Source organism: Homarus americanus, unplaced genomic scaffold (genome assembly GCF_018991925.1).
Source record: "Homarus americanus isolate GMGI-L3 unplaced genomic scaffold, GMGI_Hamer_2.0 scaffold12870, whole genome shotgun sequence".
NCBI classification, from domain to species: domain Eukaryota; kingdom Metazoa; phylum Arthropoda; class Malacostraca; order Decapoda; family Nephropidae; genus Homarus; species Homarus americanus.
In genome coordinates, this window is record NW_024711502.1 from 141,941 (window position 1) to 286,119 (window position 144,179).

Consider the following 144,179-nt stretch of genomic DNA (forward strand, 5'->3'; position numbering starts at 1 on the left):
TTAACGGGAACAAACTGCTTCATGAAAATGTTTTTGACTGAACCCAATAGAGAATTTTCTGCTCTAAAATTTCAGTTATGTGTATTTTTAATGCAAAAAAATAGTCGTTTGTGAGTTATTTAACCAAAACTGAGCGCAAGATGTAAGTTTCTCGCTGCAAGTTCAAACTCACACCCCCCCCCCCTCACTCCAGGCCTGGATTACGCAAGATCTATAACTTCTACGACGAAAATGCATATATACAATCTTGTTAACAATTTTATTTTGAAATATTTTGTATATACTGTATATGTACTTTTATCATCCAATGCACCGTTATCACATAATTGCGAAAAACAGTGCCAGGTCACCCCCGGGGATAAAATAGGGGGATACTGCTCTTGGACGGGGGAGGGAGACGCCTTTGATCTTTATTTGTAGAGCCTCAGGAGTATGTATGGAAAATTTAGTCTTCTTATAAATTTTTCCGCCATTTGCCTGCTATCTTGCTAATTTGACTAGAATAAGAGTAAGGGATATCACACATTGGTCAATGCTTACTTACGTGGGCTTATTTGTCCAGTAACTCTTAGCTTATCACTTAAGTATTCAATAATAATAATAATGATGATAATCATAGTAATAATAATGTATAAATAAAAATAATTACTCAAACACGAATGCACATTCCATCTAAATAAGTTAAATACAGTACCACAATAACAGCTAACAGTATCCCGAATTTTTTTTTTATTTTCCCCTTAGCTGCGGAAAAAGAAAACGCGTTTAATTACAGTCATTTGTCCCATATTGAGGCCTTGGTGTTTTATTGAGCTAGAGACACGAGGCCTTACATTACCAAATTGCGTAAAAGATGAACGCGCTATTCTTAGATAATTTGGAAACAGCGCCAAGCGATTTTGGCGGGAAAGCTTGGTTAGAAAATTATGGTTGGAATTATTGATGTGAAATCCTAACGCGTAAATGATGATCCGATTAGCGTATATATTTTGGCTTGCTTAGCAAGCTTATCATGATGTGAAATATCAGCGGGCGCATTATGGCGTGTAATATTAGTGGGCGCATTATGGCGGAAAATATTAACGGGCGCATTATGGCATGAAATATTAACGGGCGCATTTTGACTTTAAATATCAGTTAGGGCATAATGGCGTGAAATTTTATAAAGTGCATTAATGTGTGAAATAGTGGGTGTATTATGGCTTGAAATAGAAAAGGGCGCAATATGGCGTGAAATAATAAAATAATAGCGGGCGTGATATGTTAACAGGCGCATTGTGGCAGGGATCTGTAATGTTGTCATCGAAGTGAAATCCTGTAGCCACTATGAGAAGGTGAATCTTTCTCATAAATTAGTAGGATTTATCCGAAGATCTTACGCATATACCTACTGTAGATTGTTTAATGGTAGACCCTGCTACCATATGGCATCACGAAAATTTTAACCAATTACTAGGTTGCTGATCTGACTTTCTCATTTACACACAATTGCAGGGTCTCAATTGTTCCTCTTAATTTGGCAAAACAACATACAGATATCATTTCTCACTATTGATTTTTTTTGTATGTGTATTCATTTATGGTCCTTTATTATTATATATATATATATAATTTTTTTATTTATTTTTTTTTACCTGTGCCCTGGTGGGCTAATCCCGTAAAAACAATAGTCCGAAGAAGAGCCACCAAACTGATGATGGCATGTAGACATCCTCACGTACCAATTAAGATAGAATTGACTACCTTCAATTGGCTTGTTTATATTATAGACGGCAAGAAAGGATTTAGTATAAGTTTATAAGCACCTCAAAGGACATAACTCAGTCAAGTGTTTATATCTGGAGTTAGCTGATGGCTGCTCCGCTAAAGGTTAGAAGAGCCCCAAGTACAGAAAATTGTCAGAGTTAACTTCTTTGGAGTGAGAGTTTTGAACCCTTGGAATAACCTGCCAGACAGTGTTGTAAGCTCATTGAAGACCAAACTTAATTAACGCTGGCACATGTTCAGATAACAAGACACTGTACATGCTCAGAACTTGCCAACAGTGTGATGAGAACTGGCCTACCAGCAAGTCAGGTAACAAGTGGTGAGGACAATGAGGAGGATACAGAAAAAAAATAAGAGTCTACAGTGACGCATTGTGGCGTGATAACGTGAAGAGCTCAAATCATGGTGGGAATAGCTCGTTATCATAATGCAAATTCTTAGTGCGAAATTTGGCATACAGTCTAGTCAAGCGCACAAGTTATGGCGAGAACTCTTGCCGTTTAAATTACGGTGTGAAATCTTAACAGGCAAATTAATAGTGAAAAATTTTAGCGAGCAAAATACTGCAAGTTATCTTAGCCCGCAAATTGTGGTAAGAATCCGTGAAGGGAAATTTTAAGAGAAATTGTAGCATGAAATATTTACGCTAAAATTGTGACTGGAAATATGGCAAGAAAATATAGCGCGCAAATTATAGCCTGAAAAGTTTTACGCGAAAAATATGGTAAAAAATAACTTACTACGCAGGTTTCAATATGTTTATTATGGTATGTGTGAATCATGACGGGAGTCCTTAGCAGTAAATCTTGGAACGCAAATTACAATGAGTAATCCTAGGGAGAAACCTTGGTGAACATATTATGCAGAGACGTTGTTGGGAAATCTTAGTACGTAAATTATGGCGAGAAATCTTGGCGCGTAAATTATAGCTTGGAATCCGTGGCGGGCAAATGTGGCGTCTATTGGCAGCAAATGAAGGAGAAAACAGGATTTGTGAGGCCATCTGAATATAAGACGGCTGAGAGGAGCTCCCCATTAGCACCTCGTCTACTGCTTCGTGTTCCTGAGTCTGAATCTCTTCAGTTCGCTGAACAGCACAAGGGGCGACAGGACTTCTGTTCACGACTGTACTGTACATACTTATTTGCTTAAATGGCGGGTGATTGTATATCTCCCTGTACTGTATTCTTCTTTCTCTCCCTTCGTCTATTTTTCACACTGTACGTCAATCATAATCATCACGCTATAGTTATCTACACTGGTCTGACCATTCATGCATCCTCCCTAATTAACGGATTGTGTTGTTTATTTTGTCCGTGTGCTAATGATGACAAAACTATTTGGTCACCGTTACTGTACATACATTTTATTTTTCGTCTTTCAGTTTTAATGTGAGTCGTCGAATTACTGTATTAGAGGGTGATGAAGTTTTATTTTAATATTACTGACCTAGATCGTGATTGACACTGTGATTCACTCGTGCTCAGATATGATTGTAATATATGTAGTTTTACTGTGAGAATTTATCATCTGACTTCCCTGTTTCTGTACTTTCTCAATAAACCGTACTGTATCTATAACTGTGCTGAAGTACATTGAACATATTGTTCGTTCGTGTTACATCTCATCAGTTCTGTTTGTAATCAGTTCATAAAAACATATCGTCCACTCATTATTACCCACACTCACTACCCACTCATTATTACCCACACTCACTACCCACTCATTATTACCCACACTCATTACCCACACTCACTACCACTCATTACCCACACTCACTACCCACTCATTATACCCACTCCACTACCCCTCATTATTACCCACACTCACTACCCACTCATTACTACCCTCCTACACTCATTATTACCCACACTCACTACCCCACTCATTATACCACACTCACTACCCTCATTATACCCACACTCACTACCCTCATTATTACCCCCTCACTACCCACTCATTATTACCCACACTCACTACCCACTCATTATACCCACACTCACTCCTACCCACTCATTATCCACACACTCACTACCCCACTCATTATTACCCACACTCCTGCCCTCATTATTCCCACCTCACTACCCACTCATTATTACCACACTCACTACCCCTCATTATTACCCCACACTCACTACCCTCATTATTACCCACACTCCCTTCTCCCTCATTGTACCCACACTCACTACCCACTCATTATTACCCACCTCACTACCCACTCATTATTACCCCACACTCACTACCCCTCATTATCCCTCACTTCCCACCTCCTTATTACCCGCTCACTACTCATTATTACCCCGCTCACTACCCACTCATTGTACCCACACTCACTGCCCCTCATTATTACCCCACACTCACTGCCTCATTATTACCCCACTCACTACCCTCATTGTACCCACTCCTACCCCTCATTAATACCCCACACTCCTACCCCTCATTATTACCCCCTCACTACCCACTCATTAATACCCACCTCACTACCCCTCCTGCCCCTCATTTATTACCCACACTCACTACCCACTCATTATACCCACTCACTGCCCATATTTATTACCCACGCTCACTACCCACTCCTATTTTACCCGCTCACTACCCACTCATTATTACCCACTCTACCCACTCATTATTACCCCTCACTACCACTCATTATTACCCACACTCTACCACTCATTTTACCCACCTCACTACCCTCATTATTACCCACACTCACTACCCACTCAATTGTACCACACTCACTACCCACTCATCATTACCCACACTCACTACCCACACTCCTACCCCACTCATTATTACCCCACCTCTACCCCACTCATTATACCCACACTCATCTTTATTACCCCTCTACCCCTCATTATTACCCACTCCTACCCACTCATTATTACCTCCTACCCCACATTCATTATTACCCGCTCTACCCTTGAACATCCTCACTACCCACGCATTGTACCCCACACTCACTACCCACTCCCATTATTACCCCGCTCACTACCCACTCATTATTACCCACGCTCACTACCCGCATTATTACCCCACTCACTACCCATTCATTATTACCCACACTCATCTTTATTACCCACACTCCACTACCCCACTCATTATTACCCTCACCCACTCTTGTACCCACGCTCACTACCCACTCATTATTACCCACACTCTACCCACTCATTATTACCCCTCACTACCCATTCATTATTACCCCACCTCACTACCAACACTCATCTTTATTACCCACACTCACTACCCACTCATTATAACCCACACTCACTACCCACTCATTATTACCCACGCTCACTACCCACTCATTATTACCCACGCTCACTACCCACTCATTATTACCCACACTCACTACCCACTCATTATTACCCACACTCACTACCCACTCATTATTACCCACACTCACTACCCACTCATTATTACACACACTATCACAATCATCTTCTCTACTCACTCACTATCACTCCCCACACTCATCTTCTTCACCCACACTCAGCTTCATTATCCACACTCACCATCATTACCCATTCATCATAATTATTCAATCACCTCCATTACTACCCACACTGGACTTGGGGCCTAAGCCAGCCACATAAAAGTCATGAAACCGAAGCCAATGTATTTATATAATTATACTATATTACCTTATAATGTTGATGGGTTATATATATTATATTCTTAGCTGCAGCAAGACCAGAGGTGTAGATCCTGGGGGGTGGATACATACCCCCCCCTTTCACTTCACATAATTCTGATGAAGAAATTAGAAGCTAACCAAATTTTATTATATTTTATATTTTTCTGTTTAAAAATTAATCTGGGTGAAACGTAGACTGCAGTTAACGTTCGGTGTTAGTTTTAGTTTTAATCCTGACAGTGAGGTCAGTTAGGGTCAACTTCTTGCATGTTAGCAACACTTGTCATCCCCTCCCCTAACTGAGACCTGTCATTGAAGTTAAGATCAACACTTGTCAACTTTGGTCATTATCAATCCTCCCCTTCTGAGATGTGACATGGAGGTCAACCTTATTATATCAAAGTTTCAGTAATGTTTTAACTTGTTTCTTACCTGTCATACATAAGAACCACTGGAGGATAGAGGAGTTAATTTTATCCCTTTTTATTTATTTATTATTTCTATGGGCGAGTCATGGTGCTTCCTTTTGATTCAGTGACCGAGTAATGCAGTACAGTACTCCCTCTTTATCGACGGGGGTTACGTTCTGTAAACGGCCGTCGATAAAGAAACCGTCGATACCGTGATGGTTACGTAATTTTTCTAACTATTATTAGCATATGTTGAATAAATGTACCTTTAAGCATTAATGCGTTTCCTTTACGCATAACCTTAAATAATAGTGTATAAATAATAATATAATAAGTGGACAAAAATACTAGCAAACTTACGATTTCATTTATTGAAGTGAACATCGGTCCTTACAGTAAACAAAACAGTGTACAGTACAGTAAAAGTCCAAAAATCCGGCTGCCCAAGGCAAATTGTTTACCATTTATTATTACAACACTTTACACTGAAACGCGGGTAGTTTCAACAAAAATATTGTATATTTCCATTCAAGTATTTATTCAAGTCAATTAGGAGGGAATATTATTGTAATACAACAGTTTTTTAACTAAACCATTCGAAAAGTGATTACGGTAACATCTTTTGAACGAAAGAAAGCGCAAGTCATTGTTTTCGTCACGGTTTTATCCCACTTTCCACTGTAATACGTACGTAATTTCAACAAAAATATTACATTTCCGTGAATGTATTATATCAAGCACAGTATGAATAGAATATCATTGTAATATAACAGAATTTTAACCGAAAACTATTAAAAAAACGAGTAACATCTCAAGAACATCGGAAGCTTAGGTAAAGTCTTTTGTTTCCGTCATGTATTTTATCCTATTTTACATTGAAATACATCACGTTTCAGCAAAACTACTATTTATTTCCGAGAATATATTCATTCAGGTGCAGTTTAGGTAAAATATACGTGTGATGTAATAATTTTTTAACTGAAAACGATTCGAAAAACACGTACCCTCTAGCCCTGTTCAAGGAGAGGACTGGGAGAAGCTGTTTGGTGCCAAAATAAAAATCCGGCTAAATAATCCGTCGATAATCGAAACCGTCGATAAAAAATCCGTCGATAAAGAGGGAGTACTGTATTTACTTATAGGATTTGGAGATCAATCGAGCATATTTAGGAAGTGACTACTTTACCCTGTACTATGAAATTTACATGAAAGTGTTTTAAAAGGACACAACATCCTTTGCTACTGTAATTTACTGAATACTGTATTAGAAAACACAAGTTGTAAGTAATCAATGAATAATAAAGAATTTTACTCCTACACAGACATAGCATGGTACTTCAGTATACAATTTAAAAGAATTTAAAGCTATATATTTTTACAAATATATTCAGCTGTGATCAATTTACACTCATCTTATATCTACAGCACTCACAAATTATCCAAACATTAATGACCATTATTCACATTTCCATTTAATTCCAGTACTGTACCTCCAGCTCCCCATCTTTTCAATATTAATGCTTTGTTTTGGAGTGTGATATTTGTTTATAGATCCTCTCCAACCTTTCTTCACAGTATCTTTTTTATCAATAATTACAGCACTTACATAACAAAAATCAAGTGACAATCAGAGGGATGGAGACATAAGGAAGTAAAACATCTTTTTAATGGCTATAACATAAAGTGTGATTAACAATTTGTAAAATGGAATACAATATGCAGTAAAATTATATAAAGTCACTTGTAAAAATAATAAATACAGTAATTAATATCAGTTTATATGTTGGAATACAAGACAACATGACCTAAAACCAGAACAGGTACAGTACACTGAGGTAATCATAAAAATAATAATGTGTACAGTGGTCCCTTGGTTAACGAGTGCCTCGGTTAACGAGATTTCGGTTAACAAGTTACCTTCCATAAGATTCTTAACTTCGGTTAACGAGCAATCCCTCGATTAACGAGTTTCTTACGAGCCAACCTGAACATGATTTCGCTTGCATTTGGCGGTCCACCAGCTGTAGTATTAGTCCGCCAATACAGTAATTGGTTCTAGGGCTTAAATTCCTTACCATTTTAGCAAATATCAAGAAGTTTATACTATTCAATAATTTTAAAAGTTTAATATTAAATTTTGTACTCATTTTAACAATTATTGAACATAATTGAAGGTAATGAAACTAGTTTTATGCGTGCCATCCAGCCTCTCAACACACCATACAGGCGTCAGTCTTTGTATCTTTTCAGTGGAGGTAACATCTTGCTTGAGACTCTCTTCAACTAAATGGTTTTTTTCTGTTTTTGCAAGCAAATTATTGGTTATTTTGAAATTTATTTTACATATTGACAATATATAATGCAGTGCAGTGTTGATTTAAGGAAAATAATCTTGAATTGCACCAAGAGAATAAAATTTTATGGGTGCAATGGCGCCATGGGGTGACTTCTCTTCCACCCCAATGCCTTCTCTTCTCCCTTCTCCACCCCCATTCTAATTCCCATCATCATCATCCAGGAGCCTTCTACATACACACCTCAAAGTAAGTGTACTTTTCTACCTGTTTTGTTGAATTTAGGCAATTTTCGGTGAGCTGGAACCAATTACCCAAAAACCCATTGAAACAACGGTTTCGGTTAACTAGCAACCTTCTAGAACGGATTGTGCTCGTTAACCGAGGGATCACTGTATCATCAGTTTGTAAGATGGAATACAAAATACAATATCTTTAATTGATTTTAGGTCATTACAGGTAGTGGTGATCATAAAGTATTAATATCAGTCCTGTACTAGAGTAATAAGTTCCCTGTACAAATTGTTAATACTGTACTGTACTGTATTGTACAAGCAAAATCAGCAGTACAGTAATAATAAAATGGTAATACAAAATGTTAAAATGTATAACAATAGAATACAAAACACATTGAACTAAAAGTTTGGAAAATGTAACTTCCAAGTAATTGGTGCACTTGTCATCTGGCAGTATTCATTCACTTTGCTAAATGTGTCAACACCTGCATCACTTAGAAGTAAACTACTCCGTTATAATCTCTAATAAATAAAAATTCATACACAAAATTATCCATTTAAACATCACATGTCATATTGTTAAACTACATAAATAATATTTATCCTTCTAAAATATATTCACAATTTTCTTCAAAGGGTAATTGATAAAGAATAATACGTACTGATAATAAAAATGAAATGGAACTCCAAGGATGTAAAATGCTAGAATGTTATTTTAAAAATTAATAATTGTACACCGTAATAATTATTTACAAGCTGTGAACATTCATTTGTAGAGTAACAAAAAATAACAACCTGGACACTGAGACATAATAACAGGAAGCAGAACATTAACGGTGTCTACAACAGTTGCAAATACTCACTCACATTCTAAAGAGTACAAAATACTTTCTGAAGCCGAGAGGAAATTACAATTAAAAAACCTGTACATTATATATTATAAAGTTTTAAACAACTCCATAAAACTCTTTAAATATATATAAAATTTTTTACAAACTTCTATGAGGTAATGGAACACCATTTTCCTTGTACAGTGGTCCCTCGGTTAACGAGCACAATTCGTTCCAGCAGGTTGCTCGTTAACCGAAAAACTCGTTAACCGAAACCATTGTTTCAATGGGTTTTTGGGTAATTGGTTCCAGCTCACCGAAAATTGCCTAAATTCAACAAAAAAGGTAGAAAAGTACACTTACTTTGAGGTGTGTATGTAGAAGGCTCCTGGATGATGATGATGATGGGAATTAGAATGGGGGTGGAGGAGAAGGGAGAAGAGAAGGCATCGGGGTGGAAGAGAAGTCACCCCATGGCACCATTTCACCCATAAAATTTTAGTTCTCTTGGTGTAATTCAAGATTATTTTCTTTAAATCAACACTGTACTGCATTATATATTGTCATTATGTAAAATAAATTTCAAAATGACCAATAATTTGCTTGAAACACAGAAAAAAGCATTTAGTTGAAGAGAGTCTCAAGCAAGATGTTACTGTCTGGTGTGTTAACAGGCTGGATGGCACGCCAGAAACTAGTTTCTTTACCTTCAATTATGTTCAATAATTGTTAAAATGACTAAAAAAGTTAATATTAAACTTTTAAAATTATTGAATAGTATAAACTTCTTGATATTTACTAAAATAGTAAGGAATTTAAGCCCTAAAACCGATTACTGTATTGGCGGACTAATACTACAGCTGGTGGACCACCAAATGCAAGCGAAAACATGTTGAAGTCGGCTCGTAAAAAACTCGTTAATCGAGGGATTGCTCGTTAACCGAAGTGAAGAATCTTATGGAAGGTAAATCGTGAAACGAAATCTCGTTAACCGAGGGATCACTGTACCTTGCTATACATTATTAACAAGTCTGAAAAATAATGATATTTTGTGCAAAGAACAAATAGTTTCACTCTTATAAAGGATGCACTATGTTCCTTATGGAGATCACCAATGTTTGTTATGATTGTAGTACTGTACAGTTACTAAAAAACTATCCTTACTGGGGGCATTGACGAATTTCAGAATGAACACTGTGACTCCTGTTGTCTCGGTAAGGTTACCCAAATCTTTCGTCTGTAAATTGTAGATAGCTTTTTGAGTGACTGCAAAGTAACTTACATGTATAATACTATCCTAATGTAGTTTTCAAAAGCCATACAATCTCAAATATGTTAAACTACAAACAGATTTAGCTGCATAGTAATGTACAATATCCCTAAAAATCTTTATTGATGTCAGTTAAATCATATTAAAATTTTCCAATGTACCGGTATACAAGGTAACCTTTGCTGACCCTAATTTACCACCATTATTCCAATGCACTTGTGTAGATTCCTTAACGTGTAAATGCCTTGCACGTATCTTCACTTTTTCTGTCCTTTCATCTTATTCTGGTCTTCCCATTCTTATTTCTTACTTAATTTTTTTTGTCATACTATAAAAACATCCACACCACCTTAAAATTCAATCTGTTTTTATCTAATTTTAGTTTCCCATATTTCTCTTTCAAAGTCTTTACTCAATTACATGTACTCTTTTTATTGTGCCGTACTACAGTTACAACACTTCGATACAGTATATTTATTTACCAGTTCTCTCTTCAAAACGTAGTGTCACATCCAAACTATTTCTTTGCCTTTACTAATCTCTGTACTCAGGATCAAACTTAATGCTTACACTATACAGTATGTACTTATACTCCATTGCTTCAACCTTAAAAGTCAATCATTCATTTTTATTTTCTTCATTATTATATAATTACTCTTCAGTACTGCATAGCCAACAGTAATGTATTTTCACATATTTTTACTTTTGTGAGCAAACAAGTGGTCATATGAGATGACCAATTCAACTAAAAGACAAATAAGATAAAGTACCGGTAGGTTAGACATATTTATTACCCAAAAACTCTACTCAGAATTGTACATTCTAGTAGCACCACCTAAAATCTACAGTTGACTAATGGATCAGCCTCGAGTCATAATGGGGTACTGTATTTCATCCTTCAATGATATAAATTAACTTTTTGCCTAAAATCACAATAATTGCACCTTAAATCCTAAAAAATATATGTGCGGTACTTCACTTAAATTCTGTACAGGTATATATATATATGGTGTATAATGATCTACTTTGGTTACCGTACTGTATCTTGAATTAGATCTATTATACCTTTAATTAAGAAGACATATGCATACATTTCTGTTGTTATCCACGAGCATCAGCTGTACCTTCAGGTACCTTCACCTTGATGCCATTGAGCTTCTTCGTTAAACACACTTGACAACCCAAACGTGATCTGGTGGAAGATATTATGTTTAAATAATAATCGTACTCTACACAATAACATTTTAATACTCATAAAACACTGAAAATGTAATCCATTGCCAAATAAACTGTTTGTTCCCTTACAAACACTGTACATTTTAACATGATACTTACAGTAAGTCAGTGTATGAAGTCAGGATGGAGTAGAAGAAACTTTACCATCACAACTAGTTATAAATATGTGGTCAAATAAATACAATACTGTAACTATTCATTTTAAGGAGTGCAGCAGATCTGCTGGATAATATGTACTATCGGGCCAAGTAACCAGATAGTTAAAATTTTCAACTTTATATTTCAAGATTTAATTAGTAAAGAGAAAATAAATAAAAAATGGTAATACGTAAAAGGACTCACTCAGGAGTGAGTTGGTCTCTTTATTATTAGTCCTTGATTTAACTCTCTTTCCATAGTTTCTTGCTTTAGTTCATCTGTCTGGGGGATAGAAGGTGAGATATAGTTGTCCAAATGGTGACATTGTGATTGTGGTGCTTGTTGTCGGTGAGGTTTTGGTTAACTTTTCATATGCTGTATATCAAGTTTCTGCTAAATACAATAGTTGGTACAGAGGGTATATCTGTTATGTAAATTTAATTGTTTGTTTAGAATGTGGCATTTTTTTTAACCTAGATGGCAATTGGTGGACCTAGCCTCACACTTTTTAAAAGTTAAGCATTTCAATGTAGAAGACGCACCACTACCACCAAAATGGCAAGTCTTAACGTTAAGATCCTACATCAAATTAATCAACTGCCAAATTTCAAAAGCGCATTATGAAATTACCGAGTTTGTCTGTCTGAATTCAACAACCGATGCTCCTTTGCTCCCGTTCTCCTCAACACATAATAATTTACTCCTAATGTCTTTTCATAATGGATTTTTCATACTTGTTAGTGAAAACAGAATGAGAAGATGATGGAACAAAATTTTTTTGGGTACCTCATTTAAAATGCATCTTTCCATTACTGTTTCAGTAGGAAGTACTGTACTGTACGTACAATAATTTAGATTGGCATGAGAAGTTTCGTCAAAAGACGGAATTAATCCCCTTTTTTTTCTTCTTTTTTTTTACGGGGATTAGCCCACCCGAGCACAGGTCACTGACCCACATCAGGGCCTGGGGGGCTAAAATGTAATAATAATAATAATTCATAGTAAATAAAATTTATAATAAAAAATACAAAATTGAAAATAAAATACAGTAATAAATTTATAGTGATAATGATAATAACAAGAACACTGTAATAATAATAATAATAATAATAATAATAATAATAATAATGATAATAATAATAATAAAGAAATTAAAAAATGAGAAAAAAGATAAAGTGAGAAGCAATATACGTATGTTGTGTTGTCAATAGTAAGAGAAACAATTGAGACCCTGGAATTGTGTGTAAATGAGGCAGAAAGTCAGATCAGCAACCTGGGACTTGGTCACAATTTTCGTGATGCCATATGGCAGCAGGGTCTACCATCAGACAATACATTATGCTTCCAATATCTTCCCTGTTTGGTAGCTGCCCACTACCTACTTCTCAGTAGTGCTTCTCAGTAGTACCAGATTAATTTGAGAAGAGGAGAGAAGTTTGAAACTTATTGCACATTTAATATTTTTTAAGCATTTAACAAAAATACGGTACAGCAATAAATGATCTTGGTTCAATACCAAAAACAAATTGCCATAAAAAATGTCTATTTCATAACTCAATTACAATACACAGTATTTTCCTCAAACAGTTGTACATATTAAAGATAAATATAATATCTTAAAGAAAAAATATAATTTACAACTTACATATTTCAAAGGTACGTACAATAATATAACTGTACAGTATATGTCATCATGGACAAAAACAACAAACTTATCATGTCTCCAAAAAACAAGAAGGAATTCACACAAAACCATATATGAATATAAACTTCAAAGTTCCCTAACAATACTTGGTAACTCTTAGCAACACACACAGTACACAATTTGTGATAGATAGGTACAGTATTATTTGGTACACCTTGGCTCAGCATCTGAAGATGAGTCATTCAGACTATTTTAAGATATCCTAAACACACATTATTTATTGCTTCTTATAGGAAGTATCAAGAAAAATAATTAAAGATGAGGTCTAATTCTTGTCTGCTCCAAGTTAACACAAGTGTTGTATCACAGACACACCTGTATTACAACACTTTTTTCTTCTAAACAAGTCTGACATAAGAACTACTTTCAACTCCTGCATTAAACACATTAATACACAATTCTGACATAAAAGCTTCTTTCAACACATTAAAACACAGACCTTTTTCTAATGGGTAATTCTTGACAAGAACTGCTTCCAACATGATAAAATTGCAGGAGAGGCAATACAGTACAGTAATGTACCTAAGCACAGCAATACCTTCGTAAATTTTTGGGAAAAGACATTGAATGATGCTTATCATCTTGAAATATTGTACTGGTACTGTACCTGTGCTGTAATAATGCAAGAGAGGTAAGAGATGCTACACTAGTGCCATTTTACAGCTATTTGACGAAAATTTCAAACAAGCAGACTTCATAGATAGCTTACAGCAATGACAAAGATAAGTGATTTTTTTTTACTCCAACACAGAAAACACACAGTTGCCAATACAAAAGTACAAAATATTAGTTATTCTATGAGATGCAGAAAGTTCATCCTAAGATCAGACACAAGATATGCATACCTAACAATGTACATTAAAAATTAAAAACAATATTGAAAACAAAGCCTGATGTTTGAAAATTCCTTAACATGTTGAAAGAGATATTGGCACACTCAGATGTGATCACATCTTTAGATCGCAAATGGTTCTGGGTCGATTAGGGTAGACAATTGACTTGAGATGGCACCACAAGTAAAAGTCAAGAGGCGTAAGGTCTGGAGACCTAGGTGGCCAAGTAATGGGTCCCCACTGTCTGATCCCCATGAATGGCCATCTAGGTCTCTAGACTTTTACTTGTGGTGCCATCTCGAGTCAATTGTCTACCCTAATCGACCCAGAACCATATGTGATCTAAAGATGTGATCACATCTGAGTGTGCCAATATCACTATCAACATGTTGAGGGACATTCAAAGAACAGGTTTATAACACATCAGAAAGTGTCTCCAAGAAAATGACAACCAATTCGAACATTTATACTGTAATTTAATAAATATACCAATGGTTCCTGATTTTTGCCGCAACCTGTATATATACTGCACACCTGTACTGTACATGTACAGTATATACTGTACACATGCTGTAGAAAGGTAATACTGAATGATAGATAAATATATTTCTCCATAAAAGATTTTATCATACCAAAGACATACTGTACATGTATAACACTGTACAGTACGATACTTTCATCTGGAAACGAAGGTCAAAACAAATTACTACTAGAGACAATCAAGCATTCATAAAGACAAGACCACAGGACATTTCTATGATCGTCAAGCAATGGAAATACAAGTCACATAAATCACTATGGAATATGATAGATGTATTAAAATTGTCAAAAAATTTCATACTGCATCTCATGTAATATAAAGTACAATTTGAGCCCAGTGTTTCCTACTAATGTGTATTATGTGGTCATGAGTGTCTTGGACAACATGTTCCCGAGAAAAAAAAAAATCTAGTACAAAACATTCATGAGTGAATTGTTCCAAGATCTTCTGCACTGTAAAACTTCATCAAGTTTTGGAAAGTAGAGTTAGACTGCTTGACAATAACCGTACATAGAAGTACCGGTAATAACTAAAGAGTTGGAAGGACAGAGCCGAGTCATTGAAAAGGAGTAAACAAGATAATGGCAAAGTCAGAAGCACTAGAACCATGCAACTGTTCTAGTTATACAGTAAAGACCCCGAGTACCAGACTAATTAAGCCACAGTGATGATGTTATTCAGAAGGAATCCGTTATTTGGACGTTCATACCAGCAGGGAGGCACAACTGTTCAAAACATCAGCCAGCATAGTACACTAACACAAAATGGCATATTTAAGCTCCTAATGAACTAGTTCATATAAAATAAGCATACTTATATAATAAACTTTCAGGAAATTCAGTTGTTTATTATTTAAAGTGTTTATAGATGTAGGTAAGGTTATAGATTCTAGAATGTGTGTGTATATGGGATGGATGGCCTTGTGCAGTGTGAGATAAAGTGGATGATGTGGATGTGTACAGTATACCGTATATACTGTACTACTCAAATAAGTTCAAATCCTTCATTATTCTGTATTGTTGCGATGAGGGCAGGGCTGGCAGGACCATGTAGTCCCCAGTAATACAATGACCCACAAGATACCAAGATAATTATATTTTTTAGATTTTTTATTTCCAACATTCGTGTCCTTACTTAGATATGTGGTACATGGGGTGTTTTCTGTATCTCACAATGAAAATTTTTCTTGCCTATATTCACTTAAAACTGCGAAAATTATTGAGAAAGCATAATTATAAAAAATCACATATCCATGGGATAAAAGATGTCACATTTTACAGATTCACCTCTGATGAGTCCTAAGTGTCATTTGATGTAGCCAGTGTTCATTAACTAGAGTCTGGACAGCAGGATGAAGACTGTCCATTCTTTCACGAGGTAACCACTAAAGACTACACATTCACTCTATTATATCTACAAAGAAAAACATGTGATGGTACATCCACTTCTTCACCAAGGAGTTCTTTACCTAATACAAACCAACACAATCAAAAGCATTCTTACCCATCACTGTCTAGAAATGACTATAAATAAATAAATAAATAAATTATATAAATTTAAACTCTATATTGGTACAATATGTATAATCAATGTTTGCATAAAGTACAATTACATTATCACAATAATAAGGTAATGAGCTGAATTGTCTTGCTTATACAGTATCTCCAGTACTGTTTTATTGATCACCCTGACAGACAATGGTCCTGGGAACCAAATTAGACAATTGTTAGTATTGTTTATTGATCTACACAAATTTACTAGATGATTACACTGGTTTCCTTCTGTGCCAATGTGGACAAATGGTGTACAGCATTTCTCCACAATACAATACAGTACAGTAGATCTTTGGTATAATGGAATTCAATACAATGACTTTTATATACAGTACTGTACTGTAATGCAATTACTGTACAGTAATGCCATTTTTTTATTATTGTGCAGTCAATTTCAATATTGGACAGTATAAGCCCAAAGCCAGGTCATAAAACAAAAAAGAATTGAATGAAAAATATGAAAAAGTCATAACTGGTGTTAAACAATGAGAATCACTTTGAATGAAGCTTTTTAACCCCCTAGGTATGAGGGGGGTCTGTGCTGAATAAAATTGTCTGGTGTTAGCCAAATAAGTTATTAAAAGTAGCATCCAGTAGTGAATGGGTTAAGATTGTTTTTAATGAAAAAACAAATCGAATGAAAAGATAATATGGAAATGGCAGAAATTATGTGAAACTTAAAAAAAAAATGTTGTCATTTACTTCAAATAAAGACATAGAGCTCCAGTGATATTCACACATTGCTTCCCCCTTTTAAAAGCTTTTAACACATCCATTTTCACATCTGAACTAACACTTCCCTTTGTATCTATTGTACATGACAACATTCCTACTGTCTACAGTACTTGCTCACTCTTATAAGTTTCTGTTCTCATATTTCATATTAGTGGCAATTCTGGAAAAAAAAAAGGGGGGGGGGGGTTCTAATAATTTAACTTGTATTAGTAGCTGCTCTATTGGTCAAGTATTGTCTCTGTGCTGAACAAAATTGTCTGGAAATAACCAAATAAAAACTTAGAAGTGACATCCCATATTAAAGGGGTCAAAGAAGCTCACCCTCTGTGCTGTCATTTTGCACTGGCAGGTTATTATAATAGTTTACAACTCCTACTGTCACAGCAATAAAGTTTCTCCTGCCCTCAACAGATGGCGACACAGGCTGTTGAGTTGTCTGTTAGTACTGGTTAGCAGCATATACTGTACACAGATAATGCATAATTCATGACACACCTCATTCTATTGCTCCATCATTCACCTCAAGTCTGAATAACTGCAGTTCAGCAAACAGTTGTTTAAGACTCGCGGTGAGTTCTAATCTGTTTTAAGTGTTCTGAAATTATGGAATTAACGTTGAAGTGAAAAAACTGGCATCTTAAGATTTTTTTTTGCCTGTAGTCTTGTGCCATATATTTCCAAATGAAAACAACATATGCAATTCAATATTGTGCAGCAATTCTCAATCCCACTCTCACATCACATAGAGGGTCTGCTGTACTCCTGAAGATGCACATTTTTTTTTCAACACCAGTAACTGAGTGATGTACAGTGGTCCCTCAGTTAACGAGCGCCTCGGTTAATGAGATTTCGGTTAACGAGTTACCTTCCATAAGATTCTTAACTTCGGTTAACGAGCAATCCCTCGATTAACGAGTTTCTTACGAGCCAACCTGAATATGATTTCGCTTGCATTTGGCGGTCCACCAGCCGTAGTATTAGTCCGCCAATACAGTAATCGGTTCTAGGGCTTAAATTCCTTACCATTTTAGCAAATATCAAGAAGTTTATAATATTCAATAATTTTAAAAGTTTAATATTAAATTTTGTACTCATTTTAACAATTATTGAACATAATTGAAGGTAATGAAACTAGTTTTATGCGTGCCATCCAGCCTCTCAACACACCATACAGGCGTCAGTCTTTGTATCTTTTCAGTGGAGGTAACATCTTGCTTGAGACTCTCCAACTAAATGCTTTTTTTTGTTTTTGCAAGCAAATTATTGGTCATTTTGAAATTTATTTTACATATTGACAATATATAATGCAGTGCAGTGCAGTGTTAATTTAAAGAAAATAATCTTGAATTACACAAAGAGAACTAAAATTTTATGGGTGAAATGGCACTATGGGGTGACTTCTCTTCCACCCCAATGCCTTCTCTTCTCCCTTCTCCACCCCCATTCTAATTCCCATCATCATCATCATCATCGTCCAGGAGCCTTCTACATACACACCTCAAAGTAAGTGTACTTTTCTACCTTTTTAGTTGAATTTAGGCAATTTTCGGTGAGCTGGAACCAATTACCCAAAAACCCATTGAAACAATGGTTTCGGTTAACGAGTTTTTCGGTTAACGAGCAACCTTCTAGAACTGAATGTGCTCGTTAACCGAGGGACCACTGTACAGTACTTCAGTACAAATATCTATATACAAAGTATCTTTTAACATAAATTTCTTGCACAATACAAAAATCTTCACCTAATCACAAGAGTTTATTTTGACACCCTTGCTAAGACAACAATATGCACAGCTACATACTTTAAACAACTTTTCAGGGTGACAATTGACTACCCAGCCTCAATGATGATAATTTTTGTTGAAGAAAGTGATAGGCATCCACATATCCCATCTGATACAAGGCCTCCAAGGCTTCCACTGGTGGAGGGACCAGGGCACGGATCAGTCTCACAACATTGGCTGTGGTTAAGGCCATTTGCTCATTGGCTATATTTATGTAAACAGGTTTCTTTTCCTTGTTCTTTGGAGAAATATCAACTATGCTGTCAAATGGACTAATGGTGATGGCTGGCTGCTGTACCACAGGGAGGTTATTGGTAAAGCCTCCATCCATGTACTTGACTCCACGAAAGGTGGGGAAGTTGAGACCGGAAAACACTGGGATAAAGCAGGAGCACAAGAGACACTGTATGAGCTCTTCTCTTGACTCCCAGCTGGACACCAATATGTTTTCTGCATTGTTGACCTTAGTAAGGGATACATGTAGTCTATCACTTGCCTGTATGTGTGCATCATGAGGTAGGGCTTCTAGGCCCAATTTTAAGTAGTCTTCAATATTGAAGTTGGGGCTGAAGGGGCCTAGTGCCCAATTTTGAGCTTCAGCTGCTGTTTCCATAAAGCTAGATTTAATGGTTTCTAGTGGTACTTTACATACCAAACAAGCTGCTAGGATAGCACCAGCAGATGCCCCAGCCATATTTGTTCTCTCAAAAAGGTTAGGCCAATGTTGCTGCAGACACTCAACAGCACCGAGCTCATAAACACCCAGGAAGCCAGAGCCAGACAGCGACACACAACCTCCCCTAAAATGTACCAACACCCATCAGACTACCAGATGTTACTGTACTACTTAAAATATATATTGTTAACAGTAGTAATGTCATATACTGGGTCAAAACTTAATAATATAAAACACTACCTATATATCTTTAGCATGATTTTAAAGACTAAAGAATTGGTACAGTGTATACACATTGAAAATTATTTTTTTATTACTGAATTTAATATGGTGTGGGTGTGTGTGTGTGAAGCAGAAACACTCCAATTACTGTATAAGCCTCATAAGGAGATTACAATATAATATTTATTGACAAGCTAGAATTTTTTTTATTAATTGAAAATTGCATGCAATACAAAATCCATATGGGAATAAGTTAATAAAAAAAATGAAACAATTATTTATCTATTATGCTTCAGTTTCCTCCTCTTTCTAAGGAAGCGCAAAGCATCCTCATACCCAAAGTGATAATAGTGATTTAGTATGTAGGGAGGTGGAGGCATCAAAGTCCTATACAGACGCACCACATTAGCATAGGAGACATCCATGCCATGGTTGGCCCACTTCAACTGACCCAAACCTTCATATTCTCTGGGTGAGATGTCTGCATAACCACTGTAAGGACTAATGGAAACAGCATTAGGAACAACTATAGGCTGTTTGTTAGTGTAGCCACCATCTATATATCTTTCCCCACGAATTGTAGGTGGATTTATTCCAGAAAAACCCATGATGAAACATGAACATCGCAGAGTCTGAATGAGCTCTTCCCGAGACTCCCACTCAGAGAATATTACATTGGACATGTCATGCAACCGAGTCACTGATATGTGGAGTCGGCCACTTGCTCTGATATGAGCATCATCAGGCAAAGATTCCATCCCTGCCTTTAAGTAGTTTTCAAATTTAAATCCTGGGGTAAAGGCTCCCATTTTCCATTTCCTAGCTTGAATGGCAGTACGAAGAAATACAGATCTGACACCATTAAGAGGAACATCACACACCAGTGATGCCCCGAGTAAGGCACCAGCTGAAGCTCCCGATATAATAGCACTGCTTACGAATCTTGGAGAGTTGTCTTTCAGGCAGTCCAGTGTTCCTATCAGGTACACCCCTAAGAATCCACATCCAGACAGCGATATACACGATTTCCTAAAACACGGTAAAAAATAATAATTTCGTACTTATCGAGATAAAGGATAATGTATTTCCACACTTGATTTAACCCTTTTGCTGTTTTAAGTGACTAAAACTGGAAATTTGAAAAGCGAATTTGTTCACTGAAGCAAAACATGTCAAAGATCATTTTAAAAATCTGAAGTTGTATGTTCCTCATTTCACTTTTCTAAACGGAGAAAATATGATCAGTTCCCATTTCAAAATGTCACATTAAATCCAATAAGCATCTAACAGCATTGGTTAGGTAACAGCTGTACAGTAACAGTCAATAAATACTATATGTACTGTACTGAACAACTTTATCTCTATAACAATGCAGTACTGTACAATCATACACTTAACCATACATCATCTTTGTGTTCTCCCAGTTTTCCCCAAACTTTTCAGTGCACTTACAGTATTCCTATTCTCCTGAACAAAGTAAACACTTGCTCACACTTTCTTTCCTCCATTAACAAAAATACTGCCACCCTGTCCTTGTGAAGCACCACCCTGTCTTTGTGAAGCACCAGCCTGTCTTTATGAAGCACCAGCCTGCCCACATACTATCATACATCCACTCATCAGTGTAGCAACAAGACAGATACCCAGCTGATGATCACATTCAAATATTCAGGCTGCTTGTTTGTTATCAATGTAAACAGATATTTTATAAATTTCACAAAAAGTCAAAGGGAATTTTTTTTAGAAATTAGCTCTTTAAATGCCAGTGCACGCCTCAGTCGTTTACACTGACCACACTTCCACTTATCCATTTGAATTCTGCCCTGCCCCCTCCCCTTTTCCCCAAACATGGAGTCTGATACATTATATGCATATACAGGTATACTGTACAGTACTGCACACATTTTCCATAAAATTCCCTGTACTGTACCACAAAACATTGTGAAATATTAAGATTTCACTATTGTATACATATACAGTACAGTATATTCAATGGCAATCCTTAGAACTGTTATGTTTCAAGGGTCCCAAGGCCAATGGCCACACTTCACTAAAGGAACCAGCCAGTGTAAGTTGGCGGCCCTTCACTTGAATATTGTGAAGTCTTACATTAATCCCTCATCAAGTCTCTGGACAGACAAATTTAATCCAAATAGACACAAAAGTAAGCCTAATAGAGTTGCCATAGAGTAGTCACCCTACTTTATGCAGCACTGAACCTGAATCACTGCAACCACTGTTCATGTTTCTACATATTCCAGGGTTGTAACTGGGAGTTTTTTCAAACTAGCTATTTCTGTAAGTAAAGAGCCACACAGCTCTGCTGCTGCTCCACAAAATGGCTATGCATCTATTTGTGAATAAATTTGTCAAATATTATGGCATTTCAAAAGAAAATAAGTCAAACAACAAAACATTCAAAGTAAAGATACATATGAACTGAAACACATCTGTGAAAAATTATCGGTGTTAGGGACTGCCAAATGTCTGCACTTTGGCTTACAACTCAGCATATCCTTTTACCAAATCCATCATAAATGTTTTGGTAACTTCTTATTTACCACATCATGAACTCTCAAATTATCACATTTCCAGTTTTGGTAAAAAAAAAGTACGTACAGTACATCACTTAAACTGTGGAATACCGATCACTGAAAATTCTTAACAAGAATGGTTTTTATTATTTATCTGGCATACGCCCTAAAGCCACGCAGTTCTTGTAATGTACAGTGTTTACTATGGTGCTAGGATTTACATTCTCTTCCCCATAATGCAAGCCAACGTTCAATAGTTTAACCCATACAGCATGGAAAAATTACTAGAGTGGATATGATGATAAAGAGATGATGACAGGGTATACTGTACCCACCACCTTCTTCACAAAATAAGGGGGAATAGGTGTAACAGTTGCCCTCTTGCAGCTGGCATGTCTTCTGTGAGCTGAGCCTGTCCAGGCAGTGTGTTCTATGCCAAAATTATAATTGGGATCTTCATAATTCAGAAACAATCCGTCAATCAATACAGTTCCAGTTTACCTTCCTCCAGGACTCTAATTATATTTTTCATAACTACAGTGGTCCCTTGGTTAACGAACACAATTCGTTCCACAGAGTCATTCGTTAACCGAAAATTTTGTAAATCGAATCCATTGTTTCAATGGGATATTGGGTAATTGGTTCCATCTCAAAGAAAAGTACATCAAAGTAAAAAAAATATGCAGTAAAGTACACTTACTTTGAGGTGTGTATGTAGAAGGTTCCTGGTTGATGATGATGATGGGAATTAGAAGTGGGGTGGAGGAGAAGGGAGAAAAGAAGGAAGTGGGGATGGAGGAGAAATCACCTTTCAGGGGACCCATGCTTGATGCCGTCATTTCACCAACAAACTTTTAAGTTTACTAGGTGTAATTCAAGATTATTTTATTTAAATCAACACTGCACTGCTCTATATATTATCAATATGTTAACTAAATTTCAGAATGACCGATAATTTCAATGTAAAAATGCAAAAAATATTCATGACACCAACAAAATAGATGTTCACTCCATTTTCAACAAAGCCACACTGACGCCTTGTGGCTGATGGGCGCACAAAATGCTAGTTCCCTGTACTGCATATATTATCAATATGTTATGTAAATTTTAAAATGACTAATAATTTTAATATAAAAAATGCAAAAATATTAAAGAGCACAACTTTCTTGATATTTATTCCACTGGAAACAAATGTAAATATAGAACAGATTACTGAATTGGCAGACTAGTCCATCAGCTGATGCTCACAACAAAACGTGTTGTTCGTAAGGATTTCGTTAATTGAAGTTTTGTTTGTTAACCGAATTGAAGATCCTTATGGGAGGTAATTCGTTAACAGAAATTCCATTAATAGAACCATTCGTTAAGAACATAGGAATGGAGGAAACTGCAGTGGGCATATTGGCCCATACTGGGCAAACCCATTTACAACCAACCCCTATTGCTCATATATCTGTCCAACCTATTTTTAAAGCTACCCAGCCTGTTTGAGTTAATGATGAAGTTCCGTAACTTGTTCCGCTCTTCCACTTATCTATTTCCAAACTGATGTTTACCTATCTCACCCCTAAATCTAAATTAGTCTAATTTAAAACCATTGCTGCGAGTTCACTCCTGGTTGGACAATTTAAGTACCTTAAGTAAAAGCATGCAGTCCTAGAACCCATCTTTTATTAAAAAAATAAAGCAAAAGTGAAAATTTATGATATCTGTACAAAGCTCTTATGCAAAGTAACCATTGACGGCTTTTGTTTAAATTTCTACACATTTGTATTAAATGGGCTCAATAATTATGATAAAAAGCCTCCTGGTTTTATGTCTCGTGGACTTTGCTTCTCACCCTGCCTGAAGCATTAGTTGATCTTGCCTCCTTATGAGTCATAATTAAACTTACATGTATACAGGTAGTACAATTCTTTAACATCTTGTTATGACTACAAGTACAACATTGAAATTTTTAAGACCAACATTCCAGGTAGAGAAAAAGTACTTCCAGTGAGTCCACAAAATTTGGCACAATGGATGTTTAAGCCCTACAATGCACTACACCTTGACAAGATTGTTTCCAAGGCACGATAAGATAAAAAGTCAAACTTCCTAACCTACTCCTCTCAGATTACCATAATTCAGGTTCACATGCTGTTAGCCTCAATCCTATTGGTCCACATAATCAACACCCCACTGCTATCTTATCTACCTTTAACATTACAGTTATGGAGATCAACAACAACTGATATGTTTGGGAAAGATTTTGTATGCATACAGTACCACCAAACTCCGAAGGTAAAAAAATTGTATTCTGCAGTACAGTAGGATGATAAAGAGCTTTTTAACTTGAATATCATTAAGGTAAAGAAGAAATAGTGACTGATGTACACACAGCACATACTGTACTACTATTCAGCAAAAGAGTTAAATCACACGAAAATTAATGTTTAATAAAAAGATATCAGCAAGCATTACTGTATTTCTATTAACTAATTTTCAACGCCTAATGATGGAGCATGTTAAAAAAATATTCTTTCAATATCTGTTACTATCTTATTAGCAGAACATATCTCAATAGCAGAATATTAAAACTCATTTTCCTAGTAAAAATAATAACACTAGAACTTCAGGAATAGCAAAAAAAAAAAAAAAATATTGCAAACACCAAATGCTACTTGTTCCAGGAAATGGGGCATGCCACGGATATCAATAATGAGTTAGGAACATAAATGAGTCCTAGGAGGATGTACAGTACGAGTAAAGTAAGCAAACGTCAATTAAAAAGACCCACATTTATGATTGACTAACGTAAAAGTGGTGGCTCGGGGGTTCTTGGGGCCCAGGGTAAGAGTGTTATTTGGGGCACCTTAAAAGTTTGAATTTAATGACCAAAAAAAAAAGTCTGGCATTTCTGATCTAAATTCCACCTTACTCTATCCATGAAGCTTCAATAAAAGTACAGTATCACAATACATTGATTGTAATTAAAATCAACTACAGTCTCTCCTCGACTTACGACAACCCAGACATATGACGGCCATAATCGTATAAAATATTTTTCACATTACGTATTTTAGAGTCCCGACGTTAGTGATCACGCTGTGTACTGACAAAATTTTCGTTTGTAATTCCCTTTAAAATGGCTGGCAAGCGTAAAAGTGAGAGTTCTCGTGGTGCCGAGAAGAAAAAAAAAGACACCCATTTTAGAATTTCTATGTATTATTTTTGCCTTTTTAACTTACGGCCAATTCGACTTACAACCTGGTCGTTGGGACGGAACCCAGTCGTTAGTCGAGGAGAGACTGTACATGTGGAGGAGAAAATATTACATAACACAATATAATATCAACATGACAATCTAAAGTTTTAAACACAACAAAATGCCATTACATACCTAAAAATGAAAGCTCGTACTTATGGAGAAATCAAGAAAAAAAAAGGAGCGCATTACAGGAAATCCTCCTTGATTTATCTATCATAAAACTGAAGAAAATCCCCATTAATGCTGTCCTTCATTATTTGACCATAATTACAGGTATTAGGACAACAGGTCCACCATTCCATACACATCAAAACAAAAAATAAAACCAGGGTAGCATGTCAACAAAGTTCCAGAACTCTGATAAAGTTTACATATAACATGCTACAATTGCTAAATGTCAATCACATCCATAAAATATATTCTCCAGAAGATTTACCAGGGGTACTGTTATGCAAAAATGTAGCAACAGAAACACTTAGGAGTTTAATTTTTTAGTTTAATGTCAACACGGAGTGCACTGAATTTGTCCACAGAGTAATATAGGTAACCCTATGGATACAATGACAATCCCTTCACTCGTTTAGTACAATAAGGTAACCTTTTAAGTTCAGCACAGTAAAATGATAAATTCCCTCAAGTAAAATGTCATAATTCTATCATACTCTTGTGGATAATTGCTGAAATTAGTCATAGCATATATTATGAGAACATGTATCTAAGTTTGGTATCTGTAAGGGGAGACAAACATACTGTAGGTCTAATATGACCGGTAGGTAAAAACCGAGAAAAGTATCACTCCCAATACTGTACACACAAAAAAGACCAAAAGGGATGTAATGTTCACTATCTGGAATACCGGGTATGAATAAACTGATGATGATGCAACACAGTACAGATTTCTTGGGGTAAAACAGTTTAAACCAGAGCATATGCAAAGTTGTTCATCACTGACAACATTAAACTGCTGTTTAAGTTTCAATTCATAACTCACTATTTTAAAGAGAGGAATTAAAACACCATGAGAAATTCAGTTATAATATTCATACAACTTTACCCAAAAATATGGGGGGGAGGTGGTCTAGCCTTCTGCTTTACATCATGAATATAATTGCAAGGATTTCTGTATATTGTTTTGTATTTATACTGGGGTTATAAAAATAAAGGTGAATTGCGGGATCCTAAGCCCCAAGAGCCCCGGCCACTCCTGAGAAATAAATACCACCACCAAGTATCTTCTGTGACAACACATTCATTTAAAAGCCCTATTATACAAAGGAAATTTATCAAACTATGTATCCCAAAGAGTGACTTTAAAACTTGTCTGGTGAGCAGTACTGTACCTACTATTATGTAGTGTGAGTGTGGAATGGAGGCTCCTCCCCCTCACAGAGGAGTCCCCCCAGGCAGTGAGGCATCAGTTACAATAAAATGAAAGTTTTACTCGGGTGATCAGTTGTAGTAATAAACCTTTGGGTCTGGGATATAAGAAAATGACCTAACTGCTGGATTATCAATATAGTGTTCAAGCTGTATCCTTGTGATTAAAGTTCTGTTGAGCTAAAAAAAACAATACAATCAGTACTGTAAGATGGGGGGGGGGGGGGGACTTCAGACTAAATTTGAAGAAAAAAAAGTTGAAGAGGTGACAGTTCGTAGACAGTTACAGAGTTACAGCAAGCAAAATTTTATTGGTATCAAAATGTTGCCCTAACTATGTACAGTATTTTCATATGTGAGTATCAATTGCTAGTTTAAAGTGTAAGCAAATAAATAGAAGTCAATAATCAAAATACACTGCACTCTGGCAGGAGCATAACAGAGTGCATAGAGTAATACTGTATAACTAATGAAAAATATTAGAAACCCGTCTATCTTAAATTTTTTTAAACAATCTGGAGTGCTTGATGTATTCTATATACCTGAAAATAAGACTTGAATGGAGGTATGTTAAAAATGTCTTCAACTTGGGGTGACTTCAGACAGCTAAAAAATTACATGGAAGACACAATCCTTATATTATTGTACAATAATGGCATTAGGCATGTTACTGAATACAAAATAATGACAGAACTAATCTACAGCTCAGGAGGTATAACATGAAAGTGTATACAGTACTGAGCACTGGTGCCCCGTAATTATTATTTTTTTTAGATCTCGTAACACAACCAAAGAGCATGTTATTTTCATATACTGTACTGTAATACAATTTCTTAAAAAGTTTTCCCTTCTCTTGACTCTTCTTCCCCTTTTAACCTATATGTGTAATTATGTTGCTGCAGATTTTTGCAGACACCTATAAATCTTCTCTTCATGGAAAACATATACGTACTGTTTTCTGAATTTTTGTTGACAGGTATGGATAGCCCATTAGTTCTTGCATCAATAGCATATTTAAAATAAGCTTTTAGCCTTCAAATTTAAACTGCAGCTAAAAGAAACCTCATACACTGTCCGAAGTCACCCCATCTAATGGTATTCTTATGAACAACTAACTTTTCTAACAAGAATACAAGACACACTTACGTATCCGAGAGCCCATACGCAAGATCCAGCATGTCCAGTTCTTCATCAGTACAGGGGTCTTCTATCATATCAAAGTCCTCCTCCTTGAAAATCAGATGACATGTAGAGCAAGCCAAGGTACCCTCACATGCTCCTGTTGATGTACAATATCATTCAAGCCTACTTCCCATTATACTACAGGGTGGCCAACATCAAGAGCAAATGCACTCTCCTTCACAACAATGCCCCAATTACTGTACTGTATCTCTCTGCCCTGCTGCTGCACACAACCTAAAATCACCCATTAGCAGCAAGTCCATCCCCCAAATCCTCACCATGCCAAGCTCTCTGATCAATTCATGCAAGTTGCTGATACTAAAAAAAAAAAAAAAAAAAAAAAAAAGAAGAGAGGGAGAGAGAAGACACAAACTGTGATACTCTGCTGGTGTACAAGAAGTGGGGAATGATCAGTATAGTCAAAACTAAAAAATATGAAATAAAGAATCTTACAATGCACACAAGGACCTGAATAGGATTTTGGGAGTTCACACACACTGTGAACTCCTGCCACCCATATTGTTCACATGACTGCAATTTTTGTTTTTCAAATTCATAAATTCTACTAAAAACAAACAGCTATTGCAATTCTTAGTACAGTGAATCAAATATGTTATTAGTGGTACAGGAACTTAGAGTAGCTAATGAAAAGGATCCTTTTTAATTGTTTCAATGTACTGTATATTAAAAAGAAAAAAAAATATACACCAACCCCGATACAGGTACAGAACCTTTAAAATAGTATCGTTAGATTTTCCGTCGCTACAGTTTGAAACAGTAGACGAAATTCTTTGATATGATCCCCTTTGCATCATCATAAGTTGGTATGCCAACTCACCACATCAGCGACAGTACTTGTTACTTCAATATACAGTAACAAGAAATCCATTAAGCTGTACAGTACAAATATTAATGTATGTATTGTTTGAAAATATATACAGTATACTCATTCATGCTTAAAGGTCACGGATGTAGAACTTCCAACCATTCAGAAAAAGGTGGAGTAACATTGCTCAGAAAGCTTCAAAACACATTGACCACATGGCTAACGATACATTTTATGGGGGGAACTGTATACAGTATGTATTTCATATACAAAATGTATCCTTGAATTTATTTGTTTATCTTTATACCTTCTGTATATATACAGTATCCTGTACAAAGATACAAGTGTCATTGAAAAGCTTCATTTTTATTGTATACCTGTACAGTACTTGCATTTATTTGTGTATATTTAAATTCATTACCTGTACTGTTCATACAATTACCATTCAATAACTGCAGGGGGGGGGATATTTTTATTACAAAACCACAATGTGGATCCATTCTGCTAAATAATAAATACAGTAGCTACTTCAACTTTCAAAAATAATTTCAAAATGATGTAATATACATTAACTCATGATATATACTGTATATATATATATACAGTATACCCAATCATGACCTACATACAAGGTGTTTCTGTAACCTGCTGGATGATATCAAGAAAAATAAGCTCACCTCTGATAAGAACATTGACTTTCCTTGTATCTCGTTATCACTGACCTTGCAGTACTGTACTACTGTAAAATATTCATTATCAATCATACAGGGTACAATATAATGTACAGTAAGTGTATATTCTTTTCACCTCAATTTATCTGCAGGCTGTCTAGAAAGACATTTCCACCTTTGAATCTGGAGACTTCCTAAAAGAAATCTTGAGAAATATTATCACTAAGTATATTGCTACAGTACAGTAGCTACTACCAATATGTATACAAATTATACCTGTAGGTTAAACGGTTTAGTTATAGCAGAATCAAGAATATTTTTATATTTTTTTATGGAAGATAATAATCAAAGACAACATAAGGTGAAATGTGAAAGCACAATTGAGAGAGATGTATCTTTATCAATACGTATTCAAATTATAATGATTACATTATTGTACTAAGAACTGGATACAGTATATGTTGTACTGCAAATCTGAGAAAGGTTTGGATTTACACATGTAGAGTCTTGTCCAAAACACCTAACTAATACACCCAGTGACCTTATGCCAACACCTGTGTACATGAACTTGTGGCCTGACCTACAGGCATCATACTCACCAAAGCCTTCCAGATCGATGTCATTATTAATAGCAATGTCCAGCAGATTGTCGCCTTCCTTACCCTTCACTGTGAATACTGTTCCATCTGCTCTCTCATAAGTTACCTCATACCTGTCGAAGTATGAGAGTTTCAGATAAAAGCCCAATAAGTACGGTTTTATGATCTATTCAATCTTTTCTACTTCTTCAATGACCTTCTGGTAAGGCTTTAAGGAGATGGTTGCTTGCCTATTTCTTCTTATGAGTACATAACATGTTTACAGACACATTTGTTTTAATGAATATAATGTAAATCCAATGGGGGGGGGGGGAACTGAATAATCATAAACTTGGGTAAACAATGAAGGTTAAGCGTCCCTTCAATGCGTCACCGACGGAGGCTGCATGCAGGACTACACCAATAATTATGGGAGACAACAGATTAGTGTTCAGGATGAAAATTGCAAATTCTCATCATTTTGGGGAATTTTCTTTAGAATTTATTTTTTTCTTTAACATGCTGGTAGTCTACAGAGCCATCGTCTAGATATAAGATCATTATTTTATTTTCATTAATTAGTATGCAAGACACTGCCTTTGCGTGCTCGGGCACGATAAAAAATTATTACTGAAGTTTGTCTAATTTTAACAGAAATGGACTGAGGTTTGGCAACACTTACATGTCCAGGGAAGTTTCTTCCAATAAACTGTTTAATGGTAAAGTTTAAATTTAAAATCACTCCAGTACAGTACTTCAAAACTGAGACTTGAGTGAATATCCAAGAGGACACAAATCATTACTTCTGTACAGTACTATAGTGGCAGCCTTAACCTCATACATCAACTAATTAAAAAATACTAAATAATCAAAAGAAGGTAATTTTTTACAATAAAAAATTATGAAAACAATATTAAGCAAACTTCAACTCGGTCTGTTTATGACATTATCATGTGCTCAGAAAGCATTTGTATATCTTCTACACTAAAATCTCAAGTTCCTGGTTAAAATGTATCTAAAACATCTATCATCCGCAGTGACTACCGTACACATCCAACATAAAGGTCCTTTTACTGAGAATTAAAAGGGATTTTATATATACCAAGTATCATAATCATCAATAAGTAGATAATATTGTGTACCCCTGTAGTCAATAGGGTGCAGTGCCCACCTCTCTCTTAAGGGCACTGAGACTAGGGGGTACCTTACATAATCATCACTTTCTAGATACACTCGGCATGAATTTATCACACAGGTCTTTTCTAAAATAGACTACCAACTAGATTATATAATGTTATTAAAATAGTACACATCTTAAACAACTTACCATTCCTTTTTGGAGTGTGAGGAGGAGGTTGTGGAGAGGTTTTGTGTGGACCCCTCACCCATTCTCCCTAGCTGGGTACTTGACACACCAAGACTTCTCAATAAACTCACCCTGGTAACATTTCTAGCTACTAATCGTGAAAGGGCGAAGGAAAAAGCGGCCATTTCAGCTTGAGTAAGTTGTTCAGTCACGATGACGCGAGTAGCTGGTGATAGATACTCAATTACCCACCAACTACAAGTTCCTCTATCCCATGCCCCACTGAGCTGTTGCATAATTATCGCAATATATTTACAGAATTAACGCATTTTTAGAGCATTTACTTACTACTGTTATATAAAATTAGCTGCCTTATTACATTGTTATATTATTTGTCTATTTATATTATAATTTATCCATTGTAGTATAGGAATCGGACAAAACTATACTGACCTTGAGGTAAGTATGAACCATTGTTAAGATGTTGCAAGCACTAGTGAATCTCTTTATATAACATTTCTTTTATATTGTAGTGTTTTATAAGACTATTACTTGTGTATAAGAGGTTATAAGGGAATACCTAGTTTAGTTCGTATTCCACCTCACTGGCGGTCGAAGATGTCAACAAGTACAGAAAAAGTAAGTTAAAAAACCTCGAAATGTGGTGATTTTTAGGTGTATGACATAAGTATAAGTCGTATAAGCTCATATATATGTACATGAGAAATAAATCCCTCATATTTGTTTGTATTTTTATAAATTTTATGTTAATTTGTTGTGTTAGTCTGCATGTTATAGTTGCCATGTAAGTAATTTTGGTCACTTGTCTGTAAGTTACTAATGTGTAATTGGATATATATTGCATTTTTTTTACTGAAAAATTAATGATACCATTATGCTAGCTTAAGAAATGATACTCAAGTTAAGGTTTACCAAATAAAATGATTAGACAATCATATTACACTTGTCCGGTCTTTTACATGTATCAGTTTATGATGTTTTGTATAATTTCTACCCCTGTGAAATATCTACTCCTTTGCTCAATAGTATGAACAAAACGGAGGAAAATGCAATTGACAGCTAGCAATGTTATTTTTACTATAAGCTACATATACTTCTATTCAACCAGCAATAACTAAAATCACTTACCACCACTTAGAAATTTCATATAATGCCGGGCCGGGCGGTAAAATAGCTCAAGGGCTATTAATCAGGGTCACCTGGTAAAATAGCCTATAATTGTATACAGCAGGGTTTATTGTTTTATCGACTATATACCGATATCTAACCTAATTTAACTGAATGTAACCTAACTTGGTTAGGTTCGGTATATCATCAATATAAAAGTTAAACAAACATGCTGTATATAATTATGCTATTTTACCAGGTGACCCTGATAGATAGCCCTTGAGATATTTTACCATCTGACCCGGCTCAATAGCCACTTACCCTTAAGACACCGACTCGTTAGAAGGAGCAATTTTATGAAAAATTTCTGTAGAAGAAGACAGTTAGCACTGGAAGTAACTTATGGGTTTGAACCAAAATTTCAAGAGATACTATTTGCATGATACTGAACATAAAAATGGAAGCAAGAATGCACAGAACCTATTAGAACCTGACCTAACTTTACCTAACCTGTTTAACCCTGCCTAACCTGTTTAACCTTACCTAACCTACCAGACCTCACCTAACTTCCTAACCTGTGCATGAGATCATCTTTTGTTTCATAACATAGCAGACTATGTAAATCAAGACAAGGTCATCACAGGAGATCCGAAGGTGCCATAATTACAGTAGATATTTTATTTTTTTCATCTACAAAGGACGTAGAGGCGTAAAGTTACTGCCATATGATCAGTGTGTGCAGTGTTTTTACCCCATTATTTCCCTCTTCTTTCATGCCCTGCCTACTAACAATAATTTATGATCGAAAGAGAAGATTAAAAAAATAAAATAAATAAATAAAAAATTTGTCAATTTGATTTTATTACTCGGTATCATCCAAAGCAACATAACCTTAAAATTTTGTGCCGTTCCATAAAGTCGTTCTGGTGCTAACCATCTCCTCCACCTTTACCAAACTTGGTAATTATTCTGACAATTAACTACTGTACTTGAGTAAAATGATTGAAATACTTGTACTTGAGAGATTAAGCTCTCATACTCTTGGGTTTATAGAAGTCTGATCCAAGGGGTTAGGTTAGGTTTATCAGCAAGAAATGAGTAGCCATGACCTGTAATATCAAAAAGTAATGCCTTAGAAAAAAAAAATTGTTTTCATGGTATTAGGTCATGTATACTGGTCACCAGGGTCTCGAATGTTTGTTCAACTGCTCACGTTCCAAGCTGTAATTGATAACATGGTGGTACAGCATTAACAGATGTACAGTATCTCTCACAACTATGTCATGGGTTTGGGTCGTGGTCTGAGACACATTTGAGAAGGGTGTTAACTCAGGTTTCCTTCTGTACTAGCACTGGCAATGAAGTTCATAATAAAGTACTGTAACACTGAGCAGACCAACCACCTAAAAGAGTTAATAAGCTGAAAAGTGGTGAAGTTATAAATTACCGTTATGTATAAAATTACAGTGCTTATAGATTTTGATCATCTGTTGTAAAATTTCTTCATCAGAGATACACACGGAAATTATGCAAGGAAACCTTGGGTGTGGACAAATACCAAGATATGTGTACTGTACAGTATTAGGTAAAATAACAGTGGAGCCCTAACTCAAGGATATTCAGTGTTAGGTTTCAGGGCAGTATAATTTAAAAAATACATTATCCTAATTTACAGGTGACGGAATTACGTGAGAGAGGAAATGAATGTGTCCGTGCTGGTAATTATGCCGAGGCAATAATACACTACTCGCATGCAATCAAGATAGATAGTTCGTCGCCACAACTCTACAGTAATCGTTCCTATGCTTTTCTCAAGCTTCAACAGTACTACCATGCCCTTGAAGATGCTAATGAAGCTATACAACTTGACCCTAAGTGGGCAAAGGTAAGTTGTTTTAAATATAATTGCTCTGTATTTGTATAATGAGAAAAAAAAAAAAAATATTCCCATCAATTTTAATGAAAATCTAGTTATCTCACTGTAGATAATTGCTAATTTACTTAGGTTCCTCCTAAACAAAGGTCCTGTAGGCAATTTGTCTGTTCAGTTCTTCTGTTGCTATAAAGATGGTACAGTATCTGAAACTTGAGAAATTAGCTTGTGAAACTCAAAAATGGTGAAATCAATTCTATTGTACAGTACTGTACATAATTGGTTATTACTAATTACTGTACATGTACAGCACAGTACTGTACTTAAATTTCAAACTTTTTAACCCACGTCCATAATCATATTGGGGATTACCTATACTGTGCTGTGCTGTACTATACTGTATGTTATTTCTCGCCAGGGATACTTTCGTCGAGGAGAAGTCGAATTTGCAACTAGTCATTTTGCTGAGGCGTTGGAATCCTACCGTCGTGCTTCCCAGCTGCAAAATGACCCCACCTTACTGGAGTGTGTTTTGAGAGCTAACAGGGAGATGACTCGCCAGCAGAAGGTAAGAAGGATGTAAGGCATACTAGAAGCTTTTACAATACATTTTTTACAATACAGTATTATATAGCATCATCAATGAAAAAAAAATTATGGATAGAGCACAGCTATAGTATATTGAGGTCAAACCTAAAACTAATTAACATAATAATTTATGTGGATTATCAGGAAGTGGTGTAGGTGGTATTGGGTTAGAATTAATGTATAGGTTATAAGTAATATTGTCATAAACAATACAGGACAGTGCTATCCTTGTTAGCCAGGATAATTGGTGCAGAGTGGTTCCGGGGTTGATAGATTTCTGGGTATGGAGACAAATTTTCTCATCCTTGGAAAAATTTGCACATCACTAGAATTTTTCCGAGTCCTCGGAAATGTTTTCTGAGAGTCAAAGCTATGCATCTCGCACAGACAAACACAGAGCTGTATTAATTATGCAAGCACAAATGTACATGCACAGTATACAGGTATCCCTCCTTTAGTGTTAATTCGCTTAATGTTAATTCAATTTGGCGATAAAAAATGTTTGACTCCCTTTCACACTTAACGTTAGGTCAAATTTGGTTTAGTGATGGGAGAAAGCCCGGGGATGAGCTAACAAAGGCAACATGCCATCTCATGATGGCATGTTGCCTTTGTTACATGTAATGAAACTATAGAAGTTGTGGAAAAATCATTACAATGCTGTACACTAATGTGGTACTTGAAATAAAGAAAATATAATATAAAGCTATAAAATAAGAAAAATGAAGAGCATGGGTGTGTATGTGTGGAGTGAACATACAGTATGTGTGGAGTGAACATACAGTATGTGTGGAAGCGGTGGGCTGTAACTGCATCACAGACTCTCCACCCTCCCTACCCCGATGTGATGTTACAAAATACACACAAACACATGGCGGATTGACCTGAACTGTGTCGCGTCACACAGAGGATGGTTTGAGTGTCAAAGGAACTATTTTTTTTTTACATAAAATATGTGCTATTTCATTTTGTGATATACTGTACTACTGTATGTATCAATTTTATTATTTTCCTAGAAATTTTCAATCATTTTTATGTACAATATACAATTTGAAATTTGTTCGAATTAGGCTCACCTTTTGCTCACTAAATTGTTTAACTCTGAATCAGATCAATTATACAGAAGTTTTGTGTTAATAAATCAGTCACTTGGCTTTGAAACTGTTTATAACAAACTTACTGTATTATTATTAGTAGTAGGGAAGACAGTACTGTACTGTACTCAATGTTTACTGCCCTGCTGTGTGAACCTGTTGTTCGCCCTCTGTGCTCTGCTGTTATCCCTCGTTTTGCTATAATTTCACTTACTGTAGGTTATCAGGAACACAATCTCATTGTTAAATGAGGGATACCAGTACTGTACATATGGTACTTTCACACTTACTAAGTACAGTATATGTAACTGTAACAACTTTTTATATCTTTACATTGCTTTAACGGTATTTTTGGCTGATCCCTGTACATATGTCCTGGTATAATAATGTACAATACAGTACTGTACTGCACAACAGAGATTGTATGCAAAAACAGCAGTGAGTGAGCAAAGAAGCTTGTACAATCTTACCCAAAAGTTTGTTAACTCTCCCAGCCAGCTATTGCTTCAGATGTATGAACTTGAGTCTGTTACTTCGAACCTTTAGATATATTTGTATCGGTTTCATGTTCTGGTTGGTACTGAAACAGTTTCAAACGTCTGAAGCAGGCAGTGCAACAATAGCTGGCTGGGAGAGTTAACGAACTTTTGGGTGAGACTGTTCAATGGCAGCAGACAATGAACTAAGTATACAGTACTGTATCATGATGCAAGAGTTTGAAGAAATAAGCTGTGAGAGACATCAGCCAATCATAGGCATCCCATGCAGTTACACGGCAGCAATGGCTAATCATATCACAAGCACTCTGAGTCTACCCACCTGCGCATCCTGCATGCAAATCCGTGTCGGAAACATGATGCAATCCTCAGAAATTTGTTCCCATGCCCGGAATGGAGAGATTTTCCCAGAATTTCTTAGAATACTAAAAAAAAAAAAAATAATCAACTAACAGAGAGATTATTGAAATATGGAATGAATGTGGACAGTGATGGAATTAAGATATTTATAACTGGAAGAGGATTTGAAAAGTTAGTAGATTACTGTATAATGTGTTCAAATGGATTTTTTATCGGATATATTTCAGATGCATGATAGATTGGAAGACATGTAAAACTCTTTTCTAATACAGTATGTTATTCTACTCTTCATTGATATTTTAGTTGAGTGTGCCAGTTATAAAATAGCAATATAAATTATTACTACTCAACAGGTGGACCAACAGACTCCTTGGGTTGGTGCAGGTATTGGGCTCATCCTGGGAGTGTTGGTGGTTGTAGGAGATGCAATCATTGCCAAGGAATCAATTCTCACAGTAAGTTAGCTGATATATCTGTTTAGTTGAGACCTCTTCTTGTATTCACAGCAGAATCTTCCTCAATATTTGGGTTACCCCTGTACTGATCCTATACACACACACACGTAGTATTGAAGACTCCATAATAATACTTGAACAATTTGTTAATTAATGTGTAAGTAATGGTATAAATGGCCAGAACAATACCATGCCATTGGTACAAAATAGTTACAAGTAGACCAAGTGGTATGCATGAAATGGGGTCTTGACAAATTGTTCCTTTTTATTTCAGCCTTGATGCACAATTTGGACAATATTTTTCTAAATTGTTCGTGTGTGAACTATTCGTGGTACTGTATTTGTGAATTTTTGCCATTAAAAAGTAAAACGTTTACAGTACAGTGCCTGCAAGTTTAGCAATACAGAAGCTGGAATTTACAAGGAAGGACTGTATGGAGTATGAAAGGCCAGAAATACCCAGATGAAACATAGTAAACAATACACAAGAGTGGATGGAAACACTTGTCTATTTAAAGCTTCTCACATAATTCTCTCAATATTTGTAATTTATTTGTGGATCAAATATGTGATTGATTTACAGTTGGTAGTGTATACTGTGGCTATGCTGCTTTTGATGATAACATTAAAAAACACTATAACACAAAGAGAAATCTAAGTAAGTAGATGTGAAAACCTCAATTCCTCCTTAACTATATGATCCTCTAGTGGATATCATAAACTGCAAAAAGTAATGAGGGAATTTTATCAACAGCTGTAATCAACACAGTCTCCTGCTGTACTTTAGAAAAAAATATGTTTGCACACTGACTTCTGATACGTTTTTGCATTCAGTGTGAAAATTTCTGACTTAAATGTCTTACGGTTGTTTCACGAAACCCATTCATACCATAATTTTTTTATATAATCACATCAAATTATGCACCTAACAACATCATGTGATCCATGTGCAATATTCCCAGATATAAAACAATCATAAAATGGTGAGCAATGGTTGGCTACATGTTTCTATAAGTCATCATCTTCCAAACTTATTGAAGGGGCAGTATTTGTGTTACATAGTGTAACATCACTTTTTGGTGTTAATTAACTGGATGTGGTCATATTCTAACATCATTGAGTCTTAACACCTTTTTTTTCTGTATACAGTACTAGACACTGTGCCTCTGCTTTATTTGTCACGTAATCAGGTCTTTTGTTTGTTTAGGTAATTAAAGAATTTTTTTCTGTATAGGTAAATAAAGTATATAGCAATTTGTTTTTATTTACAGCATCCTGTCCTACAGTCCATGGTAACTATCATGCTCTCTCTCCTGGGCCTGGGGCTCGGCTACTGCTACCGAATGTATATACAAAACCAGCGCAAGTCATTATTAGAACCTCCACTGGACTTTCTAGGTAAGAGCCAGCCAATTTTCTTTGGTTTTTCAGATATTGTGCACTGACCTCGGGTTTACTTTGGTCAGTACTGTTGCTGAGGTAGTTTTTAAGAATGAGTTAAAAATGGTTGAATTTATTGTATTTGTGTGGATGTGTGTGTGGTATTAAATTTTAATTTTATTGATTATTATGAGTAATTGATGAGTATTAATCTGTGTGCTCAGTCCAGTGTACTGTAGTTGAGAAGGCAGTGAGGTTTGTTAACTTGATTCCCTATCTTCTTAGTTAATTAACACCATGTATGTAGTTTATGAACGGTTCGTGTATATAAATTAATTCAGGTTTTCTGTGTTGCACTTTGTTCCTCTCATTAGTTTAAAAAAAAAATGTGAGGATTTAATATTTAATCCTTCAGACTTTCCACCTCTTATAATGTGGGATGGGCAGAAACACACACACAGTCTTACAATCTAGTGTCGTACTTAACCATTGTTTCTGTTTTGGCCTTAGACTTACAGTATTTTCTTCTGCAAATCATCAGCTGAATCTCATTATTCTGATAGGTGTGGAAGATGGTGATACAAGAAATGGAGTCAGTGGAGGAAGAGAAAAGACTAGTGAAGGAGGGGGTGAAGGGGAGGAGCGGCGCCACCACCCAAGATACAACAAGGCCCAGGCCAGACAACGCTACAAGAAGGGCAAGTCATAGAGATGTGCTGAGTCAGCTATAGGTTCTGTTGTACGTAAGTGTAGGAGAGTCATTTTCTTAGAACTGTACTGAAGGTCATACACATTTTTAATAGGTAAGAACTTATACATTTCCACTGTTTCATATCCCAGAAATTGCTAAAGAGTAACTTCAAGAAGCAGAATAAACATTGAGGGCATATTGTTGATGTGAAGTTTGTTAACCATTTTTGTACATATTCTGATCAGTAAATAACCAGAACAAATTTAATCTGCAACCTTGAAGTGATCCTTAGATAACACAAAAATGAAGGAATATGTGATAATGTAGGACTCTTATAAACTTGATAATATGCAAAGAGAGTAGTTTACAACCGGTGCTGCAACTGCCATTTAATGCAGCTGTTTTGGTCGGTTGTGGCATCACCAAGTTGTGAAATAATTATGTTCCTATGGTGTAGTCACTGCTGTATGTTATGGACTTTTTTCCTTGCTCACTACTTTATTACAGATCTGTAGGTTATACACTTTTGAAGTTAGATAGAATATTGTTATCACGTTTAACACGTCTCGGAACTTTGTTATCGTGCACTCGTCATCTTCCCAAGCATGCTTTGATATACTGTACATGTAAAGTGATGAGAGAGGAATTTACATATGCTGAGGTTTTTGGGATGGGAAGCAATTTTATTAAAGGTAGATTTTATATCTTTGGGGTCAGTTTTTTCAAGTCTCATTCTCCACACTTAGTATAAGTTATTGACGGATTTGGTTGAATGACGAGAAAATTCATTGTAGAGGTGTTTCTGAAGTACCCATTCAGTCGTGCCTTGAAATGCAGTACCATACCTTGGTTGACTAGTCCTCATCACCTGTTAGGCAGACTCAACAGTTGTATCAAAAACCTGATCTTTTAGAGTGAGCTTCTTCTCTATTCTTTGTATTTTCTTAAACATATGACCAAAGGCTGCTGGGTCGTATTGGCACCAGTTGGCATAGGTCCTAGTGTTACATAATCTTGGCCATTAGGATTTGGGCTATGTAGATAGTACCCCAGTATCTGAATTGTTAGGTTAGGTTGGGGCCAATTAGGACTAGGCCCAATTTGACCAGTTACTAGATTCATTCATTATTTCTGCTGACAAACTATTGTGCATAAAGCAATGTGAAATTGTAACTTTATGTGGTCATTATGATACGGTATTATGCAAGTCTTTTATACACGAGACCAAGATTGTTCTTGTTTCGTCATAAAGTATGTAACTTCTGTATCTTTTAATTTGTAATTCCTATTGTTGATTAGTATTAATAGTCCTCGTGCAGTTCTACAGAGTTTTCATCTTGATATTCCAACAGTCACACTCTGATTCATTTTCTGGTTTACTTGTCACTTACTGATTCTTTGTGTGACTTTCTGATTCACGACTTAATCACTCTGCTTCACTTTTTTGTGATTCACTCTCTGATCTTCTGTTGATTCAAATTTTTTAATTTTTATCCGGATCAGTTTTCCAGTTCACTTTCCGATTCACCGTCAAATTTGTTTTCTAATTTACTCTAATGTATGACTCCTGTTCTTCTTGTCTCCCTCTTTTATTTACTACCTCTCCTCCACTACTGAGGATGCCATTTTAAACAGTTATTAAGTTTTCTCTGTAAACAATTGTTATTGTTGATATTTATTAGTATAACAACTGTACGCCCCCTAAGTGGATAGGAAAATGCATGTTAGGATCGATCATCTGACATTTTACACTTGTCTCTAGGATTTTCCATTTGATATTACTGTAGTTATAAAGTTTAGTGTATGTGAGGAAAAAATTTGTGAAATGTGGCTGATGTATTGGATAGATGGGACCACATAGATCATGGGAAGGAGAATAGGGATGGTAAGGGAAGCAAGTGGTGATGAGGCAGCCTGGGGGTTCTTCTGTCATGGCCAACCTCCACATCCTCCCACCTCATCAGAGCTCCCTGAAGGTGTGAGGCATCATAGGTGAAAACAAGGTTGAACTAAAATAATAGGCACATGCAGGGCTGGCCTTAGGAGGTGCGGGACCCAATTGGGAACAATTTTGGTGGGCCTCATTTATGGGTCCGTGACACAAAATTAATCAGCTAGTAGTAAGATCCAATCAGCTGTGTTTACACTGACGGAAGGGAAACTCACACCATGAGATGGAAACAAACGTAAATCTGACGACCTCTAGAAACTTTGGTCAGTCACCATGCCAAAGAAAACATTTTTTAACAATGCGGAGTAAACTCAAGGAATCTGAGGCCCTCATGTCGCATGTATTACCAAACCTTAGAGATTTACCCCATTTGGGATAATTTACCCCTATCCCCTGACCCCTTTTGTAAAACTTAAATACTCAAGTCTGAATATAGGCCTACTATTTATTTTGCAACAGAGATGTGCATGTGCATGAAGATGTAATACAGGGGTATTGCAATTTAATCACATGATACTGTTAAAAGAAAATACTATAGGTTTATAGATATTTAAAAGCTGTTACACGTTTATTTACATATTTGTCTTCTTAATTTTTTTCAGAGAAATGATTTTTAATGCTGTTCTGTAATTAACGTTTTATTTAATTCAGTTACAGACAAAAAATTCAAAACATAAACAGTATAAATAAACACTACAGACTTTGTAAAAATTCATAAGAAATTATAATAATTGCTGTTCTCTGTAGAACCTGCAATGTGGTGTTACATATATATTGCAATGATGTGTTGTGTGTACTTGACAAGCCGAGAGTAGATTACTCTAGTGCGGGGCCCCCTTAGGCGCGGGGCCCAATTGGGATCAATTGGTCCAATTGGCTTAAGGCTGGCCCTGGGCACATGTTATTGCCTTAAGACAGAAAAATGCCATAAATGTTGATTACCGGTACAGCCTTGGGGCCAGATTGATTGCTAAATAGTTATACTGTAGTTGAAAATAACTCTTCCCTAACTTGCTGAATAGTTTTGTTTGGAAATAACTTTTAATGTAACTTGAAGAAACAACGGTTAATTTTAGTTTCTATAGTCGATCAGCTTGTTTTGTTTTTTCCTTAATTTCATTATTATCATGTTGCTGTTAATTCTTGTACATTGGTGCTTCTTTGTCAGCTCCTCTCTTTTATTCTTACCACTTGTCTTATTGATGATCCACATTCTAAAATAAAAGAGTAAATGTAATTGGCTGTTAGATAGGTAGATAGAAAATTCCACAGACGGGTGTAGAATAACAGAAAATCCACAATACTGTAGTGACTGTTTTTCTAATGTTGTATTTATAATTCCTTTGATCTGGTTGTAATTTATGGGAATGATTGCATTCGTATCTTATATAAATTATATTGAATTGGTTTTATTTTGTTTCATTTAAATTGTAAAGGTTAATTGTGAGATAATCAACCTGACTTGAAAAATTTACAACAGATTTATTGATAATTGATAAAAAAACTACTTATTGAGTGTTGTTCATCATATCATTGAAAGTTACAAGCACTGATATTGTGAAAATCATGAGAAATAACCACATTTGTTTTTTTCACTCTTACACAGGCACACAGGTGTTATTCTTGTGATAAAGTACAGTATGTATTATTCACTTGAGGATCTGATGTGTGATAAACAGATGAATCTAATAGAACTGTTTAGGTTCATGTAATTTCCACCTTCCTCTTTTATGTCCATCTTGGATTCATGCATGACCTAAACATAGAATTGTAAGAATAGGCTTGGCATAATAAATCATGAAGGCAAAAATCGCTGAACTAAAATATTTATTCCAAGAAAGATTCCTGACCCTCTGAGGTTTATAGGAAACAAATCAATACACCACATACTGTAATCAGACCTCATTCATAAATGTAACATTTCTTAAGGGTGTTGAAGAATTTTAGTTGAAAAAGAAGAAAGAGTTATTGATAAGGAGGTGATAAAAAATAGATGTACTGTGTAGGTAAAAGGATGAGAGATTCTGCCACTATTGTATTGGGATATAACCAACCTTCCCTCACTCAGAAAAAATATCTCTAATAATTTAGCAACCGTAGGGGCTTCTCCTGAATTCCCTCCCATATTGCTTGTGGAGGAACTTTGAAATAATGGGTGTCCGTGTTCATTTTTGTATGGTGACTTTAACTTGTAAACTTAGCATAGATTTATTTTTAAATGTTTAGTTTTGTATTTTAACCTCATTGATTTGTAGACATTCACAGTAAGGTCTCATGAATTTATTACTATAAGCTTTCTGTTATTGTTCTTCAGAGTTAAGATCCTCAAGGTGTCACTGTGCCAGGGGACTACCAGTACATTGAAATATATTCTAGTAAAATAGTTATTATTTACTGCTAGCACCATATTGAGACTCCAGAACTGCTTTTACTTTAATATCATAGAATAGTTCATGTTAAGAGCCTAACTTGTTGGAGGTACAAACACTGTGGCCCTTATGATGTGATCCAATTTTGTATCTTAGTTATATCGGTGGGCTGAATATATATGTGTGGATTTGGCAAGTTATTAAGGTAACTGTGTGAGTATTTGTCTTTTGTTCACTTCACATACAATATTGTGCATAGGCAATTAGACAGGTTGTTATTCATGTACATTCGGGGTTCAGGAATTCATGATACACTCGTGCCGGAGGGTGAGCGAACCGTTCTACCTTTTTCCTCCCCACCAACACAGTGTGGAACTTTTAATGAAGCATAGTGATTCGGGTTAAGACTCGGCACACAAGATAGGGCGAAGGTTATTTATTAACATGAGCCGACGATGTTACTGATGAATGATGAAGAGTGATGCAAATATCATGTTTTCTAAATGAAGTAAACCATATAATTTTCTCTCTCTCTCTCTCAGAATATAATGGGGAAGTTGGATGTGTAACAACATTAGCCAGTAGTCACATAACTTCAAGCTATGGTGAGTGAAGCATCATATTGACATGATAATAACAACATGGCCTTAAACAGTACAGTATAGTCTCGTTTTACGCGGTCAATTAAACCCATGGAGGTCCGCGTAAACGAAATAACAGAACATATGGGATTAACTGAAATAGAGACTGGGCCGATTGCCAGACTACCCTTTTTCCGACACAATATGTACGTTGTAGTAAAAATAACATCTTAATTTTATGATGGTATGCACACACAATTAATATTTAAGAGAAATATCAATAATATTAGGTTTTTTAACACTTACATTAATAGAAGAGATGGCTGGGCACATGGGGATGGGGGGTTCCGAGGCAGAGGGCATATTATTGGCCCTCACCTGTATCACTATCCACCACAGAGGCTAGCAGAGCCTCCTTGTCAAACCCCTCAGAGTCCATATCCTCACTATCATTGACTTGGGCTGGCTGTGGCGGGTGAAGAACTCGGTAATGTTTTGTTGATTGGGCAAGCAAGGTTACATAGACCAATCACAGTTCGCGGCGGAGGAGATGCGTGGGTGGTAAGGATGCGTGGCCCAATCACAGTCCGAAATGTCATCTGTCGTCAGCGGTGACGTAAGAGCGACCTAGCGCGCAGCTTGTCCGCGCCGCTTCACGCGTAAATTCAGGAATGTACCGCGTAACTAATAATTGGTACGTCTGGACAGGTGCCGCGTAAATGACCAATCGCGTATAAAAAATCCGCGTAAACCGAGACTATACTGTATTTGTGTTGTATACACCTGCAAAAACCGACCCATCAATCTTATACGAAATGATCCTCATAATAGACTTCATGTTAGTAATTTACCATAAATATTGCAATAATATATTCTGTTAGTGGAATACTGTACTGGCAATGGATATTATGTCACTTCCCTGTAAAAAGGGTCTTCATTGAACATATAATACTTATGCCAAGCTTTAAAAGTGAATAGTGTATGACTGTTTAATATGGGAGGAATATTACAACAATGGACACCGTCATTCAAGTCAGCTCTTACCCCATGTTATTATTTTTAGTCTGATCTGAAATGTTTGCACAAAATGCAGAAATAGCACAGACTAGTTTCAAACGAGAGAAATGGAGTGTCTTTACATTTGAGGAAAAGGAAATGTGTAATGATTTTATATAGCATTATGTCATTGTAGTGCTTACTCAGAAGTTATGTAATTGGTTATCCGGTAACATCACGGCTGAGTAGATACCTGATCTCGGCAAAATGTATGTTGATGACGAATTAACTGCTCTGACTGCCACTTATATTGTTCTAACCTTTCAAATCCCAGCCAGGGCAACTTACAGTATTTTTATTTTGTTTCTACCTGACTATTCCATATTGTCAATTTTAACATCATTGCTGGACTCCTTACATGTTTTCTTGACTTCCTCTTGCCTGTGTAATATATTTAGTTTCTTACAGTCAAATCTATTCTAGTAATTCATTCACTAACTAAAATTGACATTATAGTAGGGGCCTCTGGTCTGCTTGTGTAGTTTTTGTTACATCAAAATCAAATTTGTCAATGTGGATTTGCACACACATATAGAGAAATGTGGTGGAAGTAATATTTCACACAGCCCGTTGTGTCAACCTACCACACCATACACATGCACATGTTGATTGTCTTGGGGGGGAGGGGAGGGTCATGATGGGGCGTGAAGGGCAATTGTTTATTACCTTGAACCACCACTGTTAAAAGTTTGTAACTCATATTTACCCTACAATATTGTAATTGCAAGTAATGCCTATTGAGTTTTTTTTTTTTGTATAACCTGGATGATTGGTTGCAGGAACAATGAATAAACCTCTTACATTAACCCAAATGGTAATGTCCCTCACAATGGTTGTTAGATCATTTAAGTAATGTGTGTGTTGGTGGGGAGGTTCGGCATAGCGACTCATCATCAACTGTATCATGAATTCCTGACCCCAACTGTACATAATCACTCGATGACATACTTTACTGGTTGAAATTTAAATGACTTAGATGTGATGTTCTCCTGCTCACACTGAGTACAATACAGTACTTCAGATGATATGTAGTGTGGCTTGCATCAGTTTACTGATCATTGCAGCTATGTTTATGGCAGAAACTTATATATTCCACTAAAATTTATGTACAGGGACTCCCCGACTTACAAGCATCCGGACATGTGAACAAAGCTCCACGAGATATTAATATTTTGATACAGGATGTCAACTTACGAGTTATAGAAATTATTGTACAGTTTGTGTCCTGTTATACTTCATGTGTTCAAATATGTGTTGTATAGGTAATATTTGTACGGTACAATATTATGTTACGTATACCATTATGAAAATAAATCACTGTAGGTGCGTACAGTCCATGTTTTTTGCTGAGAACCACATAGGAAACAAGAAAACTTGGAACATAATAGAATCTAGTCTCGTTAAACATACCGAATCTGTCAACATGAATTTGAGTAATGGCATGTATAAATTGGACAATTTTGTGATTAACAAGATTTGTAACCAGGTGAAAGGGTTGGGTCACTACCTAATGACCTGAATATGGTGGACACCTGCTGCCCTTAAGGACTTGATCTCACTCTCCTTGTCAATAATTACTCCTTAGTCTGTACCCACCCCTGAAGATGTGAATTACACGAAAGCGCTTGGGAACTTCTTGTTTTCTATGTGGTTATCAGCACATATACCATTATGTGTAATATATATATATATATATATATATATATATATATATATATATATATATATATATATATATATATATATATATATATATATATATATATATATATATATATATATATATATGTATGTATGTATGTATGTATGTATGTATGTGCAGCATTATCTGTCACTCTTGAGAACTAGCATGCATGGCAGAGCCTGGACAACATCCTCTACTGCAGAAGTTCAATGGCAGTTACTCTTTTGTTACCTTCTTGGCGAGACCAGAGTTAGCTTGTTGATATTAAGTAAGTTAAAACAGACCCAACTCATGGATGACAAGCATAAGAGTGGTGCTTGTGATATGTCGATCAAAGAAAAGCAATAACATTGGAGATGAATATGAACATTATAAAGCATTAAAGGAGAGGTCAAACTCTGACACAGATTGGCCATGTGTTTGGCTGAATAATATTACAAGAAATTGCAAGAATTTTGTTTTCTTTTCTTATTTTGTCATATTGTACAGTAATTCCTTGCTTAAAGTCGTGGTTCCGTTCCTGAAAACCGTGATGTTAACGGAATCAATTTTTCCCATAAGAAATAGATAAAATACAGGAATTACGTTCCCCAGTCTCCCTTTGCCCCATAAAATACATTACATATACAGAAATTCAATAACTTTTTATGGAAAATAGTACAGTATATATATAAATAAACTAAATCAGTTTGTATTGTACTCACTGATGGACAATGGTGGTAGAGCGAGTGTGTTGTGGGTAGTGGAGGAGGAGGGTGGCGAGTCACTGAGACCCGGCGGGTGGCTCCTCCTCCCGGTTTAAAACCTAATTTTTCATAGCAAGGCTAATGGTCTTATATTGCTTCCTGACAACACTAGCTTCAGTAGCTTTTGATGGGCGCTTGGAAGCCATTTCGAATGGTTAGAGTACAGTATTAAGAGGAAAAACACTTAAACACGCACGAACGCTGTAGTAGCTTAAAAAAAATTGGCGACGCTGTGACATTACGCAGGTGAGAGCGTAGTTCGCCAAGATGAGAGAGGGTGATGTACCGTACAAAGTAGTCCGTGACGACTTTATATTGAATCGGTGGGATGTTATCCGAATCATGGGTATCTAAAGAATAGCGACGTTATCGGGGCAACGTTAAACGAGGACTTACTGTATTGCAACAGTATTGTTATCTATTATTCATGACAAATGTATAAGATTTGAACTTGACTCTCTCAGGGTCCCAGCCACTCACCCCACAGCAAGTTACTCACACAGCCTGGTCTAGCATAGTGTATCTTGTCCCCCCACTGCCTGTTGTAGGATGGTTATGAACCAAAATCATACTCAAAACATACGTAAATGAAAACCAAAATTTTGTACAGTACAGTACTGCTTTATATGTGAAAATCATGAAATCTCTGAATGGTTGTATAAATTTCATAAGCAAAGTGCTTATGCAAACCCTGAGAGAGTTATTCAAGGGCTAAATTGGCTTTTGTAGCCTTAGTTAGGGACTTGAATACCATTAAATTTTATAACATTGTGTCTTGAGAAATTGACTTCTGAGTTCCAAACAAATGACTTATGAATGATTACAGTATTTTGGAATGCAACTCATTTGTAACTTGGGGACGCCCTGTATAGAACTACCATATCTGTTTTATGCATATTAAATTTTTGTTCTCTGCATCTTATCCTTACACATAACTACCTGTACATAAGTACAGTACAGTATTACATCAGTTATTCTTTTTGTTGGAAATTTCCTTGTTACTAATTCACAAATGTGTGGTGAGTACAGTATCTTTTCTGACTTGACACTTATTTGCAAACTGATTTGTGGATACATGTGCGATACAAAGTTTATTTTTAATTTTGTGATAAAAGTGCTGAATTTTAGTGTGCTAGACAATTTTTACTGTTGAGAAACTTCTTAGAGGTGAATTTTAGTATGGTAAAGAAGTTAGTGCAAAGTACTATACTTGTAGTAATCAGGGTGCACAGAATGTTATATTATATCTAGTGGTTCTTGGTAGTAATTATCAAGAGGAACTTTCCGTGATTGGCTGGGGGCCAAGATCTTTCATTTCTCCCAGGGCCAGTGACAAGTTTAGGTGAGTAAAAGTACTTGAAATCACAAAAAAATTTTGGTTGGTAAGAGTTATGGGTGCCAGTAACAACTTTTGGTTGCTAAAGGTATGAGATAATACTCGATTTTAAAGACCCATAGTGTTTATATAATTTATTTGTTAATAGCAACAGAGAGTGTTAGAACTGATATCAATACACTCGATGGTGTCCCTAGTTTTGAGGGCCTAGACTCTTAAGAAATGTGTTTACTTGTGTGTGTATAATGGACTGTTCCTAGTAAGGAGAATGACACTTCTGCTTTTTTGGTGGACTTTAGTGTATATAATAATAATATGTCATTCATTCTTAAACAAAAAACTCATCACCAAATGGATTTTATAACTTTTTCAATTAATATCTTGTTATAGAAAATATTATTTGTTATGAAATTGAGGTGGTGTAAACCTCACATATACTAGTAGCAGTACTACTTGTGTTAGTATTCAGTCATGCATGATTGAGAGTTACAGGACCATAAATTGCAGTAAGTGTAGCTTTTATGTACTGTATAAGGCTTATATTACTGCTATGATTGGCTGTTTATTCTTGTAGCTGCCTAACAACTTTTCTCAGTCGTAGCTGTATTTACTCCATTTAATAAGTACAGTATTGTTGCCATCATTCATAGCACATTCCAGCTCAACCATGGACTGTGGAATAGGTTAGTCAGAAGTGTGAGGCCTGGGACCTGCCCAAATGGATCTTGTATAAGTGGGATCATTTGGATGTTGCCATGGAGGAATAGGGGCTTCTTAAAGGTAAGGATAACATTCCATCCATCAAATATTACCATAAATTAGGAACTTGTTGCAAAATACCATTGAATGTAGGACCAAGATTTTGATAAATCTCATGTGTCACCAATCATTAAGGAAATTGGGAATTGCACCCCTGTACAGTAATTTTAAAAATTAAAAAAATTCAAACCATTGTAAGGGACCAGTTGTTTATAAAACTTTTTGCTTATTTTTATTGTGTATAGTATATCAATATAACCAGTGTCCTGTGACTCATGTAGTGCACTATCAGTTTCCTGTAGACAGAAATGTGTTTCTTGTACAGGCAGTCCCCAAATTACGAACACCCAATACTGTACTGTATATTCATCACAAAATTCTGTAACTAAAATCCCATTTTTTGCATTACTTTATAATGTTTAACATCACTTTCTTTACAGTATTTTCATCATTTGTTATTAAGGGATAACCTATGGAATTAACATTGTTCCGACTCATGAACAGGGTCCAGGAACATAACCCGTTTGTAACTCGGAGACCGCCTTTGACTGTACAGTACTGCAAATCTGGCAAATTTTTTACCTCGCACGTAGTTTAGTTAAGTTTCACCTTTCTACATAGACGAAGATTTTAAAGATCTGTAAAAACTGCCATTAATTTTATCTTAATATTTCTTTGATCTCAATTTTTATTAAGGTTTTAATAGGGAAAATTTGTGCCTTGCTCTCAAGTACCATTTACAGTAATTTGTTGCCTATTGACTTTCCTGTTTCATTACTTTAAGGCTTAATAAAGAAATATAGTGCTTTGATACCTTCAGTTTTTTCTTTCAAATACAGTACTGTACTGCACTGTGTTCTGATCTTATTCTGTGGTGTTAAGATGGAAACAACAGAAGTCTTCCAAATTTCATATATTGTGAGTTGTTTTTATGTAGTTTTGACATCTTATTTAAAGTATATTCTATCATGACACCAAAACACTACTGTATTTAAAATCTGAGCTTTTCAATATGTTAACAACCTTTTACAAAAGTTAATCTCTCTGTCAGAAGGTGCATTATGTTTGTAGAATATTTTGAAATGCTGTACATGATTAAGTATTGCAGTTGTTTATATCAATAATTGACTATTTAGGGGTACATCTACAAGTAAGGTACCTGTATCAAGTCAACTTGAAAGAAAATTTTCATTGTGTTTACTGTATTTTATATCATTAACTTTAGTAGTTTATAGATATTGTATGAACCAGCTGATCTTCCCCAAATCCTCCTCCTCTTTAATAATTTTAATAGAGAATTTAATGTTCCAGATGTATAGTCCATTATATGGCTATAAATAACACTTGTGTCTGCTTAACTCATGATGATATGATTTAATACGATTGAAAATAATAAGTGAATAATGTATCCTTACACACGCCGGCATGTAAATGGCAGTAAGATGGTGACACTGTACTTCAAGGCCTACTACTTGAGGCAGTTGATGATGCAGCTGTTGGAGGTGACAGATGGAGAGGGAAAGCCAACCATCAATGAATTCTGGCACAGCTACAACATCAAACACTCCATATAAAATATCAACAAGCCATGGAAGGAGGTCACAGAGCTGCATGAACAGCTTCACAGATGTTGTAGCTGTACACCACGACATCACCAGCATCTCCAAGGAGGTCAGCTTTGAGGAAAATGTGGCAGAGGTCTTGGAGAACTTCTTTGAGGAGCTCAGCACCGAGGACTTGCTGCTCCAATAACAACAGCAAGCAGTAAATGAGTCAGCGGGTGTGGAGGAAAACCCTGCACCCATGACATTGTCTCTGAAGGTGTCGAGCACTGCCATGGACATATGAACACTGCCATGGATCTACTGACTGAGAATGACATCAATTATAACAGTTCTGAGAGCTGTACCTGCAGGAGGAGGAGGCATGCCAGACAACAATCGGCTCCTTTTTCAAGCCCATCACAGCTACAACCCTCTACTTTTGAAGTCCCCAGCCATGCATGGCCCTCCTCAGTCTTATCCAAGTGTTTACACCATCTTTAAGGCCAGGATGAAGGTTACACCTCCAGTCCCTGTTGTCTCTCTACCCTCTTCAGCACTCGGCAGATTGTCATCTCCACTCCACCTCCAAGCGGACATGTGATGATGACCAGACTTGTTATTTTGATGTGGTGAGTGTTGTATAATTGTGTTGTAGTGCTAGTAGTATTCTAGATTTATTTTTCAGTGATACATACGAGTGTCTGACTGGCCTAACCTTTCTATCTCAATGAGCTCCATGTTATAATGAACCTGATTTGCAATATTTTGATTTGTGATTCGGTTTCCAGGAACCTAACCCCATTGCAAATAGAGGTTTTCCTGCAATTCGATTTTTTTTTTCTAATGACCAAGTTCACAAATAAATGTTGCAAAATAAATTAATGTCGTATAAAGTTTGGTGATGATGGGCTCCCAGTGAATTTTTACTCTATCCATTTTAATTTTTCTAGCCCCAATACTCGCCAAATTGTATTTTTCAACGTACAAAAGTGCTAGTTTAAAAAATTACCTTAAATGTGCTTATTTAATTAGTAACAGTATTTGTAAAATGAGATAACTGCAGCAGCTAATATAACTTTTTATTTCATTATATACAGTATACTGTACTGCATAGTCTCATTTCTGACAAGTCAGAAAATTTGATTACTCGGCAAGACCCCGGCCCCATACACGCCGAGTTATGGGGGTTTTACTTATTAATAAAACGTTCAAATTAAACCTGGAGAAAATACTGGGGGTAACAACACATGAAAGATGCTCATTTTACTTTATTGTGTGGTTAATCCATATAAAACGAGTGTTTACTTTTCTTCACTTGGACCTCTGTAATAATCATCTACACTGTATCCAGCATCACATTCACAAGACACTCTGCAGGCATATTAATATCTTGAGCTGCGCCAAGTCATCTTAATCTCCACTTACAATAGTTTGCATGACCCATATACTGTATCATTATAGTAAAATGGAAAGGCATGTTTTTGTGCTCTTAATGAAACCGAGGTAAACTGATTATAGAACCCTGGTAGAAAATTTCAGGTTACCTTAACCTTACAATTTCTAGTTCTTGAAAAATCTTAATACATGAATGACAAGATCAAAACAGTACACATGATGTTAGTCAAAGAACATAACTTTTTCTCAATTTTTCTATCAAATTTGACAATCATGCACTCTGGGTCTTGCCTTCTTGATACAGATAAATGCTTAAGTCCAGATAGGAACTTCATAATACAGTAAAACCTCGATAAAACCAATAAATACTGCTATAGGGTAACATGCATTACTTGTATATGGATTAAATGTTCAAGTCATTGACCATCAGAAGAACATTCCATGTGACCTTTCACTATCATTCAAAATTCTTCCAAATTGGGAGAATTCAGAATCACCTAAAGTAACACTGGATTATTGAGGCTTTGCTGTAGTGGCAGCATCACCATTTCTGAATTACATACAAAGGTTATAACTGAGGTGGAGAAATTATTTGTGTCATTTATAAAGCTTAATAAAATACTTCGGTTTCTGCTTTGAGGCCATAAAAAAATTAAGGTTGAAAAAAAAAAGTGGCATTGTAAGATTTGCACTGTTTATAATGATCAACCTTATTCCATACTCGATTGTGTGGAAAAGGTGTCATAAAACTCCACAGTGCTAGAAATTTGTGGAGATAAAAAAAAAAATTTCCTTTCAAATATATGAGCATGAATATTTCTCAACATGTAGTAGTCCATTTCTTTTCCAACTACTGTACATGTATACATTAAATAAATTTCTGAACATTTACATTACAACAATTGTAATTACCAGTAAATATTTCATGAACCTTTCTCCATTCCCAACTCAATGGGGTGGAACAGGTGCATTCATTCAAAAACTTCCATACCTATCAACCTTGCAGTATATTTTTTGCCACTTGTAAGCAGGAACAGAAGTATATATTTTAAGACATTAAACATGAAACAATCTTCAAGAATATCCAAAACCTTATGCTTTACTCAAAGTATAGTATAAAACCTTGCTGGTGAATTGCCATACATCAATCAATCAATCAAAAAATGGGACTGTAGCAAAATATTCCAGCTACAGGATCTTTTGTAAGTAAACAATATGGTTCAACCATTGGAAAATGAGGCTCATGATGGGATAAAACCATTTTTTTCTCTTTGCTTTGAGCAAACACTACAATCAATAAATCCTTTTATGTATGGGAAGTAATATCAGTTTCTAGTAACTGTTTGCCGTAAATATTCTAACAGGTACAAGACCATATTATAATCTAAGGTCATTAATATACATAACCATATATATATGATATTAATACTATTCATCTAACTATTCATATCAAAGTAACAACAGGCAGTCTGAAGCTGTAATGAACTACGGAGGCAAGAACACTCAGATAATGTGTCACCAGTGGTAATTTTTATATTGTTCTACTTGTGAATGCAAACACTATACACTACAGTCTGTTACAAAAGTTCACTCTTTGAATTTAATCATGAATGCACTTGCATGGTTATCATGAAAGCAGTAAATATTAAACTGCATGGAATTCCTCTGATCTGATTACCTTGCAAAGCATACAGTATCAGCGCACAATAAGCTTATGGCTCTAACCATTGACAGTTTGCCATGGCAGCTGCTAGCTAATGTATTAGTGATGACCAGCTGCTTATAAAAGGAATTACTAATTGCTCATATGCAACTGCATTCACAAGAAATTGGTTCCTCAAACAATGTACTTGAAAAAGATATGCAGAGTTCTGACAACAATATTCAAATGCATCTTTGCTAATAGATGGCAATATACTTGTGTGCGGTACACCTAAATACACTGAATATGCAGCACACAAACTGCCTCGTGTGTTGGAAATGAGGCAACACTGTGGGTTCAGTCACAGGAATGATGACACATACAAAATAGGCTACACATTACCTACAAGTGACTAGGCAACATGTAGGTTTGCCCATAACATGCACACTTATATCTTTAAATGCATACCACAGGAATCTTGGGTGAAGATATACACAAATATTGGTCAGGCAGCCCAACAAACCTTCCTGGGGATATTGTAGAAGTTATGCAAGTCTGCATATTACGTTAGCAATACAAAACCCACAAAAAAATAAGTATAACGAGTGAACACATCTTTGTGTGCATAATAGGACCAAGAGGAGAGTTTATCACTATCCTACATGCCCTGTAGTTTTTTGTGGAAGGCAAAATACATCTAGTTTGTTAAAGGCAATTCTTAAGCAAACAACAATTAGACTTGTACAGATGTCTCAAAACAAAGGGCAAAGGTATGGTTATGAAACAACTTAGATTTACTAGAAAAGTTGATAGATGTCATGCCCCAGGGTCCACACAGCTACTGTACCTTAATGCTAAATTCAGGTACCTTACACTTAGCACAGTTCAGCAATTATATGGATAAAGTATATTTGGAAGCTTCAATGCATTAACGAGTCCAGAGCGTCCAAGTATAAAATAATAATATAAAAAAAACAGTTGTAGGATGCAACAGCATCTTCTGATCATGAAGTTCCCAAACCCAAAGTGCTCTGAATATAAAAGTAACTACAACAAAAGAATTTTTTAGGTAATTGTGAGGCCTTATTTATCCTACAGTTAGTATTATATTCAAAACTACGGATTCTTTAGCTAACAACCATATTGGCAACTTCCGACAACTTATCACAGTTCATGCATTACCCGCGCATGTCAGAACAACAATGCACAAAACATGGACTGGGATGCCTCCCCTTTCTAACACATACTTTGCAATCACACTTTCAGCTGCACTTCAAAATACAGAATCTGTATACAGTAGAATAAACTCTGAATGCAGTTTATAAATCTCACCTAAACAAAGCCAGAACAAACCAACCCAGTTACAGCATTGAAAGCTTACAGTGTATTTGGTAAGCATAATACAAAGATTTGCTTTTCCAAAAAATAAGCTCTTAAAACAGCTGTCTTAAAGGGTAGCAGAAAGTCAATCAAACCTTGTGGGGTTCATGCTTTGAGAGGAGAGCTTCCAGGAGCCTTAGCTTTGCCTTTGCATGTTTGTAATCTAGGTACGTCTGTTCCATGGGTCCTCTGTCTTCTTTCTGTACTTTACGACCCATTTCTCTCTCAAATTTCTCTTCATATTCCCGAAGTGACCGTCTTAATTTCTTCTTTTCTTCACGTGCTTCCTTCTTTCTCTCTCTCAGCTCACCTAGGGGTAGAGCATGGAGATCACCAAGGGCAACTGACCGCTGTCCATCCTTGGGGTCATCCGTTTGAGTCATTGGTGATTGTGGAGGATCAAACACAGGTAGAGAATCAAACCCTGGAGGGGTTGTGGGTGCTGCAGGTAACAGTTTCTCAACTTCATCTCCATGTAAGGAACTGCGATGTTGAGGTGATGCTAGTGTGAAATCCATGGCCACATGTTCAATGATAGGTGGAAGTTCTGCCAGATTTTCCTTCGCTCTCTGGAATATAAAAGCAATTCTAAACATTCCTTCCTGATCACATGTGCATCATTAATTAGTTTTAATACCTGAAGACTCAATATGACAATATTTTAAAAGTACAGCAATTAAAAAAAATAAACAATGATACTTACAGATGAAGATCTCATAACAATCCTCTTAACTTGACGGTAACGGTCATACAGTGGTCGTGCCAGGTCTCTGTCCTCACGAGTTGTGGGTCGGCCATGAACCGATTCATAGTAAAGAAGAGCCTTCTGCAGAGCTGTTTTCTCCTCCTGCATTTCTGTACAGTTCATGTTCTTTAAATCAGCTGGCCGTCCTAAAGCAGACCGCTTCTCTCGTAATCTATCTTCTACATGTCTCAAGGTATCGACAGTACCCGATGAGGAGGCAGTAGGTCTTGCACCAGGGTTGGTAGACTCTTGACACCGGAGAAGTGACAATGGAAATACAGTTGGTACAGACATCATCCCAGCTACATCATCCTTCATTTCTGCAAAGTAAACAAAGTCATTAAATATCTAACATATATGTAATAATCATTATTTAAACCAGACTTTACAAAAATAAGGTATTGTACTGAACATCTGCTTGGTTTACACCATTACAAGAAAGCTCTGAGCACTTATATTTGAATATTTACAAGTACAGTACATACGTTTGAGCTCTTTGCGGGCCTTGCTGAGTTCACTCATGTACTTCTTGATTTCCTTGTGCTTCATCTTCTCACTGTGTGAAGGGCGATATCCAAAGGCGGCTTCAAATTCTTCTTCATAGCGTTTGATCTTTTTCTTAATAGAGTTAATATTCTTCATAAGAATCTTCACTGCACTCTGCCCAGGAGGAGGAGTGTGGTCATCTCGCCCTGGTGGGGCTCCGGTGTCAGTGAAAGCCTGGGAGGCTCTGGGCGACAACATTATATCGTCGTCATCACTGCGATACCAACTGGTCTGCACCGCACTGTCATCATCAAAGCGGCTGTGGAAGAAAAGAATCCACTGTCAGTACAGTAATGTAAAACTATGGATGATAAGACAAATAATGGTACTGTTTATACGTACTCGAAAGTTTCTATAATGTTTCCCGTCAAATGACCCAGAATATCTTGAAAACATCAGACTTTACAGAAAAACATATGTACGCACAAAGGCCACGGAACAAAAATAATCCACACATCTTTTACTGTACCAGTACATTCGAGTATTCATTAGAATTATGTGAATGGATAATACAGGCTGTATATATAATTATATACTGTATATAAATGTTCCAGAAAATAGAACGTGACAATACCTACATTACAAATAAACCAACAAAGAAGACATCTTACCTGTAGCGCGGGGCAGTTCGATGCCAGGAGTCGGAATGGGCAGTGTCGCGCATGCCCCATGAGCCACGGTCACTGGGTACTGGTTCATTGGCATTTACTAATTCACTCAAACCCGATGATGGGCGCTGGAGAAGATGGGAACAAAAAGTTCATTATTAATCTTGAGCAAAATGGAAAACATATGAATAATTAAATACTGTACAGTATTCTACCTGAGCAATCCCATTTAACACTTCAAAGCAGGGATGGAGTATACAGTATTGTATTCTAATATATTACTATTAGAAATTCAAGTTCAGTAGTGCACCTGTATTTGCATTTCGATTCGAATTCTCGGGCAAAGTACTGTGTTCACATTCGTAAGATAATCTGACGAATATTATTTAATTTATTGATAAAAGTAACCATACACTTGGCCGCTGAATTTATTTTGGACGAATGGAGAGGTATTTTTGGATATACAATCAGCTTATTAAATCTGTAAACCAGACCTTTAGTAAATAACATGCAACTCTCATTGCTGTGGTGAGTAGGCTACTGGTGATGCATTTGTATCGGAGAGATGTATGACAGTATGATGCCAAATTGTAGTTTAAAAATTGCTTGAAAAAAAATTTCCAACCTCTATTTGAAATTTGATTTAAATTTTATATCATTCATTAATATTGGCATTTGGAAGGAAAACAATTATTTTGTGTGCCAAACATGTACTATGCATGTACACTCAATAAATTTTTAATTGCTAAATGGCAGCAACACTGCCTGCCTGCAGCCCATCTAGAAGTCATAAGTGTAGAGTAGGTTTAGTATAACTAATAATTATATGTTTGTATTATAACTAATATTAAAGTATAAATAAATATATTTATACAGGGCAGGTTTGATATATTGAAAACCAATCATAAAATCATATATCACACAACAATAAAACGTTAGTTTTATTCATGAATGCGTTCATGAATACTTTCATATGGTATTTAACACAAATCAACCCACCTATTCTCACTTATAATATTTTGGTGAAGTTAGGTTAAATGTGTGTCTAGTCTAATCATGGTCATATCCTTTTATAATTATCAAATGCTCAACAAAATATATATTTTGAACAGATTCTCGCGTGAGACTACAAGCAGCTACCTAACCATACCCATAGATGACACTGTACAGTATATTGTCTCATCTGGGTTTAAAAGAGTTTCGGCCAAAAGCAGAAAGAATTCGTCATTCTGTTGTACATTATCTCAAAAAATATCTGTCCACACTGTATAACACTATAAACCATGGATGATCGACATGTACGTACTGTATTTAATTTTGAGATACTGTACGTCAATGACAACAAAGCAACAGAAAGTTACCTGCTGGGTTGCCCCTAAGCCAAGGTGACAAGGTGTAACATCTGTTGGCACTGGTTCATAACGAGTTGGCTCATCATCTGATGTCAGGGTACTCAGGTAAGAGGGGGTCTTTTCTTCCTCAGCCGACTGGGACTGACTTCCACTGTCCTGTTGGCCATCAACAACTATTAGTACACGTGTCTATCCAATTCATGAACTATTACAGTATTCTTCACTTTTAATTTATCAATAAAAGTTCTCCATTAAGCTTGAGGGGTTATAAAGAACATGCAGGATGAAAGATGGAAATAGTTACTACAGTGACAGAGGTAAAACATCCCTGCTCTCACCCCATGAATTAAAAAATGTTCTCAAGCCTCAGCTATAATATTATAACAGCCAGATAAATACTTATTCCTATACATTACATTAGTGATTTGTGTTTTATTTCAATGTATTGTCACTGCGTTAGGGTTGATGGGGTCGGGTGGATGTACAATGACGATGAGTGAGGTGGTTGGTGTGTGTGTGTGTGTGTGTGTGTAGACGAGGGCTGAGGTGTGTAAGCGTGGAACTTGCGTATGGTTATTCGACATAGCGATAATTATGACTGATGCTGTTAGTTGTGTGGCAATATTTATGTTCCGCTAGAGCAGAGGCAGCAGTGTCACCACCACCGCTACACTGCCTGGGGCACCTCTTACCTCCCACTGGCTGCTGACCGCCCACACCGGCTCTAACTCCAACAACATCTTCCTTTGTACTAGAGAACCTCACAAACTTCAGCGAGGTGTGTTGTCTCCAACACTCATAAAAACTATTATCACAGTCAACAAATTATCACAGATATGTTATCACGATCGGCTCGCACTAAGACCAGCTCAGCGATGGTCTGTTTCCACACAGCAGTATTTCAAACACCTAATTCTCACTTGTACTTGCTTTAATTATGTGGTAATACGTTAGTGCTTGTATATGCAACGGCAATATTTTCAGCCGCACGTCACAGGTGATGCCCGCCGCGTAGAATCAATGTATAACACGTGCGAGGAAGCGCTTATCAGAGCGTTGAGTTTAGCGTCCGTCCAGTACGGGCCGCCGTGAGCTACTGAACGACCCGTGCAGCCCGGGGCCCGGGCCCGAGCAACAGGCGCTTACGTCATCACCACCACTGCCCACATTCCGCCAGCCAGTTGAGCTCTTGCCTCAGGGATACACCTCACACGAATACACACTCAACCACCAACCTCGTTCACACACACTCCTGACCTCTGGGTATATCTCCCTCCCCCGAGACAGATGCGACTAGTAGGGAGGATGTGGTGACGAGGTGAGTGAAGGTGGCAGGAGATTGTCAAGTAGTGTTGCAGGAGACAAATCTGGCAGACCCGTCATGGTCGCTCAAACCATCACCTTTGCCAACTTTTCTACACCCCGCTACTGCCCCCGCTCCCCCATTACCATCTTGGGAATACTAACACCCTCTAAGATGACCTTCTCTGTATCAATAATCTGCAGTGCAACAGTAACCGTTCCATTCTTCAACTCTGTTCTAGATGATTCTATTGCGTGTAGCCATACAGACAAGGGTGGAGGACACACACATCCACAATTAGCTCTGAAGGTGTTCGACTGAGATATGCCAAATATTTATTGTTACCCTACAACAGTCCTCACTACAACAACATAATTTATTCCATCAATTAAACTTTTTGTAGGGCATTATTTGTCATCTTTTAGAGTGGTCAGTAATGTAGATGATGAACCAATAAGCCTTACACTGTATATCGATGACAAGACGGACAGAGACGGGGAGTGACCACGCCCTAACAGGTTATGGCCTGGTGAGCTGATCATTGTTCTGGTGGTGGGGAGATGGGGGGGGGGGGTGACATGATGGTGGTAAGTGGGCTCAAAATTATGGTGTGAGTGACGTAACGTGAGTGAATGAATTGAGTTGAACGAGTTAAATGAGGGAGTTAGAGTGTAAGTGGCAGAGTGAGTGAGTGAGTGAATGCCGAAACTCTACCACAACCTCCTAGCATCACGTCATCTGTTACTCCTCACATGTAGTAAGGCAAGAACACGTCAACCATTAACCCACCACTAGTCCTGTCAACACCTCATGTCCGGACAACTAACAGACCTTCTGCTGCACCTTCTTCACACCCCAGAAGAGTCGGGGATACTAGCAACCTCCTCTACACGTATAACAACAAACAACCACACAGATCTGCGGCATCTTGGGGAGTTTGGGAGCCAGTTTAGGTGAGCAGGTGGCAGGAAACGTCACCACCAGGACCACAACACGGCAGCGCGCGCGCGCACACACACCCCTCTCTCTCTCTCTCTCTCTCTCTCCCTCTCAATACCTATTATCACAAAAGTTACGTAACTAAACACACCTGCTTCTACATCCTGAACACCTTGTTTAAGTTACTCTTCTAAGCATAATTTATAAATCCTTGAATTACAATAACTTCTTCAAACATAATAACATTTGGATATTGTTGTTAAACATACGGAACGAAAGACACAGACTGGTCACGGGGTTATCGTCCAACAGTCTGCAATCTCTGAACCGCCTCGACGTGAATCGTGTGTGTGTGTGTGTAGGGGGGGGAGGGGGGTGTTGATCTCTCCCAGGTGGCCACACGTCATCCACCACATTTATATCACCATAAAACATTAATAAAATCCTGGGATAACCTGATGATTCCCTCAGCTTATTACACCTGAAGATAAACTAACCTAACACTCCCTAGGTAGAGGTTATGGTGGTTAATCTTCAGGTGATCCAAAGCCTATTCTTAATGTGGTACAAGATTCAGCTAGTGTATGGACTCGCAAGTTAATCAAACATCAACACCATCTGAAGACGTCAACAGATGGAGGTAATCAGAACAATTCACGACACAACAGTACTAGCGTGCCTCACATAACCACCATTACAATCCCAGGCGTGGTGGTGGTGGTGACTCGAGAAGTATGAAGCGCGGGGAGCAACACTATTTCATTCTCCCTACATCTGTGTTGGTGAATCGAGCACGTGGGCGGGTTGTGTTTACTACGGGCGGGCGAGCGAGTGTGGGTGTCTGCCAGCTGACCCAACCGCGGAGGGAGGGAGGGAGGGAGGGGGAGGTGGGAAGTGGGAGGGAGAGCTTGCCTCGTCTGGTGATCTGGAGAGACACAGGGATGAAAATAACTCCCGCACTGTCCACTACCACCATGCGCGCGCACACAACAAACACGTACACACACAGTTACAACATGTCCCTCTCTCCAACTCGTTATAAAGGAGAAAAACATTGCATTTTCTCCCTTCGCTTAGATCTGCCAACGTACTGCATCTATTAACATGATCACAAATTGTACTCGTGCAGGTATGTCTTGGGAGTTATATTCACTGGGTGTTAAGACAGGTAAGGAGGGAGGGAGGGGTAGGGAGGAAAGGTGAAGAGGTAGAAAGAGAGACATACAGACATGACAACCTCGACTACAATACCCCCCCCCCCTCCTCTCTCGTTCCTGCTGTCAATCCCCAACACAGTACACGACGGGAAAAAACTGTAGGCCTTGGTGTTGCCAGGGTGGTGGATGACTGACCAGGGCCATCTAGACGCAGACACACACACACACACACACACAAGGAAACCCACCAGGCACCTACCTCCCAACCCACCAAGATGTTCAAGGAAACGTAGAGAGAGAGAGAGAGAGAGAGAGAGAGAGAGAGAGAGAGACTTGTGTGAAAGTCGTCAGCCTCAAGAAAGAAAAGCTTTTATGGTTACAAGTGATTATTATTATTACATCATCACCACCTCCGATGAGAACATCTGGAGGTGATCACTAACCTCCTCCCCCAAGTACCCCTCAGCCCAGCCCACTAGTCCTTTTGAGTACAGACTTTACCTAAATCATCAAGAGTGCGAGTTTTCTAGTCTAAGTGGGAGGAGGGGGGGGGGAGGGCTAACCTAGACCCTGATGTTATATCTAAGTTTGGGACCCGCTAGTCTTAATGGTTAGTTTTAGGGTAGGGCATAGGGTAGGGTCTAGGGTCGAGTAGGATAGGGTCTAGGGTCGAGTAGGATAGGTAGGGTAAGCTTAATTAGGCAAGTTCAAATTTGGTTAGGCTGGTGAACTTAAAAAAAAAAAAAGTCCACTAGCACTGAAGCTCAATATAACTTACATCCCATGAAAATGACCTCATTAGACACGTCCAAGAATCTGCGACACTTGTACATAAAGATATAAAAGACGCCTCATTATAAATCAAAGTTATCTCAGTGTCAGCTGAGGTAGGAGATCCCTGACTGCCACCATCACGAGAGAGAGAGAGACCGCGTTTGTACCTCGTCCTTGTGTGAGTGGAAGAGGAGGAGGGAAGAGGAGGAGGAGAGGCCGTGAGCATACCTCCCTCACCTTCATCCTAGCAGAGGTGGAGGAGGGAAGAGGAGGAGAGGCCGTGAGCATACCTCCCTCACCTTCATCCTAGCAGAAGTGGAGGAGGTGGAGAACAAGCTATCCATTGTTTTCCTTCTCCTTGTCACTAATAGCCAAGGTCGAGGCAGGGGGAGGGGGGGGACGAGATCACAAGGGTCATCATCGTGTCGAAGGTGAACACTGTCAAAACTAATGGACCTAAGAGAAGGCTAAGGTCTACACTGCACTAAGGCTGTTAATACTGTACTAGATAGAGGCGGGGGACACGAAGGTTCACACTATACCAAGACCCTGGGTACCCGACGACCCTCTCACGTACACAGGTCAACACAACACACTTAACTGATGCAGGTTATAAAGAAAAATAAAAACATTTACTGGACTGTGAGTATATAACAGGTGACTTACACAAGGACACGCGGGAGAGGTGGCAGAATCACCACGTGTGTTCAGGGATATACGCCATGTAAGGGTGATTATCCTACCTGTGACTGACACACCTGAGTCACTGTGTGTGTAAGAGGGGGGGATCATGGGAGTAGGAGTTTCTATTTATCTCTTAAAAGAGTACATGTCAAGAATACCTGTTTCACATCTCCCTTGCTAACATCAAAGAACAACACACACACACACACACAACACTCCCACGATGTACAACGCACCCAAGAGAAAGTTTTGGCAGCTCAGTACAGTAATCTCCGGCGAGGGTGACAGTTCTCTTGGTTTTAGAGAGAGAGAGAGAGAGAGAGAGAGAGAGAGAGAGAGAGAGAGAGAGAGAGAGAGAGAGAGAGAGAGAGAGAGAGAGAGAGAGAGAGAGAGAGAGAGAGAGAGAGAGAGAGAGAGAGAGAGAGAGAGAGAGAGAGAGAGAGAGGTGTAAGAAGTGTGTTTGATGACTGGAGGTAACACAGGTGAATCGACAGTAGAGGAATGTGAATATTATCTACCCACACATGGTTATACTTTTCCTACACTCTCCCTTCCCTCACCTACACTCCCACACACCCTTCTCGCCTCCACACACCCTCCCACACACCCACCATAATGATCAACATGACTCTCCAATGATTCACCGAGGCGCGGCATTTACTTAACATGACAGGATAGGTAAAGTTACTCGTTTCAGAGAACTTACGGCATCCCCTCCCTCCTACGGTGGTCTAGATGTCTGCCAGGTGATGCATGAGGGGTATTTTCTCCTCCTCGTCCACATCGTCGTCATCGTCCTCCTCCTGACGGCCACCCACCAGTCAACCAATACCGCAGTTGTGACTCAGCTGCAAATTCTTCCCAGGTGACCACAAAGAAAACATTCCCGTACAGTCTGTCTGTCTGTTTATTTACCGAAAACACGTGAAAACCTGTTTGTGTGAGGACAGTAACGCTCCTCCTTACAGTGAAGTGACGCTGGTGAGGCGTTACTGTACTGAAATATGATTGATTAAGAGAAGTATACAGTGAGAGTTCAACGATATTTACCGACCAACACCACGACGTCACAGCCACTCTTGTACAGTAGTTCATACCGACTGGTCATTTACATCAACTGAACAATACCACACCGCGCCGCCTGGTTTATCAATGTGATGTCTGTCATAGGTTTATCACTTAAACCCCTTACATACGATAGCGGGTTTAAATATAAAGATACCTAACACCACGAGTACGACACCTTAAGCCCCTCTGTAAGATAACAATCGTACCAAAGGAGTTAAGTTATCGTACTGAAGGGGTTACGTCACACTATACTTGATAGGATACGTCAAAGCATTCAAAGGGTTACTTTCAGGGGTTACGTCATCGAACTCGAGGGTTACGTCATCGAACTCAAGGCTTACGTCATTGTACTCCAGGGGTAAATATCTCACACGTACAACATAACAACACCAAGTACATCTCCCTCCTCTTCCCCACCCATTCCCGTCTCACCATTCCCACTCCATTTCCCCTCATTACTCCCTCCCCCTAACCTTTATCTCTTCTTCGTTTCCCCGTCCCCCCCTCCCCATCCCCTGCACTTGGCACACCTCCAAGGGTCGTGAATCACCACTTCTGGACAATTATAATAAGTGATAATAGTGTTGAGTTGAGCTGGCACTGCCCCCCTACCCCTCACACGTCTGCTTCCTACACCTCCTTCCTCCTGTGCTACCCTATCCTCCTTCTACGTTATCTCCCTCCTCCCATACTACCTCCTACCCTATCCTCCTGCAACGTTACCTCCTCCTCCTCACCCTTCTCTTTAGTCTTTTTTGTTTGTATTTCTCTCTACTGCTTCATCATCTTCTTTTTCTCTGTTTTTACCCCCTTCTTCCCTTTTCTTATTCTCCCCCTCCTTCTCCTCCACATCTCCTTTGGTCAACTTTCGCCCCCTCCCTCTCTCCCCGGGTGTGTGTGAGGGAGGGAGATCTATCACTACCCCATCATCATCACTACACAGGGTTAAGACCAGGAACAAATATAAACCCTCTAAACTAGTGTACTTTGTGGGCAGGGGCACCTCACCCCCAGCTGGTTGGTGACACCGCATACCACCACCCTGGCTGCCATCACCACCCTGGGCTAAACTAATCATCTACCACCTATCCGGCCTAAACTATTATTGGTTTTTCACAAGACTCAGAATTGCGTGGAAGAGCCCTCACCTCTTAACTAACTAATAACAATAATCGTACTAATAATGCTAACCGTAATAATAATAATAATTAGTTTTATCTTAATTAATTTCTATACGTTGAAGTTACCGCGTCTACAGCAACACTCGGACGGACGGACGGAGTGAACACACGTGGGCCAACATGTGAGCACGGGGGAAGCCACAAGCCTCCCAGTCGGCAACACTAGGCACCGCCAGGCATCTCCCAGGGCTAATATTGCCAGCCTCCTCAAGTCGCTGCTGCTACATCACCCTCCCTGTTCTATCACCCCCTGACTCTCTCTCACCCCGGCTCGGCACCACAACACTACTTATATCCTCGGTAATATGTCTATGTTGACTTAGCGTGCTATGGTATTGCTGGGGAGGAGGACACTAACCTAACACTTACTTAACCGATCCATCAGGTAGTGTTACGGTGGTTAATCTTCAGGTAAAAAATAAAGGCTAAGGTGCCAATCTTCAAGTGATCAGTAAACACCCACACATACATATCGCCAGGTATCAACGCCCACCTTGGCACTCTACCTGACTCCAGCAGTAAAAAAAAATACGACCGTGGTGGGCGGAGCCAGGTCTCAACTAAATGGTGATGCATGTACCAGGCGCCCGTATACTACACCCACACGCCCACTACACGCCAGGGATACACCTATATCACGCCCACGCTCACACATACCGGTATACAAGTTTCTGCTTCAGGAGGAGGAGGAGACTGCAGCGTCGACCATAAATAATAATCATAACCTGACGACGTAATGAATGTGTCAAGTGTGGAGGCGAGGCGGCGTCCAGAGGTGATGGAGGGAGGGATGGCAGAGTATAGTGACTGAGCAGAGTAAATGATGGTGATGATGATGGCGTGGAAGAGGAGTGTTTGTGATGATGATGGTGGTGTACCTTTGGGCTGTGGCTGTGATGTCGTTTCTTGGTCCTACGTCGGTTGCGGCGGGAAGACTGCGGGTAGGCCCTGTGGAAGGACCTTTCACTAAGGCGTCGTTCTTCGTGTGAGTCGTCGAGGTCGGGCAATGCATGGTGAGTGGTTTCGCTCTCACCACCAGTCTCCCAGTAGTCGTGGGCTGACACACAGCTGCTCTCAGGGCTCTGTGTGACGACAACCAACACCGACCCTCAGTCATAGTGGTCCAAACTACACACACACACAGGTCAAGGCAGTGGTAACCAAAAGGTTCTTAGAAAGTCGAGGAAAAAGGTTTGAAAGTCTAAGGTCAAATTAGATCTCGAGAATTAGGTACAGTACTTCGAGGACGAGAAACGAACTCAGAAAGGTCGAGAATTAGGCTACTTCGAGGACGGGAATAGCCAACAAAAACTAAATACTCGAGAACAGGAATTAGATCTCACGAGGACAGGAAATGAGGCTTCGAGGACAGAATCCCCCAAGACAAGAATATGACTAGCCAGGACAGACAGACAGAGGCTTGGGAGGGATTGGGGAACAGCTGACGAGGATTACAAAACTAGGAAGGATAGAGAGAGAGAAATAATGTATGCATATGTAAATAGGGTGCTAAGGGAAGTTGGGAAGGAGTAGGGGTGATAACTGGTAAGAAAGGGAGAGGAAGAGAGAGAGAGAGACGGATACACACAAGATGAGGCGAAAGAGGAGGAAGTTGACAGAGAAAAAATACAGAAGAATATACAAAACCTCAGAATCGAACGCAACAAAAAAAAAAAACCCAGGTAGGTACACAGTTACTAGGGTTAGGAGGAGTGGGCGACCCTCAACACACCAAGACCTAGTTTACCTGTGTGGTAGGGTCCTCGTCAACAGTGGAGAGTAGGTCCTCGTCAGGTGAAGCGAGAGAGTCGGCCGGGCTGTCCAGAAACTCCTGTACGAGTAGAAAAACACCAAAACTCTTGTCAGTCTACCAGCTGGGTCCTCGACTGGCTGTCAGTATACAAGTAGAGTCAATTTTAAGGCTTGTTAAGGGGATAGTTGGATACCATATACCCTCAGGTAGAATAGGGTTGTTGATATACCTGTACTACTACTACTTACTACTGCTTCTTCTACTACTACTACTACTATTATCCCTAGTGGTCTATTATTACTATTTCTGGTGATGGGGGCAGAGGGGGAGACTACACACAAGACCTCAACCTTCCTGCAGGGTATAATCAAGCATCTCTCTCCACCCTCCCCCCCCCACCCCAACCCCTCCTTGGGACACACACACACACACACACTGATGATCGCGGAGGAGAGACAACCGGACCTTGAATTGTACCGTAAACATAGTGGTGTGTGTGTGTGTGTGTGTGGAAAGAGAAGAGAAGAGACACATACGACACCGGATAGGGCACTCGAGATAACACCTGTACCTCCAGCTATTATTAGGTAAAGGTACCACATCCGCACCACGCCGCTGCCCACCACCACAACAACAGCCTCAACTACGCATATTACCACAGTACCAACCACAACTACGCATATTACCACAGTACCAACCACAACTACGCATATTACCATAACCACAACTACGCATATTACCACAGTACCAACCACAACTATGCATATTACCACAGTACCAACCACAACTACGCATATTACCACAGTACTAACCACAACTACGCATATTACCACAGTACTAACCACAACTACGCATACATCACAACCAGGCATAATAAAACAAAAACCATGACCCAAGCATTTTTAATGAGAGAGAGAGAGAGAGAGAGCACCATCAGTTAGGGCTAGACCATCTTGGCAACCTACCCGCTAGCCAACCTGCCACTCCTCACAGTCCTAAACATGGATCATCAACCTACCTATCATCCCCCCTCATCATACCTCTCACGTAGGATCACCACTAACCCTCATACGGCCACTACTAACCCCCCCCCCCATCCTCCACACACTAGCTCTTTACCTATTCTTTTACGTTAAGACCATCCAAGGCTAGTATCACCATCTATTTAACTTTACATATTTCCTATCCCCCCAAAACAGCCTTATTATCCAACTATCCATGCGTCCCAGGGAGGGGGGTGGGGGATAGGGAAGACCCAGGGTAAAAAAGACATCACTCTACCTATCCTAAACTATCCTCAAAATCCAAACTAACTTATGGTGGAGGACCACATCAACCCACATTCCTATCCCAGAATAACCCACAATCCTATCTCAGAACAATACCACACTCCTATACCCACCAACCCACACCCCTACACCCACATTCCTACCCCAAAACAACCCACACTAACGAGCCACCCAGCAGCTAACCCATCACCTCACACCACCAGGGTCAGAAGGTGTACCAAGTTGCTTGATGGAGCTGACCTGAGAAGCCCCCACCCCCCCCTCTCCTCCTCCCGTCACTGTCAGCGGAACCGACACAAGGATTCACAAGTCTTCAGAAGCGGTGCCAAAGAGTCATTTCGTGGAGTCTGAAGGTTGTCAAGCAGTTTCAAGGGCTGGGTGGGGGGAGGATGGGGGGGGGGATTCTCAAGGGGGGATTCTCAAAGGGGGGGGGTTGAAGGGCTGTGGGGATTCCAAGAGGTTTCAATGGGAGTCTTTTAAGAAGGTTTCATTCATCGGGAGGTTTTCAAGAGGGATTCCAGCTCATTATGACACAGGGATGCCAGACAGGTAGGTGGATTGAGTTGTTGACTGGGACATGACCTGTAGCAACGAGAACTGTGTGGGCTTGTTCATGAAAAAAGGGAGGAACGGAGGGGAAAAGGATGAAAGAGGGAGGATGAAAAAGAGAGGGGGAGGGATGAAAGGAAAGAGAGGGGAGAGATGAAAGGAAAGAGGGGGGGAGGGATGAAGGAGAAGAGGAGGGATGAAAGGAAAGAGAGGGGGAGAGATGAGAGAGAGAAGGGGAAGGATGAAAGGAAAGAGAGGGGAGGATGAGAAAAGGAAAGAGAGAGGAGAGATGAAAGGAAAGAGGGGGGGAGAGAGATGAAAGGAAAGAGGGGGAGGATGAAAGGAAGAAAGGGGAGGGAGGGATGAAAGGAAGAGAGGGGAGATGAAAGGAAAGAGGGGGAGGGATGAAAGGAAAGAGAGGGGGAGGGATGAAAGGAAAGAGGGATGAAAGAATACAGGGGTAGGGGGAGGGATGAAAGGAAAGAGAAAGGAAGGGATGAAAGGGAGTGAAGAAACGAGTGAAAGGAGAGAGGGGAGGTAACTGCGCACATCACCAGCTCCCCAAAGTGCCTACGTGAGGACTAGTTCATCTCACCACACACCAACTGTCCCAATCCCCTCCACTTTACCTCACACAACCACAACACCCGCCACTCGTCTCTCTCTCTCTCTCTCTAACAGATGTGTACGTCTCCGCGACCTTACTCAATACCTCACATAAAATAAAACACTGAGAGGTTCTATATCTCATCTCTACACTACACAGTTCCCGAGATGTAATCAACGCCACGACCTGTTTTGGCTGAGTCGACCACAACATGTACCCCTACCCCCCTGTCTTAGCACCCCTTTACCCCACCCTCCCCCTGCCTCCAGCACCCCTTTACCCCCCCTGTCTCAGCACCCCTCACTCCTGTCTCAGCACCCTTTACCCCCGTCTCAGCACCCCCCCTCCCCCATGTAGCGCCCATTACTGTTGTCTTCCTTAACAATATAACTATCCATGAAGAGGAGGGCGATCCAGCCCCCCTCCCTCTCCTCCCCCCAAAAGGCATCACCCTGGGGGAAGTATACAAAAGGTGACGTCACACCACAACACTACACGTCACCGTCCTAAACTGACTTCTCCTTTTGGGGGGATTGGGGGAAGGGGGTTCCGTCGTCTCTCCCCTCCTCAGGTGGCCACTCAGGCAGGAGACTGAAGGGGGGGAGTGAATGGGGAGGTGCTTAACCTTAATCCCAGAGAGTGGCATAAGACTGTTGACATTAATTTACCCATTTTGGCATTGTCCCCCTCTCGTGTCCATTACCGTCTGTGTTGTAGCCTCCTACTGGCCCCTGTCCCCCCCCTCCCCACGTGCCTCATCTCCTGTTAATATCCCACCTCACCCCCAGGGAAGAACAGGCGAATGTTGTCAAATGTTGTCACGATGTTGTTACAGTCCACAGTGACTTAATTACAACAAAGGAAGAATGTTAGCCATCCAGGGCTTGTGTTGGCCGGAACTCCTCTCCCTCTCCCCCTCTCTCTCTCTCTCTCTCTCTCTCTCTCCCTCTCTCTCTCTCTGGGCAGAGGATATAATACTTACACTAACAGGTCTGGTGTACGCGGGTGCATTAAGTCACAACGAGGGTAAGTGGCACTAAAGCTGCCACTTCCTCCCCGCCTGTGTCTGGGAGGGAGGAGAGATGGGGGGAGGGAGGGAGGGTAGTTGTCACACACAATGGCCCAAACTGGTAACATTTCACTCCGGCTGTCTCGACACTTCACTAGACACTCTCCACCTGACACATGGTGCTGCACGACGCTGTTACCACACAGGAAGACGTGTCGGACCGTGCAGCACTGTTCTCTGGTCGTCGGTACAACACCCAAAAGATAAAACTACACCCAACACCAAGCCCGCTACACCCCAGGACACAAGAGGTAGTAGTTTAGACAATTGGCTGACGAGTCGAGTCATCCATGATAGCTGTAACAACACCACCAGCAGGTACAGTAACGAGTCTCCTGGTGGAGTTAACATTCTCCCCTTCAATAAAAAAATGAGTGTGAGGCGTAACTACACAAGATCGCCATGACGGAGTTTCACCCACTATTAAGAGACAGCATCCACAAACATGACTTATATCCACCATTCTTACATCGCTCTTTAGTGCAGGGTGACTCTCCACTCCTTCACTGCTGTCAGGCATTCCTCCCAGCTGGTGGTGAGCAGGACGAGGTGGCAGCTTGTCCACACCCCCAGCAGGAAGGTCACTGTACTGTACGTGTGGGCGTGTCGTACACAAACCCCTGGAGAGCGAGTTAGCGGGAGGCGACCCCGAGATCACCGAGAGGGTTCACCAGGTGCCCGACCTTCGCTGACTGCCCCCAGTCTTAATGGTTTGGTGACGTTAAGATGGGGCCTGTTAAAGACTGAGCCTCACTTGACCTGTTATCATGCCGGTTCATTCGGGGAGGTACTGCTGCCCACCTCCGCTCCCTCACATTACCACCACCAGGAGAGTAACCACATACACCAGGTCAATGAACCCTACCACGGCGCCTCTCTATTGCCATACCTTCATGAAACACCATTGTGACCATTTCAAACCGTCCGACAAACAACGACCACTTGGCAACCACCACATTACAACCACGACCACACGACGAGAACTACAAGCAAAGACGAGCACTCGAGACCTACCGCAACTAATTACAAACGCACGATAACCACCCAACCACCCACACACAACCCTCGACCGCCAGCCAACAGGACAAATACCGTGGAGGCTCAGGTAGTTCACGGGACGTAAGCGTGACTGATCTTACTGACCTTGAGGTAAAATGACTTTCAATTAAGAGTGTGTGTGTGCGTGTGTGCGTGTGCGTGTGTGTGTGTGTGTGCGTGTGCTTGAAGCCCTTGTGGTGGAATGTGTAGCCATGTGTGAAGACGATGAAGGAGAATGTCCTTCAGGCAAAGTGTGTTTGGAACTCTTGAAGGAGAATGTTTTAGGCAGACGTGTTTGAAACCCACACGTTATGGGGGGTACGAATTTTGGTGATTGGTTCTCGTACACACAGTTAGGTGAGGTGGACTCGGGGTTAGGTTAAGTTAGATTAGGTGAGATGTGTCAGGTAAGTAACATTAGGATCAGTTTACATTAGTCGAGGCAGCTGAGTCAGACACCTGAAATGGGAGGTGTGTGGTGGGAGGGGGGGTAGTTGTGGTGGGCAAAGACCCATCAAAACCCTTCATACCCTCGCGCGTGAATTCTGCAAGAAGCCTCGCCCGGGACAACATCGCCTAGATGAAATATAACTTCACACCAATCATCGCCAGGGACTATACGTTCCTCCACCTACCCTCTGCTGCCACGTCTCCCCCTCTTCCTCCCTCACCTCTGTCCTCACCTCTACCTGCCTCTGTCCTCACCTCTACCCACCTCTTCCCTCACTTCTAGTCCTCTACCTCTCTCTCCCCTCACCCACCTCTCCCCACTACCTACTTCTACCCGTCGTCCCTCCTCTTCCGCCCCTGATACTCCTAAGAACACCTGACTCGGAGGAAGGGCGGGAGGCTACTGAAGAGCATGTATTAATACCAACAGTGCAACTCTTTGTCGTCGAGGTCTTGTGCCACAGAGAAATGATCGTTAATCTGCCAAAGACTTAACAACTTCCCGCCTCTAGTTGGCTCCCTACCAGAGACTAACCAAAAGGTACTGACTGACTGACCTGTAAATGGTTATCAAGGGGGGCGATAAAGACTTCAACCTACACATGTAACAGGATTCTGATCTATAAATGGCTAAAATAATTGAACTCGTCGCTAGTATACATATATGAGAGAGAGAGAGAGAGAGAGAGAGACATTTAACAAGCTTGGGTATGCACATAGTCATTTATAACCAAGAGCTAAGATGCACGATCCACTCCGTAAATAGTTCCTTGTGTAATACGGGTTATAAATATTTCTAGTACACCACGACGAGAGAGATTTACAGCGTTATGGTTACTTTTTTTCCTCTCAACATCTTGCTAATTAATCACTACCTTATTAACCCTTTTGAGGACGATGGTTTAACTTGAGGACGATGGTTTAACTTGATGAGGACGATGGTTTAACTTGATGAGGACGATGGTTTAACTTGATGAGGACGATGGTTTAACTTGATGAGAACGATGGTTTAACTTGATGAGAACGATGGTTTAACTTGATGAGAACGATGGTTTAACTCTTTCTGGACGCTCGTTTTATCCACTCGTCCACAAGGATACTGGCTGATAAGTGGCTTCGGTACAAGCAAACTTCTTTAAACAGCATACAGGAAGGAGAGGGTTACTTAAGAGACTGGGTATTATAGAGCAAAGGTCAGTCGCCGTAGCATCAAGAAGGTCCTGTTATTTGACGCTTTTGGAGGTCATCTTTCACGGAGCCCCTTTATCTAAAATGGTTTCCGCATTCTCTCTCTAACAAGGGTGAAGAGCGTCTTTTAAAGTGTTCGGATACCAACAAAGATTTATCTATATCTGGCTTCGCTCATTAAATAGGTCAAGAAGCAAATAAATGGTCCTTGAATGTCGAGTAGGTCAAGAAATTATGCTAAATAGCCTCCAGTTCTGTGTAAGATGAAGAAACACCCAAAGGGCCTCGCTAAAGTCTCGTGTGGGTGAGATATACGTTTTTTTTAAGGCTTGAGAAACGGCCATCTCTCTCACCCCTCACATTAGGTTTGCGGGGGGGAGGAGGGGGAGGAGGGGGAGGAGGGAGGGAGGAGGAGGGGGGAGTGTGACGGTTTATTATCAACTGTTTATTTATAAACTAAGGCGGGAGGGAGGGAGGGAGGGTGAGTGTGTGAGGAAGGGGTAGGAGAGAGAGAGAGAAGGGGTAGGGGAGGGAGGACGTGTGAGAGAGAGGGAAGGGGTGGGGAGAGAGAGAGAGGAAGGGAGTAAGGAGTGTGTGTGAGAGGAAGGGGGTAAGGGTGTGTGGGAGGAAGGGGAGTGGGGAGTGTGTGTGAGAGGAAGGGAACCAGGGGTGTGTGAGAGGGAAGGGGTGGGAGAGAGAGAGAGAGGAAGGGGTAAGGAGTGTGTGAGAGGAAGGGGGTAAGGAGTGTGTGAGAGGAAGGGGTAGGGAGTGTGTGAGAGGAAGGGGGTAGGGAGAACGTGAGAGAGAGAGTTTATTAATACATTAGGTGGGGAGCGCTCCTCAAAGACAATCAACCTACCCGGGGCGGTGAATGCGGGAGGGACAGAACGAGTCGCGTGCTGAGGGAGGCAGGGCGCTGTAACATTAACCTACACACTCAGATGTCTGGCGGTAGATTTATATAAGCCAACCTGACACCTGGCGGGAGTCATTTGACCTCTCTTACCTGCACAGTGATGAAGAGGTTGGAGTGGGGTGTGTTCTTGTTACAATAGGAAATTGGAGAGGTGTGTTTTTTGTTACAGTGGGGGGGTGGAAGGGCGTGTTCTTGTTACAGTGGTGGGGGGGGGGGTGGAGAGGACGGGTGATACGAGCCCTTGTTTTTGTTCAGTGGTGATGATTCTAGCTATAGTGAAGGAGGGAGGGGATGGTGAAGGGGGGGGTAAGTTATTCCAGACGTTAGGAGACGTTTAGACACAGTGGGGGAGGAGGGACGTCAATGACATCCCCCACCTCCCGGAGCTCCATCAAGTACAACACCACCCACCATCAGGAAGTGTGCGCTGCGTCAGGTGATTTCGTAGTAACTGACGCTAATCTTCGTTCCATGACACATCTCTTCTTCCTCCCCACCCCACAACCTCTGCCACCCAACACACCGCAAACGCATTAATTTCACCTGACAATCCTTCCCTTTCTCCCTTCCCCTTCCTGAAACGTCATCATCTAACACCACCTTGTCCCTCCAGGTATCGCCCCTACCACGGGAGTCACTGGAAGGTGTAGTAGGGTCACCCACATCCCCTCACTGTCCCTAAAGTTAATATCTTAAAAGAAATACACAATAGTACCCCAACATTCACCTAGAGGGAATAACAATACACCCATAACAATTAACTCGCAATCTAAGTCAGAATCTCACCTTGGAGAGTTCCACCACCACTCCCCACCAACACCATTTTAGAATTCAAGAGGGAGCACTCACCTTGAGGTAACACACAGACCTACAATCTAAAATGGACGAGGTGGGGGAGGGAGGGATACTCACCTTGGCGTATGCTGGCACCTTCGGCCTGATGCTATCAAGGTCACCGACGACCTCCTTGTTGGACCTGCAAGATGAAAACACACACATGGTCAGTATACACCAGGATGAAGACAGGCGAGGCTACAAAATTTATATATATCACTTGAACATTAGACATCCCAACTTAATCTCATCTCACCTGGGATTATTGAGTTTGATTAAATAAGGTAATGCTAAAGTATTTAATCAGGCGAGAAAAAAAATGGTCAGTCACGTCGTGTTTGGTATTAAAGCAGTTCTGAAACATGCAAGGGGTGGTTAACCAGTTGTCACAGAGGCTGACTAAACTACCCTACGTGCTACAGACACCAGCTAGGGCAAGATAAAAACAATCAACAATAACAACAATAACAACAATAACAATAACAATAACAATAACAATAACAATAACAACAATAACAATAACAATAACAATAATATTAATAATAATAATAATAATAATAATAATAATAATAATAATAATAATAATAATAATAATAATAATAATAATAATAATAATAATAATAATAATAATAATAACGTATATGGAGCACTAAAGGAGGCGAGAGTAGGATTTAGGGGGATGGGAGGAGGAGGGGGAGGAGGGATGGGGGAGGAGGATGGGGGAGGGAGGGGGATGGGAGGCAGGTGAAGACAGGACAGGATGAAGGCCACATGGGAGGTTAACAAGGATGGGGGGTAAAAAATATGGAAGGTTTATGCAAGGACACGTTGGAGCACTGGACAGGATGAGTAAGAGAAACACAACATGCCAGGCGATGCTACAAGCTGCTGCACATTGCCCACAAAAACACAACCGAGTCTTAATTCTAAAACTGACTATAATTAATACACAAACACGATCCATATTCTGAACGTAATCTTAATAGGTAAACAAACATATCTTTCCTCCACTAAAACTCTTATCATTCGCCGAGGAAGAATCCGGATATGAAGTATCAAACTACAAAAACGCAACAACTGGATCCGGACCAATCTGACTCAAGCTACTGGGATATTGATGACGTCACCGGCTTCTGACAACATCAGCTACTCAATTCGCCGCCGCCGCCTCCTCTTCCTACTACTACTAGAGACCCAATAAGTAGGTTGGGAGGACCCTCTACTGCATCACAGCAGAGGCGGTCTACGCTTGCAAGTACACGGATGTTGCGACACTGAGACTTGAGGGACACGGGGGGGGAGGGGCTGTGTCAAGACAGGGAAGACAAGTGAGATTGAAATGAAAGTTAAGGAGAGTAAGTAAAGAGGGATGACGTCGATGTAAACAATGATTCCTAGTTTAGCTAAGAACCTCTCCTCCTGTTCTCTCGAAAACTAAACCGCTCACAGCGCCCACCCACCCCACACACACAAGAGTCGAAGCTTCTGCATTGTCATTAAATCCGGGTCAGCCAGGAGAAGAGGACACTGAAGTACGTCTGGCACACCTACAGTGCCACCACCATCCCACCGGCACTCATCTACACCTGAAGTGCCACCACTCACCCACCGACACTCATCCTCACCTGAAGTGCCACCACTCACCCACCGACACTCATCCACACCGACAGTGCCACCACCATCCCACCGGCACTCATCCTCACCTGAAGTGCCACCAGTCACCCACCGGCACTCATCCACGCCCTAGAAAGTCAAGAAACACAGCAGCAAACATTAAAGTCAATTGACAAATAAGGCACAGTAGTGTACAGTGGTCAACACAACCCTCTGGGGCTGATGGTGCCACAGGCGTAAGCAGTAAGTGCGCTCTTCTTTGGCGGGATATTCTGGTAATGATAGTGCATGCTGGTGGCGGGATAAGGCAGGCACGTTATACTGTGCGTTGCAAGGCGGGGCAAAGCAGGCACATCATAGTATTGGGTGAGGGCGGGGCAGGGCAAGGCTGGCACGTCATAGTATTGGGTGAGGGCGGGGCAGGGCAAGGCTGGCACGTCATAGTATTGGGTGAGGGTGGGGCGGGGCAAGGCTGGCACGTCATAGTTTTGTTTGGGCGGGACAGGGTAGGTAGGTCACATGATGGTTGTATTGCAGGGGCGGGGCGGGATGGGAGGTACATCCAATAGCGTGGCATCATGCTGGGAGGGGGTAGAGGTCATGCTGGACAGCTGGGTCATGTGGGGGTCGACCCCTCTACCACCACACACAGCTGGTCATATTCTACCTGATCACTTTGGGGTCATGCTCGCCCCCTTCCTTGCCGTCACCGTGTTCTTTGCGTTTCCTGTGAAGGCCGGGCAGGTGGAGGTCGTGACGCGAGGCTGAGGTGGAGGTGTCGTGCTGAGCCTCCCCATGATGAGCCTCCTTGACACTCTCTTGTGTTCGAGGGTCAGGCGGGGAGGGGCGGGGCTGGGCGGTAGCGACGGCAGGGTCACGCGTAGGAGGAGGAGCTTGGGTCACGGGAGGTGGAGCGGCGGGGTCAAAGGTGACGGGTGAGGCCGCGTCGAGGGGAAGGGCGTCGGGATCCTTGTCGGTGCCGCCCCCCGGGATGGTGGACGTGGAGCCCCAGGCACCCACACATAGGCTGCTCCGACTGCTGCTGCTGCCCACCTCACCCAGCCTGCAGGAACACCACGCTGTGTCACCCTCGCTACATACACAACACTTGCTACACCCTGTGTGTCACCTTCACTACACACACAACACTTGCTACACCCTGTGTGTCAACCTCACTACACACACAACACTTGCTACACCCTGTATGTCACCCTCACTACACACACAACACTTGCTACACCCTGTATGTCACCCTCACTACATACACAACACTTGCTACACATTGTATGTCACCCTCACTACACACACAACACTTGCTACACCCTGCATGTCAACCTCACTATACAAAATAAACTCCTAGCACATAAAGTGGGTCCCATAGGCATGACTACCCGTCAGGGACAGTGTGGATACAGCACACTATATACTAAGCCTTCGGTACACAATGAGGCAGCATGGCCGGTAAACTTAGGTACTCATTTACAGCTGGGTGAACTGGGAGTGCCTAGATATCGAACACCGATTCCCACGTTCCACCGAGCACATAAATACACCCTTAAAAACATACAACCTTACTACACCTCGCATTACACATGAAACAAAGTCTTCACGCCTCACTCCACACAATACACACCCCAGGTCATAATTACACCTCATAAGTCATCCTAGATACACCCAGCATCCACTCCTCAACCACACCAGGTTCAGTGTGGTGTCATGTAGCGCCGCCACCAACCTTGAATAATGACACACCAGCCACTCGTGCTGTGATCGTCTCCCCCCTTCCTCCTCCCTCTTCACCAACCCAAAACACCTGTCATAAAACACGTGATAAAAGCTATTGCAATACACCTGTGAGAAGACGAAGGGGGAGTAGAAAGAGTGGTGGGGAGAATGAGATGAGGAGGATAGGTTAAGCCCCCCACACACACACACAGCTGGGGTCAACATAACTAAGGCAGGTGTTACTGTTATAGCATACCAGGTGACCTTTATACTTCGTGTCCCAACAGCTCAGGTGTTCACTAGCATACCCCCGATGACACAATAATAATTCATGATTATATTGATACTTTCTCTCCTTTTGTAATCATTTTCATTGCGATTATTTTTATCATTATAGTTATTTACTCCCACCATCTTTATCCTCTCCCCTCCTCCCACCACACTCTTGTACCTTCACTTCCTCTACAGGTTAGGTTCAGGCTGGGCAGGGATCGATGGGTAAGGGTCATGAACACACACACACACACACACACACACACACACACACACACACACACACACACACGGAGGGAGAAACGGCGTGAGGTGTGGGCAGACCAACATCTCTCTCTCTCTCCCTCTCTCTCTCTCTCTCTCTCTCTCTCTCTCTCTCTCTCTCTCGTGTCTCCTATTGAACTCTCTCTCAATTAAGGTAGATAGACAACCGGTTAGACGTACAGAAGTGTTTAATTACAAGGAATCCTCTCTCTCTCTCTCTCTCTCTCTCTCTCTCTCTCTCTCTCTCTCTCTCTCTCTCTCTCTCTCTCTCGTGTCTCTACGTGAATCTCTCTCAATTAAGGTAGATAGACAACCGGTTAGACGTACAGAAGTGTTTAGTTACAAGGAATGCTCTCTCTCTCTCTCTCTCTCTCTCGACAAAAACTCCCCCGTCTCATTCTACCAGTTTTCTCCTTCCACACAAACCTATCGTTATGACGTCAATCGTAACCCTTGATCTAAGGCTGTTGAGACCTCCCCCCACCTTATAAACACCATTACACAAGGACAACAACCTTAACCCCCCCCAACACACCCTCCAAAGTCCTCAGATATTCTAATCCATTTATTTATTTACGCGATCTCAAAAATATTACTAAGTTAATGTTTTCTTTATCTCCTGCTGTCCATCCCGTCATTGGTAAGTATGGTGGAGAAACAGTGCTGAGACTGTACTTAGTGGTGGTGGTTAGCAGTAGTGATGGTGGTTAGCAGTGAGTGATGGTGGTGGTGGTAGTTACAGAGTGGTGGTGGTGGTGTGGTGGTTAGCAGTGAGTGGTGGTGGTGGTAGTTAGCGTGAGTGGTGGTGGTGGTAGTTAGCAGTGAGTGGTGGTGGTAGTTAGCAGTGAGTGGTGGTGGTGGTAGTTAGCAGTGAGTGGTGGTGGTGGTAGTTAGCAGTGAGTGGTGGTGGTGGTAGTTAGCAGTAGTGGTGGTGGTGGGATAGTTAGCAGTGGTGGTGGTGGTGGTGGTAGTAGTAGTTAGCAGTGAGTGGTGGTGGTAGGACAATAACCAGGTTACCATATGTGCCCATCTACCACTCAACCACCATCTCAGCTGTTATACTTGGCATGGGGCATCACATACCTTAGCCAACCCACACACCACCACTACTACCACCCACCATCACCACCACCACTACTACTACCACCATCACTTCTACCACCACCACCACTTCTACCACAACCACCATCATTACCCCACCATCACTTCTACCACCACCACCACAATAACCCTCCATGTTACCAACAGGAACAAGTCACTGAAAAACGCAAGAAAATATCATGGCCTACGGTCTTAACTGGAGGAGTGACCTTGTCGAAATAATTCACCCGCCCAACTACCGCTGCTCCGCTCCTACCACTACTACAACGATTACAACCATCACCACCAATACCACCACCAGTACTAATATCACCATTAACACTACTAAAACTACTACCACCACCACCATTACGACTACCACTACCATTACCACTATTCTCTCTCTCTCTCTCTCTCTCTCTCTCTCTCTCTCTCTCTCGAGGAATAACAGTAAACAAATAACAACAACAACAACACTGTAATAATACCAGGTAAGAGCCTAGTAATTAATTAATGGCATCCTCAACATCGAATATTACGACCTTGTAACATCTGACAACGAAGGCATCGTACTCAAGGGCTAATGTCATCGTACTCAAGGGGTTAAGGCATCGTACTCAAGGGGTTAAGGCATTGTACTCAAGGGGTTAAGGCATTGTACTCAAGGGGTTAAGGCATCGTACTCAAGGGGTTAAGGCATCGTACTCAAGGGGGTTAAGACATCATACTTAAGGGATTAATATTCATCATACTCAAGGGCTTAAGACATCGTACTCAAGGGGTTAAGGCATCGTACTCAAGGGTTAGGCATCGTACTCAAGGGTTAAAGACATCATACTTAAAGGGATTAATATTTATGCCTCAAGGCTTAAGACATCATTACTCAAGGGGTTGAGTTCAAAACCTTGACCCGGGGCGAAAGGCCCTCAAGTAGGAGGAGGAGGAGGAAGGACACTCACCAGAAGGGTCCTTCATCGTCGCCGACTCAGTATAATCTCTCTCTCTCTCTCTCTCTCTCTCTCTCTCTCTCTCTCTCATTACACCCACTCCTCCTCCTCCTCCTCATCGTCATCCAGTCTAAGATTAGCCCAAAGGAAGAATAATAATCACACCTTCTCTCTCCTCCATATGTAAACAAAACAAACCAGGTAGCCCCCAAATACAGCCAGGTAGCCCCCCCTCCCTCCCCTCCAGTGTTGTGATCAGGTGGCACCAACAAGCCCTTCAATATAGAGATCTGTTCAAGGGTGCTTGGCGTTGGCACCATCTGTTTATTAGTAATGTGTGTGTGTGTGTGTGTGTGTGTGTGTGTGTGTGTGTGTGTGTTGTGTGTGTGTGTTATGTGTGTGTGTGTGTTGTGTGTGTGTGTTGTATGTGTGTGTTGTGTATGTGTGTGTTGTATGTGTGTGTTGTATGTGTGTGTTGTTTGTGTTGTATATATGACAAAACGTGTTCGACATTAAAATAAATAAATAATTACACCAGCGTTAAGCCCACTCTTGAACAGGTAAGACGATGTAGGTTTCGTGCATATACCACAGCTATTTCCATCTTCTGTTGCAGTTATATGGGGGTGGTGGTAGTGGTGTGAGGTCGTGGTAGTGGTGTGAGGTCGTGGTTGGTAGTAGTGGTGTGAGGTCGTGGTAGATGTGTGAGGGTGTGGTAGTGTGCTTGAGATGTTGGTAGTGTGTGAGGTGTGGTAGTGTGTGGGGTCGTGGTAATTGGTGTGAGGGTCGTGGTAGTGTGTGAGGGTCGTGTGGTAGTGTGTGAGGGTCGTGGTTGGTAGTAGTGGGTGAGGTCAGTACTAGTAGTGGTGTGGTAGGGGTAGTCGTGGTAGTGTGTGTGAGGCAGAGTGCTAGATCCTCCTTGCTCGCCTTCATCCTAGCACTTCCTAGTCCTACAGTCCACAGCACCACCCCGTCCCCCCCACCACCCAGGGAATCACTACTCATTAATCACCGTCAAAATATCACCATTGTTCTTTTAACTTTACACTTCGTTTATGTAAGTATTACAAGAAGGCCTCCCACTCCTGCTACCACGTAATAGACAGACTTAAGAAAGCGTGAAGGTCCTATGTTAGAATTAGTGCAGTGTTCTTCGCGGTTTACTTACTCCATACGCTACTGTGTGCTGAAGTGCTGTCAGGCGGAAGGAAAGTCTTGGTGAGAATGGCGACTGCATCTCTCTGCCACACACCACATCGTCTCACCCAACACCAACCCCGTCAGCAAGTCAATGTGTAACAACGTCACTCATGTTAGAACAATGAATGGAGGAAGTTTAGAACGAGAAAGCGGGTGTTTTATGCTGTCAATCGCCATGCTTACGGTAACCACTCCACCTGACTTATAACAACCATCACCACCACAACACAACATGATAGCTGGTCCTCAAAGCTATAATAATACCACACCACAGCTACGTGACGTCACAACCTGCCAACCCAGACTCCTATACATAAAACATTTACGATACACAACGGAGTAATCAGCAGTAACGTCACGCACATACCGTCTACCTTCAGGTAAATTATTGACTGTTTACAAGAATGTCTGCCCACGTCATGATATATAAACAGAATCACCACAGATTTCTTTAACAGCTTATATTATACATCCGCTGATTTACATTGTGTATTATGTCGTTAAATTTATCTATCTATCATTACCTAACTACAGCTATATTTAGAAACTACAGTTCGCATGACCCCAATACAAGGCTGGAATAACACTGACTATCCCAAGTTCGGATCACTGGAGAACAGAGCCCCCCCACACCCACCCAGACGCTGACTTTGAACCCATCTTGAGATACTCGTAAAAACTAACAGGTGAGAGTTGAAGCGGTGGAGGAGTCTTACCTCACCCACTATTCCCCTCGGGCAGTGTAACAGTTGTAATGGTGAGAGACCTAACACCCCCTACCAACTAACCCTCCTACTCCCTCCACGCCCCCTCCTGACATTCTACACTACCCTAGGTACAGTTACCCCCCCCCAAGGACAGAGAAGTCTCCCCCACGTCCTCCTCTCCTTCATCCTGCTGTATAAAAGAGCAACTCTCCTTCCTGTGATTAACTCCTGCCAACCCCTGTCACCCCCCTTGTCGCCCCGTTACTTCGTCAATTCTCCTCGTCGCCCTGTTACTCTGTCACTCTCCCTGTCGCCCTGTTACTTCCCCGTCACCCTCCCCTGTCGCCCCGTTACTTCCCCGTCACCCTCCCTGTCGCCCTGTTACTTCCCCGTCACCCTCGTTACCTCCCTGTCACTTCCTTGTCACTCTCCTTGCCAACACCGCCACCTCCCTCTCTTGTCAACACAGGTCATTTGGTAAGCTCTGGGTCAGCAACAGAAGCAGCAGCAGCAGTTAGTCAGCAGACGGCGGGAGAACTCAAACAACGCTGACTGAAGCACAGGAAGTGTCGCGCCACCCTAACTATTGAAGCCAACCAGCGTCTGTAGTCATCACCAGAAGGACAATCATCACCATCACCTGTCGTCATCACCAGCAACCGTCACTACCACCACCACAGCCACCACCATTACCTACCACACACCACAGTACAACCATTAACAGGAGCTACTGTACTACTTCAGCCACCTACGTCACTATGGTGTAACTACATTATATTACTAAGGTTTCTTCCCGACTCGCCAGAAAGGGATGATGGTTTGGTTAGGCAGGGTTGGGTTAGGTTAGGTTTGATTTAATTTGGTTAGGTTCGATGTGATTATGTTAGGTTATGTTGTTTAATCACCAACTGGAGTAAGCTAGCGAGGGGAGGGAAGGGGGGGTGCTTAATGTTCACGTCATATAAAAACTTGCCCAATATATAGTAGAAGTCACACCTCTGGCAAGACTCACCTAGACTAGATTCACACACCCACACACACACCTGTACATATTATTAAACGAAAATTAGCTGTTGTATTACGCGTGTAGCCTCAAGGAGCTAACTGAAAGGTTATGTAAATACTGCACACACACACGCACACACACACGCGCGCACACACACTACTCGCCAACCTCTGCCGGGTACCGATACTTCAACACAACTACCGTGTTTTTCCTTCTGTTTACGATGTGTTCGTTTATTTGCGAAGCGCGTACGGCAAGGACGAGGAGGAGGAAGACAGAGAGAAGTAGGAGGAGGAAGACGGAGAAGAGGAGGAAGACGAAGGGCAGGAGGAGTAGGCAGAAAGATGTGCCAGGAGGGATGGAAGGATATGATGACTACACCTGTTCACCCGTGACTACTAATTACGCGTTATATTGCCCTGACTCACACCATACACACACACATACACACTGTACATACATACCATAAACCAGGACACTAACCACCCACCATCAGATTCCATCAACCACCATTCACCATTATCATCCAGTCTAAACCAGATTCCTCGTGTTGCATCGTCACCCCTCCATTTACACAACGCCACATGTCCGTCCGTCCGTCCGTCTGTCTGTCTCCGTATTACTATGTTAATCGACCCGGAGTTAATTACCCCCCTCCACGCCATCTTACTGCCGAGTTAAAGAGATAATGCCGAGTTAGGGAAGTTTCGGGTCAATCTGGGACGCAAACACCCAAACTTATATGAGATACTTAAGAGTGTTTGATAGTTAAAGTTAAAGATGTCCCACAGGTGTTATGGCAGATGTGACAGCCACCCAACACAGGTGTGAAGGCCGCCCAGCATAGGTTTCACGGTCGCTGACTCACACGCACAGGTGGTCGAGATGTGAAGAAGTTTAAACTGGCCAGGGAGTTTATGAACACCTGTAGACCACTAACACCTGTCCTCCTCCCCTCACCTATCCTTCCTTTCCCTCTCATCCCTTCCCCCTTACCTATCCTTCCAACCAAGCCCGTTTCGTCTATCTCCCCTCCTTCCAATCACTTGTTCCAAACCATCCTCCCTCCCCTGTGCCCCTCTTTCACTTAAAACCCATACCTTTCTATTCCCCCTCACCTGCCCTAACCTGTCCTACCCCCTCACCTCCCCTCACCTGTCCTTCTACCCCTTCACCCCCAACCACAACACGAAAGGTAAATCCTCCTCCTCCTTCCCATCAACACGGCAGGTGGATAGGGTTACAGGTGATTAATATCCTAGCATCTATCCCCCCCCACACATCGCCTTCTGCCGTAGACCGTCATAGAGATTTGGCTTCCGGCATCTATTAACGAATCGTCAACAGGTAGTAGTTAGGATGAAGGGGTTTTTAACTTTAATGACTTGGTCTCTAAATATATCTGTCTTTAACCCCTTGAGTACGATGATTTAAACTAGAGTACTAAGGATTTAACCCCTTGAGCAATTATAAATTTTAAAACCTAAAGTATGATGACTAAACACCTTGAATATAATGACCCCATTTCATTTAGTACGATGACACTGTACTATGTAAGGGAAAAATCAATGAGAGTGAGTGTGTGTGTGTGTGTGTGTGTGTGTGTGTGTGTGTGTGTGTGTATGTGTTCTCGTCTCTGTTCCAGGCGGCGGCGATAACATTAGCCGAGCACTTCCTGCTGAGAGAGAGAGAGAGAGAGAGAGAGAGAGAGAGAGAGAGAGAGAGAGAGAGAGAGAGAGAGAGAGAGAGAGAGAGAGAGAAAGAGAGAGAAATCAATACCCCTGGTGGTGGTGGACGTGATCATACACATCTCCGCCACTTCCAAGGTCACCAACACCATCTCTCTCTTCTTCTTCGTGACACACACACACACACACACACACACCTTCAACTACGCAATCACCATACCCCCCCCCACACACACCCTTAGAATGATCTCCCCCTATACCTCTTCCTCCTCCTCCTCCACACAAGACCTGGAAGACTAGACCGACACAAGGTACTACAAATCCCTCTCTGCAGCACAAAGTTTCACTCAAATCTAAAAATACTAGAGGTGTTCCATCTACTGGCTAACTGGCTTCCCTTCCACTACCCTCACTCCCACCCACACCCCCACCCACTTCACCCATCCCACACCACCCTGAGGAAACAGCTAATTACCGTTTCCGCCACGTCGTCTTGCAGTAGGCGGATTTCACTGGTGTCTTGTCATCTTGCAGGCGAGGGTCGGATGCCTTGCTAAGAGTGACGACTGCTGTGATGAGTGTGTACCTCTCCACCCACCCACCCTCTCACCCTCCCTCCCACTCACTCCCTTCTCTTCCTGTCTGTCTGTCTGTCCTCTCGCTACTCGTGATTGATGATGACGCCCTTACATCCTGTGCACAATCACCTCATGACTCAGTGACGTCATAAGTCTGATAACATATCACAAGCGTCTATAATATATAATCAGTCACCAAGCACTACACTGTACGGTACCCTCACCAAGCACTACACTGTACGGTACCCTCACCAAGCACTACACTGTACGTTACCCTCACCAAGCACTACACTGTACGGTACCCTCACCAAGCACTAAACTGTACGGTACCCTCACAAACTAGTAATCTTCACTATTGCTACACCAGATCACCCTCAGTATATTCACCAGACCATTATATAATAATCACACTCACTCAAGACACTTCCCAGATCATATTAACACAGTCTTACGTAAACAATGTACACCAGCTGATGTAAACACCCAAGGCTGTGACTTTCCCCGCCACTATACGAAAATAATTCCCATCTAGAACTGTAGTCAAGATAATGTGGTGGCTGAGCCAGTGACCTCGAGGGAGGGAGGAGTCTTGAGAGAAGCCTTAGAGGGAGGAAAGAGAGCACTGGGTCTTCCTAGGCTGGGCACGAGACCTGCTGGTGCTTCTGCTGACATTACTACTACTACTACTACTTTTTTTTTTTTTTTTTTTTACTACTACTACTACTACTACTACTACTACTACTACTACTACTACTACAACTACCAGCATTACCACTACTAGTAATTGTAGTGGTGGGGGGAGGGGGCGTGTAGCAAGAGTTAGTGTAGAAATCAATGGAGGAAAACGAGTGAAGATGGGAGGGAGAGGAGGCAGGGAGAGAGGATGGAGGGAGGGAGAGGATGGAGGGAGGGAGAGGAGAGGAGAAAGGGAGAGGGAGAAAGGGAGGCAGGCAGGGAGGGAGGCAAGCAGGCAAGGAGGGAGGGAGGGAGAAAGGGAGGGGAACCAGCCACCACCACCTGTCGTCATCATTACTCGGTCAAAATTCCTGCTCGCTCAGCAACACTTATGGCGGCGACCACAACCCCCCTCCCCACCTAAAGTGGCTCCTCTCTTGCTGACAAAACCCATGGCGCTACAGGCACTTACGCCCTTAATGCACGAGTCGACTAGGCCAGCATGAACTCCGTGTGCTTCCCTGTTGGACGCTGTAAACGCTTCGCCATACACAAGATGCAAAGGGTGTCCAATAAACTAGCCCCTCTCGATGGGCAAATTTAAAAAAAGAAATGTCCTCAACATATCCCACCCTCTACACCCTCAACCCACCCTCTACACCCTCAACCCACCTTCTACACCCTCAACCCACTCCCTCCCCACCCCCCGTAACCCACCCACTAATAAACCAGGGATATAAATTATACTCATAGACCTTGTTTTTACCTGACCCACAGGTTTATTAATTAAGGTGTGAGTGATGAACTAGTTACAGAATCCAGGTGAGAAAAAAAAATCCTTAAAATGATTAAAGCTGAAGGTGGCGTGATGTAGATACGACTGGGGTACACCTTAATCCCTGGGCAGAACAAGATGACACGTTAAAGAGAAACTGGGGTGAAGATTTGCATATACTGAAAGTTTTTAATAGAGAAGGAACTTTATTAATATCATGCCATCTCGTCGTCGCTGTCCACAAATGCCCGCCATACATACATTCATACATACATACATACATACATACATACATACATACATACATACCCGGTTCATAGCCTCCCTCACCCCACCTACAGCGCCCACAGCAGGATATAAAAATCCTCCTCACAAAAACAAGAAAGACGTGACTGACGATAACTTATCGAGGAGTAAAACTAGTTCAGGGAGAGGGGGGGAGTGCTTGTTACGTAATCCATCCCAGAGAGAGAGAGAGAGAGAGAGAGAGAGAGAGAGAGACACTATGCTATCCGTCATAAACTCGCCTTATGTACTCACCTATATATATATACCAAACTTGCTCCATTCACTCACAATTTGTTGATAAGCTGCCCTCTCTCTCTACTCGTGAATGCCTCACCCACCCAGCTGGTAATAAGAGGGAAATGGGAATCGAAGGAGCGAGGCGGGACAAGGATGAAGTTAAAATGGCAGGGGCAAGCTGTTGTGGTGGGGTTTCTGGTGGCGGGGGGGCCGCTGGTGGTGGGGGCTGCTGGTGGTGGGGCTGGTAGGGCCTCTGGTGGCGAGCGTTGTCGAGTGAGTTTATTATAGGTTTGGGAGGACGGGGTAAAATAAAAAACAGTCAAGCTGACCAAGGTAATGTCCAAACTTACCCTCAACCCCAAGCCTTACTGAGAGTAATTGCTATGTACCACCAACACTACCCACTATCATCCCACCCCCCACCCCCCACCATGGTGCCACTTGTCTCATTAGAACCCCATTCTATTAGGCATGCGGAGGAACACTTTGCTAGAAACGCCATACTAGGAGCGTTGAGGAACACTTACTAAGAATATCATAGGAGCGAGGAGAAACGTAAAGTACTAGGAACCTGGAGAAAAAATTTACTAGGGAGGTAGAAGCAGGTGAGAACTAGGAGGAGGGTGAAAGGTGATGCCGTGTCCTCTTTGGAGCTAGGAGATAACCTAATAGTCTCCTAGATAAACACCTAACTAAGAGATAGCATATAGTCTCCTAGTAACATGGAGGAACCTTTATAAAACATCTTACACTAGGACCTAGGATAAAACTAGGAGGCACTGGATCCCCCCCCCCCTTCAACAGGACCACAGAAGGACGTCTAATGTGCTGGATCGCCTTACAAGGATAACGAAGGGAGGGAGGGACGGACACCCAAAGGTCACGGATGTATATGGAAAAACACCTTTACTACCCCGTAGCCAGGAGGCCTCAAGGCGAGTGTTATACAGGGGGCGTGGGAGAGGGGTGGGGTGGGAGAGGGGGGAGGAAGAGATGGAGGAGTGAAGGGGGGGAAAAAAGGAGATGGAGGGAGGAAAAGGAGGAGTGAAGGAAGAGAAGAGGAAGGTGGGGGGATATTTACCTAATGACCAGCTCCAGGGGATCGGTGGAGTGGTTGGCCTACTGCTGGGAGTGACCTTGAGATTCACTACCACCCACCCACAACCCACTCCGTTACCACCCCACCCACCTATAACCCACTCCGTTACCACCCCGCCCACCTATAACCCACTCCGTTACCAACCACCCACCGTTAATTATTATGTTTGAGGCAGCCTCGTGTCCTGTTATTATTAGCCTCGGCACACACCCGGTACAGTCGACTACAAGGTCAGGATACAGTGACGGTACAGGCATGATACAGTGACGGTACAGCCAAGGTACAGTGACGGTACAACCAAGGTACAGTGACGGTACAACCAAGGTACAGTGACGGTACAGCAAAAATACAGCGGCGGTACAACGAAGGAACAGCCAAAAAGACCAGAGAAACCTTTAAAGAACGTCTCCTCAGCCTCCTCCTCCTCCAGGCACCTCCTCATTACATCGATAAGAAAATTCCATCAACATGACCAGGAGTGCCACCATGACCGGGAGTGTCGCCATGACCGGGAGTGCCGCCATGACCGGGAGTGCCGCCATGACCGGGAGTGCCGCCATGACCGGGAGTGCCGCCATGACCGGGAGTGCCGCCATGACCGGGAGTGCCGCCATGACCGGGAGTGCCACCATGACCGGGAGTGCCGCCATGACCGGGAGTGCCACCATGACCGGGAGTCCCACTCAACAGCTCCCTCCCCACCCTAAACAAAACAAAACGTTACACCTGTTCACTTGAGACATATTCCACGACACTCAACACCTGTTATGACCTCCACACCTGAGAACACACCTGTTATGACCTCCACACCCGAGAACACACCTGTTATGACCTCCACACCCGTCACACCTACTCGTGACATTCTTCCCTCCCTGAGATATGAAACAACTACCGTCACTACCACAATTAAAACCACCCATAAAGCCATCAAAAACGACAAGAACGAAGACCCTCAAATAACTTGCACTCAAGCGACAACAAGTGCCTCGAGTGTCTCATTACCCCCAGCCAAACCGCCCACCACCTTGCTCGAACACCTACTACAGGTACACCTCCGTCAGCTCCTACGTCACGGGGGTAAACATAGCAAGGTGTTGACTGGGACGCCGCAAGTTTAGACAGCGAGGAAACGACGCCAAGACCACTGAGACGATCACCAGCTGGATAATGCAACACAACCCCGGGGCAGGTGGCGAAGATCAACACGACTCAACAAGCTGGCACGAGAGACCAGCTACCTACAGGTGGTGGTGGTGGCGATGAAACTGCAGACGAGGGGAGACTCTCCTTTTACACACACACGCGCACACATAGTTGACCTACTTCCTGGCTGGTCTGACTGTCACGACTCATTGATTTCCAGTCAAGAGTGTTCCCGCTCATCCTCAGGGCCATCGTCATGCACTCAGCGGCCAGACACTCAGGCATCTTCACGCACTCAATCAATATTATGCACTCTGGAAACACCATACAATCAATTACCGTGAAACATTGTGCGGCCAAAGCACTCATGAGCCCCACCATGCACTCTCAGTCCCCCCGTCATGCACTTTAATCCCCCCGGCCAGGTGGTCACTCCCGACAGTAAACACCAGCAGGTGAGGGAGTGTGCTGCTTATACCATGTTATCGATCAACTTCAACACCCCACCTACCACCTTCGTCTAACCTCCTCCTTCCACCATTACTCCACCACCACCACCTATCCCCACTACTCTATCCTCATCAACACTCATCTCCACCATCTACTTCCCCACAACCAACCACATTTCCGTCATCACATCAGTTTTCGACATTCAAAGGTTGTTTTAATGTCACCACCACCTGGAAACTTTTGGAACAGTGATAACAGTTCCTTGTTTTGGGGGGTGAGGGTAAGGTGACAGGTGAAGGGGGAGAGAGGAGTATGAGGCAGGATAAGGTGCTGGGGAGAGAGGAGTATGAGGCTGGATAAGGTGCTGGGGGGAGAGGAGGGGGCAAAATTCAAAATTCGGGGTGGGGTGAAGGGTTGGGTTAGGTTCGTCCACTCCCTCAGTCAACCCTCCACTCCACTCCCTATCCCCTCTCCCCCTTCCATCCTAACCCTCATCCTTCCACCCTACTCCTCATCCTTCCCCCTCCCATCCTTACTGACTTACGACCGAATCACTCCTGACTGACTAACTGACTTACTAACGGACGGAGACTCACCCCCCCCTCCTCCTCCCACCACGGAGGATGAACAAGGAAGCCCCAAGACACGGAAGAAGAAGAATTGGACAGTACCGTTCACAAGACAATGAGAGAACACACACACACACACACACACACACACACGGGCGTGATAGTTACATAACCGATCCAACAATATCGTCCTGACCACCACAACACAGCCACACCCAACAAACCCATCAAGAACACACACACACACACACACACACACACACACACACGTACGTACGTACGTACACGCGCGCGCGCGCGTGTGTGTGTGTGTGTGTGTGTGTGTGTGTGTGTGTGTGTGTGTGTAGCCTAGCACCACCGGATGTATTAATGTAAGCAGTATATAAAGTGCGTATAAGTTATTAGAGGTTTGTTATAAAATGTGACTGTTGATTTAGTGAGAGAGACGATAGAGGGAGATGGGGATGAGTCCTACCACATGATAAGAGTGACCGTCACGTCTCTCTCTCATGCCCCGCATCCCTCCCTCCCTCCCTCCCTCCCTCCCTCCCTCCCACCCTGCCTCCCTCCCTCCGTCCGCCATGTCAATATTTACAAATTCTCCCTCCACCACCTAACAACATTCACGCCCACCAATACCCTCCTGAGCTGTCACACTCCACACAAATTGATGGGAATGATGGAAAATAAGATAGTGATTTTATAATAAAGTCTGTGTGGTATAGTTGTGTTCTTGTGTATCGTATGTTTAATTTTTATTGTATTTTTTTAACTCGGGGTTAGTCACCTAGCAATTAGGGTCAAGCCGAGGGTCTTACACCGTCCCAGCAACCAAGGCAGGAGGAAGACCTATACCAAACCACATTTTTCAGTGGCAGGGAACCAAACTGGCACCTGTCCAGTAACATACCGAGGGAATGTTCTAGCACCCTGTCTGTTTCACCCAGCCCCACACACACCCTCAGCCCTCACAGGTGCATCACGAACGTTAATATTGTTAGTACACCCACGGGGGAGGAAGGCGTGCAGGGAGAGCCACACCATCGCCTGCTACGGTGTCTCCAGCAAGACTGGTACGAGCATCGCCCGCCGCTCGATACCTCCCCCTGGGGTCAGCTGTAACAAGTACTGAAGGAATAGTTCTTCACTTACCCGCACGTACAAACAGTCTTCCCCTGGATCTTACACATGCTGATCACGTGTTTAATGTACTCCAATGTGTCGCTAAATCGGTCACCAATGTGGACATTCGTGCACAGTTCTTCTCAACGATATGGGTGCGTTCTCACTGAATGCAGCGCTCACCGCCCATCCTCTTATATATGGCGCGGGTGGTGCCATCTCTTGTTAGTTGCGCGCAGCACCACCCCAGCGCCCACGTCGGGTTAAACCGACCTTATTACTTAACCAGTTTGATTCACATTATGTACTCATAACTATCACACAGTGTGAGATGAAGATGTTGCAGATGCACCAAGAAGGTCAAACAGGAAGATTCTCAATGCAAAACGCGTATAAAAACTTGTTGAGAATACACAGCCAGCAACTGGTCCCGAGTGGCGGCGTTTTATCAATGGCCCAGATGGTGGTAAGCTGAGGGAGGAACATACTACGTTTTACCCAGAAAAAAAAATAATTGTGGATCACCGTGAACTTTGGTAACCAGGGAGGGAAATAGGAAGTGAGGGCAGAGAATTGGTGACCCCCTACTTTGACCTGGTGGTCTTAGGCAACAGCTGGGGTGGGAACAGTGCCACAACGAGTGTACCGAAAAGACACCCCCCCACCCACCACCCCACCACAACATCCACGCGCACGTGCCGCTGTAACCAACACGACACACACACACACACACACACGCGCGTCTTTAAACAACCTGCACTAAAAATTAAGTCTTCTTTATACGCTCAGAACATCGTCTTGTTGCCCTGTACGAGGAGAACTTGGCTGTCGGGAAACCGAGGTCTGAGCCAAAGACCACGTACGGGGACGAGGCGAGGAAGGACGGGTCTAGGCCAGTCGCTGACGTCAGCAGAGCAGTACCTACTCAGGGCAGCCTTCTGACGTCACACAGTACCTCCCTAGGCGGCCCTCCCCACTGACAACAGGAGGCAGGGCAATACTTCCCAAGCACTGCATTCTACTCTGATGTCAAGGGGCAGGGCAGGTCAGGTCATATGGGGCACGGCCAGCGATGCCTCCGTCAGTAAGTTAAGAAGGTGACTTGTGGCGTCTTGGTCAGCACCGCCTCCTGGGCAGTATTGCTAACGTTACAACACACTGGACAGTTAAATAGAGCCAGGAGGAGGGGTGTGTGGAGGGTGAATTCCCGATACATTTCATCTGTTTATGGCAGTGCCCCAAGGAACACACTACTGACGTTAAGACACGTAGCCGAGTACTGCAAGGTTAGTGCCACTGACGCCCCAACACGGTGGTCAGTGGCCCCCGGCGAGTGCCACCGAGACCGTCACCAAATCAATAAAGTGAAGGCCACTTTCTCCAGTCTCAATTACCGGCGGTATTTACTACTACCATCACCCGGCACTTCCCTACCCCCCCCCTCCTCTCCTCCCCCAAATTATCATCATAACCATTATTCACATTATTATTATTATCATCATTATTAATCATCATTAATATTTTCATTATTATCATTACTGTTACTATAATTACTATATAATTATCATCAAAATTACCCGGTAGTATCATTATTATTACATTAACTATCATTATTTTATTACTATTATCCTTACTGTCATTAGTCTCGTCATCATCATCATTACTACTATTAGTGTTACTATAGTCATTATCATCATTAGTGTTACTATAGTCATTATCATCATTAGTGTTACTATAGTCATTGTCATCATCAGTGTTACTATAGTCATTATTATCATTAGTGTTACTATAGTCATTATCATCATTAGTGTTACTATAGTCATTATCATCATTAGTGTTACTATAGTCATTATCATCATTAGTGTTACTACAGTGTATAAAATAAATGTTACCATAGTCATTATCATCGTGGAGTATTTATATGGTCTGTTATAGCCATCGAATTATATGAATTTATTATCGTGGTGTTTACTATAGTGTTGTCATCATTAGTGTTACTGGGTCATTATCATCATTGAATTGTTACTACTGGTCATTATCATCATTAGTGTTACTATAGTCATTATCATCATTAATTGTTACTATAGTCATTATCATCATTAGTGTTACTATAGTCATTATCATCATTAGTGTTACTATAGTCATTATCATCATTAGTGTTACTATAGTCATTATTATCATTAGTGTTACTATAGTCATTATCATCATTAGTGTTACTATAGTCATTTTCATCATTAGTGTTATCATTATCATCATTACTGGCACTACCATCACGTTATCAGTGTCAGTCACGGCCACTATCACTGCCCAAGTTATCAACACTGTAACAACCATCACCTCACAATAACGAGCTGGTAACGCACTGATTTGACTGACTGACCCACTGAAAGTTTCGTTCGTTCACACACACGAGACAATGCAGACGAATAAAAAATGGCAAACACAGACAAACCACAAAACAACGACAAACAAACACAGGCAACGACGAAGAACACCTCAGTCAATTAAGGTGTTTAGCATTCCAGGTAGTGTGAAGACCCAACAGTGTCTTCTGCGTAGGTGAAGAAGCCTTGTACACACATTACATCAATACATAATGGTTGCCCCTCGTGTAACGAGGATGGCCGGGCCACCTCGGCGTGAATTTATTTAAGGTGTAGAAGCTGTCGCCAACACAACAACCACACCCTGAGTTAATGAGCTGCATGACCCAGTAGAAGGAACAGTCCGAGAAGACAGGACAACTCGCCAACTGCACTGGCGAACCATTACCCCGGAACACGATCCGCAAATCGATTAACATCCAGATCCCCAATTACTGCTGGGTAGACAGAGGCAAATGGTGTAAAGAAACTTGCCCATAGTTTCACCCTGCCCGGGGATTGAACCCGGGTACGCTCGCTTGCGAGGCGAGCATGCTGACCATTACACTACAGGTGGCCAACACATCCATACATACAATAATCCCGCGACTAAGCCTAAATATCCAGGGTAAAGGAGATTTGTGGCAGCCCTACGAGGTCGTTGGAGGTCACGGGAGGTCACTGGAATAGACTACCTTAGTACTGGATTAAGGATAGGTAAGATTAATGTTAGGTTAGGTTAAGTTAGGTTAGGTTAGGTTAAGTTAGGTTAGGTTAGGTTAAGTTAGGTTAGGTTAGGTTAGGTTAAGTTAGGTTAGGTTAAGTTAAGTTAGGTCAGGTCAAGATTAAGTTACTTTAAGTTAGGTTTGGTTAAGTAAGGTTAACTACTCCTAACTACCACTACCAATGTTACTACCATTACCAATTACATACTCAAAGAGCTCTGTAGTGAAAAATAAAATAAAATACATCTTCATCTGCACAGTGCTTGTCCAGTCATCTTGCCAAGCGCTTGTAATAAAGAAAAAAAACTCCCATTCATTCACGTGCTATAATGGTGCTATGAAAAACGCCACAGTTGTCTGACAGCCAGTAAAACAAATGAGAACACTGATAGCTTTATAAACAACGGTAATCTCGCCATTACTTGTCAAGGTGTTTATAATTAAAAGCGACCCAAACATAATACTTTATCTCAAGTATACTGATTATAATCCACGCCATCTTGGATTCAGAAGCAAATCATAGTACACGACACAAACTTCACCCCAAAAACAAAAATAGTCATGTACATTTCGTTTGTGTCGTATGTGTTCATAAACATTTTCACTATCACCTCCCCCCACCACCTCCTCCTCCTCCTCCTCCTCCTCCTTCTGGATTCCAAGATCGCGCGGGTTATATGATCGCGTGTTTTTTTTTTTTTGTGACATCACCCACAACACTTACTGAGATTTGATGTCGACGGAGCTCACTTGACTCTCCTCCTGTCTGAACCTCTTGACGTCACCTGGTCTGTGTTTGGTCATATTTCACCTGTTGTTTTTATTCCAACTCTTGAAGAAAATGTGTTTCTCTGGTACGTTTATTTTCCTTGGGCTAATACACACACACACAGACGTACACACACAGACGTACACAGAAGGGCAACTCGCCAAGTCCTGTGTGTGTTTGTGTCTGTCTGACTACACTGAGCACCGACCACTCCGAGGAAGGAGAGAGGAAGTTCACAAGCTTTAACTACGGCTTATTACACGTCAACTTCCACTTAAAGACACGAGTGGAGAGACACCCACACACGATACTGGCCAACACATACCGGTTACCACCAGCTATAGGATGCCAAACATTTTAGATCACTCGAGAGAAAAGTTTCAAATAATTTCAACCAGAATTCCTTACCAGTCGAGCTTCATGGAGGAAAGGTGCAGGTGTACTGACAGTCAGAGGAGACAGTATCACCTCCCTTACTACTATCACTCAGGTGTAGAGACGTAATCAGCTGTGTGCACCTGAGGACCACCACACACTAACAGGTATAACAGGTAATCCAATCCACCAAATTTCAGTCCCAATTGTTTGTTTTTTTAATCACCGTCTTAGATCTTGTGAGTCATCTGTTGTGTTGTGCCCTGAGGAATGTTGCCTTCTTGGTCATCACACCTACGAGAGATTATTTTGGGTAAAAGGACAAGAGGAAATCCCAAGGGTTATACCTCCTCTCCAAAACTCTGGTCTGATCTCGGGTGTTCCTCGTGGCTGTCCAAGTTTTGTTTTGTGTCACTGTTCGCACCTGTTGCTGGTCTAATTTAAGGCAGGAACGGGCGGGTGAGGCAGAGGTACAACACCACACGTTACTCTGGCTACCGTTCAGACTTTCACACCAAAATCTTCCGTTTACTTCGTTGTCTACCGTAGGAGGTGATGAAGGTGCGTGCATTAAGTGATCACGTCTGCAGTAGCCATACGATGTCGAAAATTAGTATACCACAACAAGGCTTCTTCTTCGTCAGCCACCACCTAAAGGAGTAGGCAAGATGGTTCTACGTCGAGTGACCACACCAGCAGGCACCAAATCTGGGCAGAAGTAGCGGTGGAGACAGCGTCACCACCTGCGGTACTCCCGACACCAAATATAAAGGAGTCTTCTTCCCTCGCGGGTCGACACTCGTGGTGCCTGGGTGAGCAACAACAACAACACCCACACGAGCACAAACTTGATTAAGAATGTCGGTGAGAGTGAGGTGTGTTGCTCTTATATACCCCAGACAACCTGTTCCGGCCGTGTCTCACCCTCGTGTCCTCCTAGCCAGCCTCGACAATCACGGACCTCCAGAGATTCCCCCCACCCCTTCCCTGTAATCATATCTAAACTGCTTTTTCCTCCTCGTTATTATCTCGACAGACGCACAAACAACAAATACTGACGGCTTAACATCCTCCCTCAACACTCTTAGATAAGAACCTGAACCAAAGCCGCATTACTGATAAACACACCTGTATTAACTTATCAACAGGATAACGACACGATTACCCTAACCTAATACTAACCTAACGCAACTTAACCCAACCTAGCTTAACATTCGCAGATTAACAAAACTCATTCATTCAATCCTACACACCTGTCCAAAAGGCATTAACCAATTAGAATATGTTACACTGTTTTACCTGTTGCCTGACGACATCACCAACCTTGATCAATCAGCCAATGTCAGCAACACCGTCACTCAGATAACTCCTATCAACAAAAGTCACGAGTGTACTTGTCGCGCGACCCGTTTTCTTTGCGTGGGATAACTAAACGAAAAAGGGGATATTGAGAGAGAGAGAGAGAGAGAGAGAGAGAGAGAGAGAGAGAGAGAGAGAGAGAGAGAGAGAGAGAGAGAGAGAGAGAAAAGAGAGAGAGAGAGAGAGAGAGAGAGAGAGAGAGAGAGCACTTTTATATACATGGGAGGGAGAGATGCACACACAGACACCACACATTGTATTTTCCCCTCTAGGCTTACCACAACCATCACAACCAAGGTCACCACCACAACAACAACCATCACCACTCATGGTCATGGGGTACACAAGGACTGCAGGGATTTCCACCCTCCCTGTTTGACAAAGTACCTATATCTCTCTTATCCTTTGGCGAGTATTTCCCCGCATCTTATCTCTCGTTGGTAAGAAGAGGTAGTCCAAGGCCTTCTGGCTACTATCTATCGACAAGGCACTACGCAGATAGCGGATGACCTACAAATGCCCATGGATGCTATCACACGCCGGAAGTGTACATGAAACGTCACACACACACTCTGAGAGAGACTTACGGGTACTTGTAAGCCCGCATCTTCGGCCGAGAAAACAGTGCGTTAATGTTCGAAATAAGGCAAACAGAGTATTAGGTTTTATATCTAGAAGTGTAAGTAACAAGAGATTGGAGGTCATATTGCAACTATATCTTGCGCTAGTCAGGCCGCACCTCGATCATGCTGTTCAGTTCTGGTGCCCTTATTATAGAATGGATATCAATTCACTGGAGTCGGTGCAGCGAAGAATGACGAAAATGATTCCGGGACTTAGAAACCTTCCATTTCAAGATAGATATGATAGAAGTATTTAAGTGGGTGAAAGGAATCAATAAAGGCGATATAGATCAAGTTCTTATATTATCCGAGCAGGATAGGACTCGTAGCAACAGATTTAAGTTGGGAAGAAGATATGAAGGAACTGGTTCACAAATAGGGTGGTAGACGAGTGGAACAAGCTTATCAACTTTATAGTAAGTGCTGGTACACTGGAAAGTTTTAAAAGGAGGCTAGATAGATTCATGGACGATAGAGAGTGGTAGAATCTCGACAGGAGCTGCCATGCACAGGACAACCAGCCAATTGCAGACTCCTTGTTTTCTTATGTTCTTATACATGTACACATACACACTTCCACGTTCATAGGCATTAAATAAATAATGATAAATATGATAAAAGTGAAATAAAATCAATTGTTTTATACAATTCTCTCTCTCTCTCTGCCGAGTTTAGGCGTTGTTTTGTACAATGACTTCACCTTCTAAATCAGTGGCCTAACCCAACCTTGTGTGTGTGTGTGTGTGTCAAGATGCCAACGCTAGAGATTGTATTTTTCCTGTCACGAAGGACAACTAACCAAGTCCTTGTTAATTTTCGCTTCTTTTGTTTTATATCTAATTCCTTATTCGTTATGTTTCTTTATTCCCTTCTTCCATCCCTTCACTCAATCAGACTATCTCCCCTTCTTCCTCCTTACTCTTTCTTTCTTCTCACCTTCTTCCTTCCCTATCATCTCTCCTCCTCTTCCTACATTCCCACTTCGTAATTTAGATTAGCAAGACAAAATAACACATTGTTTACCTTTCAGCCGTAATCAGCTGACGTCTGCCACCCATCCACCTGGCCGGGCAACCTTGAGACCCGCGTAATGAAACGAGAGATTACTGCAGCGTCATCAACAGGCATGGAAAGGTGTTTCTGAGGCTCGTTTGCTAGTACCATCCAGAGACTCGTTTCAGGGGTTTTGCTGGCTCGTTTGCCAGCACCATCCAAAGACTCGTTCCCACAGTGCATAAAGACTCAAGTACTCAAATGGAGTTCTTTTTTTCGGGACCAAAGTAGAGTCCATCCTCTATATTCCGTAATAAACTTTTGATAATACAGACACACAGTTACTTGAGCGCGCCTATAACAGACACAAACACAGACACCTGAACCAGCAGCATCACCTGTTGCCAAATATTTTAAACTCCGGGGGGGGGGCAGAGGCAAGAATCTCGAGAGCTTCTTATGGTAAAAAATGCCCCCGTGGCCCTGGTACTGTGTCCAAGATGGCACCAGATGTATGTTGTGACTTTAACTTGGTACAATTGTGGAAATGTGTTCCTACATCCCCCGTGGTAACCCGTGTCCCCCGTACAGCACCGTCGCAATAGTAGTATCGCTGTTTATGAATGAATGGGTATTGGTCGTGTAACAATGGACGTGATTGGTGGATAGGTTTGGTGTAGGTCATATAGGTTGGCCGTTTGAGACGCGGGTTACCACAGGGGCGTCGGAACATCTCCACAACTGTACATAACTTTAGTAATACTGAGGAAGATTAAAGATCTGAATCCTTATTAATATACTAAAAATTAAAGTAGAGAACCACTGAACAGATAATAACAACAACAATAATAATAATAATAATAATAATAATAATAATAATAATAAACATACAGAGAATCACTATTATAAATCAAATTAACACAATCACAAATCAAGGCATGAAAACCAATCTAAACATAAAATATTACAATAAACATAACGAGTCGACTCATTATATATTCACATCATCATCATGAGTGGCATCAACCACCCACACATCTCCCCAGACAGTCTCCCCCGCCAACCCAGCCAGAGTGAGAGAAACAAGACTGTGTTTACTCCCCGAGAGAGAGAGAGAGAGAGAGAGAGAGATTTGTGTATTGTTGCGCATGACTGACTGACTTGCCCTAACCTTACAAAGTGGTCAACACACATCGTAACTTAAATATCTGACCAAATAACCATAAGCGTACACACACACGAAATTACATACATAAACACATACAGACAGACAAACATTCATACATGGGTTCTCTTCTTATAACCATCACCAAAACAAGACTCATTCACTACATGACAACAACCCACTCTTAAAGAAAAGCAAGCAGGCAAGATTATCATATGCGAGAACGATAATCTAACTTCGTCACCTCCCTCCTCAGCAGTAAACCCTCCCTCACAACAGAGCCATATCGCACCAGCGCCAGCAGCACGGCATGAGACACTTCTCCCTGCCCATCCACCATCACGCTGCCGCCATCGCCCACTCTCCACCTAGGATATCGTTTTATTTATTCATTTACACTATTTTGACTATTTTGAGAGAGAGAGAGAGAGAGAGAGAGAGAGAGAGAGACTGTCAGCATTTGGATTGACTTCACACCATTGAAATACTAAAACAAACCAGTAATATTTTCTTCATTTCTTTTAATTCTCCCCCAACAAAGTTTCAAAAAAAAAAATTACAGTATATGAGAATTTGTATTTCAGTTAATGTAAAAACCCTGTATTGTACTCTAGTTGTTTATGATAAGCGGCAACAGAGAAAGCAAGAATGAGTCGAATCAACTGTCAAAAGCAGTGAGGGAGGGAGGAAGACAGGGGGCGGATGAGGGGGGGTGATGAGGAGGGTGAGAGGGCGGACCTCACGACCCTGTGATGCACACTTCACCCACCAAGGCTTTCAGATCAATGGCTACTGCTGCTGTTGCTACTACGTCACTCCCTGCTACTTGAACTCCAGGAAAGTGAAGGAAGATTTTGGGGATGAGGTGAGGTTGAGGAGGGTGGTTGGAGGTAGAGTGTGGTTGGGGAGGTTGATGAGGTAGTGGTTGTGGGGAGGTTGATGAGGTAGTGGTTGGGGGAGGTTGATGAGGTAGTGGTGTGGGGAGGTTGATGAGGTAGTGTGGGGGAGGATGAGGTAGTGGTTGGGAGGTTGATGAGGTAGTGGTTGGGGAGGTTGATGAGGTAGTGGTGTGGGGAGGTTGATGAGGTAGTGGTTGTGGGGAGGTTGATGAGGTAGTGGTTGTGGGGAGGTTGATGAGGTAGTGGTTGTGGGGAGGTTGATGAGGTAGTGGTAGGGGGAGGTTGATGAGGTAGTGGTTGGGGAGGTTGATGAGGTAGTGGTTGGGGGAGGTTGATGAGGTAGTGGTGTGGGTGTGGAGGTTGATGAGGTAGTGGTGTGGGTGTGGAGGTTGATGAGGTAGTGGGGGTGGTGGAGGTTGACAGGGTGGTGGGAGGTTGATGAGGTAGTGGTGTGGTGTGAAGGTTGATGAGGTAGTGATGTGGGAGGTTGATGAGGTAGTGGTGTGGGGAGGTTGATGAGGTAGTGGTTGTGGGGAGGTTGATGAGGTAGTGGTTGTGGGGAGGTTGATGAGGTAGTGGTTGTGGGGAGGTTGATGAGGTAGTGATGTGGGGAGGTTGATGAGGTAGTGGTTGTGGGGAGGTTGATGAGGTAGTGGTTGTGGGGAGGTTGATGAGGAGGTGGTTGGGGAGGTTGATGAGGTAGTGGTGTGGGGAGGTTGATGAGGTAGTGGTTGTGGGAGGTTGATGAGGTAGTGGTGTGGGGAGGTTGATGAGGTAGTGGTGGGGGAGGTTGATGAGGCAGTGGTGGGAGGTTGATGAGGTAGTGGTTGTGGGGAGGTTGATGAGGTAGTGGTTGGTGGGAGGTTGATGAGGTAGTGGTGTGGGAGGTTGATGAGGTGGGTGGTGGGAGGTTGATGAGGTAGTGGTGTGGGGAGGTTGATGAGGTAGTGGGGTGTGTGGGGAGGTTGATGAGGTAGGTGGTGGGGGAGGTTGATGAGGTAGTGGTGGGGGGAGGTTGATGAGGTAGTGGTGGGGGGAGGTTGATGAGGTAGTGGTGGGGGGAGGTTGATGAGGTAGTGGTGTGGGGAGGTTGATGAGGTAGTGGTGTGGGAGGTTGATGAGGTAGTGGTGGGGAGGTTGATGAGGTAGGTGTGGGTGTGTGGAGGTTGATGAGGTAGTGGTGTGGGAGGTTGATGAGGTAGTGGTGTGGGAGGTTGATGAGGTAGTGGTGTGGGGAGGTTGATGAGGTAGGTGGTGTGGGGAGGTTGATGAGGTAGTGGTGTGGGTGTGGAGGTTGATGAGGTAGGTGGTGGGGAGGTTGATGAGGTAGTGGTGGGGGAGGTTGATGAGGTAGTGGTGTGGGGAGGTTGATGAGGTAGTGGTGGGAGGTTGATGAGGTAGTGGTGTGGGGAGGTTGATGAGGTAGTGGTGGGGGAGGTTGATGAGGTAGTGGTGTGGGTGTGGAGGTTGATGAGGTAGTGGTAGAGGTTGATGAGGTAGTGGTGTGGGGAGGTTGATGAGGTAGTGGTGTGGGGAGGTTGATGAGGTAGTGGTGTGGGAGGTTGATGAGGTAGTGGTGGGGAGGTTGATGAGGAGTGGGTGTGGGGAGGTTGATGAGGTAGTGGTGTGGGGAGGTTGATGAGGTAGTGGTGTGGGGAGGTTGATGAGGTAGTGGGTGGGGAGGTTGATGAGGTAGTGGTGTGGGAGGTTGATGAGGTAGTGGTGGGGAGGTTGATGAGGTAGTGGTGTGGGGAGGTTGATGAGGTAGTGGTGTGGGAGGTTGATGAAGTAGTGGTGTGGGGAGGTTGATGAGGTAGTGGTGGGGAGGTTGATGAGGTAGGTGGGGAGGTTGATGAGGTAGAGGTTGATGAGGTAGTGGTGGGAGGTTGATGAGGTAGTGGTGTGGGGAGGTTGATGAGGTAGTGGTGTGGGGAGGTTGGAGGTAGTGGTGTGGGGAGGTTGATGAGGTAGTGGTGTGGGGAGGTTGATGAGGTAGTGGTGGGGAGGTTGATGAGGTAGTGGTGTGGGAGGTTGATGAGGTAGTGGTGTGGGGAGGTTGATGAGGTAGTGGTGTGGGGAGGTTGATGAGGTAGGTGGTGGGGGAGGTTGATGAGGTAGTGGTGTGGGGAGGTTGATATGTAGTGGTGTGGGAGGTTGATGAGGTAGTGGTGTGGGGAGGTTGATGAGGTAGTGGTGTGGAGTTGATGAGGTAGTGGTGTGGGGAGGTTGATGAGGTAGTGTGTGGGAGGTTGATGAGGTAGTGGTGTGGGGAGGTTGATGAGGTAGTGGTGTGGGTGTGTGGAGGTTGATGAGTGGTATGGGTGTGGAGGTTGATGAGGTATTGGTGTGGGTGTGTGGAGGTTGATGAGGTGGTGGTGTGTGTGTGGAGGTTGATGAGTGTGTGTGTGGCGGTTGCTGAGGTAGTGATGTGGGTGTGGGAGGTTGATGAGTGGTGTGGGTGTGTGGAGGTTGATGAGGTAGTGGTGTGGTGTGTGGAGGTTGATGAGGTAGTGGTGTGGGTGGTGGTTGCTGATAGTGATGTGGGTGTGTGGAGGTTGATGAGTGGTGTGGGTGTGTGGAGGTTGATGAGGTAGTGGTGTGGGTGTGTGGCGGTTGATGAGTGGTGTGGATGTGTGGAGGTTGATGAGGTAATGGTGTGGGTGTGGGAGGTTGATGAGGTGGTGGTGTGTGTGTGAGGTTGATGAGGTGGTGGTGTGTGTGGGAGGTTGATGAGTGGTGTGGTGTGGGCTTGCTGAGGTAGTGATGTGGGTGTGTGGAGGTTGATGAGGTAGTGGTGTGGGTGTGTGGAGGTTGATGAGGTAGTGTGGGTGTGTGGAGGTTGATGAGGTGGTGGTGTGGTGTGTGGAGGTTGATGAGGTGGTGGTGTGGGTGTGTGGAGGTTGATGAGGTGGTGTGTGGGTGTGTGGAGGTTGAGGACTGGCGAGGAAGGGCCATGTGAGGGTTGGCGAGAAGGGTGAGGCTACCCGGACGGGCCATGTGAGGGCTAGGGAGGATGTGCTGTGAGGGCTGGCGAGGACGGGCCATGAGTAGAGTGGCGAGCGTTCACGGGTAACAGGTTGGATGAGTGGGTCAGGCTCCCTGTGAACTTGTTCTGCCAGTGTGCGCGTGGTGAGCTAGGGTCGTGTGCGCACAATAACAGGTTCCGACGTGTAAATGTGTACGTGACCCAACCACAGCTACACACCATCACATACATTTTATTTATTAATTATTTTCTATTCCTTTTTTTTAAGATAAATCAGTGTGTATTTTCAATAATTAAAAGACCAATGAAGAATGTATAGTAATATAATTAACACAAAATGAACATAAATTACCATAATTTACACCCCAGATGTTTTCTGGCAACTCCCTCACCCAGTGTCCGCAGGCGTCGCCCAAACTCTGGCTTCCGCTTTCACTTAAAGTTGCCACGTTGATACAGATTAACCCAGCGTTTGATTGCGATAAACCTTTATTACTTTTAGTCAAGGGTTTTAAGAGGAAGATAAAAACCATCCTCTAATGGACTGCACTGTGCTTTTTTTTCGTTGACAAATACAAGGTAAACGGAGAAATGAGCAAACTGTCCACAAAAACCAGGACAGCAACACCTAACGAGGTTAGAAACCCTGCGTACGTAATAGAATAGCGTCCAATTAGCATTTACGGGCTACTAATGGGGAATGTTTCCGTAAATAAACGTCTATGTTTTGCCCGGCATCTGGCCTGATAACAATGAAGGTGCGAGATACAGCAGGCGAGCGCTGCCAGGGAGAGAGCGCTGCTGTACAGTAAGGCGGTGTACCACTTCCTGTGTTAATGTTGTCAAGTCTCGAGCTTACACGTGTAATAAAATCAATCCTGACCTACAGAGGCTGCCCCTAAACATTCACAACGGCGTAACTATACGAATTAAATATATACCAATAGTGGGGTGATAAATGCCCCGCCATAACGCTGATCAATAAATATTACAAACTAATTATGGAACTCGACCTAGACATTCATGACGTAAAGTTACATAACAAACCTCAGACTTCGATTCACCAAACCATTTATCAACAGTGAACGGAAACCAACAGTGAACGGAAACGAGTTGGGAAGAACGTAAGGACGGACAGGAATTATACTGACTAAGTACCTCAATTGGGTGTTCATCATAAAACTGACTCATTATCTGGTGTACTAACTGTGATATTACACACACACACACACACACACACACACACACACACACACACACACACACACACACACACACTTCCTTAACGAAAAGCAGAAAATCCTGGCGTCCCTCAAACACGACCGAAGCCAAACCAGTCTACCCCGGGGCTAGGAGGGAGGGGAAGGGGTGGGTGAGGGAGGTGAAGGTCGCATGTAATCCTAGACAGCAGCAAGTGGTGGGGCGTGATGGGGTGGTGGGAGCGTGGTGGTGTGGTAGGTGGAGATATCGGAGGTGGGGGTACCACACCACAAACTCACTTAATTCAGGATGATGGCGTTAAGACCTTCAAAATGTGGCACTATTACTCAGGGGTAGTGGCACTATTACTCAGGGGTAGTGGCACTATTATTTAGGGGTAGTGGCACTATTACATACAACCAGAGTTCTAATACGGCAAGTGCCATCTTCACCTGACCATTTCAACTAATTTACAAGCGGGTGTCGTCTGAGCCACACACTAAGACCTAGTGAACGGTGTTTAATAAGTAACCTGGTAATTGATGCCTCTAAAACTCAAAGCTACTGAACACCTTCCCTAGTTACGATGAGGTGGAAAGTAGAGTGGAAGGAAGGAGGGTGAGGAGGTGAGGGAGGAGGTGAGGAGGAGGTGAGGGAGGAAGGGTGAGGAGGAGGAGGAGGAGGTGAGTGAGGACAAGGATACCAGAATAAATGTGTAATATTGATCAACAGCCAAACGGACATTCAACCCCGCCCACCCACACCCATGACCCACACAAAAGAACGCCGGTCACGCCCACACTCGCTCTACTGCCTATGTCAACACCACCCCTCCAACGAAACGTGTTTGCTGGAGATGGACAACATACAATTGCTTACCTTCTTCTCTCCCCCTCCCTAGCTGGTTAACTCATACGCACTACATCTACACACCCGGGTGCACAATAAATAGCCTTAAGCGGCCAAAAAAATTCTTACCACACCATATTCACGCCCATCACTACACCTCTACCACACCATAATCACACACACACACACACACACACTAAATCCGGCAAGAGTTGTTTGTTTATATTAAATATCTATACTACACTGCTGAATATTAATAACTGCTCCCTCCCTTCACTTACCTCTCCTCCCTCCTTTACTTTCTCACATCTTTCTCCCCTCACCATCTTCCCTTACTCTTCTCTCACCCCCATCTCCTCACCTTTACTTTCCTCCCCAAATTTACCTATACTTTTCCTCTCCCCTTGACTCTCACCTCTCCCTTCCCCCAGTCGCCCCTCAACCTCCTAACTGTCTCTCCACCTCCCAGTAACAGTGACTGTGTGTGTGTGTGTGTGTGTGTAAATAACTCGAGTAAATTATTTATGAGCGAGATCTGTGAAATTACTCTACCTCACTAGATGTACAGAATGTTTTGTGGTACAATTATATTCACATCTTGAGTTCAGGTACCAGTTAAACGATGCTGTCAGTACACAGATATTACTTTACCTGTACTTTTTTTTACCTGATTCTGCTTGTATACACGAACAATGGAAACTACAAAGATCATGTGAAAACTAGTCAATCAAAGCTTACAGTAGTTCACCAAAATGATTAAACACCCTGAAGGCACCTGGGGGGGAGGGAGGTAGAGTAGCGCTAGGTAAGCCACCACACGTGACCATTAGCGTGTGGCGAGGCATCCGAGTTTTGCCCCACACTAACAATACTACAGCCAACAATCTCTAATGTGAAACAGATTTACTACTTTGGAACAATTCCAATGTCGGAACAACAAACCAACGGCGTTGCTCGCTGTCCCTCCCTCTTTCCTCATGACGCGGCGGTGAGGGAGGAGGGAGGGGAGGGAGGGGCGGGCTGGAGGAGCGACCACGTGGTTATGTTTACATGTCCCCATTAGCGTGGTCCTGCGGTGGTGGGCTGCCTCGCTGTTCCTAAAAACAATACCCAGCCCATCACAACCTACCAGTGCTCACATTTACATTTAATGCAGCATAACACTGACAATGGCGCACACACACACACACGACGTGTATACAAGTTAACACGACTCAGACCCGTCAGTCCCACTCTTGCTGGACCAAGGTCACCAACCCTCACTACCTCAGCCTGCCTCGTCCTCACATTCCTGTCACAGGCCAGGAAGGTCGCACTCTAAAAGACGCCACAGTGAGCACGAGCGATGCGCTGAACACACCACGACACGACCAGCGATGTCAAGTTTTCCCCCACCATTATACAACTCAGCACCCCTTCACCCAGGTGGTTGGAGAAGCCGAGAGCTGCGACGGCGGCGGTGGTGTGGGCGTAGCGTGAAGTACCCGAGGTTAGTAGTAAGGTCACAAGGGAGGTGTTCCGCCCCTCGCCTCCACATGGCAACACACAATTGGCGCAGATCACCCAAGAGGACCCAGCGGCTGTGTTCTCAAGCACACTCTTCCCTCCACCTTAGCAACACAAACACACACACGCACAACGTAAACAACAACTCACCATCGTCCAAGCTTGCTCAATTTGATCACCAGCTTCCGCATGGTGAGATCACTAAGGTATGGCGGCGTCACGGCTCCACACCTGGTCACTTGACAACCTCCAAGATGAGGCCTCTTAACTCTGGCTCACGTCTCGTCGCTGGTGTTGTTGTTGTGGAGACCAACATAAAGCTTCCACTGTTTAACTCCACTTTGAAACAAATACTGCCAGGAACCAACGCGGACGGACGAATAGGTGGACCGATCGAACACACACACACGCACACAAACACGTGGCGCTCACTGAACCTCCACACCAACTACTACTGCTCCTAACACCAACCTTTAAGAACACCACCACGACCACCACAGGCCCGCCCCATCAGCGCCACTACCCCCAACCCTGACACCACCACCTACACACACCCACAGAGAGATGTGATAACACAAACACAGTCCCATCTCTCTGACCAGCCATCCCTCTAACCATCTTTAACCTCAAAAGCCTTCATAAACTAATCCTGTTTCCACATAACCAGCCCAATCGCGGGACAAATCTGAAATCTCGCTCCATCCCCCCCTCCATTTATCGCTCCCCCATCAACACCCTCCAGCCTCCCGTCCCAGCATCCGTATCTCCCCCTCTGCGGAACACCTACACTACAAACAAACAGAAAAATCCTAATTGAAACATGGGAGGGTGAGGGGGTGGGTGAGAGGAGGAGGGAATTATGTCCTATTACGGCTCCTAATCCTAATGGTTTGGTTGGTTAGCTTTATTAACGATAGGTTTAATCCCAATACTGAGTTAGATTACTGTTAACTTATTGTTTTACTTCTGGGGTCTGTATTAGGACTGGTCTTTTGAACAGCAGGAGGACCACATTACTCGCCCTCTCTGAGCCGTCAGGTAGGTGTCCCTTACTAGTGACGTCCAGGTAAGAATGACCCATGATAACCTCTTACCCTCTCACCCTCCTCCTCCTCCTCCTCCTCCTCCCTCCTCCTCCACCCACCCACCCACTCACCTCCTCTTCCTCCTCCTCCTCCCCACCTACCTCTTCTCCTCTCCCACCACCCACTTCTCCTCCTCCTCTCCCACCCACCCACCCACTCTCCCTCCTCCCCACCCACCCACTCTTCCTCCTCCTCCCCCACCCTTTTCCTCCTCCTCCTCCCCCACCTACCCACCTCCTCCTCCTCCACCCCCACCCCCACACTCTTCCTACTACTCCTCCTCCTCTCACCCACCCTACTCCCTCATCTCATGTGACTTCAAACAACAACACCTCCCTCCATCCTCCTCCCTCATCACACGATCAACTCCCCCTCATATATACGCCATACCACTTCATTCAGTCGGTTCCGTTCACTGAGGGCGTATCTCGTTCTAAGCCCTCCTTACTAATACCTCCCCTCTCTTACTCCCCACCAGCTCTCACTTCTTTTATCTCGCCCGCCTTGCCTTGCCTTCTCCACCCATCAATACCATGTCCACGCCCATGTCTCACAAATACACCTTACAGAGAGAGAGAGAGTGAGTGGCTGGTACTCTCTCTCTCTCTCTCTGTGTCTCTCTCTCTCTCTCACGTAAGACTCGCCTACCTACCTTCCCTCTCCACACACTAAGGGCCCATATACCCCTAAAAACATTTTATCCCACACCTCAACAGTGTATGAACCTTTGTTGTGTTGCTGCCTGAAAAAAGTGCCCCAGAGGTCTGCCAAGTGGGGTTATTATCATTATGTTGGCGAGTGTTGTGGCATGTGTGTGGTGGTGAGTACATGTGTGTTGTGTGGCGGTGCGTAGTGCAGAGGTGTGTCGGTGCGTAGTACAGGTGTGTGTGTGCTTAGTGCAGATGTGTGTGGCGGTGCGTAGTACTGTGTGTGTGTGGCGGTGCGTAGTGCAGATGTGTGGCGGTGCGTAGTACAGGTGTGTACTGTGGAAGTTGTGGATACACTTCGTGGTGGTGAATTATGTGTGACTACCCGTGTGTGTGATACATCATGTGCTTCAATTACACATTCAGTAGTCTGGAGGGAAGGTTGTCGCCTCCTCTTACTCCTCTCGCCTCCCCATTGGCTAGAAGTCTTGAAGTGTCCAGATGACGTAATTGTTTGGGAAAAAATATCACGCTTTCGAGAACCACGCGCGCGCGCGCAAGCACAGACAGAGACAGACACACAGACAGACAGACAGACACACACACACACATAATATATATTCTATACTCGTCACATGCCTCTCCACCACACTACTACTTCCTCTACCATTACCACTCCACATTACATCACCCCCACCAACACACATCACTAAACCACCATACCAACACCATACCCAGGTCTCAACATCTCAAGAGACTTCTACGAGGCCTGAGACAATGTTCCACGTCTGCTGTCAGGATATATCACCCTCCATGGTCTTGGCGGGGGCAGGGTCGAGACATGCCCGCAGGTTATGACGGGGCAAAGATTGAAGGGAAAATTCACAGTGACTTGAAGACGGGGTGGGTGGGGAAGATGGCTCAGTCCAAATCTGGTCGTCGTCGTGGGGAAGGAAGGAGGAACTCACTCCTGCTCCACGGTCAAGAACGCACAGGCATTCCTTTCCACCCCCCCCACCGTGACAAACCCCCCTCCCTCCCTCCTCCTCCTCCCTTACTCTCACGCTCTCTCTTACACCAAGTTAGCCAACAACGCACTACGCATTTCCCACCCTGCACACCCACCCTTCTCTTTTTCTTTTGATAAATTAAAACATGAATAACCTCAATAGATACAGAGAGAGAGAGAGAGAGAGAGAGAGAGAGAGAGAGAGAGAGAGAGATCCTCATCCTCACATGACTTTTGGGCCTCCACCAGCAACTCGCTCTTGGGTAAAAATATGGTTAGATTGGGTTGTTAAATTTATGGCTGGTACACAACTCTAAAAATCCCCAACAATGACCGACCATTAAATATATATATCTCTCAAAACAACACCTCAGCTCAACACTAGACTTCAACCCCCAAACGAGTAATCCATTCAACTTTTTCTGATGGGGGGCTGGGAGGGAGGGGGAGGGAGGGGGGGAAGGGGTGAGGGATTTCAACGAGGTGGACCATGTTATCCAGACCAAGACTAGGAGAAGTAGTGGTGGCTGCTGGGGTGACGACACTGCCAGACGTAGATCGAATGTAAACAAACCATGTTGCTTGTACAATACTGCCATTAGAAATATATAAATTTTTCCACTACTAATATTAGGATCAATATATTTAATCTCCACGTTTCCTTAGTTATTTAATATTATCAGATATATTAACTCAACACTTATCACTTAATATTACCAGAAATATTAACACTACATTATATATTATCATTAATGTCTACTTAGGACTATTAATATTATTATTGTATTATCGTCACAAATATTTTACAACCACTAATTACTTCTCGTGCGATCAGAGAAAGAGACAATAATAATAATAATAATAATAATAATAATAGGTTTCTGCTACACACAATATATAAGGATCTACCGCTGTTTGTTCGACTCCACCGATAGTAACCATCATGGCGCCACATCTTCTACAGTTATGGCTCTAACCAACAACACTGAAGCCATAACACTGATGCCACAAAACACACCAAGAACCATGACGTCACAAAACACGCCATAACACTGATGACACAAAAGCCAGAAAATACGCCAACAACAATGACGCAACAAAAACACTGACGCGATAATAAATTATAACACACACACACACACACACACACACACACGAGTTAACAGACGTACACCCTTAATATTCCTGATACTATATTGCAAGGTTTATAAAATACATTACTGCACCACAACAACTAGAGCATTTAAGCAGGTCTTCTAGTTTAGTAAATGCAAAAGTAAAAAAAAAAATAATAACACTACTACTACTACTAATAATAATAAACATTGGCTTCTCTCAACCTCTCACTATGGCATCCGAATGACTTCAAGACGCAAGCTTATGTATACCTGTCTGGACAAGTAAGACTAACGTAATCAGGTAAAAATGTGAAAATGAACAATTAGAGGATAAGATTACTATGGGAATGTACAGTACTTTAAGGATACGTTCTCTGAAGACTAGTGGAGACAAAATTACACCGAGACTCTACCTTAACCAGATACATTCACTTAGGTCCAGTTAGGAGACAAAATTACACTGAAACTACCTTAACTAGATACGTTCACTTAGCACCAATTAGGAGACAAAATTACACACTCTACCTTAACTAGATACGTTCACTTAGCATCACTTGGCCGTACAGGATGTCTCTCTGTACCCCGACACTGGCCTGGCCACTTGAGAGTCATCTTATTCAGTGTCTCACAACATCCCAAGGTTCCTTACCTGGTGGATTCATGGAGGTGTTTCAGGATTACTCAACACCAAGTTACTCAATACTGCTGTCAACACTATTAACACCATCGTCCACCACTATCACCACCACCCCAGCAATAACCACCACCACTTCTATTATTATTTCTATTCTTAATTTTCTTTCAATTTACGCAGGACCCAGAGTATGGACGTGCGGGACGGCAGGTGACGCGCCAGAGGTACTTACGCAGACGAGGGAAGGAGGGCCCAGCCAGCAGGAGCCCTTATGTGGGGAAGGGTGGTGGTGGAGGGGGTGAGGGTATTGAGAGGGTGGAGGGGTAGGTGAAGGGGTAGGGGTGAGGGATAGGGGTGAGGGTGGTGAGGGGATAGGGGTGAGAGTGGTGAGGGGTGGTGGGGGCTATCTACATGAGGGTCCTTCACTATACTTCCTGGGAGGAGTCACGTCACCTTGGCACACCCCCGTCCCATACTGACGAGGTTGAATGAACTACGTCAGGTGTTTCGTCTGTGGATAATTACGTCAGGTGATTCGTCTATGGATAACTACGACACGTTCCGCTATATTTAACTACGTCAGGTGTTTTATTCTCGGTAAACTGCGTCAGAAGTATCAGTCGAAGTAAACTGCGTCAGGTGGTTTCAGTTCTTAGTAATGCCCGACCATGAGGTTGCCCAGCTGTCCAAACCCTAACCCATCCCATCTGTCTGCCTGTCCACAACCCCAATCCTAATCCTTTACCTTGCATAACTTAAACTTAATCTAACCCAACTTTACATTGCCTATAACTTAACCTAACCAACCTTATCTAAACACCCTGACTTTGACTTACCACACACACACACGCAATTCAGTTATCAAATTGAGAAACTGAGGGAAGGAAAGGTAAGAAATAGAAAATGAGAGGAAAGTGAGGGAAGGAAAGTAAAGAGAGAGAGAAGAAAAAGGGGGATAGAGACATAAGATAACGCGTGTAGAAAGCGACAAGAAAGTTAATTAAAACAAATACTATAAAATTTCAACACACTCACAAATAACTCAAAATACATAATGGAGAAAAATTAAGAAAAAAAGATGACATGAAGATTAGACACCCTAAAGCTACCTGGGAGGGGGGGGGTAAGGTAAGGGAAGGTTAGGTCAGGTAAGGTTAGGTCAGGTAAGGTTAGGTTAGGTTAGGTTCTGGGTGGTTTTTATCAGGTGAAATAAGCTAGGGTGCCTAATCTTCACGTCATCTAAAATACAATACAACTTACATACCCCATGTGGAAAGAAGAGAGGACTGCATTCACGATTTCAAACACAAGATGTTTACAGTCGTGCATGAACTGGATAATACAGTCAGACAGTTAAATCATGCAGAGAGGACCTGGCACTGACTGACTGACTGAGACAACTAATGGTGGTCTGGTTTCTCTGGTGGGCAAACTATGAGGCAATAATTTGACACTACGTAATTACTTGTTATCTCACGAGGTGCTATTTCCTTTATGACACTTCAAAGTTTGCCAAGAATCTGGTATGTTCCTTACACCATCCGACACCACCTTCTTATATTACGTCACCTTATACCACCTGACCCCCAACTCACTCCACCTTATCTTCAACTCACATCAACCATCCTCACTTCACCTCAATCCACCTCATCTCATCCTCACCTTACCAATGTCACGTGTGAATGTGTGTGTGTGTGTGTGTGTGTGTGTGTACAGTCGCGGGCAAAATTCCTTGGACACTTCTACCAATCGGGGAGACATGTTAGGTAAGGAAGACCGTGATTCAGACATCTATCAACACAATATTTTTCTTTGTCTTTTATTATTTATGTTAACTAGACAGCATCGTTCACCAGCTATAGGCCAATCACCAACACCCTAATAATGACCAAATACCTCGTGAGAGAAAACAAACAAGCAGAAATATCGAAAACCTCCCTAGTCTCTCTCTATTTTGACGCCATTTTGGTTCCCACATCATCGTAGTTTGAAGCCAAGATTGTTACTCGTTACGGAACAAAAGTGGGGAACACAACGCTCACTCCCAGGTGCCAATGAGGACACATAGATGGGACTGATAGGCACTGAATTATCTGCCAGGTGTGTGTGCGTGTTGGTCAGTCTCAGTGTCAACAAGGTGAGGTATTGTCATTTACACCACCACAACAACAACAAGGTGAAGTAATGGCGTGTATAAATAACAATATGGCGAGGATTCCCAATCATTCTTATAACAATTGTTGACCTAACTACAACAATAACAACAGTAGTAGTAAAACAATCGTTAAAGTGTTAGCTACCATCACCTCAGCGACCACCAGTAACCCCCGCCTCTGGCATTCTTCCCATCATGTACCCGCAACACCATCACCCCCGAAGGCTAGACGTCACAGGTACAATTCATAGGTTAATAATGATAATAATAATATAAATAATAATAATGATAGCAGGACGTCGACATAACCACATCATTAGTACATCACAGAGCAAAGAAAGCAAGGGGAAGGATGGAGGACGAAAGCTTCTAAGCCTTACGAAGCCGCCCGAAACTGGAGCGAACCAGTTGTGTGTGTGTGTGTGTGTAGAGAGAGAGAGAGAGAGAGAGAGAGAGAGAGAGAGAGAGAGAGAGAGAGACCCACTCCAGGTATAGTTATTAATTCAATACTACTATCTCACTGTCCTAACCTAATCACAGCTGATACGGACACCAGCTGACCGGAATCCAACGCTACGCTATTTACTAAGCGGCAACTGTCCTAAAGTAAGGGGATTGTGCACAGGAGCCCTGGGAGTGTGTTAACCCGAAGGCCGGTCGATGTCCAAGGGCTCGCCTGCTGTCTTCCTTCCCTATCTCTCTTCTCCCTTTTACCTGTCTCTTATCCTCGTCACCTCCTCAATCATTCTTTATTCATGTCTATTGTTTATTTTCTATCCCTCTTTATTCATTTTATTTTTCGCTATTCATCAATTCTCACTATCTAACCTTCACCCATCACCATCACTACCTCCCCTCTTTAAAATTCTCCCCTCACTTCTTCCTCCCTCCGTCTTTTCTCCCTCCCTCCCTCCTCCTCCCTCCCCCAATCCTACCTCACCCCTTACTCTAAAAAAAAAATGTCTCCCCCACGTTATCTCACCCCACCAGCAAGATGATGATGACTGGACACACCACCACAAGGTTGCTGCTCCACGATGACACAATCCTGGCTGCAGTAACGATGAGAGAACACAAAAGCAGTTATCATCATCAGGGCGATAACAGGTGAGGACTTGATACAAATAAGGAAGAGGCGTTTTTATACCCTTGGACTGTCATTCAAACATGTGAGTGAGTGTGTAAATAAGTCTCTCTCTCTCTCTCTCTCTCTCTCTCTCTCTCTCTCTCTCTTTACAGATGTTTCTTGGTTATTTTAAACGTAAACATTAAGTGTTCTGGTATGTCCATTCATTCGAAGGTCGTGTGGTAAAAGGTCACTATTTGGTGGTTATGACACGTAAGGAAATGTCAGTGGTACACCTAACTCTTATACTGAATGAAGGAAGAAGAATGGAAGAAGGAGGAAGGCGGTGAATGAAGGAAAGGGAAAGGAGAATGAAGGAAGGAGAAAGAAGAATGGAAGAAGGAGGAGGAATGAAGGAAGGAGAAAGAAGAAGGAAGGAGAAAGAAGAATGGAAGAAGGAACGGTGAATGAAGGAAGGAGAAAGGAAAATGAAGGAAGAAAAGAGAATGAAAGATAAAAGAGAAAGGGATAAAAGAAAATTGAAAGATATGAGAAAAAAAAAGAGAGAGAAAGAAGAATTCAGCTCATCAGAATGTAATACGTCAAGAAAGTGCCTCAAGGAGTTACTCAATTGACTCAAGTGCATCATCTGTATATATTAATAGTTTACAAGTATTAATAGCCTACAAGTATTAATAGCCTACACGTACAGTATTTCACAATTACAAATACTGTAGCCTACAAGTACAGCATTTCACAATCACAAGTAGCCTACAAGTATAGTATTTCACAGCTACATAACAGCCTACAAAGTACAGCATCTAATTATAACTTCTAGTCTAATCACTTATGAGTCTAAGTGCCTCCTCCAATCTCAATGGGCGTCAATCCTATTACACTCGATCTTACTAGTATCTAATCCTACAAGAGTCAAAACCTACGAACCCCTAATCAAACTGGGACCAAATTCTAGTGGGTACAAATCCTACTGGATCCTAACCATACTGGGTTCTAATCCTGTAATCCTACTGGGTCCTGATTGGTCCTAATCCTCTAATCTAATCCTACTAGGTCCTAATCCTGGGTCCTAATCCTGTAATCCTACTGGGTGTTAATCCTCTACTCCCACGGTCCCCAATCTACAAAGGCCCAATCCTACAAGGCCCAATCCTACATGTACTAATAAGAGGGGAAAAATGTACTTGGAGAAGAGAAAATATGAACTAAATACCGGAAATCCGAAATACAGTGAAACCTGCATTTAACGGACTATATAGAGAATTCCATTATATCGAGAGTCCCATTAGATGTGAAACTCTCCAAATAACAGATTATATATATAGAGAAAAGTCCGTCACATATGGAAGTTTCACTCGTATATCGACAATCCGAAACCCCGAATTCATGGCGTCAACCTTGAGTTAAGAATTCATTTTTTTTAATTTTTACTGAATACAAGAACCCAACACCTTACCTCCCAGGGTGTAAGATAACTATACCTGCGTCATGGCCCTACCTCCCCCTCCCTTACCTTATCGTCAGCAGCGTCGCCGTCAGCACTATCGAGAGCCACGATAATTGGCCTTGATTCTGCGATTTATTTATTTTTTTATTTATTGTTCATTTGTTTCCTTATTATAATTATTTTTGTTATTTACCTTCGCCATTTTTGTTATACGTTATTAATTATTATAATCAATCATTGCTTTATTATTATTACCATTATTATTATTTCAACTACTATGGTTATTATTACCAGTATAATTAAATTTAAAATCATCATTATCATTACCATTTAATTATCATTGCAATTAATACCAACACATACACACACACACACACACGATTGCAAGCGTTGACCTTAACTCGAACACACGCTTCATCCCCGAACGCCTCCCAATCCCTGGTCACGTTTCAACTCTATATCTCGGCACACGACACGACAGAGTCATATTAACCGTCATTATTATTGGTACAACATTATTATTCTTAGATCATTATTATTCTTAGATTATTATTTATTACTATATGACAAGGACCGAGGATCGAAGAAATGTCCTCAAACCTCAAGCTATAAAGAGGAGTGCACGCCGCCAACTGCCTGCCACCAGCCACACGCTATTTCTGTCCTCACCATCCACCACCACCACCGCCTTCTGCTGTACACTCCTTCAGACTACCTACATCTAGGTTATAAGCTCTTGACTTCAACAGTATACTTCACCTAACCAAGTCTAACCTATTCCTAACCTAACCAAGTCTAACCTATTCCTAACCTAACCAAGTCTAACCTATCTTCAACCTAACCAAGTCTAACCTATTCCTAACCTAACCAAGTCTAACCTATTCCTAACCCAACCAAGTCTAACCTATTCTTAACCCAACCAAGTCTAACCATTCCTAACCCAACCAAGTTCAACCCTATCTCCTAACCCAACCAAGTCTAACCTATTCCTAACCTAACCAAGTCTAACCTATTCCTAACCTAACCAAGTCTAACCTATTCCTAACCTAACCAAATCTAACCTATTCCTAACCTAACCAAATCTAACCTATTCCTAACCTAACCAAGTCTAACCTATTCCTAACCTAACCAAGTCTAACCTATTCCTAACCTAACCAAGTCTAACCTAACCAAGTTTAATCGAACCTCACACTCACGGTCTATCTATCCACCACCAATATCCTTTCCTATCCTCAACACCCTATCCACTTTACCTTGTAGTGCCCACGTGGTCCAGATAGATGCCGGGGGTCAGTGCAGAGATGGTGAGAGGAGATAAATAATAATTAGGCCTACTAGGTTGAGGGATGGACGCGCTGATACTAGTCACGTAGGCCTACCACACCACACGGTAGGAACATTTTTTGTTGCCAGGACCATGAACCTCTAAATTAAGCTTAGCTCCATTAATATTACAGGTGAATCGTTATGACAATTAACAGGTGAGAGAATGAGTCTTTTTACCTGTACGCGATGCAGTAGTTTTGTGTTGTACTGTTGTTTGTCACCTAACGGGAAATACCACCACCACCACCATTTGCCCTTCCCTGCACCTCCTCACCCTATCTAGTGCGACACCTCCCCACCCCTACCTGAGGCGAACATACTGACCATTACACCACATACATACATACATACATACATACATACATACATACATACATACATACATACATACATACATACATACCCTCACGGAGCCTTTACCAACCTGCTCCCGTAAATATATCTGTTCAACTGGGACGCAATTGTTTGCTTCTTGACCTGGACACACGCACATACAAACAGCTGAAACCTCGCCCCATCACACGCCTCCAACCACTCACTGTTTACATAATGTCTATTTGTTGATTAGATATAGAAAAAAAAACACAGCCAGGAAATAGATTAAGTGATGACACAATGATGGACTGTTGACAGGTAAAGAAATACAGACAAAACTACAGACAGACAGACAGACAGACACAGACAGACAGACAGACACAGACAGACAGCCCTTTAGTAATTAACATAATGAACAAGACACAAACACTAAGATTCATATAATCAACTAAAAGAAGTCCCTGTCCTATTCAATAGTGGACTGAACTACCTGTAACCACCTGGGGAACAATTGACTCAGATGATGGTAATTAAGTAGATCACCTAGGTACTTAAATTGAATGAGTTACCGCCGCTGTATACTAGTTAAGAGCATATCCTTAGTACTTTAACTGAAACAGCTTGCTAGCTCTCCTGTCTCACCCTTACAATGATCTGAAGGACTTACATGGTTAGTTCACCGTGTCACCGCTAGGATCCTTATCACGCCACCACACCACTACCACACCACTACTTCACCAGTACTTCACCACTACCACACCACTACCACACCAATACTTCACCACTACCACACCACTACCACACCACTACTTCACCACTACCACACCACTACTACACCACTACCACACCACTACTACACCACTACCACACCACTACCACACCAATACTTCACCACCACCACTACAATATTACCACACCACCACGACCTACTACTACTACTAACAAGTACATAATAATAACCTGTAATAACCAGATATAACTCACCTGACCAGCTACACAAGAGAAGGGTGATCAAGCGTATACCTGACATTATATCTGACCTTGTAGGCTTATACCCACACACTGAGGTATAGTTAAGTCACTCCTTCATCCACTACTACCTCCTCTTCTTCCTCCTCCCCTTCTTTATCTTCTTCTTCCTCCTCCTCCTCTCCTTACCCTTCTTCCTCCTTCTCGTCCTCCTCGTTCCTTTCCTCCTCCCCTTCCCCTTCTTGCTCCTCTTCTTTCCTTTCCTCCTCCCCCCATCTCTTAAAATTCCTAATTGTATATAAGCTCGCCTCCCTCCTCATCCTCTACCAAGAAAAGCGTCACCACACCTCACCCACACGCTACATCCCACCACCGCCCACATCCCACCACCGCCCACTAACCCATGGAGAACTTGCTTACTGGACACACAGGTCATAATCCTCAATGACCCCAGGTATCTGTTCCACATGTGTGTGTGTGTGTGTGTGTTGCTTCTGACTTGAAAGTCATAAGGCGTCTCTCTCTCTCTCTCTCTTACCCAATAGCTTTCCCCTCTCACCCCCAAGCTTCCTCCCCTCCACCCCCCTAGCCCTCCCCTCACACCCCTAGCCTCCTCCACCCCCTAGCCTCCCCTCACACCCCCTAGCCTCCCCTCTCACCCCTAGCCCTCCCTCTCACCCCCAAGCCTCCCCTCCACACCCCCTAGCCCTCCCCACCCTCAGCAGCAGTACCCGGTCACCTCTGCTGGCTGGGTGCCATGGGATACCTGCTGACTTATCCACCACTAACAAGATTCTGACGAGGTATTGATGGTGGCCGGCCTTCACACCTCCTGCCCCCGTGTTAACATTATGTACACTCCAGGCTACACCTTTTATACTACACCTTTTATACTACACCTCCAGGCTACTCTCTCCATATAACACCCCAAACTACACTCTAAATTACACCCCAAACTGCACTCTTAAGTTAAAACCTCTAGACCTACACTCTCCATACTACACAAGTGTAAAATACATCTCTTTAAACTACATCCTAGTACATCTTTCCTGTCTCTTTTACACCTGTGGGACCTTACGTTCACACCTACATAATTCTACACCTACACTCCCTACACCCAAACTACACCCTAATAAATCCTCCTCGACATTTTATTATACACTCCTACACCCAAAAAGTACAACACCCGCCTTTTAACACTCACGAGAACACCCACACCCTTACACCCACCTCGGTATGTCATCCTCATCAGCGTCACACCCACGAGAACAACCACACCCACGAGAATAGATCACACCCACGAGAACAGATCACACCCACGAGAACAGATCACAGCCACGAGAACAACCACACCCACGAGAACAGATCACACCCACGAGAACAGATCACACCCACGAGAACAGATCACCGAGAACAGCCACACCCACGAGAACAGATCACACCCGAGAACAGATCACACCACGAACAACCACCCACGAGAACAGATCACACCACGAACGAATCACCACGAGGCAGATCACACCCACGAGAACAGTCACACGAGAACAACCACACCGCGAGAACAGATCACACCCACGAGAACAGATCACACCCACGAGAACATTACCCACGAGAACAGCCACATCCACCCAGGTAAGTCTTCCTCACTTCCGTCACACCCACGAGAGCGAGAACAGGTCTTGGAGGAACAGGTCGGCGAGGACAGGTGTAAGGTTCTGACCAGGTGATGAAACCTGTCATTAATAAGTGTAAGAACGAGTCCAGGTCACCACCAGTCTCCTCTCACCGCACCATAACACCATAACACAGCCCATAACACCCCCAACACACCATAACACACCACAAAACACCATAACACACGCCATATAAAACCAGAGAATCTAATGTTATTGTAATAAGTAGTTCAAACATATTCTAAGCCTAAGTCGACTGTAGTTACCTAACCTAACCTAACGAAACCTAACCTAACCTAACCTAACCTAACCTAACGAAACCTAACCTAACGAAACCTAACCTAACGAAACCTAACCTAACGAAACCTAACCTAACCTAACCAAATACGTTGTTAAGTCTTCACTCAAGAGGGAATAATGAGGGTAGGAAGGGAGCCTCTGTGTGTCTATAGTGCTGACAGGACTAGCGTGATAAAGGTAAGGATGGTGAACCAGGTGAGTGTGTTGGTTGTGTGACCATCTACTGGTGATGGCGGAGTTGGGTTAATTAAGAACCCATTATTACTGGTTGGTTGGTGTGTGTGTGTGTGTGTGTGTGTGTGTGTGTGTGTGTGGATAGCTTAGACAGACAGATAGACATTCCCCAATTTTGTAGCTGTATAATTTTCAACACCTTTTGATTGCCATGTTCTTTCAATAAACTGTTAATTATCATTTTTATTATCACACACCCGTAAGGAAGGAAGGAAGGAAGGAAGGAAGGAAGGTATTTTTAGATCCCTCTCTCCAGGCAAGGGTGCCAGAGTCAAGGCCTCCTTTCTCCTCTCCTCTAATCCCCATCCCAGCCAGGTGTGGTGGTGAAGGTGTCATTCTCACCACGTAACACCTATTCTATCATCCCTTCCCATCTCTGTTTGACTCTTCTTCTTCTTCGTCCTCCCTCTCTCCATCTCCTCCTAGCCATCTCTACTTGATACCTTCCCCCCCTCCCTTCACCTCATGCATGACCCTAGCAACAGGCGCTCAGACAACCACCACCACCATATTAGTACACACAACAGACACCTGCCACCACCACCACCACACTGTCTTGTTCCTACCACAACCACCACAATAACAACTAACACCACCACAATAACCACTAACACCACCACAATAACCACTAACACCACCACAATAACTACTAACACCACCACAATAACCAGTAACACCACCACAATAACTACTAACACCACCACAATAACTACTAACACCACAACAATAACCACTAACACCACAACAATAACCACTAACACCACCACAATAACCACTAACACCACCACAATAACTACTAACACCACAACAATAACCACTAACACCACAACAATAACCACTAACACCACAACAATAACCAATAACACCACCACAATAACTACTAACACCACCACAATAACTACTAACACCACCACAATAACAACTAACACCACAACAACCACTAACACCAACAACATCCACTAACACCACCACAATAACCACTAACACCACCACAATAACCACCTAACACCACCAATACAACAACTTCAACACCACCACAATAAACTACCAACAACCACAATAACCACTAACACCACAACAATAACCACTAACACCACAACAATAACTACTAACACCACCACAATAACCACTAACACCACAACAATAACCACTAACACCACAACAATAACCACTAACACCACCACAATAACCACTAACACCACCACAATAACCACTAACACCAACAATAACCAATAACACCACCACAATAACTACTAACACCACCACAATAACTACTAACACCACCACAATAACAACTAACACCACAACAACTGACACCACCACACAACACCACTAATTCATTTACATTCACGTAACTCATTATTCACATTATCAGTTTATTAATACCCACCACCATTATCACCTTCACTAATGGTCTACACGTGACCAGCTGGTGAGGACGAGCACTGGGGTCAGTTCAGGTGCTTACTGCCTCCTCTCCCCTCTAGCTCCCTTGTTTGAACCTTCCCTCCTCCCTCCCTCCTAGCTCCCTTGCTTAAACCTTCCTCCTTCTCACCTCCTTTCATTCCTTGTTTGAACCTTCCCTCCCTGTCCTAGCCCTTGTTTGTACTTTCTTCCTCCCTCTCTCCCTTCTAGCTCCCTTGTTTGAACCTTCCTTCCCTCCCTCCGTCCTAGCTCCCTTGTTTGTACCTTCCCTCCCCCTCCTTCTAGCTCCCTTTTTGAACTCCTCCCTCCCTCCCTCCTCCTAGCTCCTTTGTTTGAACCTTCCTTCTCTCCCTACCCTCCCTCCTAGCTCCCCTTGTTTGTACCTTCCCTCCCTCTACCTCCCTTATAGCTCCCTTGTTTGAACCTTTCCTCCTTCTCTCCCTACCTCCCTCCTAGCTCCTTGTTTGAACCTTCCCTCCCTCCCAGCTCCCTTGTTTGAACCTTCTCCTCTCTCCTCCCTACCCTCCCCTTCCCTTGTTTGAACCTTCCCTCCTTCTCTTCTCTCCCCTACCCTCCCTCCTTGTTTGAACCTTCCTCTCCCTACCTCCCTCCCTTGTTTGAACCTTTCCTCTCCTACCCTCCCTTGTTTGAACCTTTCCCTCCTCCTCTCCCTACCCTCCCTTGTTTGAACCTTTCCTCCCTCCCTACCCTCCCTCCCTTGTTTGAACCTTCCTCCTTTCTACCCTCCCTCCTTGTTTGAACCTTCTCCTCCTTCCCCTCCCTACCCTCCCCTCCCTTGTTTGAACCTTCCCTCCTTCTCTCCCTACCCTCCCTCCCTTGTTTGAACCTTCCTCCTTCTCTCTCCCTACCCTCCCTCCCTTGTTTGAACCTTTCCTCCTTCTCCCTACCTCCCTCCCTTGTTTGAACCTTCCTTCTCTCCCTACCCTCCTCCCTTGTTTGAACCTTCCTCCTTCTCTCCCTACCCTCTCCTGTTTGAACCTTCCTCCTTCCTCCCTACCCTCCCCTCCCCTTGTTTGAACCTTCCCTCCTTCTCTCCTACCCTCCCTCCCTTGTTTGAACCTTCCTCCTTCCCCTCCCTACCTCCTCCCCTTGTTTGAACCTTCCCTCCTTCTCTCTCCTCCTACCCTCCCTCCCTTGTTTGAACCTTCCTCCTCTCTCTCCCTACCCTCCTCCTAGCTCCCTTGTTTGAACCTTCCCTCCCTCTCCCCTACCCCTCCCTTGTTTGAACCTTCCCTCCTTCTCTCCCTACCCTCCTCCCTTGTTTGAACCTTTCCCTCCTTCTCTCCCTACCCTCCCTCCCTTGTTTGAACCTTCCCTCCTTCTCTCCCTACCCTCCCTCCCTTGTTTGAACCTTCCTCCTCCTCTCCCTACCTCCCTCCCTTGTTTGAACCTTCCTTCCCTCCTACCTCCCTCCCTTGTTTGAACCTTCCTCCTTCTCTCCCCTACCCTCCCTCCTTGTTTGAACCTTCCTCCTTTCTCCCTACCCTCCCTCCCACCCTTTGTTTGAACCTTCTTCCCTCCTCCCTCTCCCCCTACCCTCCCTTGTTTGAACCTTTCCCTCCTTTTCTCTCCCTCCCTCCTGTTTGACCTTCCTTCCCCCTCCCTCACCCTCCCTCCCATGTTTGAACCTTCCTTCCTTCTCCCTACCCTCCCTCCTAGCTCCCTTGTTTGAACCTTCCCTCTTCTCTCCCTACCCTCCCTCCCTTGTTTGAACCTTTCCTCCTCTCCCCCCTCCCTCCTAGCTCCCTTGTTTGAACCTTCCCTCCTCCCTCTCCCTACCTCCCTCCCCTTGTTTGAACCTTCCCTCCTCCCTCTCCCTACCCTCCCTCCCTTGTTTGAACCTTCCCTCCCTCTCCCTACTCCCTCCCTCCCTTGTTTGAACCTTCCTTCCTTCCCCTCCTACCTCCTCCCATGTTTGACCTTTGTTTGAACCTTCCCTCCTTTCTCCCTACCCTCCCTTGTTTGAACCTTCCTCCTCTCCCTACCCTCCTCCTCTCCCTTGTTTGAACCTTTCCTCCTCCTCTCCCTACCCTCCCTCCTTGTTTGAACCTCCTCCTTCTCTCCCCTACCCTCCCTCCCTTGTTTGAACCTTCCCTCCTTCTCTCCCTACCCTCCCTCCCTTGTTTGAACCTTCCTTCCTTCCCTCCCGTACTAACCTATACCTTCTATCCTTCAGTCACTTTGTCCTTCTATTTTATCTCTTCCTTCTCATTGTTCCTCTATACTACTATTCTCCTGACGACGCGATTGAGGAAAGGAAAGAAAGGGAGAAGACGAAAAAGGGAGAAAAGAAGAAATAAAAGAGAAAGAAGAATGAAAGATAAGAAAAAAAGAAAACTGAGGAAAAAGAAGAAAGGAAGAAAGAAAGAAAGAAAGAAAGAAAGGAAGAAAGAAAGAAAGAAAGAAAGAGGTACCTCGTGACACACAGAGGTGGATCACTTCAGATAACCAATGATAACAAGTGTGATAATCTATAGGTCATTCCTTACCTGGCACCCGGCTGTAAGTGCCACATGCGCCTCCCATATCACGGACCTGCCTGGCACCCATCACACACAAGACCTTGCCTAGGGTCATTCCAGTGCCAAAAATCCCTTCCCTTTCATACTTCCTTTGGCACTTCATTGACACTCCTCCCCCTTTTAAAGCACCATACGTGACCTCCTCTGTATGCTGGCGTGACCTCTACTCACAGGTCAGGTGGAACACTGTCACGTCCCCCTTGAAGACGACACTACCGACGTACATGCCATCACAATCACACTAAAAGGTATGTCCCTCAACATTATCAATGCCTATGCCTGTGGCCTGGCACTTGACATTATTAGGGACCTGCCACGCTTTGCCATAAACAGATAAATTGTACCGGGATATTTCCCCCCACACACTCATCATTCTGTCACTTTATGTAACCTGCTGACAAAACCCAAGACCCTTCAGGCCTTTTACGCCCTTAATGCAGGAGTCATAAAGGCAAGCATGAACTCCGCATGCTTCCCAGATGGGCGCTGTAAACGTTTCTGCGCTTCACCTTGCACAGGATGTAAGGGGGTGCCCAATAAACTAGCCCCCTCTGGGGCCATCTGAATCTAAAATCTAGAGAGTTTTAATTAACTTCACCACGGCAGCACCTGTAAACACCTGACCACAGCAACAACACTAAGCATCTCACCTCATAACACTTAACCAACACCTGACAACATTTTGTAACACTAGCACTTGGTAACACCTGTAAACACTTGACAACAATTAGTAACACCTGACAACACTTACCTTCTCTACAAAGCTCGCGAGTCAAAAGCATTGCGCGCGCGCGCGCGTGTGTGTGTGTGTGTGTGCGTGTGCGTGTGTGTGTGTGTGTGTGTGTGTGTGTCAGTTTTAGCCGGCGGGGTGAACATCGAGTACCGGATGAAGGGTCTTTTCAACATAAGACGACTCCAGACAGGAACAAAGGTGTCGACAGCTTCCATTATTAAACTTCAGTATGCAGACGACCTCACTCTTGTTGCTCACACTGATCGCGACCTACAAGAGATCCTGAACACCAACGCAGATGCGTATGCACACTTCGGCCTTGAGGTGAATGTACGTAAGACTCAGATTCTCTTTCAGCCTGCCCCTGGTTCAGCCACACCTCCACCATCCATCCAGCTTAACGGTACTACCCTCTCTAATGTTACCCACCTTCGGTATCTCGGCTCCCACCTGTCCACCACTACGGACACCTCTGAAGAGATTCAGCATCGGATCAGATGTGCATCTCAAGCCTTTGGCAGACTCCGAAACCGTGTCTTCAGCTGTAGTGAGCTGAAATTATCTACAAAGTTGCACGTATATCGAGCGGTGGTCCTCCCCACCATGCTATATGGCAGCGAGAGACAGGTCACATCAGACAGGAGGCATCTCAAGGCACTTGAAAACTTTCACCAACGTAGTCTACGTTCCATCCTCCGAGTTCGCTGGGAAGACAAGAGAACAAATGCCAGTATTCTTGCTGTCACCAACTGTAGGAGCATCGAGACTACCATTATCCATGAACATCTACACTGGACTGGCCATGTTACCCGCATGGACGACAGTAGACTGCCAAAGCAGCTACTTTACAGTCACCTAACGAATAGTAAACGTAACGCCGGCGGACAACTGAAAAGGCATAAGGATAGTCTTAAGACAAACCTGAAAAAGTGCCAAATCGACTCCCTCACTTGGGCGACGATTACTCCACACCATAACGCTTGGAGGAGCACCACACGAGAAGGTGTCAATACTTTCGAGTTAGCCCAACTGCAAACCGAGGCAGACAAGCGCCAACGCCGGAAAGACGTTGCCACCACCCCTCCCGCACTCGATGTAACCCTCCACACGTGCAACATCTGTCAACAACTCTGCTGGTCCCGTATCGGCCTCTTTAGTCACCTCAAAACTCACCAATGAAGGTGACATCCCTAATAACTCTGAAGGTGACATCCCTAATAACTCATATAATTGTATCATAGCCGGATGATCGTCATACTTGATTCCGAGTGACAGCAAAGTAGTAGTGTGTGTGTGTGTGTGTGTGTATAGTTAGACGTTTAGTCTCTCCCCACTCACCTCAATGCCCTACTTGACTGACTTGACTGATAAGGACTTTTTCGTACATGATGGAAGAATGGTGTTGTGTTTGCTGATGACAGAGGTTAGATGCAGCCAATGACCCCAGTCTAGTCACCCTCTTTGATGACCTGTTTATATTTTGTTTTGGTTTTGTTCTTATAATCTTGTATTTTTATTATTTTTTTTTGATAATCGAATGTTCAGTATTTTTCTTGTATTAATAGGACGTAAGTATGTTAAGAGGTGAAATACAACATATTGGTTATTACAAGCATTAATTAAGGGTTGAGTTTGGTTATGATGATGATGAGACGTAAATACAACCATAATACAACCACTACAACCATAACCATACCACAACCACTAAAACAACCAATACACTTCTACCACGCTAAATGATACCATCACATTACCAACATCACCACCACAATCATATTACAACTACTGCAATAATCAACACTACACAACCACCATCAATACACTTACTACCACCACAACCACCACCACATCACAACTACCACACTATCACCACCAGCACAACAACCATCACACTATAGCACTATTATAACAATCACCGTTTTACCACAATCACTTTCACCACTTCCATACCACACCATCACCACCACCACAATTACCTTCGTTAAAACAACCACAGCTCTGATAGGCAGCACTTACGACACACACACAATTATTATTCAAGATCAAATACGAATCTTGTAATAAATTCTGCTGTTACGGGTTATGAAGGAGGGAGCAGCCTGCAAGCACAACTCAGCCTGTATGCACCTTCCAGCCTGTATGCACCTTCCAGCCTGTATGCACCATCCAGCCTACATACACCATCCAGCCTACAAGCACGAGCCAACCTGCAAGCGCAAGACACCCTGAAAGCACAGGCCAGCCTGCAAGCGCCGCCGAGTCTGAACAAGCCGTCCAACCTGTAAGCACAGGTCAGCTTGCAAGTGCCGGTCAGCCTGCAAGTGCCGGCCAGCCTGCAAGTGCCGGCCAGTCTGCAAGCTCATGTCAGTCTGCAAGTACCGACCAGTTTGCAAGCACAGGTTAGCTTGCAAGTGCCGGTCAGCCTGCAAGTGCCGGCCAGCCTGCAAGTGCCGGCCAGTCTGCAAGTGCCGGCCAGTCTGCAAGCTCATGTCAGTCTGCAAGTACCGACCAGTTTGCAAGCACAGGTTAGCTTGCAAGTGCCGGTCAGCCTGCAAGTGCCGGTCAGCCTGCAAGTGCCGGCCAGCCTGCATGCACCGGTCAGTCTGCAAGCTCATGTCAGTATGCAAGTACCGACCAGTCTGCAAGCGCAGGTTAGCTTGCATGCACCGGTCAGCCTGCAAGTGCCGGTCAGCCTGCAAGTGCCGGCCAGCCTGCAAGTGCCGGTCAGCCTGCATGCACCGGTCAGTCTGCAAGCTCATGTCAGCGGCACCGACCAGTCTGCAAGGCAGGTTAGCTTGTATGCACCGGTCAGCCTGCAAACACCAGCTAGCCTGGAAGCCCTGGTCATCCCACACAAGCACCGGCTGGGAGGAAGTGCAGGCTCCGGGTAAGGCGTCGCGCCACACCTAACTCATAAAATGAAGTGTGGCGCCGACCCAGCAGTGACACACACACACACACACACACACACACAGCACAATAATAATAACACACACACACACACACACACACAATATCAATGCAAAAATACACACACACACACGCAAAATACATACACACACACACACACAGTAGACACACACACACACACAATAAAATATATACACACACACACACAAAATATATATACACACACAAACAAACACACAAACACACACGCAAATACACACACACACACGCAAAAAATACACACACACACACACACACACAGTACAAAATATACATACATACATACACACACAAAGTAGATACATACATACACACACAAACACACACACACACACACAATATACACACAAAGTACACACACACACACACACACACACTGTTACCTTCTACAAATAAACATAACGTAGACACAGGTCCGTCATGCAGACTGGTGTTGGATGACCTCCTAGACACGTACACGAGACGACCCTCCCGACCAGCAGACTCGGCCTTACACGCTCCCACACACGCACACACAAACACACACACAGCAGACGCGCCACGCTGCTGCCTCCTAGACTTCCCGACGCGCCTTACATGTCTGAACCTTTCACACACACACACACACACACGTGGCTACTTAGTATAAAACTCTAACACAAACAAACATGCGCGCGCGCGACACACACACACACAGGTAATGGCACAAGGAATCATATTACTGTAAATGTCACACGAGAGAGAGAGAGAGAGAGAGAGAGAGAGAGAGAGAGAGAGAGCTACCACCATCACCCACACCAACAGGCAGACAGTGTACCTTTAAGCCTCCCACACAATAAAGGTATATTGCGTCTTGGGTGAGGCTGTAGACCAACCAACACTGTCACCACCACTGTCATCAACATCACCACTGTCACCACCAACACCCACCACCAGTTACCACTTCTGCCACCAGTCATCACTACCTGCCACCAACAGCTATCGCCACTACCACCACCTTCCGCCCACACTACCACCACCTCCCACCAACACTACTACCACCCCTAGCGAACATTAAACCCGAGCAATTATTATTTACACGACCTTATGAGGCAAGCGAGTCCAAACCTAACCTAACCTGACCTGACCTGACCTGAAATACCAAGAGGGCATTACACAACCTAGGGTCATTGACTGATTGTTTTGACATCGTCTGTAACAACCAACTCTACACCGCCTTCTTGAGCCACTAACAACCTAAGCTACAACCGGAAATAAATAAATTGTTTTAAAGGTTATAGAATGGGTTAATAAGGACATATTTCCTTTATAAACAATATATTTAAGACTATTAAAGGTCACCAATTCGGGGTCATTAACCTAAGACCTAGAAAATGGACTGATAAGTAATAAAAACGTGGATGGTTAATAGAATAGATCAATAGGTCATATGGTCAATAGAACAGGTCAATGAGGGTTAATAAAACAGGTCAATGTGGTCAATAGAATAGGTCAATATGGTCAATAGAATAGGTCAATATGGTTAATAAAACAGGTCAATATGGTCAATAGAATAGGTCAATATGGTTAATAAAACAGGTCACTATGGTTAATAAAACAGGTCAATATGGTCAATAGAATAGGTCAATGAGGGGTTTTTTATCACTATTTTTTTATTTGTTTTACTTGTACATCTTCCAAGGATTCAAAACACGTTCCTACGAGATGCATTACTCCCAACTTGTACAGCCCACGAAACAACCACCTTGCCAAGTTTGGGTGAACACCTCGAGGAAAAGTTGAGCCATCCAATGCATCTATCTGTGTGTACCTCGCAAACAGTAGACAGGCCTGTGTGGGGTACCTTAGCAATGGGTGAAGTCAGTCAGTCAGTCAGTTAAGTCAGTCATTCATTCATTCATTCAGTCGGTCGGTCAGTCAGTCAGTCACACCCAGATGTACATCCCTTTCCCTACCCCTTCAATACTGTCTCTAAATGACCAAACCCCCCTCCCCCTTCTTCAAGTGACCAACCCCCCTCTCCCCTCCCTCCTACCAACCACTGACCAAAATCCTCCTCCAGCCTCCTTTAAGACAGGAAAAATCGAATCCACCTTCCACAGACTTGAACTCCCCACCATCACCATCACAATCCCACACCATCATCTCCCCCACACCATCACAATCCCACACCATCATCTCCCCCACCTCCTACCCGGACACGTGGGAAGGATCTGTATCTGTTGAGGGGATTTCCGCCCGTAGGACTCCCCATCCTCTTCCTCCATTACTAGGATCCTCTGATATCCCTCCATCACACAAGACCTGACGACTGCTGGTGTTACCGAGCTCAAGTTTGTGTAAAGGGAGAATAAAAATCTTAGTATTGCTATTAAATTTCACCTAACAACCCAACTACACCTTAACAACCCAACAACTTTAACAACCCAACCCAAATGTATAACAATCTAAGCTAGATATATAACAACCAAACAACCCAATTCATATATCTAACCCAACCCATCCCCAGTATTCAACAACCCTACCCAAACATTTAACAACCCAATCTAACCATATTTTTACCCAAGAGCGAGTTGCTGGTGGAGGGCCAAAAAGTCAGTGAGTCTCTCTCAGGTCAAAGCTGGATTAGGTTTTGTTCGGTCAAAGCTGGGATAGGTTAGGTCAATTTAGGTTAAAGACAGATAACGGAGGAACAGCTGCTCCCGGCACCTGACAACAGCTGTGGCCCTAAGACTCCAAAGACGTCACGCTCTGAGAACCAATCAGGTGCGCCGGAAGCTGCCCTAAAGCTAAGTCACCACCGTCTGGGGAAATATACACCATGTCCCCGGCGGGCATGGCGTGGGCGGTGCTAAGCCGGAGGGGTTCTTCATCTGTGCCCCCCTTAACAGTGTGTGGGCGTGGGAGGGATGGGGGGGGTGTTCTTCATCTGTGCCCCCCTTAGCAGTGTGGGCGGGGGATGGGAGGTGGTTCATCTGCCCCAACAGTGGGCGTGGGAGGGATTGGGGGTTCATCTGTGCCCCTTAACAGTGTGTGTATGTGAGGATGGGGGAGGGTTCATCTGTGCCCCCTAGCAGTGTGTGGGGCGTGAGGATGGGGGGGTTCTTCATCTGTGCCCCCTTAACAGTGTGTGGGCGTGGGAAGGATGGTGAGGTTTCATCTGTGCCCCCCTTTAACAGTGTGTGTGTGGGCGTGGAGGGATGGGGGTTTCATCTGTGCCCCCCTTTAACAGTGTGTGGGCGTGGGGGATGGGGGAGGGTCTTGATCTGTACCCCCTTTAACAGTGTGTGGGCGAAGGATGGGGGTCTTTTCATCTGTGCCCCCTTAACAGTGTGGCGTGGAAGGGGTTCTTCATCTGCGCCCCTTAACAGTGTGTGTGGGCGTGGAAGGGATGGGGGAGGGTTTCATCTAGCCCCTGGTGTGTGGGCGGAAGGATGGGGAGGTTCTTCATCTGTGCCCCCTTAACAGTGTGTGTGTGGGCGGAAGGGATGGGGGGTTCATCTGTGCCCTTAACAGTGTGGGGCGGGAGGATAGGGGTTCTTTCATCTGTGCCCCTTAACAGTGTGTGGGCGTGGGAGGGATGGGGGTTTCATCTGTGCCCTTAACAGTGTGTGGGCGAGAGAGAGAGAGGGGGGGGGTCTCATCTGTCCTCTAGGCACAAAAAAACATATATAATGTTTATTACACCACATGTATTTCACTGTTCAATATTTTATCTAGACGAGATAAGGCTGTACTTTTAACACGAAGAGAGAGATTATCACACACACACACACCTTACTAACGTCACCACTAGAGGGAGGAGGAGGGAGGGAAGTGAAAATATACCCTCCTCACTTCTACAGGAAATAGCACAAACAATAAATACAAACAAAACCTGATAAATGTTAAGTAAAGAACATAATGATAAATAAACAGTTACTAAGAGCCCAGTTACCATCACCTGAGCCGCGTCAATATAATACCCAGAGAGAGAGAAAGACACCTGAACAGACAGACAGACAGACAGAAGAAACACGCGCCATACCATAAAACGCAAGACTGTGGAGGAAGAGGCGGAGGGAGATGGAGAGATGGAGGGAAAAAAGGGTGAGAGATGATGGAGGGAAAAAAGGGTGAGATGATGGAGGGAAAAAGGGTGAGATGATGGAGGGAAAAAAGGGTGAGAGATGGAGGGGAAAAAAGGGTGAGAGATGATGGAGGGAGATGAAGGAGAGAAAGAAATTAGGGAGACCTCATCACCACCACTACCACCATACACACCTCATCATCACCACCACCACCACACCACCACCCACCACACCACCACTCTGATACTAATACCCGTGTAATAAAAATTAGGCTCCACGTATAAAGTTTGTTAAAAGATAATTACCACTTGACTCTACTTAAAGGGATAACAGATGAGAAAATTTTTTGGGCGAGATTTTTGTTCTCCTAAACTTGTAATCGGTAGTAAAATGATGAAATCCAAGATGGCGGCAGTAGTTACAAAAATATGCCTCATGTTTAGAACTAGACGCGACAGAGCCATGAATGAGGTATCTTATGACTTTTATTTTATTCAGGGAGTCATGTGTTGGTCCTGTCATTTCAATAAAGCCTCCAGATGGTGATCATTAAAATGCCAGAATGCGAGCCGCCGGTCAACTTATTATACTGTATATACACCAATAATCTCCTACTTTTGCTGCCTCGTGTATTTGTTTTACTTCTGGTTTGATTGATATACTATATAGGTATACTTTTCCTTTTATGTTTTTACAGGAACCATGTCACACCTACTGTACAGCTGTTGAGGGTCGTTTAGTTAGTTGGGCGATGAGAAACTGACCACAATATGGAGCAGCCGCCACCGATGACATTTAAATCTGTTGATTTTGAACTTGACTTCATTTGTCAATTAAATAGCGAACCAACTAATTATACTATGTGGTGAATCCATCTTATCCTTCGACTGAAAACATTCAAACTGGTGGAAGTTGTGGATATGGTGAGTCGGCGTCTGCATCACAACGTCTGTCGGCGATGAACTGCAACAAGGTGTTTCCCACCATAAACGCTGTTGCAAGGGCCTCACCCACAAGCTCGCTGTTGACAGTGCAAAGACTAGCTGTGAAATAGGAACTGCAATGGGCAATGATACGAGTACGACAGAAGAAAACAGGACGTCCATCTTCCTGACATGCTGCTGAATGTACATCAAGTGCCCTGAGGACTACCAGAAGAAGATGCTTCGATAAACACAAAAGTGTCCTCTCCCAGACACAGGAAGCAGACTTAACGATGTGTCAACTGAAGGCACGGGGAGAGGGGGGGTGGGGTCAAAATAATTGGACAGTAAACAAGTAGCGGAAGGTTAAGGATCAGACGCCATCGGTGTAGTGTGTTGATGAGGACTCTGCTGACAACAGCTGACGGCATGAAATATCATTTGTCATGGCTAGTTAACGTTAAGAAAGAGACATTGTGAAGGCAAACCCAAAAAAATCCATCCATCATATTGAAAAACTTCAGTGTGAGTTCAGGAACATAAACCAAGGTCAACATCCCTGTTCCTAGAACCTTACTCAGACACACTCCTGAAGCTGACACCCTACTCCTTCACGACCTCACAGTTGACAAAAATGCAGAGGTTGTTCTTGATCCTCCAGATCTTGATGCCTTTCTACTGACGATTCAAATGTACAGTATACCCAAGTCTACCAGTTGCTTACGATAAGTTAGGACAACTACGCGCATCAGTAATATTAGGTTCCATGCTTTACAGTGGAGTGTGTTGATGCGATACTGAAAACACTTGGATCTTTAGGGACCAATGACCTTCCTCCGGAAGTAAATGCCCAGTTAGAACGGTTTGTCTGCCTACTACTGTATACAGGTCCAAAGAATACACCAAGTGACCGAGGTTCGTTGGTTCTTGTACTAGAACCGTGCACCTGGACGCGAGTCTTCCTCTAATAACTGGTTCGCTAAATTTGAAAAACACAGCTTTGACCAGTCATCCAGACTCTTCCTGCACAAGGCAAAAACTAAGTTTACGTTCATATTAATGCATGGAAAACCTATTCTACTTTTACAGTTCAAAGTTTTAAACTTTTAAAGAATTCATTTAAGCACAGTTAGAGAGAGAGGGGAAGGGCAGTGGCACCTTGGCTCCCCTGGACCCGTATAATACATGATCTAAACACACTAGAATCACAGGCTCAGAGCCCAACCTTAAACAGAAGCAGTTACTAATTCTACTGAACAGTGGCAACTTGTCTCCATTATACTCAGCATTTGAGATGCGTACAGCCCTGCAAGAAGGCTTATTATCACCACTTTCACCAGTGTATAATAGTTCACAACCATGTCTATATTGAACCACCACGGGGTATACATAACTCATCCCTGTCCAACACATCTATTTAAAAAGTTTCACTTTCTTTCCCAATTACTCTTACTGTTGCCCCGATGTTCTCATGAAATGATTTTGCTGCATTTCATAGCCTTCCTCTCATCCCACACACTTGTATGTCTCCCACAATGCTTTTCTGTTTGCCCATCATACACCTTTCCCAACAAAAAATTACCCCCTCCCTCATTTTTTAAACCATGGTTTAAAACTTTAAACTTAAATAGGGCCAACCCATATATATATATATATATATATATATATATATATATATATATATATATATATATATATATATATATATATATATATATATATATATAATCACATTTTAATAAACACTGAGTCACACATACACGTGCAGGCTCAGATATATAATACAGACACACAAGGTGAGGGGGGGGTGTTGTAGCAGTGTTGCCAAGGAGAGGGAGACACCACAACACCCACTAATATTGAGTACGTTACCTGAGTGAGGGAAGGATGGGGGTACACCACAACCAGCGCTTACCTGTAGGGAGACAAGACAAGAAGAGAATTAGTGTCAAGATGCCAGTTCAATGTCCACTATAAGGAGGTTGTATAGCTTATATAAAACAAAACTAACTTTTTCATATCTACCTAAAGCACATACATGTAGACAATATATTCCTACTATGTAACTATAACTTCAGATTACTACAAATATGTAATCATAACTTATATAAGGAAAATATTAACTTACATAAACTCATACAGTTACTTCAAATTATATACCAAAACACAACAAAATGGCTCCTGGTCTGGTATAAAAAACTATACCACTAAAATTTCATACACCTAGAAACCCTTTATAACATACAAGTCAAATTATAAAACAAAGCAACATCTTATTTATCACACCATGGAACGTATAGACCACATTATAAAATCAAAAGGGTATAAAAGGGGTTTAAAAGGGTATCAAAGGGGTTTAAAAGGGTATCAAAGGGTGTTTTTTTTTAGTGTCCCTAATGACCAATATGACGACCAATAAACCCTTGCAGATAAAAAGGGCATATTACCCATCTATAAACCAGGAGTCACTAGCCTTTATACAATCATTGGCCACATTACTATACAAACAAACAAAATCAACAATCGACACACAGCATAATTATCCAATATGTAATAAATTCACAAACAAAACATGAAATTGGGTATACACAAACAAGTACTGTACTGGTTATAAATTCCCAAGTGACCCATGGAGGTTGAATATTCAAGAACAGTCATGGTGGAGTGTACGACGCCATTTACGATGACCTTCTTATCCTGATCTTTTTTTTTCAACAATATCGCCTTTAACACATGGAACTCTCTGCACTTTTCGAAGCTTTGGGGTTGTCTCGAAGCAAGTTTCCTGGTGGGAATTATTAGCTAGTAGTACTCAAAATATCGAAGCTTCGAGATCTCTCCAGAGTTTCGAAAGGGTGGTATTCCTGGAACAAGATCAGGGCAAGAAGGTCATCGTAAATGGCGTCGTACTTGTATGGTGATGGTGTTTAGAAGTCTGTCTGTCTGTCTGTCTGTCTGTCAGTTGTTTGGGGGACAGTAAAGTATGTCTTAAGTGTTGCAACTGTCGACTAAAAAGACAAATCTCTTTCAGATTTCCAATGTCAACTGGAACAAAAATCTCCATTATCCAGATTTCAACTACATCAGATTTTTTTTTAGTTCATCAGATTCGACAGATTTTCCTGACCTACAGCAAAAATATGAGCTTCATCCCTTCCCCCCAAAGACTTTCCAAGACAATCAAGACTAACATCTACAAAAACAAACATCATTCAAGACTAACATCTACAAAAACAAACATCATTCAAGACTAACATCTACAAAAACTAACATCATTCAAGACTAACATCGATAAATTTATTTCCTTCTGTCTAAACAAAAGTAACATTTTATGGAGATGATCAGAGGCCGCTGGTGTATTTACTCATCATCACCATTTCCAGCAACCAGTCAGTTTAACACTCCTTGCCTGCACACACACACACACACACACGGTCGAATCCAGGGTCGTGTAAATTAATCCCTTGAGTACGATTATTAAACCCCCGAGTACAATGACAGAATCTTTTGGTTATGGTGACTTAATCCCTTGAGTACGATGACTTAACCCTTAATTAGGATGACAACCCCTTGAGTACGGTGATTTAAGCCTTCTAAATTAATCACTAAGAGATGAATACAGCAAGTAAGGATACGGTACCACATGTGGGAATCCTTCAACAAGCGACTACCATCCTGTGACAAGTGACTGAAGGATACGGAGGATTGAGGCTGTTAATATACACAACCTATATTAAAACACCCCTGACCACGAAGGAGCTACAACTAAGGCAACGTCGCGGGAAAGAAGAGGAGGGGGGACTTAGAGTTTTACTCCCATCCTGTGACAAATGACCTGAAGGATGCGGGGATTGGGTGGGAGGTATCGTCTCGTGCAGAATTCCCCCCACCTCCGTCAGTAAAATTCCCAACGCTGGCTAGAACAGGATCCTGGCGTCACGGGGTTGATGAGAGGAAGAGGGGAGGTTTATCATAGTCATCATCAGGTGTGGTGGGGATGGTGAGGGTGTCAACAAGACGGACCATGACAATGTGTGTCCATATCCCAGGGCGTGTGGGGATTACTATACCTCTGCATGCTTCATCAAATCTGTGTCTATCCCCGGACGCGTTAGGAAAGATCTTCTTCCTCTTCTTCCTTCTTCCTCTTCTTCTTCCTTCCTCTTCTTTCTTCTTCTTCTTCTCTTCTTCCTCTTCCTTCTTCCTCTTTCTTCCTTCTTCCTTCTTCTTCTTCCTCTTCTTCTTATTCTTCCTCTTCATTCTTCCTCTTCCTTCTTCCTTCTTCTTCCTCCTCCCTTCTTCTTCTTTCTTCTTCCTTCTCTCCTCTTCTCTTCTTTCTTCTTCTTCTTTCATTCTTATTCTTCCTTCTTCCTCTTCCTCTTCTTCCTCTTCTTCTTCCTCTCTTCTTATTCTTTCCTCCTCATCCTCTTCCTCCTCCTCCTCTTCTTCCTCCTCCTCCTTTCTCCTCCTCATCCTCTTCTTCCTCCATCCTCTTCCTCCTCATCCCCCCATCCTTCTTCCTCCACCTCATCCTCTTCCTCCTCCACCCCTCATCCTCTTCTTCCTCCACCTCCTCATCCTCTTCTTCCTCCACCCTCATCCTCTTTCCTCCACCTCCTTCTTCTTCCTCCAGCTCCTCCTCCTCCTCTTCTTCTTCTTCCTCCTCCTCTTCTTCTTCTTCTTCCTCCAGCTCCTCCTCTCTCTTCTTCTTATTCCTCCTCCTCCACCTCCTCCTCTACTTCTTCCTCCCCTCCTCCTACTTCTTCCTCCTCCCTCCTCACTTCTTCCTCCCTCCTCCCTACTTCTTTCTTCTTCTTCCTCCTCCTCCTCCCAGTCTCCCGTAACCAGCCAATTTCATCACCACCGACCAATAAAACCCCTCCACCACGCTTCCTCACACTCACCATAACAACGCCGCCCCGTCTTTTGGTTCACCTGCTGGTACTGTTAGTGGTGTCGGCTTTACCTCACCAGAATAACAATTTACATCCTGCAATCAAAACACCTCTAAATATGCTAATTCCCTGCCCCCTGGGATCACCTGGATACACCTGAGATTACCCGGAAAACACTTAGAATCACCTGAGCACACACGAAGGCTCTCTAGTCACGGCTGGTACTGATTTACAATATCCCAGTTATTGTTGATCCATCGTTTTTTCCTTTAATTCATCACACTTACTAGATTACAGCTTGTCTTATGTGGTGATCAAGGTCTGCATTTACCTGTATGTCAAGTCATTTCTATTCTCCCACGCTGTTGGCGAACGTGTCTAGTTAAGGAACTCTTAGCATTGGAATTACCTGAAGATTAGACATCCCCAGTTTATTTCACCTGATGATTCAACACCCTACCGCTACCTAAAGAGAGGGGGTGGTACTAGGTTACAGTTAGGGGTTAATTACCAGGTGAAATAAACAGGGGTGCGTAATCTTCAGGTGATCTTATTATTGTCTCCATACTGGTACCGAGTGGATGTACCGAGTTGTGTCGAATCTCGGTATAAATTTGACGGTATTTCAAATCAATATATTTTACCGTTCTAAAGTAATGGATCACCTGACACCTCACACTCAAAGAAAACTAATAGAAACAATGACAGCATAATTTGTCTTTTTTTATTTGGGGAATTTGCTCTGCCAAGGTCAACTAGTGACGCAGCGCTGCCTGCCTGCCTTCCCTCCTCCACCATCTTGCTCCGCCCAGGGCTTGTCTCCTAATGTTTAAGTAACACCTTCCACCTGACCTCCTCCAGGCTCCCACTCAATCCTACTTCCCTCTCCCATGTTTCCCCCTCTCCAGGCTCCATTTCCTACTCATTACCCCTTCCCCTATGTTCCTCCTCCAAGTTTCCCTCCCACTCAACACCCCTTCCACCCTCCCCATCCAGCCCTTCCACTGGTTGTTGTGAACATCCAAGGTCAGATTTGTCAAACAGGTAAATCAATTAAAACTTTTCTTCCCTGATTCGTGAGGCAAGAACGTGTCTGAATGGCCCACTGAAACTGTCTAAATGGCCCACTAAAACTCAAATGGCCCACTAAAACTTTCTAAATGGCCCGCTAAAACCGTCTAAATGGCCCGCTAAAACTGTCTAAATGGCCCACTAAAACTGTCTAAATGGCCCACTAAAACTGTCTAAATGGCCCACTAAAACTGTCTAAATGGCCCACTGGAACTGTCTAAATGGCCCAAATGAAACTGTCTAAATGGCCCACTAAAACTGTCTAAATGGCCCAACTGGAACCGTCTAAATGACCCAAATCCTGAGTACAAAGAATTAGGCCCCCGAGTACTATGTCTTAAACCTTTTGAATACGATGACACTGGACATTATATATTGAGGGGGACAAGGCACAGTACTCAAAGGGTTAAAAGATGATGATGATGATGACGATGATGATGACGATGATGATCCACTTCCCTTTCTGAGTGATATATGGAGTGTTTACTAACTGTTCAAAACCTTTATGTGTCAACCACCTAATGTACAGTTGTTAACAATATTACCTTGACACTAGGCAATATCTGGCCTTCCATCATACTTACGGGTCACGTTAAACACTTATAAAAACGGACTTAAATCGGTTATATACTCTTATCAGATTTGCCCTCCATTGCCCTGTTCTGCCCTACTACGCAATCCCTCAGCCATGCCTCGTTCCATCCTGCTTTGCCTCAAGGGACATACGCCCCCGTCCACGACTCGCCCCACCCCAAGCAACACCTGCCCTGCCCTGCCCTGCCCTGCCCCAAGCCATACATGACCTTGCTATTGTCAGCAATCACGACATCCTGCTGCTGCCACCCCCCCACCATCAACAGAGTATCTTTCCGCACCTGTCCAACACTACCACACTTACCATGTTCCACCAACACATGCCCTACCATTCTACCCACTACCATACCTCTACCATGTCTACCCAACACCACCATACCTCTACCATGCTCCACCAACACTACCATACCTCTGCCATGTCTACCCAACACTACCATACCTCTGCCATGTCTACCCAACACTACCATACCTCTGCCATGTCTACCCAACACTACCATACCTCTGCCATGTCTACCCAACACTACCATACCTTATGTCTATTCAACACTACCATACCTCTGCCATCACCACACCACCATACCCGCCATGTCTCCAACACTACCATACCTCTGCCATGTCTACCCAGCACTACCATACTTCCACCATATCACCAACACTACCATACCCCACCATGTCTACCAACACTACCATACCTCTGCCATGTCTACCCAACACTACCATACCTCTGCCATGTCCACCCAGCACTACCATACTCTACCATATCTACCCAACACTACCATAACCTCTGCCATGTTCACCAACACTACCATACCTCTACCATGTCTACCCAACACCACCCTACCTCTACCATGCTCCACCCAACACTACCATCCCTCACCATGTCTACCCAACACTACCATACCTCACCATGTCTACCCAACACTACCATACCTCTACCATGTCTATTCAACACTACCATACCTCTACCATGTTAACCAACACTACCACCTCTACCATGTCTACCCAACACTACCATACCTCTACCATGTCTACCCAACACTACCATACCTCTACCATGTCTACCCAACACTACCATACCTCTACCATGTCTACCCAACACTACCATACCTCTACCATGTCTACCCAACACTACCATACCTCTGCCATGTCTACCCAACACTACCATACCTCTGCCATGTCTACCCAACACTACCATACCTCTACCATGTTTACCCAACACTACCATACCCTGCCTTGCCCTAGACGTATCCAGATTCTCTCAATAGATTCGTACCTCGTCTTGCCTCCTCGTTGGAGTTCCTAACATCCCCGGCTTTTATAGGGACACTTTAGGTAACCGTCTTACCCCACTTTGCCCCGTCCCGGCCCGGTCTCATAGCCTGGGTGACCTGAAGCATCCTACCCACCTAGTCTATAACCTGTCTCCCTCTACCCTGCCTTGCCCTGCCCTACCCTACTTTACTCTCTTTCCCTGCGCTGCCCTACTGTCTCTCCCTGCCTTGCCTTGCCTTGCCTTGCCTTGCCCTGCCCTGCCCTACTGTCTCTCCCTGCCTTGCCTTGCCTTGCCTTGCCTGTCTCTCCCTTCCCCCCCCAACATCTGTT

At 42.6% G+C, this 144,179-nt stretch overlaps 4 protein-coding genes across 22 annotated transcripts; 1 reads left to right on the top strand and 3 right to left on the bottom strand.

Moving 5' to 3' along the window:
- Positions 1–11,213: 11,213 nt before the first annotated feature.
- LOC121858280 (adrenodoxin-like) lies at positions 11,214–31,895 on the bottom strand. 2 transcript variants are annotated; one of them, XM_042354603.1, is made up of 4 exons: positions 31,610–31,879; positions 30,304–30,416; positions 28,172–28,304; positions 11,214–11,633 (listed from the first exon to the last, which is right to left on the bottom strand). In XM_042354603.1, the coding sequence occupies exons 1-4, from the start codon at positions 31,771–31,773 to the stop codon at positions 11,543–11,545; spliced, it is 501 nt and encodes a 166-aa protein (XP_042210537.1). In that variant the 5' UTR covers positions 31,774–31,879; the 3' UTR covers positions 11,214–11,542. The 2 variants fall into 2 exon arrangements, with proteins under 2 accessions (XP_042210537.1, XP_042210528.1); XM_042354594.1 differs by lacking the exon at positions 11,214–11,633 and adding an exon at positions 20,134–20,893 and having other exon boundaries at positions 31,610–31,895.
- LOC121858303 (1-acylglycerol-3-phosphate O-acyltransferase Pnpla3-like) lies at positions 18,793–19,660 on the bottom strand. Its single transcript, XM_042354633.1, has one exon. The coding sequence runs from the start codon at positions 19,658–19,660 to the stop codon at positions 18,998–19,000; it is 663 nt and encodes a 220-aa protein (XP_042210567.1). The 3' UTR covers positions 18,793–18,997.
- LOC121858289 (small glutamine-rich tetratricopeptide repeat-containing protein beta-like) lies at positions 24,623–43,015 on the top strand. 2 transcript variants are annotated; one of them, XM_042354615.1, is made up of 6 exons: positions 24,623–24,681; positions 34,392–34,601; positions 35,008–35,157; positions 37,482–37,583; positions 38,855–38,981; positions 39,527–43,015. In XM_042354615.1, the coding sequence occupies exons 1-6, from the start codon at positions 24,634–24,636 to the stop codon at positions 39,670–39,672; spliced, it is 783 nt and encodes a 260-aa protein (XP_042210549.1). In that variant the 5' UTR covers positions 24,623–24,633; the 3' UTR covers positions 39,673–43,015. The 2 variants fall into 2 exon arrangements, with proteins under 2 accessions (XP_042210549.1, XP_042210556.1); XM_042354622.1 differs by lacking the exon at positions 24,623–24,681 and adding an exon at positions 32,055–32,227.
- Positions 43,016–52,933: 9,918 nt separating this feature from the next.
- On the bottom strand, positions 52,934–109,605 carry LOC121858310 (protein FAM13A-like). 17 transcript variants are annotated; one of them, XM_042354656.1, is made up of 10 exons: positions 93,618–93,764; positions 78,429–78,824; positions 76,226–76,289; positions 68,202–68,285; positions 67,333–67,536; positions 59,358–59,504; positions 58,000–58,124; positions 57,328–57,647; positions 56,801–57,162; positions 52,934–56,666 (listed from the first exon to the last, which is right to left on the bottom strand). In XM_042354656.1, exons 1-10 carry the CDS (start codon positions 93,653–93,655, stop codon positions 56,187–56,189), a joined length of 2,220 nt encoding a protein of 739 aa, XP_042210590.1. In that variant the 5' UTR covers positions 93,656–93,764; the 3' UTR covers positions 52,934–56,186. The 17 variants fall into 17 exon arrangements, with proteins under 17 accessions (XP_042210590.1, XP_042210580.1, XP_042210684.1 ...); XM_042354646.1 differs by having other exon boundaries at positions 68,202–68,321; XM_042354750.1 differs by lacking the exons at positions 78,429–78,824; positions 93,618–93,764 and adding an exon at positions 109,550–109,605.
- Positions 109,606–144,179: the final 34,574 nt, after the last annotated feature.

Coding starts and splice junctions, on each gene's coding strand:
- LOC121858303 (XM_042354633.1), bottom strand. CDS start 19,660: ATGGCTGGGGCATCTGCTGGTGCTATCCTAGCAGCTTGTTTGGTATGT.
- LOC121858289 (XM_042354615.1), top strand. CDS start 24,634: ATGTTTGGGAAAGATTTTGTATGCATACAGTACCACCAAACTCCGAAG. Junction 35,158..37,481: donor AGATGACTCGCCAGCAGAAG/GTAAGAAGGATG, acceptor ACTACTCAACAG/GTGGACCAACAGACTCCTTG. Junction 38,982..39,526: donor ACCTCCACTGGACTTTCTAG/GTAAGAGCCAGC, acceptor TTATTCTGATAG/GTGTGGAAGATGGTGATACA.
- LOC121858280 (XM_042354594.1), bottom strand. CDS start 31,884: ATGCAACAGCTCAGTGGGGCATGGGATAGAGGAACTTGTAGTTGGTGG. Junction 28,305..30,303: donor CATCGATCTGGAAGGCTTTG/GTGAGTATGATG, acceptor GTACATCAACAG/GAGCATGTGAGGGTACCTTG. Junction 20,894..28,171: donor GCGTATGGGCTCTCGGATAC/GTAAGTGTGTCT, acceptor ACCGTGTTTTAG/GAAATCGTGTATATCGCTGT.
- LOC121858310 (XM_042354646.1), bottom strand. CDS start 93,655: ATGTGTAAGATCCAGGGGAAGACTGTTTGTACGTGCGG. Junction 67,537..68,201: donor ACGAGGACCCTACCACACAG/GTAAACTAGGTC, acceptor GTCGTCACACAG/AGCCCTGAGAGCAGCTGTGT. Junction 56,667..56,800: donor TTGTTATGAGATCTTCATCT/GTAAGTATCATT, acceptor TTTATATTCCAG/AGAGCGAAGGAAAATCTGGC.